General features: G+C 44.1%; 2 protein-coding genes, 1 long non-coding RNA gene and 1 pseudogene across 11 annotated transcripts; 2 read left to right on the forward strand and 2 right to left on the reverse strand.

Moving 5' to 3' along the window:
- The first annotated feature begins 9231 nt into the window (after positions 1–9231).
- Positions 9232–52962, forward strand: STAU1 (staufen double-stranded RNA binding protein 1). 7 transcript variants are annotated; one of them, XM_084777184.1, is made up of 13 exons: positions 9348–9480; positions 21868–21940; positions 36152–36290; positions 37443–37608; positions 40533–40631; positions 45645–45875; positions 47012–47155; positions 47828–47974; positions 49272–49347; positions 49520–49839; positions 50338–50460; positions 50917–51002; positions 51868–52962. In XM_084777184.1, the coding sequence occupies exons 3-13, from the start codon at positions 36211–36213 to the stop codon at positions 51881–51883; spliced, it is 1488 nt and encodes a 495-aa protein (XP_084633310.1). In that variant the 5' UTR covers positions 9348–9480; positions 21868–21940; positions 36152–36210; the 3' UTR covers positions 51884–52962. The 7 variants fall into 7 exon arrangements, with proteins under 7 accessions (XP_084633315.1, XP_084633314.1, XP_084633316.1 ...); XM_084777189.1 differs by lacking the exon at positions 21868–21940 and having other exon boundaries at positions 9232–9480; positions 47018–47155; XM_084777188.1 differs by lacking the exon at positions 21868–21940 and having other exon boundaries at positions 9235–9480.
- Positions 32441–33564, reverse strand: LOC311594951 (large ribosomal subunit protein eL20-like; annotated as a pseudogene). The gene has a single exon. The product of its transcript is annotated as a large ribosomal subunit protein eL20-like (transcript).
- A 5109-nt stretch (positions 52963–58071) lies between the features above and the next one.
- CSE1L (chromosome segregation 1 like) lies at positions 58072–96867 on the reverse strand. 2 transcript variants are annotated; one of them, XM_084777171.1, is made up of 25 exons: positions 96725–96867; positions 87059–87153; positions 82807–82949; positions 80289–80390; positions 80059–80204; positions 79668–79758; positions 77982–78089; positions 76079–76171; positions 75285–75452; positions 75050–75179; positions 73978–74043; positions 72987–73189; positions 72292–72376; positions 70557–70618; positions 68754–68890; positions 67583–67686; positions 66072–66169; positions 64016–64166; positions 63696–63904; positions 62963–63060; positions 62785–62870; positions 62141–62222; positions 61153–61299; positions 59905–60136; positions 58072–58646 (listed from the first exon to the last, which is right to left on the reverse strand). In XM_084777171.1, the coding sequence occupies exons 2-25, from the start codon at positions 87141–87143 to the stop codon at positions 58557–58559; spliced, it is 2916 nt and encodes a 971-aa protein (XP_084633297.1). In that variant the 5' UTR covers positions 87144–87153; positions 96725–96867; the 3' UTR covers positions 58072–58556. The 2 variants fall into 2 exon arrangements, with proteins under 2 accessions (XP_084633297.1, XP_084633298.1); XM_084777172.1 differs by lacking the exon at positions 96725–96867 and adding an exon at positions 96312–96454.
- Positions 96861–103764, forward strand: LOC311594959. The gene is made up of 3 exons (XR_014778258.1): positions 96861–96999; positions 100937–101486; positions 103334–103764. It is a non-coding gene; the product is annotated as an uncharacterized lncRNA (long non-coding RNA).
- The last annotated feature ends 1353 nt before the right edge of the window (positions 103765–105117 follow it).

Raw genomic sequence — 105117 nt, forward strand, 5'->3', positions numbered from 1 at the left:
TGATTGCTCTTCCAGAGGTCCTGAGTTCAATTCCCAGCAACCACATGGTGGCTCACAGCCATCTATGATGTAACCTGATGCCCTCTTCTGTCCTGAGGTGTACATGTAGACCACTGTATAAATAATCAATAAATCTTTAAAAAAAAAAAAAGGACCTCAGACAGACAGGCACACACACACACACACACACACACACACACACACCGATATCTATAAAGCGGGAAAAAGAGCACGGAATCCAGAGTTCTCTGATCTTTGCACACTGTCCAAGTGAACAAGTCTCTCTTTACACCCACAATAATAATTATCAGGAGGCTGGAGGGCTGGATCATTGGTCCATAGCTCACAGCTGCCAGTAACTCAAAATCTGACGCCCTTTTCTGTCCTCTGTGGCCACTGAATGCACTCGGTGCACAGACATATCCAGGCAAATACCCATACACATAAAAAATGGAAATAATAGGTCCGGCATGGTAGCACACGCCTTTAATCCCACCATTCGGGAAGCAGAGGCAGTGGATCTCTGTGAGTTCGAGGCCAACCTGGTCTACAAAGCAAGTCCGGGACAGCCAAGGCTACACAGAGAAACCCTGTCTCAAAAAACCAAAAAAATAAACCGGGCGGTGGTGGCACACGCCTTTAATCCCAGCACTTGGGAAGGCAGAGGCAGGCGGATCGCTGTGAGTTCAAGGCCAGCCTGGTCTACAAAGTTAGTCCAGGACAGGCAAGGCTACACAGAGAAACCTTGTCTTTAAAAACCAAAAATAATAAAAAATAAATAAATAAAAATAAAAATAAATGAAATAAGTCACTCTGGCATTCATACACCTATGAGTGCACACCCACAGATATACACGTAGAAATACATCTCACAACAAAAATAAAAAATATGCCAGGTAGTGGTGCTGGTGCACACTTTTAATCCCAGCACGTGGAAGGCGGAGTTCGAGGCCAGTCTGGTCTATGGAGCTAGTTCCAGGACAGCCAGGACGACACAGAGAAACTCTGTCTGAACAACAAAAGATAGAATAGATAGACAGACAGACAGACAGATAAATAATAAGGGTTGGTGGCATGGTTCAGCAGCTGAGAGCATCATCTGTTCTTTTAAAGGACTGGGTCTGATTCCCAGAACCTATACCTGGGTCCCCATTATCTATAATGCCAGTTTCAGGGGATCCAACAACCTGTTCTGAACTCCAGGGGCACAGGCCATATACTGTAGGCTTTTTTTTTTTTAATGTGTCGGGGGAGGATGTCTATCGGCTCTGAACTTTTTTCTTTTTTAAAAAAAGATTTGGCGGACCTGGGTTCAATTCCCAGCACCCACGTGGCAGCTCACACCTGCCTGTAACTCCAGTTCCAGATTATCTGGCACACTCATTCAGACATACATGCAGGCAGAACACTAATGCACATAAAATAAAAATAAATACATTTTAAAAAAAGATTTAGCTTGGTGTGGTGCTGCACGCCTTTAATCCCAGCACTCGGGAGGCAGAGGCAAGCGGATCACTGTGAGTTCGAGGCCAGCCTGATCTACAAAGTGAGTCCAGGGCAGTCAAGGCTACACAGAGAGACCCTGTCTTGAAAAACCAATGTATACATAATAAATCTTAAAAAAAAAAAAAAAAAAGCCGGGCGTGGTGACGCACGCCTTTAATCCCAGCACTTGGGAGGCAGAGGCAGGCGGATCGCCGTGAGTTCGAGGCCAGCCTGGTCTACAAAGTGAGTCCAGGACAGCCAAGGCTACACAGAGAAGCCCTGTCTCAAAAAAAAAAAAAAAAGGTTGCAAGTAGTGTCTACGGATCTGTATCTTTCATATGTGGTCTAATTCTTTGGTTGACTTATTTTACAACCCAAATAGCTAATTAAATCTCCTCTTTGTATTTTTATCTGTAACCCCCAGCATGGCAGAATTCTCTGTGTTTCCTTAAACATTTTTTCTAAAGTATCTGTGTCAGAGTCAGCCAGCAAGCTATAATCCATGTAATGGTAAATGATAGGTTGAGGAAATTGCCTATGAATTATCCCTAACAGTTGTTGCACAAAATATTGACATAAAGTTGGACTATTTAACATTCCCTGTTCCAATGGTATCTCTTTATCGGACCACTGTTGTTCAGAGTAGGTACTGAGAAAGCAAACCTTTCCCTGTCTAGGAGCATCTCAAAGTTCTCTCTTTCTCCCTCCCTCTCCCTCTCCCTCTCCCTCTCCTTCTCCCTCTCTCTCTCTCTGAATTCTCAGATTCCATACAAGGACGTTTTCTAGCTGGCAAAGAACACGACCCCTGCACGAGTCAGTTCCCAGCTGACAAAGATCATTGACCCTCTCAGCAGGCTGTTAGCAGCTGTGGATAAGCTAAGGGCAGTTTCACATCACCTTTGGATCAAAACAAAAACATGTTCACATAAGATACCCAAAACTTCCACTACAGGGGCTGGAGATATAGCTTAGTGATTAAGAGCGCTGGCCTTGAACTCACAGCGATCCACATGTCTTTGCCTCCCGAGTGCTGGGATTAGGTTACCTGTTTTTAATCTTTTGAGAGAGTTTCTCCATTTCATTCTGGCGTTTTTGTAGTGGAACTAATGACAAACACATTAGGCAACTAAGAAGTGTAGCTAATTTGGTGAACAGATGGGCCATGTGCTGTGGGCGGAAGAGACGTTTAGTTTATTCTTAGATACAAAGGTTATCTTTTGTTCTTGGCAGTTTACTTTGTGTTTGTGAAGACTGTCTTTTCCTGGGCTCTTGAAGGAAGTTGGCAGCACCAGGCTAGGGCATTTTCAGTCACTACCAGGTAATATATCACATTCTCTTCATCAGAGTCGTTTAACAGTTTCTTCTGAGATGCAAGCGTTCCATCCTGCAGGAAAGCTCCTTAAACAGACAGAAGGCAGACAACTCGAGACAGGTTCTGGAAGTCTATGAAACTGAGCAGGTTCACTAGGCCCCGCCCCACCCCAGTAAGCAGGAAAAGCTGCAGAGAAGATTCTCAGACAGTCTGAGCTGCAAAACTGAGATCAAACTTGAAAGAAACAGGAACCAGCCAGGCTTCCTGTAACAGCTTTAGACCGACTGAGGCACCTGGAAAGGACAGTCTCCCTCCTGTTGAGTTTCCTGCAAGCTGGCAGTGAGCTCCAGGTTCCTAGCTTTTGGGAACTGTCTGTCACCCCATGCTGGGGCAGGCTTTGGTGGCACAGCTGTCTTTGAGTCATTTCTGCTCCTGTAAGTCACCTCTCACCCATATTCCTGCAAGTAACTGACTAAAACTCACCAGGTCACCACATTGGACTTTGGTGGTATCTATACTTTGGTCTGTGGTGGATTCTCTATCAGGTGAGTGGACGCGCGTGTTGTGATGCCCCAGGAAAACTTTTGTCACACAGCAGGCCAGTTGCAGTGCCACACACCTTTAATCCCAGCACTTGGGAGGCAGAGGCAGGTGGACTGCTGTGAGTTTGAGGCCAGCCTGGTCTACAAAGCGAGTCCAGGGCAGCCAAAGCTACACAGAGAGACCCTGTCTCAAAAATAAAAACAAAAGATTTATTTATTATGTACACAATGCTCTGCCTGCATGTACACCTGCATGGCAGAAGAGGGCATCAGATCTCATTACAAATGGTTATGAGCCACTATGTGGTTGCTGGGAATTGACCTCAAAAGCTCTGGAAGAGCAGTCAGTGCTCTTAACCTCTGAGCCATCTCTCCAGCCATTTGTTAGTTTTTGGAGACAGAGTTTCTCTATGTAGCCTTGGCTGTCCTGGACTTGCTTTGTAGACTAGGGTGGCCTCTAACTCACTCACAGCCATCCACCTGCCTCTGCCTCCCTGAGTGCTGCAATTAAAGATGTGGGATACAGTCAACTTCATTTGACTGACTGTGGTAAGAGACAAAATGGTAAAGTCTGGGCTGAGGAATGGTGGGTGCTGGTCTAACATGCACAAAGCCCCGGGTTCCATTCACGGCAGTGTGTAAACTGAGCATAGCGAGACACATCTGTAATGCCAACACTCTGTACAAAGACATAAGAGGATCTGATATTCAGGTTTGTCCTCAGCCAATAGCAAGCGAGAGGCTAACTTAGGCTCAGTGAGGCTGTATATATTAATAATAATAATAATAATAATAATAATAATAATAATAATAATAATAATAATAATAAATCTTGGGGTGTGGCAATGGCTCAGTGGATAATGGGCTAGCCCTGCAAGTGTAAGAACATGAATTTGGGTCCAAAGAATCCTAGTAAACTGGTGGGCCAAGTGTCCTGGCATACTCAGTAGGAAACCAACAAAGAGACTCTGTTGGGCAGAGAAGATGTCCTTGTGGGTTCAGCACTGGCTGCCAAATGTGGCAAGAGTTCGATTCCCTAGACCTACATGGTGGCAGGAGAGAATCAATTCAGGAACATGCTCCTTTTCTTTCTTTCATTTTCATTTTTTTGTTTTGTTGTCGTTTTGTTTTTTTCAACACAATGATTCTCGGTGTAGCCCTGGCTATCTTGGAACTCACTCTGTGGATCAGGTTGGCCTTGAACTCACATTGATTCACCTGCCTCTGCCTCCCTAGTGGTGGGATTAAAAGTGCAAAAGTAATTAAAAACAAAAACAAAAAACATGTGGGTTAGAGGATTGGCTCGGTGGCTAACAGGTGTTGCTTTAACAAAGGTTCTGTTCCCAGCTCCCACATGGCAGGCAGTCCACAGCCATCTGTAGCTCTAGTCCCACGGTATCTGATAACCTCTTGTGACATTTCTGGCATTAGGCATACATGCAAAACACTCATACATATAAAGTAAAATACGGTGTTTTATTTCTATTTTTTTTCTCCCGAAGCACGGTTTCTCTGTGTTAGCCTTAGCCGTCCTGGAACTCGATCTGTAGACCAGGCTCACCTCAAATTCGGGGAGATTCGCCTGCCTCTGCCTCCCAAGTGTTGGGATTAAAGGTATGTGCCACCACACCACTGGCTAAAGTAAAAAAAAAAAAAAGTTGTTTTTTAAAACAATTTATTTATTTACTACATATACAAAGTTCTGCCTGCAGGTGTGCCTGCATGCCAAAGGAGGGCGTGAGATCTCATTATGGATGGTTTTTGAGCCACCGTGTGGTTGCTGGGAATTGAACTCAGGACCTCTGGAAGAGCAGCCAGTGCTCTTAACCCCTAAAGCCATCTCTCCAGCCCACTGATACCTACATCTTACCTCACTTCCTCAGAGTCCGTAACAGTTCTATATAAAGCCCTGTCAAACTTTAAAAATATACATATTTATTTCATGCCTTTATTTTATTTTTCTGGGCTTGTTTTCTTGAGACACGGTTTTGGTGCTAGCTAGTCTTATGTCAACTTGACACATGCTAGAGTTATCTGAAAGGAAGGACTCTCCATAAGATTCAGTCGTGAGGCATTTTCTTTCTTAGTGACTGATGAAGGAGCATCCAGCCCATGGAGGGTGGTGCTAGCCCTGGGCAGGTGGTCTTGGGTTCTATAAGAAAGGAGGCTGTGAGCCGGGCGTGGTGGCGCATGCCTTTAATCCCAGCACTCGGGAGGCAGAGGCAGGCAGATCGCTGTGAGTTCGAGGCCAGCCTGGTCTACAAAGCGAGTCCAGGACAGCCAAGGCAACACAGAGAAACCCTGTCTCGAAAAACCAAAAAAAAAAAAAAAAAAAAAAAAAAAAAAAAGAAAGGAGGCTGTTCAAGGCTAGCTTGGTCTACAAAAGAGAGTTCAGGACAGCTAAGGCTACACCAAGAATAACCAAAAAAAGAAAAAAACAACCCCCCCAAAACAACAACAACAAAAAACCAAACAAACAAACAAAAAAGAAAGCAGACTGAGCAAGTAGTAAGTCTGTAAGCAGCACTCCTCCACGGCCTCTGCATCAGCTGCAGTCTCCAGAGCTCTCCAGTCTCTTAGAGTTCCTGTCCAGACTTCTTTCAGTGATGATCAGCGATGTGGAGGTGGGTTGTTTTGTTGTTGTTGTTGTTGTTGTTTTGTTTTCCTGAGACAGGGTTTCTCTGTGTAGCCTTGGTTGTCCTGGACTCGCTTTGTAGATTAGGTTGGCCTTTGAAATCACAGCGATCCCCTGCCTCTGCCTCCCAAATGCCTGGCTTATTTATTTATTTATTTATTTGTTTGTTTTTGTTTTTGTTTTTGGGTTTTTTTTTTTGTTTTTTGTTTTTTTTTGTTTTTTTTTTGGTTTTTTGAGACTAGGTCTCTCTGCGTAGCCTTGGCTGTCCTGGACTCACTCTGTAGACCAGGCTGGCCTCGAACTCACAGCGATCCACCTGCCTCTGCCTCTCAAGTGCTGGGATTAAAGGCGTGCGCCACCACGCCCGGCTCCCTGGCTTATTTATTTGTACTTGGTGTGCATTGGTGTTAGGCCTGCATGTACACCTGTTTACAATGGCCACAGAAGCCAGAAGAGGGCGTTGGATCCCCAGAAATTGGAGTTACAGATGGCTGTGAGTTCACATGTTGATGTTGGTAATCCTGGGATTTCTGCTTAATTTGAAGTAGAAGATCCACTTTTACCTGGATCTTTATTTAAGGTAGGAGGCACCTTTAATCCAGACTTTTTGGGTTGGGAAATGACATGCTTTTAATCTGAGGTAGGAAGACACAGTTTTTGTTTTTGTTTTTGTTTTCCCCCAGGACAGGGTTTCTCTGTTCAGCCTTGAATATCCTGGACTCGCTTTGTAGACCAGGATGGTCTCGAACTCAAAGCAATCCACCTGCCTCTGCCTCCCAAGTGTTGGGATTAAAGGTGTGCACCACTACTGCCTGACTGGAAGACAGTTTTAATTTGGGCAACACTTTCTTCTGAAAGCCTATATGAGGATATGGAAGAAGGAAGCCTTTGCTCTTTGCCCACTTGCCCTGGCCTGGCTAGCACATCCATTCATTATACATACACACACACACACACACACACACACACACACACACACACACATAGAGGGGGAGAGAGAGAGAGAGAGAGAGAGAGAGAGAGAGAGAGAGAGAGAGAGAGAGAGAGAGATTTTCATTCTGTAATGTTACTCTAGAGAATCTTTTTAATTTAATTTAATTTTTTTTCCGAGACAGAGTCTCTCTTGTGTTAGCCTTGCCTGTCCTGGACTTGCTTTGTAGACCAGGCTGACCTTGAACTCACAGGGATCCTCCTGCCTCTGCCTCCTGAGTGCTGGGATTAAAGGAGTGCACCACCACGCCTGGCCCACTCTAGAGAATATTGGCTAATACAGTTATATTTTTTTAATTTTTTTATTTTTTATTCTTGAGATAGGGTCTCTCTGTGAAGCCTTGACTGCCCTGGACTCGCTTTGTAGACCGGGCTGGCCTTGAACTCACACCGATCCGCCTGCCTTTGCCTCCCGAGTGCTGGGATTAAAGGCATGCGCCACCACCGCCTGGCATATTATTTATTTATTTATTATTTTATTTATTTATTTATTTATTTATTTTTTAAACAGAAAACAACCAACCATGTTTTTTTTTAAAAGATTTATTTATTTATTATGTATACAGCATTCTGCCTGCAGGCCAGAAGAGATGGTTGTGAGCCACCATGTGGTTGCTGGGAATTGAACTCATGACCTTTGGAAGAGCAGTCAGTGCTCTTAACCTCTGAGCCATCTCTCCAGCCCCCTATATTTTATTTTAAATGACATCAAATGTTGTAATTTTTTTCTTCAAAGGTCCTAAATTTTGTTTTATACCTTAAAAGGTCTTTTTTACTGAGCATTGTGGCACATTTAAAAAAAAATTATTATTAGGTATACAGTGTTTTGCCTACATGTTCACCTGCAGGCCAGGAGAGGGCACCAGATCTCATTACAGATGGTTGTAAGCTGCCTTGTGGTTTCTGGGAATTGAACTCAGGACCTCCGGAAGAGCAGCCAATGCTCTTAACCTCTGAGCCATCTCTCCAGGCCAGTGGCACATGTTTTTAATCCCAGCCCTCAGAGAGGCAGAGAGAGGGGGATCTCTGTGAGTTTGAGGCCAGCCTGGTCTACAAAGTGAGTCCAGGTCAGCCAAGGCTACACAGAGAACCCCTGTCTTCAAAAACCAAAAAGAAAAAAAAAAAGAAAGAAAGAAAAAGAAAAATGGCTAGAGAGACGACTCAGTGGTTAAGAGCACTGGCTGCTCTTCCAGAGGTCCTGAGTTCAATTCCCAGCAACCACATGGTGGCTCACAACCATCTATAATGAGATCTGGTGCCCTCTTCTGGTGAGTAGGTGTACATGCAGATAGAGCACGGATATACATAAAATAAATAATAAAATAAAGAATAAATTAGAGGCTGGAGCAATGGCATGAGGTTAAACACTGGCAGCTTGCCCTGGGGACTTGGCTTCGATTCCCAGCACCTGCCTGGAAACTATGGGGGGTGGGGGTGGGGTGAGGGAGGATCCAAAACCTTCTGGCCTCTGCTGTTACCAGATAAACACACATGCAGGCAAAACCATGCTCAAACAGGTAATAAACTACTAAAAGACCTGGAGAGATTGCTCAGTGGTTAAGAGCACTCATTGCTTTCCCAAAGGCTCTGAGATTGACTCCCAGTCACCCATGTTGGGGCTCACAACCGTCTATAACTCTAGTCCCAGGGGGCTTGACCCCCTATTCTGACCTCCTGAGGTACTTTACACTCATGGTATACAGATATAATGCAGACAAAACACCCCATGGTTAACACATTAAATAACTAAATAAAAATGTTAAAAATTCTTTGTTTGTTTGGCATGTTTCTTTTTTTTTTTCCTCCCTTGTTTTTTTGAGACAGCGTTTCTTTGTGCAGCCTTGGCTGTCCTGGACTCACTTTGTAGACCAGGCTGGCCTCGAACTCACAGCAATCCACCTGCCTTTGCTTCCCGAGTGCTGGGATCAAAGGCGTGCGGCACCACTGCCCGGCCAGCTTCTGACCTTGTACACAGCAGCACGTTAACAAATGTTGACATAGAGAAGAAGGTGTGACTGCGAAGGAAGGAAACATAAAACCAGGAAGGAAAGGAAGTTAGGCCTAGTTTTCCTGCCTAGATCGAGCTTCTGGGAAACTACAACTCCCAGCATGCCCGGAACCCAACAGCGCCAAGCCCGGCCTCTGTCGCCCTTACGTATATAGAGAGCGCAGGCAGGACGCGGTGCCCGCCGGGACTTGTGGTTCCAGCCAAAGAGGGGGGTGGGGCCGGCATGGAGGCGGGCGGGGGCCGGGGGCGGGCGCGGCCCCTCCCCCGTCACTTCCTGCCGGGCTGCGGGCGCCGAGCGGCTCTTCGGCGTTTTCCCTGGCGGTCGTCGTGTCTCTGTGCGCTCCCCCTTCTTCTGACCCCCGGCCCGGCGGCGCCCGCCTCCTCCGCGGCCACCCCGCCTCTTCCCTTCCCCGGTCCTTTCTTCCTGGCCCTCCTCCTTTTCTCCTTCCCCCTCCTCGTCGCCGCCCAAGACCGCCGGCCGGGGGACGAGCTCTGGGGACGCAGCCAGGTGAGGCGACCCGGCCGGGCCGTCGAAGGGCCCACGCAGGCTCAGCGTCAGCGGGAGGTGGGCGTCGGGTGGGCTAGGCCTCGCGGGCGAGCGAGCTGCGGCCCAGGCCCGTCTCCGCTCGCGGGGCCTTCCCGGAGGAGGCGGGCCCTCCGCGCCGCTTGTGGGCCTGGTGCCGGAGTTGGGGCGCTGGCAGGAGCTGGGGCGGTCGGGAGGCCCCCAGGTCTCCGCGCTGTGCACCGTGCTTCGGCTACTGCCGAGCCGTGGGACGTGGTACCGATTCCCAGCTCGGTTGCCTTCGCAAGTCGCTTCATACTCTTTTGTGTTTCTGTGATGACGGGAAAAAAGGAGGGGGGAGAGTACCAGTCCTGTCCCTATCCCGTCCCTGCCTCTTCAGGCTATGAAGGTGCACTGAAGTGGGGCGAGTAAAGCGCTTATCAGTGCGCCAGACCCACACCGTGTCCCAATAAACCGTTTGCATAATTTATTAGCGTGGTCTGAAGGTATAATTTAGGGTGCAGACTGGACAGAAGTTGACCTACCTTCTTCCCATTTGGGTTTCCTTCGAGGTAGAATCCCGCGTGCCCACTGCCAGCGCCTGGGCATTGTGCTTGCTTGGCACCAGAAAGGGGCGCGCGCTTAATGGGGACACTGTAGCAGGCACGGTATGGCTATAAAGACATAGCCATCACCGCTGCGGGGACTTTACCGGCACCCCTAGGCTCAGCAACCTGTCCCATGTTTTCCTGCCACCTTGCCATTGCTTTTTCTGAGAAAGTTAACGCCCCTTTGGTTCAGCCGACCTTTCTGGGCTCACCTGTGTGTCTGGGTTTGGAGACAGAGTTTGCAAAGATGTGAAAACTATGCTCTCCTGGTCTCCCATCCGCAACTCTTCACTTTCTTTAGTTGAGCTTCGCTTTGAATCCCGGGGTCCCAGTTAGCAGTTTCCCTTAAACCCTTGCCGCACCTCCCTCCCTGTGGCAGTATTACCGGAGTGGACGCTTTATTTTGTTCTGTTTTGCCGGTGGGATTGTGAGGGCCTTTTTAAAGGTCACCGTTTTCAACTGCTTGCGGCTGTAATTCTTTTTGTGTGTGTTTTTTCAAGACTCGGGGGTTTCTCTGTGCAGCCCTGACTGTCCTGGACCCGGCTTTGTAGACCAGGCTGGATAGCTGTAATTCTTGAGGCATTGGAAGAGATTTAAACTAGGGGTTTGGTCTTGCAGGCATCTGTGCTTACCAAATGTGAATTGCATTGCTACTTGTTGAAGTAAAAACTAAAAATACAGCTGGGGAGTGTTGAGGGAGCAGTCTTGGCCATTCTGGTGAACTTTTAGGAGAATATTTTTATTCTGATTCAGCCTTTCTCTTTCTTTAGCAAGATTAGGTATTTTTGTTTTGATTTTTGATCATTATACCAGCAGCGGCTGTTGTGGTAGTCAGAGGGCAACTTTTGGGATTCGTAGGTTGACTCCTTGCTGCTGCAGGCCCTTTGGTGGTTTTGTTGTTGTTGTTTTTTCTTTGAGACAGGGTTTCTCTGTGTAGCCCTGGCTATCCTGGACTTGCTCTGTAGACCAGGCTGCCCTCAAACTCAAAGAGATCTGTTTGCCTCTGCCTCTGCCTCTGGAATGCTGGGACTAAAGGAGTGAGCCACCATGCCTGGCTGGCCCTGTTTTTTTTTTTTTTTTTTTTTTTTTTGGTTTTTCGAGACAGGGTCTCTCTGTGTAGCCTTGGCTGTCCTAGACTCACTTTGTAGACCAGGCTGGCTTCGAACTCACAGCGATCCGCCTGCCTCTGCCTCCCAAGTGCTGGGATTAAAGGCGTGCGCCACCACCACCCGGCCTGTTGTTTTGTTTTTTAATCTGTGCTTAGTGACATAGGCATCCTCTTCCTTAAAGATATGCAGCTCATAGACACTCACCTTACAAGAGAGTGTGTTTGCTGTGTTCAATGACTCTTTTGTGCCTTAAGCTATTATTATTATTATTATTATTATCATCATCATCATCATCATCATCATCATCATAATATTTTACTTTTTTTCAAGACCATTTTTTTCTGTGTAGCCTTAGCTGTTCTGGGCTCTCTTTGTAGACCAGGCTGGCCTTGAACTCAGAGATCCACCTGCTGCTGTGTGCTGGGAATATTTTATTTTGTGTGTGTGGTGTACCTATGTGTTTGTGTGTACTTGTGTGCATGTTCCTGTGTGACTGGAGACTGGAGGCCAGAGGTCAACTTCTGGTGTCTTGCTCTTCTTAGATGACTGTACCTTATTTTCTGAGACAAAATCTCTGAGCATGGCTTCTTTTCCTGAACTACCCATCCCTTCAGCCCCTCTATCCCCACATTGTTTTGGGTAGTGAATTTCCTTAGCAAGTGGAAAATGTTTCTATCACACCCACCTCTATAATGCAAGGCAGCCTCTGTGTTTTTGACATCTTCCTAATATTTTTGTAACAGTCAGGAAGTAGTTTCTACCATAAATTGTTGAGTGTAGTGGCTTTGTTTGTTTGTTTGTTTTTCGAGACAGGGTTTCTCTGTGTATATCCCTGGCTGCCCTGGACTCGCTTTGTAGACCAGGCTGGCATCGAACTCACAGTGATCCACCTGCCTCTGCCTCCCGAGTGCTGGGATTAAATGCGTATGCCCCCACACCTGGCTTCCTGTAATGACTTTTTAACAGCCCCTAAACAAAACAGTTGTGAAGTAGTGCCAAGTGTGTCCTGTAGTTTCAGCGAACGGATGCTTTAAGGCGGTGGCAGAGCACCTGAAGTTATTTTTTAAGCATGGAAGTTGAGTGTGTTTGATCTCTCAGCTTTGACAATTACTAACTCACAGCTAAGGCCTGTATTGTTCCACTTGAATTCCCTCCTTTAAAACTAGCTTGTTTTGAAACAAATTGTAAATCTATCTTAATCTTAGTCATTTTGATTTGAGCCAGATCCCCTCAGGTTGACTGTTAAACTGTTAATAAAAGGAAATTTCTCAGTGTGTTGGAACTGATAGCTCTCCCTTTTTTGGGGGGTGGGGGTGGGGGCTGGCTTCTTTGTTGATACATGATTGGTACACAGCAGGAAAACAGTCAGCTGCAGAGTTAGTGAATTCTCCTCAAGGAGAGCCCAGATTACAGCCTTGCTCCTTGGACTGAATCAACCGTTCCTGCACTATTAATGACTAATTGAAAAGCAGCTCAATGGCACAGCAGTTACCCTGAGTATAATGGCTTTTTAACGGCCCCAAACAAACAACCAAGCAGGGTGTGGTGGAGGGCACGCCTGTGATCCCAGCACTCTAGGGAAGTAGAGTCGGGCATCTCTGAGTTCAAGACCAGCATGGTGGTCTAGAGCAAGTTCCAAGACAGCCAGGGCTACACAGAGAAACCCTGTCTCAAAAACAAACAAAGATAGACTGTCTAAAACAAAACAAAGAAGGAAAATAAACAAAACTTGCCTTCTAAAAAAACCCTGGGCTGCAGACCTAGCTGTACATGAGGCTGAGGCAAGAGGAACGAAGAGTTCAAGGCCTGCCTGGGGCCGTGGAGAGAGGGAGACCCTGTTTCAAAAGTAAGATGAAAAGGGCCATGAGCTGTAGGCCTTGTATGCCTAGCATACACACGGCTCCAAGTTTAATCCCTAGTACTGTCAAGCCCTAAAACATGTTGTGGAATTGGTGCCTGAAGGGAGCCTGCAGTGTTTACAAACAATACTTAGCTCTGTGAACAGTATGCAAATCCAGGTTAGGGATTGGTATTTCCCTTGTATAAAGGAAAGATCTCTTACAGAGATGAGGTTGACTAGGATGTTGTAAATGTTTGCTGCTGTTGCACAACTTTCTCTGTAACGTTGCTGTTTTTCTGCTCAGAGCTTGGTTGGTCAGCACAGTGCCAGTGCTCAGCTGTTCAGTTGTTCAGCCTGGGTGCTGGGGAGGGGGTTGCCTCTTCACATTAATTTAGAAACTTGTCCTTAATCCCAGAATTATATGTCTAAGAATGAATAAAACACTTAAAAACACTTTTGCCCCGTTGAGCTTGAAGTAAACCTTTGGAGTATTTAGAATTTTTACTGTATTTGTAGTCTCTTCAAAATATATATTCTCCCAAGGTACAGCCAGAAAGCTCATTTATATACAGACTATTTTAAGTTTAGACATGAACCTGACTTACGCATCTTCAACTTCCTAGTCTGAAGGCCAAACCAGAGCATTGTTGCTGCTGTGATCATGGCAGGTCAGACTGCAGGAACCCAATGGGGATACCGTTCCTGGAGCTCTTTACCCAGACTCTAGAGAGCAAGGTGTCTTCAGAGTGGACCTGCTCACTTAAACAGTCTGTGCAGTTTTTAAGAATATAGAACGTTTAGTTTTGTCCTTGACAATTTGTGTACAGTAGTACACTCTGAATGCTCTGCTCATGGTCCCTCTCAGCTGGGGGTTATGACCTCCAAGTCATCTTGGAGTGAGATCTTAAGTGAGATGCTTGCTCCCCTCAGATGACAGCTTTTTTGTTTTGTTTTGGTTTTTTTTGAGACAGGGTTTCTCTGTGTAGCCTTGGCTGTGCTGCACTCAGTTTGTAGACCAGGCTGGCCTCAAACTCAGAGAGATCCGTCTGCCTCTGCCTCCTGAGTGCTGGGATTAAAGATGTGCACCACCATGCCTGGTTCTGGCTTGATTTCTTTTTTCTTTCTTTCTTTCTTTCTTTCTTTCTTTCTTTCTTTCTTTCGCCTCTTCTTCTTCTCCTCCTCCTTTTTTGGTTTTTCGAGACAGGGTTTCTCTGTGTGGCCTTGGCTGTCCTGGACTCACTTTGTAGACCAGGCTGGCCTTGAACTCACAGCAATCCGCCTGCCTCTGCCTCCTGAGTGCTGGGATTAAAGGCATGTGCCACCACTGCCTGGCCAGATTACAGCTTTTGAAGTTGCTTGCAAAGCGTTCTCTTAGCCTGGAGTTTTAGAGACTTTGAAACTATTGACAGGATTTTGTGATCTGTTTCACAGCAGACCTGTGGTAGTTGAAGTGTTAGTGGAATTGTGTGCATGCGTGCCTGTGCGTGTTTAAACAAAAGCAGAAACTCCTTTCTAGAGTAGAAGCTGCAGAGTTGATGCTGCTCTAAAATACAGATGTTGCCAGCTAAAGGATTGACCAGGGAAGACCTCTGAGTTGCTATGGTTACTTCCTCCCAACATTTTATTACAAAGTTGTAAATACATGCCAAAGTGTCCAAAATTTTAGGGCTAGCCCCTTAAGTACCACCTACTTTAACATATTGCTGGCCCTACTTGCACTACCATGCTTGTCTATTTCACGCCATTAATCCAGTTTTTGATGAATTTCTCAGTTGTCACAGGACAGTGTTTCACATGATATTCACTAGGGATTGCTACTTACTTGTGCTGAGGGTGGGCCTAGGCCTTGCTAAAAATAGCCAAAAGCTCTACTGCTAAGCTACATCTCCAGTTGTTAAGGTGGATTTTATTTTCTTTATCTTTTAGTTTTTTCTTTTTGAGGTAGAGTCTCAGCAGGTAGCCTTGGCTGTCCTATACTCACTTTATGTAGCAGGCTAACCTCCAACTCACAAGAGATCAACCTGCCCTCTGCCAAGTGCTAGGATTAAAAGTGTGCACCACCATGATCAGCCCCAGATCTTTTTTAAAAGTCAAGAGCTTTGTTGATTTTTACTTCCAGTTATGCTTTGAAAAAAATCTCTGCTTTTAAAGCAAATTGTTTATTGAACTTTTGCACCAGCAAAATGCTGACCAAATCTTTTGTTCTCACCTGCAGAAGAGATAGGATTAGAAATAGCTCCATGGAGGCTTGTCAGAAGGTCCAGATGATGGCTGGATATCTGTTTTGTTACAGCTCAGTGCTCTGAACTAAAAGACACACTGAACTGTTTTCAGGAGAGTAAAAGGAAATTATTGCCAGCAGCCCGAGTTATTTTTTGAATATTTTTATTCTCACACTAGTGACAAGATTGATTTAAAAGTGATACCACCTTGTAAGTTGAGGTTGGAAAACCTTGGCTCCGTGGTATTTCTGGTGTCACATGTGTTCTTTTGTATATGAAGAATATACACTAGGGCTGGAGAGATGGCTCAGAGGTTAAAAGCACTGACTGCTCTTCTAAAGGTCTTGAGTTCAATTTGGTCTTGAGTTCAATTCCTGGCAACTATATGGTGGTTCACAGCCATCTATAATGAGATCTGGTGCCCTCTTCTGGTATGCAAGCACACATATGGGCAGAATACAAATAAATAAATAAATCTTAGTCACAGTCATAGGGGAGGGAGTAGGGGAAAATGGGAGGGAGGGAGGAATGGGGGGATACAAGGGATGGGATAACAATTAAGATGTAATATGAATAAATTGATAAAATATATTAAAAAACAAATCTTTAAAAAGTATACACTGAAAGCAAAGAGAAGTTATTTGATTTGATTTACACTATAAAAATTAGTCTTAAAAAAATAGTCTTCTGTCAGGTGTGATGGTGCATACCTTTTATCCCAGAACTTAGGAGGCAAAGGAAGGCAGGTCTCTCAGATTTCCAGGGCAGTCTAGCCTACAGCAAAGGCTACAGAGACAGATTCTGTCTGGGCCCCTCCTCCACAAAAAATAGTTACGGGGTAAAGTTATTTCATGCAGAAAAGGGATCTAAAAGACGGACTTTATGTAAGAAGCGAAAGCTTCCTGTCATTGAACTCTTCTAGACCAAGGGTGGTGGTGCATGCCTTTAATCACTCAGGACGCAGAAGCAGTCAGATCCCTGAGTTTGAAGACAGCCAGAGCTACATAAAGACACAATGTCTTGAAAAACCACACACACATAACACATACCAAAGAAAAAAGCCACCTTAAAAAGACTTGTGTGCAGCAGGGCGGTGGTGGCACATGCCTTTAGTCCCAGCACTTGGGCGGCAGAGGCAGGCAGATCTCTGTGAGTTCAAGGCCAGCCTGGTCTAGAGAGTGAGTTCCAGGACAGCCAGAGCTGTTAACACAGAGAAACCCTGCCTCAAAAAACCAAAAAAGACTGTGTGCAGGCTGGGTGTGGTGGCACACGCTATTAGTCCCAGCACTCAGGAGGCAGTGGCAGGCCGACCAATGTGAGTTTGAGCCCAGCTTGGTCTACAGGCCTATAAAGCGAGTTCAGGACACCCAAGGCTACACAGGGAAACCCTGTGTGTATGCAGAACCACCTCAGTTCTCAGCAGAAGTGTCCGTAAGCTCAGCACTGCAGACAGTAAAGGTTTGCAGCAAACCAAAGGAGCTTATCTCCTGACTAGCCTGTCGTCCAGGTGAAGGGTCATGGCACGGCCCTGGGTAGAGTTGGTAAATTGGGCAACATAGAACTGCAGTCTCCAGGCTTAATCTGCCTTCACTGGGCATGTTATCCTCTGACAGAAAGGGCTGCCCAGCTTTCTGTACAGTGTAGCATTAGCAAACAGCACCCCATTTCTATCAGGAAATTCTGTAAAAACATAAAACTTATACTTGAGTTAATTTCACCTATGGAAAGCGTGGATTTCAGGCCAAGCATAGTAACCTAAGCCTGTCATCCCAGCTCCTGGAGACAGGAGGACCAGGAGTTCAAGGCTGGCTTTGGCTACATAGCAAGTATAATTCTGTTCCAATTTCCATGAGACTTCTCTTTACCTCACTACCCCCCCAAAATTAGACAAGATCTGAGATCACAAGGACTGTTCCTGAGGGAAGCAATTACTAACCTGAGCAGTATTATACACTCACCTTATCCCAGAACAGACCCCTTTCTAATACCCTTCTGTTGCATGGGATACATTCATTCCATATGATTTCATGGTGGCCTCCAGAATGTCATCCCACCACATGCCACTTCAGTGGCCAAAGGCAGTGGGTGTCACTGATTAACCTCTCAGGACAAATGACTAGAAGGAGAACCAGAGGCTGTCTCAGGCAGTGAGGAGTTCAAAGGAAGTAAGAGAAATTGTTCAGGAAGCAGCTTAACCCTGAACAGAAAACTGCTAACTTAGCTAGGCACTTAGGGACAAGTGGGAAAGAAAGAGTGGTAGGCACCGACCTTAGAAAGTTCACTGGGATTTGGAGAGCTCTCTCCCCCCTAAAGTACAAGTTAATTGGAATTAATTTCTCACTACCATCAAAAAGAGAAGCCTTAAAAAATTAGTTGAAATCTTATTTACTTCTTTTTTTAAATAAAAGCTTTTTTTTTTTTCTTTTTTAAATTTTGAGACAAGGCTTCTCAGTGTAACCTTAGCTGTCCTAAACTCTTGTAGAGTGTGGCCTTGAACTCACAGAGATCCACCTGCCTCTGCTTCTCTGAGTGCTGGGATTACAGGTGTGCGCCACTGTGCCTGCTGAAAGACTTTTTCTTTTTTTCTTTTTTTGAGACAAAGTCTCACTACATGGCTTCAGCTATCCTGGAACTCATTCTGTAAACCAGATTGGCCTTGAATTTACAGAGATCTGCCTGCCTCTGCTTCTCAGGGATTAAAGTTATGTGCTCTCATGCCTACCTGAAAGTAAGTTTTTTTTAGCAACAATTTTATCTATAGTCAATCCGTATTTTTTAAAAAAGATTTATCTATTATGTATACAGTATTTTGCCTGTAGGCCAGAAGAGGGCACCAGATCTCATTATAGATGGTTGTGAGCCACCATGTGGTTGCTGGGAATTGAACTCAGGACCTTGGGAAGAGCAGTCAGTGCTCTTAACCTTTGAGTCATCTCTCCAGCTTCTGCCAATCCGTATTTTTAAGAAACTTCAGTGTGATAGATTGTAATTCAGGAGATAGCTGCTGTTCTTCAAGAAAGGTTTTAACACAGTCCTTTCCCAGTTTAGTTTGTCCCTGTCCTTACAGGCAAGGGAACTCTCTTTTGTTGTTTGATCCTGCAGTAACCAGATGATGTTTATTACAATAGCTTATTTCTAAGTAAATACTGCTGTGGCTGGATGTTGTGGCCTCCAACCTTAGCACTAAGGCAGGAGGATTCATATGAGTTTGGAGCAAGCCTAGGATAGACAGGAAGACCATTCCTCTCCAAAAAGAGGTGGGCGTGGTGGTGCATGCTTTGACTCTCAGTGCTTGGGAAGCAGAGGCAGATGAGCCTCTTGAGGTGGCTAGCCTGGTCTACCTGTGAGACTTTGTCTTCAAAAAGCAGTGACTAAAGAAGCCTATGTTGCACTTGCTGTCAGCTCAGGCTGGTCGTGAATCAGTGATTCTCTCCCTGCACCTCCTGAGCACCGGAGTTACGGGTATCCGTCACCGGCTGAAGATCTGTGTGCACCCACACGGTTGCATGTGGATATCAGAACTCAACCTTTGATAACATTAGGCTCCGTCCATCGCTTTTTTTTTTTTATTTTTTATTGTTTTATTTTTGGTTTCTCGAGACAGGGTTTCTCTGTGTAGCCCTGGCTGTCCTAGACTCACCTTGTAGACCAGGCTGGCCTCGAACTCAGCGATCCGCCTGCCTCTGCCTCCTGAGTGCTGGGATTAAAGGCGTGCACCACTACGCCCGGCTCCTGGCTTGATTTCTTAAAGTTGCAAGAAGTTTATGTGTGTGTGTTTTGCCTGCTTGTATGTTTGTGCACCATGTGCATATGCTGTGCCTGATGAGGGCATCAGATCCCCTGGAACTGGAATTACAGCCAGTTGTGAGCTGCCTCGTGGGTGATTGGAATGGAACCTGGGTCCTCTGGAAGAGCAGCCAGTGCCTTAAGTCATCTCTCCACCCAAGTGTGGTGTTTAATTTTGATTTTGTTTTTTTGGTTTTTGAGGACAGGGTTTCTCTGTGTAGCCTTGGCTGTCCTGGACTCACTTTGTAGACCAGGCTGGCCTGGAACTCAGCTATCCGCCTGCCTCTGCCTCCTGAGTGCTGGGATTAAAGGTGTGCGCCACCACGCCCGGCCTGGTGTTTGGTTCTTTTAAATGATTATTTTTGTTAAACTTCTGTCTCCTGTATTAGTATGGGTACAGCTGAGATGTAAGCCCAGGTCCCACAGCAGTTTGTGGCCATTTAGATAGCTCTGGGAGTATTTAGGATTTCAGGCTGCTCTGCACAGCCCAACAGGGGGCCTTTGAAGTATGCTTGCTAGCAGTTTGCCTGGAGGAGCTGAAAGCATGGCCTGGCCAGAGCTCTGAGTGGAGTGGTTTGTTTGTTTAACTGTCCATTCCAGAGGATTCAACATCTTCTGGGTGCACATAAACCAATATAGATTAAAGATCTCGAAGCTAGACGTGGTGGCTCACACCTTTAATCCCAGCACTGGGGAGGCAGAGGCAGGCGGATCGCTGTGAGTTCGAGGCCAGCCTGGTCTACAGAGTGAATCTAGGACAACCAGGACTACAAGAGAAACCCTGTCTTGAAAAGCCAGAACAAACAAACAAACAAAAAACCAACCAACCAACCAATCAAACCAACCCTCCCTGGGTATATATCTCTGTTCCTAGTACTGAGTGCGTAAGGCTTTTCTTTCTAAAGCATTACACCCAGGGCTCAGGATTCCCTGAATATGTAAACTGTTTACTGCTGAAATCGAGGCGTTAAGTTTCCCGTGATGTGCTTTGGGCAATCTGAGGCACAGAGACATTAGTTCTTCCTAAGAATTGGACACTTGCTTGAGCTGGGAACGGAGTTGAAAGCCCTACTGAGAAACTTGACTGGACATTGCTGGGTGCTACTGAGTGGTGAGGCTGGTTTCTAAGTAACCTGAGCCTGAAAGCTGTTGTGTATAGAGACCACATTCAATGTGGAGTGCTTCTAGTTAGATGGCACCTGATCACATTCTTTTTCTGAAAGAAAAGCAGGTGAACTTGGATGTGGCGCTCAGTTTCTTGGTATTATATTATTGAGCCCAATTATCAGAAATCATTAGCAGATTATGAATAGCTGTATGTTCTGGTGGGTTTAAAAGTTCCTGTATTTTTAATAGTTTAGACTTAAAAACATTTACTATCTGACAAGAAGGCTTATTTGTTAGGGAAGCCTGCTACTAAGTGTGATAACCTGAGTTCTGTCCCCAGAACTGATGGTAGGAGAGAACCTATCCTGTAAGTAGTCCTCTAACCCCATACTCAACCATGGCATGTGGGCTCTTTCAGTCCCTCTGCCTCTCTCTGTGTGTGTTCTCTCTCTCCCCCCCCCTCTTTCTCACACACACACACACACACACACACACACACGTTTTCTCTCATATACACACACAATAAAAGCATACTTATATTTATAAAAATAATAGGGCTGCAGAGGTAGCTAAGTTGAGTAAAGTGCATGGCATGGAAACATGAGGCTTGAGTTTTATCCTCATCAATCTTGGTTTGGTGCTTGGAGCCGGAGGAGACAGGTAGATTCCTGGAGTTCCCTGAGTACCTAACCTTTTTGGCAAGTTTCAGGCCAGTGAGAGACCTGTTCTTCCAAATCAGATAGTTGGCACTTGAAGAGCAACATCTGAGGTTGTCCTTTGTCCTCCCTGTCCACGCTTTTTTTTTTTTTAATGTATACAATGCTTTGCCTGCATGTATACCTGCAGGCCAGAAGAGGGCACCAGATCACATTATAGATGGTTGTGAGCCACCATGTGGTTGCTGGGAATTGAACTCAGGACCTTTGGAAAAGCAGGCAGTGCTCTCAGCCGCTGAGCCATCTCTCCAGCCCCTACTCTCAAATTTATAACCTCCTTATCTTTGTCATTGTTACACACACACACACACACACACACACACACCCTCTCTGCTGAGTCTGTTTAGTATGTCTGTGATTTCAGGGCTGGCCATTTAGTGTTAGGTGACCCTGGGGGAGACTACTTCTGCTCTCACCATTTCTTAGTGGCTTGTGGTTCTTTGTTTATGGTGGCTCCATGAGATTTCTCTCTTCCACATTAACATGTCCATTGGTGGTATTCTTGTTTAAGAAGCCATATTGTTGAGGCATAGTGTATGTAGCTTCCCTGTCATTTCTAGGAAACATACTTTCACAGCAGACTTTCTGGTCCTTTAGTTCTTAAAATCTTAAAACAAAACAAAACCCTCTACTGTGATGTTCCCTGAGTATTAGGTGCAAGAGTTGTGTTGTAGATGCATCAGCTGGGGAGGACACCCCAAGACAGTTGCTTTCTACGTTTTTACCAATTGTGGTGTTCTGTTATGGTCTCTGTTGCAAAGAAACTTGTTATGGTAAGGATTGGGAAAACTTGTTTGTGGATATGAAGGTAAGTATTTGGAATGCAGTTAGGAATTACCCTGGTCTGTAAAGTGGCAGTTGTAGTTTCTCTTCAGAGATCCATGGCATCAATAGCCTTGGGTAGTTAGTTAAGTTTCCAGGGCCAGGTATGATCTCCCTCCTGTTATGCTAGGATTACAGGCATGCACCACTGCACTCAGCTAATTTTTTTTTTTTTTTTTAAAGACAGGGTTTCTCTATGTAGTCCTGGCTATCCTAGAACTAACTCATAGAGAGTCTCCTGAGTTCTGGGATTAAGGTATGTCCCACCATGCGTGGCCTTGGTTGTTGTTGTTTTTTTTTTAAACTTTTGTTTGGTATGATGGCTTTTCTGGGGGGAACAATTAATGGTGGATTCTCATTTAGGAAGTGTATTTTTATTTTGATGCACTTATTCTATATGAGTGCTTTGCAAGCTTACCTGGTGCCTGTGGAGGCCAGAAGAGGGTGTTAGATCTCTTGAAACTGGAGTTATGGATAACCATAAGACACCATGTTGGTGCTAAAAGATCTAACTTGGGTCCTCTGTAAGAGCAACATTTGCTCTAAACTGCTGAGTCATCTCACCAGCCAGCTGTTCTTAACCTGTAGTGTCAAATGACCTGTTCACAGGGTAGCCTAAGATCATCTGAAAACACTGATATTTACGTTATGATTCATTAATAGTAGCAAAATTACAGTTATGAAGTAGCAGTTAAATAATTTTGTCATTGGGGGTCACCACAGCATGAGGAACTGTATTAAAGGGTCCCTGTAGCATTAGGAAGGTTGAGAACCACTGATGTAGCCTCTAAGGTTTTGTTTTTGTTTTGTTTTGTTACTGTTTTTTTGTTTTGTAGCAGGTCACCCAACTGTTACACTTGCAGAATTCTCCCTTACCCCACCCCTACTTGACTCTAGGCAAATGTGATACGGGACCACATTCAAGGCTTGAACTGTGTGCAGAGATTCTGAGCAGATTAGTTGTTTCCAGGCATCATTTTTTAGATACTTTTGTTTCTAGCACGTGAGTGGGAGTGTGATTCCTTAGGCTGATTCTTGCAGTCTGTGTTTCTCTTCAGTACCAAGGACACTGTGGAATGTTTTACAGTTGGTGCATTATATTTTATGTATGTATCCAGAACTGCTATGGAACACTAGCTTGACATTGATTTTTTTTTTCTTTTTTCCCCCAGACAGGGTTTCTCTGTGTAGCCCTGGCTGTCCAGGACTTGCTTTGTACGTAGACCATGCTGGTCTTGAACTCACAAAGAACCTCCTGCCTCTGCCTCCCTAGAGCTGAGGTTGACAATGATCTTAAAGCAATCATTTTGGAAATTGTTGTGTAGGATGCACTGGCACGTATCTGTGCTCATGGCTTTCCTTGCTATAGGGTTTTGGAAGATGTTGAAATCTGTGAATTGTATTTTGAGAGGGAAGGGAAAGCAACAGTGAGAAGTGAGTTTTACTCTCAGAAAACAACTGAACTGCAAATAGAAAAATGCCTCAGAAAAGGGCTTTGGGCTGCAGCTATGGCTTATTGGTTAAGAGCTCTTCGTGTGCTTCAAGAGGACTTGAGTTTAGTTCCCAGCACTGAAGGCTGGTGGCTTACCACCACCTGCAGTCCTAGCTCCAGGGGCTCTGATACCCTCTTTGGCCTTTGTGATCACCTGTACTCAGCCATGTGCAGACACATAGCATACATAATTAAAAAAATAAGCCGGGCAAAAAAAAAAAAAAAAAAACCAAAAAAAAGCCGGGCATGGTGGCACATGCCTGTAATCCCAGCACTCAGGAGGCAGAGGCAGGCGGATCACTGTGAGTTCAAGGCCAGCCTGGTCTACAAAGTGAGTCCAGGACAGCCATGACCACAGAGAGACCCTGTCTTGAAAAAACAAACAAATAATATAAATAAATAATAACTCTTACAAAAATAAATAAAAGGTTTCTTTAGAATTGAGATCACTTTTACAGAGGAGAATGATGTGTTGATTAGGCAAAAGCATAGATACAGGGCTGGAGAGATGGCTCAGCGGTTAAGAGCACTGGCTGCTCTTCCAAGGTTCTGAGTTCAATTCCCAGAAACTACACAGATGCTCACAACCATCTATCATGAGATCTGGTGCCCTCTTCTGGTCTGCAGGCATACAGGCAGGCAGAACTTTGTATATGTAGTAAACAAATAAATTGTTAAAAAAAAAAAAACCAACTTGGGCTGGAGAGATGGCTCAGTGGTTAAGAGTGCCGCCTGCTCTTCCAGGGGTCCTAAATTTAATCCCAGCAACAACATGGTGGCTCACAACCATCTATAATGTGATCTAACACCCTCTTCTGCAGATAAAGCACTCATATGCAATAAATAAAATATATATATATATATATATATATATATATATATATTTTTTTTTTTTTTTGGTTTTTCGAGACAGGGTTTCTCTGTGTAGCCTTGACTGTCCTGGACTCACTTTGTAGACCAGGCTGGCCTCGAACTCACAGAGATCCGCCTGCCTCTGCCTCCCAAGTGCTGGGATTAAAGGTGTGCGCCACCACGCCTGGCAAATATTTTTTAAAAACCCAACTTTTTTTACTTTAGCCAGTGGTGTGGTGGCACACACCTTAATCCCAACACTTGGGAGGCTTTGCAGTTCCTACTAACTTAAAACTATAGAAAAGTCTTGTGAATGTCTTGCTCCAGCTCTCCAGCAGCCTTGCCACTCTAGAGTCTACTGGGCTCCCGTCCTCTCCATGTGTACCTGCAGTGGTCCTGGGGCAGCATGGTCTATTCAAGTCACTCCAGGATTGTATGCCTCAAGGTTTGGGGTGATGGTTTTCTGGCTTAGAGTCTGTGATTAGTGAAACTAATAAACCTTTTACTCAAGCAGATCCAACTTTAATTCTCTTATTATTATTTTTAAAATTTAATTTTTTTATTTTTTGGCTTTTTTGAAACAAAGTTTCTCTGTGTACTTGGCTGTCCTGGGCTTGAATTCACAGAGATCCACCTGCCTCTGCCTCTCTCAGTGCTGGGATTAAGGGCCTGAGCCACCACACCGGAGTGGGGGAGGGGGACGCTCCTTCTTTTATTCTAATTAGAAGAACCAGCAACAGTGGAAAGTCCCTCCTGTCAATCAAATGAACAAAAAGTTTCTGCCCCATCAACCTTCTGTCCTTAACAGTAGCAGTTCTTCGTGACATGCTAATGGTGTCACTACTCAGGTTGCTTTCAGTTTCTCACAGGTTTGAAACCGGAGGCCATTACCACATCCTATAACACTAGGCGTTACACATTGCCACTCTTTGCAGAATGAACACACAGTACTTGGGTACTGTAAATCATCGTAAATCGCTGTAGGAAATGCAGGCCAGGACATGGCATTATGAGAAGGAGCCATAAGGTTCTAACTGAGCAGTATAGCTGTGTGCTGCTCGGGCTATTTTCGTAACTGAGGTAATGCCAGGATTGACTGGATTTCAGCAGTTATTTTCCCCTGTATAATTTAGCTTCTTGTTTCCTTTCCCTTGAAACTTTTAGGTAGAACTTTAGAATTCATAGCACTAACTTGACTGCACTGGAAGCTGTTTATCTGCAGGTTGTTCCGTTTTGTTGAGAGAGGCCAATGTCTCACGTTAAGTTCAGCTTGCAACTGCTGTTGTCTCTGGGAGCCAGATACTAAACGAGGATGAGTCTCTTCTGTCACAGTCGTCCTGCTAGCTGCCTGCTTTCCATACCTGCACTTAGACCTGCTCACAGCCCTGCACCACACCCTCCAGTGCAGCCTGTGCTGATTACCTAGCAGCGCAGGTGAGGGCCCAACGCTAGTGCCTCCTCTCTAGCCTCTTCTCAGCTGCCTTTCCCGTCTAACAGGCAGCCTCCAGAGGTGATGGTGGGACCCTCTGCATTTACTTTTAGGAAGTAGATTGCCATCTACACTTCTGTATCCCAGAGAGGGACCCTGGTTGGCCTCAGTTGCAGACCACTTAGAAATCATGAGAAAGAGCACACTAGCTGCTCCAACCCAAACCTTTTCTGTTTGAGAGTCTCGCCAGCTGACAGAAAGAAATGAACAGGAAATACCATTTGAGATGGTTATTTTATCAAAGTTTTGCCTGTTGCTTCTTGAATGACTTCCCAGAATAATGAACAGTTTTCTGAATCCCTTTTCAGCGCATCAACAAGGTTTTATACCAAGCAAGGGGTGGCCAGATTTACTACAAGACCAGAGTCATTGACATTCAGTAATCTTTTTTTTTTTTCTTTCTTCTTCTTTTTCCTGAGATGGGATTTCCATGTGTAGCCTAGGTTGTCCTGGACTCACTCTGTAGACCAGGCTGGCCTCAAACTCACAGAGATCCACCTGCCTCTGTCTCCTTCAGTGCTGGGATTACAAGCATGCACCACCATGCCTGGCTGACATTAATCTTTATTGAAAGTTTCTTTCTGTCCATCTATCCATCTATCTATCTGTGGTTTTTCAAGACAAGATTTCTCTGTGTAGCTGTGGTTGTCCTAGACTAGCTCTGTAGACCAGGCTAGCCTCGAACTCACAAAAGATCACCTGCTTCTGCCACCCGAGTGTTGGGACTAAAGATGTGTACCACCTTTAGTTAGTTTGTCGTTCAAGACAGGGTTTCTCTGTGTAGCCCTGGCTGTCCTAGAACTTGCTCTGTTGACTAGGCTGGCCTTAAACTCATGGAGATCTGTCTACTTCTTTTTCCCAAGTGGTGGGTTTAAAGGTGTCTGCCTCCTAGTGTAGTGTTTTTGTTTGTTTGTTTGTTTTTTCATTTTTCAAGATAGGGTCTCTTTGTATAACAGCTCTGGCTTTCCTGGACTTGCTTTGTAGACTAGGCTGACCTTGAACTCACAGAGCTCCACCTGCCCTTCCCTCCACTCCTTCCCCGAGTGCTGGAATTACAGGCATGTGCTACCACGCCCAGTCCCGGTGTAAAGTTTTGCATTTTATTTGTGTACATGTGTGTATGTGTGTACATACTGTGGCATGCATTTGGAGGTCAGGAGACAATTTGGTGTCTCAATTTGGGTTATTATTGCTGTGATGAAATACCATGACCAAAGCAATTTGGAAAGGAAAGGGTTTATTTGGCTTTCACTTCCATATTACTGTTCATTATAGAAGGACATCAGGGCAGGAACTGTAAACAGGTCTGCAGAGAAGTTAATGCAGAGGCCATAGAAGGTGCTGCTTACAGGCCTCCTTCCCATGGCTGGCTCAACCTACTTGCTTTTTGTTTTGTTTTTGTTTTTTTCTTTCGAGACAAAGGTTTCTCTGTGTTAGAGACCTGTCTGTCCTGGAACTTGTTTTGTAGACCAGACTGGACTCATGAGATCTGCCTGCCTCTGCCTACTGAGTGCTGGGATTAAAGACATGCACCACCACTGCCTAGCTCAACCTGCTTTTTTAGAGAAGCCAGAACCACCAGGCCAGGGGGTGGCACCATCTACAGTGGGCTAGGCCCTTTCCCATCAGTCACTAGTTAAGAAAATGACACTGAGTCTGCAGAGCTACTTCTAGGACAGCCAAGGCCACACAAAGAAACCCTGTCTCAAAAAACAAAAAAGAAAAAGAAAAAGTCACAGGGCGCTTTTAATCCCAGCACTTTGGAAACAGAGGCAGGTGGATCTCCGAGTTTGAGGCCAGCTTGGACTACAGATGAATTCTAGGACAGCCAGGGCTGCACAGAGAAACCCTGTGTTAAAACTGATCTTTGAGGCATTTTTTTTTTCAGCTGAGGCTCTCAGCTTCCTCTTCTTTCTAATGACTCTAGATTGTGTCACGTTAACATAAAACTAACCAGGGCATTCAGTAAGGATTGATAGATAGGTATTCTCCACTGATGAAATAAGCCAATTCAAGCCAAGTTAATGTATATAAAGGTAAGTTTATTGGGGTCAGCTCTCTGGTGAGTTCACTGATCTCACAGAAGGAAATTAGGGAAGTTGCCAAACAGAGGGAGACAGAAAAGTTTGGGGGGGGGGTGCAGAAAGAGAAAGTGCACAGCAGGGACGGGGGAGAGGAGGGAGAACATGTAAAGAGAAGAGAGGGAGCCAAAATAGCTGTATTATTTTGTTTTGTTTTGGTTTTGGTTTTTTCGAGACAGAGTCTCTCTGTGTACCCTTGGCTGTCCTGGACTTGCTTTGTAGACCAGGCTAGCCTCGAACTCACAGCGATCCGCCTGCCTCTGCCTCCCGAGTGCTGGGATTAAAGGCGTGAGCCACCACGCCCAGCCCAAAATATCTGTATTATACAGGGAAGAGCCTCTAGGGGAGAGGAGGCTCAGCCCTTGGGCTGGAAAGTTAAGGTTAGAGGGCCGGTATGCCATCCATGCCCTGTAACAGGTAGGGACCAGTGGATGCTGGGAGAACCTGGAGGCCAGGTCCAATTTGGTTAAATTTGTACCTCAGCCATTTGTTCTGAGTCTGAAACCCATCAAAGATCAGCTCTCTCTTAACATTTTGGTTCCAAGGATTGAACATGGGAGACAGACATGGTGGCCCATGCCTGTAATCCCAGCACTCAGGAGGCAGAGGCAGGCAGATCTCTGAGTTTAAGGCCAGCCTAGTCTACAAAGCGAGTCCAGGATAGCCAAAGCTACACAGAGAAACCTTGTCTCAAAAAAAAAAAAAAAAACAAAAACAAAAACAAAAAAAACCCAAAAACAACAACAACAAAAAACCCAACAACACCACCAAAAAGAAAGAATTGAACTAGGGTTGTCAGGCTGGTGTCAGGAGCCTTTGTCCACTGAGTCAGTCATCTTGTAGGCTCTTACTTTTTTGTTTTGTTTTTGTTTTTCGAGACAGGGTTTCTCTGTGTAGCCTTGGCTATTCTGGACTCACTTTGTAGACCAGGCTGGCCTCCAACTTACAGATATTCACCTGCCTCTGCTTCCCCAGTACTGGGATTAAAGGCACACACCAGCCCGTAGGCCCTTAATTTTTATTGTGAATTAGAGTGAGTTTAAGTCTGGGAAATTGTAGGGGTAGTTCAGAGACCATAAGGAGGGCTAGTTAGAAACTGAATAAAGAAGCTGAGGTTCTTTTCAAAAGGAATACATTTATCGGTATTCAGATCTAGCAATCAGGAAATGAAGAATGAAAGTGTCATCAGGTAGGAAAGTCTTGGAGGAAGAACCTACAAGGTCTGTTTGCTTTTCTCCTAGTGTGATGAGAGCATGGCAGGTGTGCAGTCTTAGTACTCACACCAGGCACCTGTCATAAACTCTTCACCCTGCCTGTGCAGCAGCCCCCACCGACACCCTTGCTGCTCTTCTTGTTTCTTTAGTTTATAAATCTGTCCTTTCAAAAACAGTGTTTTACATTAATAAATTTTGTGGGCACTTGTGTGTGTGTGTGTAGGTCAGAGGACAACTTGAAGGAATTGGTTCTCTCCTTTCTCTACGTGGGACTTAGGAGCAGAACTCAGGTTGTCAGGCTGTTTGGCAAAGGCCTGTACTTGCTGAGCAATTTTGCTTGCTGTGCAAATCTGTTCTTTTTTATTTTGGTTTTCTGAGACAGGGTTTCTCTGTGTAGCCGTGGCTGTCCTAGACTCGCTTTGTAAACCAGGCTGGCCTCTGCCTCTTGAGTGCTGGGATTAAAGGCATGTGCCACCATGCCCGGCTTCTTCCTTCCTTTTTTGAGACAGAGTCTCTCTATGTAGCTTTGGCTGCTCTGAAACTATGTGGACTAGGTTGTCCTCAAACTCAGAGATTTATCTGCTTCTATCTCTCAAGTGCTGAGGTTAAAGGTGCCTGTCCGATATGCTTTTTCTTTTTAAAGATTCATTTATTATGTATATAGTGCTCTATCTGCACATACACCCGCACGCCAGAAGATCACATTATAGATGGTTGTGAGCCACCATGTGGTTGCTGGAAATTGAATTCAGGACCTCTGAAAAAGCAGAGCCCTCTCCCCAGCCCAACTTTTTCTTTTAATGTGTTCTTTGTGTGCTTGGATATGGGTCTTACTATGCAGCCCATGTTGACTTGAGCTCTCTCTAGGCTGTCAGCAGTTCTCCTGAATGCTGGGATTATGGCTGTGTTTTGCTTCGTTTGTTTTCTTTTTACAAAACAAGGTCTCATTATGTAGTCCTGGCTACCCTGGAACTCACTGTGTAGACCAGGCTGGTCTCAAACTTACAAGGGTATGCGTGCCTTTGCCTCCCAAGTATGGAGATTAAATACATGCACCACCATTCTGGCTACAAGTGTTGTTTTAAAAATCTCTAGTCCTTGTTCTTTGGAAGACATAGTCACTTCCTGGGTTATCTGGCCGGGGGTGGTTCAGAAGGATTCTGGTTGTCTTATCTAGGCATGTACTCCCAGCATGCTTTACAGTTTTCCATCCCTGGGAGACTAGAAGTCATATGCTGCTTGTGATCCCCTTGAATTTGGTTATTTTTTTTTTTTTTAGTACTTCCACCATGGAAAACCCAAGGAGAAAAAAAAAATCCAAATGTACCTTGTGAATGAATCAGCTGTCACATGGGTTTAGCCTGAGTCTGGCTAAACGATTGTCCATCCTTCCCTGGTAGCTTGTACAGGCACAAGATTTTCTCCTTTTTATACTGCGAAAAGTGGAGCTGTGGCTCAGAATGTAACTGATTGTTTTTTTGAGACAGGGTTTCTCTGTGTAGCTGTCCTGGGCTCTCTTTGTAGACCAGGCTGGCTTCAAACTCACAGAAATCCACCTGCCTCTGCCTCCCCAAGTGCTGGGATTACAGGTGTGCGCCACTGCACCTGGCTTCTGATACAAGTCTTTAGTGGAAAATCTGATGAATGAGATATTAACCCATTATGTCTTATCATATTTGTAAATCTCAAGCCTTGAATGAAATCTTTTTTTTTTTAAGATTTATTTATTATTATGTATACAGTGCTCTGCCTCCATGTACACCTATAGGCCAGAAGAGGGCATCATATCACATTACAGATGGTTGTGAGCCATTTTATTTTATTTTTAAATGTATTTTTATTTGTGTATGTGTCTGTGCCTATATCTGTGTACAGGTTTGTGCAAATGAGTGAGTGCCTGAGGAGGCCAGCAGAGGGTGTTGGACCCTGGAGCTGGAGTTACAGGCGTTTGTCAGCTGCCCCACTGGAGGTGCTGAGATCTGCGCTGTGGCCTCCTGCAAGAGATGCAATTTTTTTGAAAGATTTATTATATATACAGTGTTCTGCCTGCATGTACACCCACATGCCAGAAGAGGGCATCAGATCACATTATAGATGGTTAGAAGCCACCATGTGGTTGCTGGGAATTGATGTAAGGATCTTTGTAAGAACAGTGTTCTTAACCTCTGAGCCATCTCTTCAGCCCCAGAGCAGATGGCTTTTTGTTGAACCTGAATACCCTTGTAAGAGGGGATGCAATGTGGGTTTTGGATGATGTGCGCTGTCGTGTCTGGCACTAGTGTGTGCTTGAGACTAGGAAAACATGTACCCATTCACAGGAAGCTAGTTTAAAGGAGTTAGTCTAAGATGGCTGTGATAGCTCATACTTAAAATCCCACCTGAGGCAGGAGGATACAGTGAGTTCCAACAGCCTGACTCAAAAGCCAAAACAGATGATGATGATGATGACGACGACGACAACAACAACAACAAAGCATATCCAGAAGCCTGATTAGGATCTAGAGAGATGACTCAGTGGTTAAGAGCAGTCACTGTTCTTCCAGAGGACCTGGGTGTAGTTCCCAGCACCATATGGCAGCTTTCTCTCTCAAATGTTTGTAACTCCAGGTTAGGGGACCCTGCACATTCTTTGGTCTCCTTGGGCACCTAAGCACACACGTGCTATATAGATGTGCAGGCAAAACACCCATACACATAAAAAAATTAATCATTACAAACTAGCATAGTTTTATTTGAATTCTCTCTTTGTTTTGGTGCCTAGATAACATAAGCTTGTCTTTTTTTAAAAAAGGGGAAAGGTGAAGGAGTAACCCTTTTAATCACGCTCATTAAAAGTGCCCAAGGTCAGCCGGGCGTGATGGCACATGCTTTTTATCCCAGCACTCGGAGGCAGAGGTTGGCAGATCGATGTGAGTTCGAGAGGCCAGCATGGTCTAAAAGTGAATCCAGGACAGCCAAGGCTACACAGAGAAACCCTGTCTCTAGGGGGAAAAAAGAAAAAAAAAGTGTCCAAGGTCCAAGTGCAGTGTCTGACAGCAGCAGGCTACTCACTTGGCACTGGAGGCCTGTTTGTGCTTGTTTGCTGTACAGCTCACATATGGAGCTGAGCTCTGGGAAGCTAGCTGATGGAACAGGTTGATTTTAACTGTAGCACAGAGCTGCTACTACAGCTGGGAGAAGAAAGGAGTTTCCTAAAAGCACCTGAAGGGAGGAATCCTGCATTCTGTCTGGGTCAAGACAGGCTCCTTTCAAAAGTGTGTCGAGTGCCACCTAGAATGGCACGATGGCCTCCTAAGCACAAGTCCTACACTGACTGGCAGATATCTCTCAGCCACCCCAGTCTGCTGCCCCTGACTGGCTGATCTGTAGAGGAGTCATAGGGAAATGCTATCCTTATACAGTTTTTGTTTTGTTTTGTTCTTCAATACAGGGTTTCTCTGTGTGGTCTTGGCTGTCCTGGACTCGATTTGTAGACCAGACTGGCCTCCAATTCACAGCGATCCCCTGCCTCTGCCTTCTTGTGTGCTGAGATTAAAGGCATACACCATCATCCCTGGTTCCCCATACAGTTTTTTAAAAGAGTTGTTTATTTATTGTTATGTATACAGTGTTGTGCCTGTATCAGATCTCATAATAAATGCTTGTGAGCCACGATGTGGTTGCTGGGAATTGAACTCAGGACCACTGGAAGAGCAGCCAGTGCTCTTAACCTCTGAGCCATCTCTCCAGCCCCTCACCCCCATACAGTTTTTAAGGTTGAGAAAAACACAGCAAAAATAAGCTTTTCCCTGAGTAAAGCTCAGTTTTTAGTGGGTTTTTAGTAGAGTCAGTATGGCAATATTGCTTTTTTTTTTTCCTTTGGCGCGCTAGCGTTTTGTTCAATGCGTCTCTGGGTCTAGAAGAAGGTGTTGGGCCTCTTGGTGGTGAAGCGCGCGGTGGGCAGCGGGAACTTGATCTTGGAGTCATGGAACTGCTCGATGGCGGGGTGGTGGCACTTGCCAGCTGCAATCTCTTCCACCTTCATGATCTGGATGGAGTGCGCACGGCACGGTGCCGGACACCCATGTCGCGGAAGCACTGGGTGACGGTGCCAGTGGTGGTCAGGTCCCGGTCCTCTCGGTACTGTTGTGCGTGCCACTGCGGGAGTCGTAGCGCAGTCAGATGCTGAAGTTCTTTACACCAAGCGGGGACTTCTCAAACACCTGCCCGCAGTACACTATCTCCCTGGACGACTTCTTCATCTTCTTCAGCTGCGACAGGAAGTCCCAGAAGCGAGACTTGGCCACCACATGGTTGGGCGCAAAGATGCATGTTCGGTACAGAGGTGGCAGATGGCACTGCGGGGTGGCGTCCCACCACCTTGTACTCCGGAAGCGTGCCCGCCGCCTTCATGCGGTCCCCCCTGCTTCGCCGCCACTCACCGGCAATATTGCTTTTTTTTTTTTTAACTATTTATTATGTATACAGTGTTTTGCCCGCATATACAACTGCACTCCAGAAGAGGGCACCAGATCTTATTGTAGATGGTCGTGAGCCAACATGTGGTTGCTGGGAATTGAACTCAGGACCTTTGGAAGAATAGTCGGTGCTCTTAACCTCCGAGCCATCTCTCCAGCCCGGCAGTATTGCTTTTAATCTGTCAGTCAGCAATGTTGTTTCTGTCTCCTGATGACTAGAAAGGGTGAAAAAAAAAATACTGCCTGCATTCAACCTAGTAGTTACAGCGCTGCAGACAAGGTCCTAAAGCACATTAGGGGCTGGAGGTCATTGCCTGGGTGGGCGATAAAGTCCCCAGATACGCATGAAGCCATCCCTTGGTAATTTGGAGTGAATCTTGGCCATCTCAAGCCAACCTTTTTTATTTTCCCCTTGATTCTCCAAGGTGGTCTTTCTTTTGATTTGCTCTGTGCTCTAGATATATTCTCTGAGTTACAGCTGGTCAAAGTGATTGAGGTTGTTCTTTTTTGTTCGTTTGTTTATGTTTTGTTTTTTATATTTTTGAGACAGGGTTTCTTGTTCTGTACACTGGGCTGGCCTCTGTCTCTGCCTCTTGAGTGCTGGGATAAAAGATGTTAGCCACCACTGCCTGGAGGTTAAGATTGTTTTAAAAATGCAATTCATATGCTCTCTTTCTTTCTTTTTTTCTCTTTTTTTCTTTTTTCTTTTGGTGTTTTGAGACAGGGTTTCTCTGTGTATCCTTGGCTGTCCTGGACTCACTTTGTAGACCATGCTGGTCTCGAACTCACAGTGCCTGCCTCTGCCTCTGCCTCTGCCTCCCGAGTGCTGGGATTAAAGGTGTGTACCACCACCCACCCAACCTCTTTTCTTTTTCTTACACACACACACACACACACACACACACACACACACACACACACACACACTTCTGTTATGAGGAAGAACAATAACGCATCTGGCCTTCTGATAGGACAAGCCCATTGATATTCTTACGAATTTGATTAATGATCTAAATTTCGTTCAATTATAATAGAAACTCAAAATCATTTTTATTTTTCTCTGTGTGAAATCCTAGAGGCATTTAAAAGTTTAAAGGTAGATTTTTTTTTTAAGATTACTGTTTTTATGTACATGGTGGTTTTGCCTGAATGTATATCTGTGCACCACTTTTGAATGTCTGTCTGTGCACCAGGTGCTCTTGGAGGCCAGAAGAAGGTGTCAGATGCCCCTGGTACTGGAGTTGCAGGCAGCTGTGAGTCACCATGTGGCTGCTGGGATCAAATCTGGGTCCTCTGGGAGAGCAGTCAGTGCTCCTAACCATTGAGCCAGCTCTCCAGCATCTAATGTGGGTTTTCTTTTTTCTTTTTTCTTTTTCTTTTTCCTTTTTCATTTTTTGAGACAGGGTTTCTCTGTGTAATAGCCCTGGCTGTCCTGGAATTTGACTTATAGACCAGGCTGGCCTTGCAACTCTTAGAGATCTGTCTGCCTCTGTCTCTCACATATTGGGATTAAAGGCGTGCCGCTCCTTGCCTAGCTTGAAAGTATTTGTTTTAAAGATTTGTGTATTTATTTTGTATATGTGTTATGTGGAGGTATAGGACAACTTGTAGGCATTGCTTTTCACCTACCATGTGAGTCTCTGGGATTGAATTTAGGTCTTCAGGCTTGACAGTAGGTACCTTAACCTACTGTGACATCTTGAAGGCTTTAAAGGGATGTGTTTTCTTTTCCTTTTTTCTTTTTATTTCTCTTTCTTTTCTTTTTTATTTCTTTTTTTGGGGGGGGGATATTAGATGAGTTTATTAAGTGAGCATGGGGAGAGAAGGAAAGGGTCAGGGATACCCGAGAGAGAGAGAGACAGAAACAGAGGAAGAGAGAGGAAGGTGGGGTAAGAGAGAGGGTAAAAGTAAGAGAACAGAATGTGTTTTCTTATTCAGTTAATTAATTCGTGTGTATGGGTGTTTTACCTGCTTATCACTGTTGCCTCCAGATGCCATAAGAGGGTGTTGGATCCTTTGGATCTGGAGTTACAGAGAGTTGTGAGTGTCCTTGGAGGTGCTAAGAGTTAAACCTGGGTCTTCTGGAAGGGCACCCAGTGCTTATAATTGGCTGAGCCATCTCTCTAGCTCACCTCTACTCCAAAGATTTGTTTTAAAATGTGGATTGTGCAATGACAATAATCTTTTCAGGCTTTTTAAATCATTTGTGAAGGTTTATAAGTTGGATGACCTAAGAGCAAATTAGAAGATGAGTAGTATGTGTGTCTTTATTTCTGTGGGAGTCTATATGCACATGTATGCAGACATGTGTGCCAGCATCAGGTCATTTCTCATGTTACTTTCTGCCTATTCCTTAGAGGTGGGACCCATCCCTAAAACTTGGGCTCATGTTTTCTTTAGCTAGGTTAGAAGACAATGGTCCTCCTGTCAGCTGGGGTTGCAGGCATGTGTGGGATGCTAGGCTTGTTATGTTGGTGTAGGGATCGCAACTCAAGTCTTTATGATTGGACAGTAAGTGCTCTTAACTGCTGAACCCTGTCTCTAGCCGTAGTCTATATTTTTTCAAGTCGGTAATTCTGAGGTAAAAGTTCCCTTGATGTATATGAAAATGAAACTGGGTTTCCAGACATCTGGAAATTGTAATGTCAGGTTGGAGATATCTGAATGCTTTCTGGTCCTTATTGCCTTCTCCAGACTATCCATTCGCCTCAATAGTCTCAGGTTTTTCCTGCGCCTCTATACACTGTGTGGATTCTTGGGTTTCTGGATGAACATCCAGGCGTAGAATGCTCGACTCTTTGCAGTGCATTATGAGTTGACTTACAGCCATGCCTAATTAGGGTCCAGCCTGAAGCTATCCTTTGTATGATTCTGTGTTGCAGAAAATATAGCTACTACCATTGAGCTCAATGCACTGTGCCTGAAGCAGGAAAGAAAACCAATGTATAAGCCTGTGGATCCCCACTCTCGGATGCAGTCCACCTACAGCTATGGCATGCGCGGAGGTGCCTATCCACCCAGGTATGTGCTTGGTTGGAAAATAGCTGGGCTTTTACCTACAGTGATGTCTATGAACTGTGATGTAATAGTTTGGGTGACTTAGGCCCATCCCTGGAGTTCAGGTGTGCCTTTGGTACTGTCTAGGAACTATTTAAGCTACTACCTTTGCAGAGGGCCCAAGCAGCTGCCCACCATTTGGCTACATTGCTTCCTTTGCTTCTTGGGACCCTGCAGCACAAGCTTCTGAGCATGTGAGGCTTTCTGCTCAGTTTTCTGACTTTTGTACTTTGTAAAATACTAAGTAATACTCGGAAGTGTCAAAACCTAATGTGGTTGCAGAATGCCCATAATCCCCAGTGCTCAGGAGGTATAGCAGAAAGATCGTCTGCTCCATAGAGCATAGCAGCCAGGCCCGCGTGGGTTACATGAAATCCTATCGTGTGTTCAAATCTTTGCTGTCAGGAGTGAGACATTAGTAAATAGATCAGTGATGAAAGTAGATGCTTTATTTTCATCTCTCTGATGAGATGTGGAAGGGCAAAGCCTCAAAAATACAGGTTTTGAAGTAGAAGGAATCAGACTCTTTTGGACTTGGTGCTGCTGAGATTTCAGAAATGAGGTTTTTCCTGTGACTCTGTACACTATGTGGGTTCTTGGGTTTCTGGATGGACAGCCAATGGTAGAGGGCTTGGCTCTTTGCCATACAACTTAGAACCATGCTTAGTCAGGGTCCAGCCTGAAGCTATCCTGTGTATGATTTTTCCAAAAGACTTCACCCTTAAAATTCTCAGGCTCTTTGGGAGATATGCAAGTGCAAATTGAAGGCTTGAGAAAGTAAAGTGAGCTGTTTGTTTCAGTCAGCACCTAGTCTGACCACCTACAGTCAGACAGTACCATTTTGGGTACTGTCAGTATCGCCTAGCATGGAGAGTCACATACATACCATTTGTCAGCTACGAACTTTGATGCATGACTCATAAACTGCTTGTTCCTACTGTGCAGCAGCTATAGGTCAGTGTAAGCTTTGAGGCAGCCTCTATAGGGCTGACCAGGGGTCACGTTTCTAGCTGTGAACACAGTGACAAGGCCACAGTATAAGACACATGGGATCTGCTGAAGAAAGTATGGGTGACTTACCAAATGGAGACTGAAATGCCACCCTTGTATTTGTAGGTACTTTTACCCATTTCCAGTTCCACCGTTACTCTACCAAGTTGAGCTTTCTGTGGGAGGACAGCAGTTTAATGGGAAAGGAAAGACGAGACAAGCTGTGAAACATGATGCCTCTGTCAGAGCACTGAGGACTCTTCAGAATGAGCCACCACCAGAGAGGCTGGAGGTAGGTGGATGAGGCCTGGGACACACCCCACTCACTCACTTCCAGGCTGTTGCTGTTGCTGTCTTTAGTTACTGGGTGATAGCCATCAAGATTCTGTGGCCTGGAGAATGTCGCCCCTCAGTGTCTTTGCAGGAAAGCTGAGTGGCCTCTCTTTTCACTCTGGCACGAGAGTGACATATACATGTGTATTGGGAAGGCTGGGACTCATTTGAGTTGTGAGCGGCAGATCCTCAGTGCTGACACCCATGTTGTTGGAGCTGTTGATTGGTGTTTGGGTTTTTGTTTGTTTTGTTTTCCTGTGTAGCTCTGGCTGGTCTGGAACTCGAAATGTAGACCAAACTGGCCTTGAACTCACAGAGCTCTGCCTGCTTCTGCCTCCTGAGTGCTAAAATCAAAGCTGTGGACTACCACACTCAGCTAGAACGCACAGATTTGTGGTGCTAAGTTAGAGAATGTCTGACCTTTGGCCCACCATCATTTTCTGTAGAAATGCTTTCTGTCTTTTGCTAGGACATTATCTCAGAACATGGTACATGTATTTTGCTCAGAGATCTGCAGCTTGAGCAGGGCTACGTGTGAGAATTCAACTGTTCTACATAGTTTTGACAGAGGAAGCTTATCAGGGAGCTTGGGAGGGCTCCTTCTGGCAGGGCACCTTGGTTTCTGTCTAATTTCCTCAAGGACTGTTGGCACTTCCTCAAAGTTTGGTAACTGCGGCTCATGAGTGAGCCTCCTTGATAGGAACTGGAAGCTAGTTCTTAAAGCTGAATCCCAGAAATCACAGCTGGCATCTGTCATGTTTTATAGGTTAGGCAGGCTCAGGGCCAAAGGAGATAAGGAGGCTCACCTTTTATGTTGTTTTTATTAAAGATAAACTAACCGTCTTAGCTTTCATACACGTATAATCCAGTGAACTCTAGGACAGTTGCAATGTGGCCCACTGCTAGAACAGAAGAGTGTCAAAGTGTTGGGACCTTTTGTTTTTCTTGTTGCTGAAGATGAATGAAATCAAACATTGACCTATACTGTTGGCCCTGGGCTGTGGTTTGAAACTACTATGGTAGGGAAGGCATCTTAATTTTTTTTTGTTTTTTTTTGTGACTGAAGAGTAAGTCTTAAGCTGTCTGTCAGTAGCTGTTTGACCAGCTCCATGCCAGTAAGAGACTGTCTCAAGGATAGATGGCATCTGAGGATGACACAGGTGCTCTGGCTCCCTCAAACAGTCAAATTTCAAACCAAACTTTTAGATCTTCAGCTTTCTAAAGCACTTTGTAGGAAGACAGCTTTAAAAACTAGCTTATGCTGGGCATGGTGGCACATGCCTTTAATCCCAGCACTTGGGAGGCAGAGGCAGGTGGATCTCTATGAGTTCAAGTCCACACTGGTCTACAAAGAGAGTCCAGGACAGTCAGAGCTACACAGAGAAACCCAGTCTCAAAAACAAAACAAAACAACAAAACAAAACAAAGACCATAAAAACTAGTTTATAAGCTGGGCATGGTGGTGCACGCCTTTAATCCCAGCATTCGGGAGGCAGAGGCAGGCAGATCACTATGAGTTCAAGGCCAGCCTAGTCTCCAAAGTGAGTCCAAGACAGCCACATCTACACAGAGAAACCCTGTCTCGAAACCCAAAAAGAACTATTCTATAAAAAGTAGGCATAAGAACCAGGAGATGTTGTGCCCTCTACTCCTGATGCTTAAGGAGGCCGAGGCCAAAGTATCCCCTTGAGTCCCAGAGTCTGAGTCCAGCTTGAACAGTGTGGCAAGCCCATGTGGGGAAGGTCAGGGCTCTTCCTGTTGAGGAGTAAGAAGCATCAGAGCACTGGGCACATGATGTGGGTGAAGGAAGCACACTGTTACTGAGGAGGGGAAGAAAGAATTGCATGTGGATCTGGAGTAGACAGATTTTTTTATTTGCGAGTTGGCCTGGATTTGTGTCCATGGATTTGTACCCAGGAGCTTTGTTTCTGGTGTCTTATTTGACTTTTATGGCTCACTTGCTTACTGCCCTGTGGGTGGGTCCACTTGATGAGTGACCCACATGGCAAAGCCTGGCTAGTCCTGCTATGGCCAATTAGCAAGTTCAGCCAGGGTTCCTGTTAGGGCTAATCCTGGAAACAGAAATTGACAAATTTGGCAAAAGAAGTGGTATGAAGCCAAAAGTTCTGTCGAGGCCTGAACTGCTGATGCTGCTGGCCTAACCTCTCCTGAGTCTGCCGAACTCTGTAGAGTCCATGTTACAAGTGCAGAGAGCTCCCCTGGGCTCCTCTGGATCCCTCCTGGCAGGAGGACTGATGAACCTTGGTACCAAGGTGGACTCTGCCCTGGTTGAGGAGACTTTATTGGTTTGTGCCTTGGCTGTTTGCCTGTGTGAGGCAGGGCTGTTGGACATTGTGTTCCCCTGCATTCTTTACACACATGGTTTCCAGGGCCACTGTAGTATGCCTGTGTACCAGTTGCAGAGCGACTTGGCTCCAACTGCCTGGCTGACAGACTTAGCTGTGCTTGCTCTCCTTTCACACTGGTGCCTTCCGCAGCACAGCCAGGCTCACTGCACCTGAAGGTGTGCCGCCATGGCTTGTTACAGTGGCTTTACTAGCTGCAGGCTGATAGTGTTGGACATGAGGCTTAAGATTTGGTACTATATGGGACAAGGTGACACACGCCTTTAATCCCAGCACTCGGGAGGCAGAGGCAGGCGGATCACTGTGAGTTCTATGCCAGCCTGGTCTACAAAGCAAGTCCAGGACAGCCAAGGCTACACAGAAAAACTCTGTCTTGAAACCTCACCGCCCCAAAAAGATTCAATATTCTGTGGCCTTGGTCTCTCTTCGTTGTTAAATCTGTGGAGTCAAGGTTCAGTGCCTTCCAACTGTTGCTGATTTGACTGAAAGTTGACTCTTAACAATTACTCTTCTGTAGATGAATGGAAGAGAATCAGAGGAAGAAAACCTCAATAAATCAGAAATAAGCCAAGTGTTCGAGATCGCGCTGAAGCGGAATTTGCCTGTGAATTTCGAGGTAAGCCTATTTCACATGCACAACGTTGCCTTACCAAATCTTGTTAGGATTCATTATGGGATCAACTTCCCCCTAAAATACTGGAGCAGTATTCATAAGATGACCTTCTGCTCAGGAGAGCAGTAGTTAGTGTTTCCTCCTGAAGGTCCTCACCCTGTAGATCCTAGGGAAGTGAACTGTACCATGCTTGCCTTGACACCTGCACCACAGCACACAGGTCCTGACCCTACCACCACTGCTTTGGAAAACAGCTTCACCTCCCAGATATGTCTCTCTTTAGGTGTGGGGTCTGTCAGACTTGCTATGTGACAAATACCCAATAGGAGTCAGGCACAGTGGTGCATGGCTATAATTCCAGCACTCAGGGAGGCAGAGGCAGGTGGATCTCTGTGAGTTAAAGGCCAGACTGGCCTATAAAGCGAGTCCAGGACAGCCAAGGCTACACAGAGAAACCCTGTCTCAAACCAAACAATCAAAAAACCCTAACAACTACCCAATAGGAACAGACTGGAGATGGGGAGGTTATCACTCAGAGTTTCAGAGGTCTCTGTGAGAGGGGTGGCTTTGCCAGAGCAGGAAGTTGCAGAGGAAACCACTTATGGTATAACTTGGGAAGCAGAGGGGATTAACAGGAAAGGGCCGGGGCCAAGATGTACCCCTTAAAGGACTATCCTTTTCCTCCAAGTCAGCCGTACCTTCTACTGTCCACCAGTTCCCAGGCTGGTCTTGAACTCACAGATGTGCCTGCCTCTGCCTCCAGAGTGCTGGTGGTGTTTGTCACCACCATCTGGCTTAGATTTTTCTTTTCTTTTCTTTTTTCTTTTTCTTTTTCTTTTTTTTTTTTTTGTGTGTGTGTTTTTTTTCTTTTTTTCTTTTTTTTTCGAGACAGGGTTTCTCTGTGTAGCCTTGGCCATCCTGATCTCACTTTGTAGACCAGGCTGGCCTCGAACTCATAGCGATCCGCCTGCCTCTGCCTCCCGAGTGCTGGGATTAAAGGCGTGTGACTTTTCTTTTCAATTTCATGCCTGGTGACTGATTTTTGTGGTAGTGTTTTTTTTGTTTGTAGGTTTTTGTTTTGTTTTGTTTTTGTTTGGAACACAGGGTCTCTAGTCTAGGCCTCAGATTTCCTACGTAGCCAAGCATAGTCTTGAACTCCTTTTTCTCCTGCTTCTACTCTTAACCCTGGGATCACAGAGTGCTCTATGTAGTACTAAGGATGGAACACAGGGTCTTATGCTTACAAGCATTCTACCAACTGAGCTTATCACCCAGCTCTGAAACGTTATTTGTATTTTTCTGAAAATTTTTTTGTTTGTGTGTATGTACAGGGGGTGTGTGCATATTTGTGTGTGTATAAGTATTCATGTGTATGTTTGCATATGTATTGTTTTCAACCACAGGAGCAGTCCATTTTGTTGTTCTTTTTTATGTGTTTATGTATGCATGTGTTCATGCCTGTGGATATCATGACTACTTGTAGAAATTGGTTCTTACTTACCACATAGATCCTAGGACTTGAACTTGGTAGTGTGTAAACTGACAACATAACCGCTCCAAGGTATGGTTAAAAGGAAGGTTTTTTGTTGTTGGTTGGTTTTGATTTTTTATGACAGTTTCTCAGTGTAGCCCTAGCTGTCCTGGAACTTGCTTTGTAGCTCTGGTGGGCCTTGAACCCTGCCTCTGCCTCACTAGTCCTGGGGCTAAAGGCGTGCACCACTGATGCCTGGTAGAAGGGTTCTATTGTAGATAAGAGAACCACCAGAGGCATCAGAGCAGAGAGAATAGTAAAGTGAACATGGCTAGCAGACTAGACCTGCCTTGGAAAGGAGAGAGAAGATAGAGGGAGGACAAAGAGAGTAAGGCCTAAGAGAGGGCTTAGCTGAAATAGGAGGGTTATACAGCCAAAGGCAAGGAGGGAAGCCCATTAGCTGGAGAAGCTTAGGGTGGGGTGAGAAGATCTGACAAGAGCCATGGACTTTGAGATGTGTAACAGGTACCTGAGCTACTGAGGGCGCCTGGAGGCTAGCGAGTGCTTTGGAATGCTAATAGTCAACACTGATAGCCATTTGTTTCTTCTGTCATTGATGAGGCTGCTTTTAGTAGAGGGAACTGGCTTCACAAGATTCTGAGGAATGTTAGCTTTTGACTAACAACAGATTTTGGGACCTGACAGGTAGCAAGAGCCTTTGACCACTGAGATGTTTTGCCAGCCCCCTAAAACTCAAACTTTGTTGTTGTTGTTGTTGTTTTTTTTTTTAAAGGTGGTTTTTTGTTTGTTTTGAGACAAGGTTTCTCTGTGTCTTGGCTTGCAGTTGACTCACACTTTGTAGACCAGGCTGGCCTTGAACTCACAGCGATTTGCCTGCCTCTGCCTCCTGAGTGCTGGGATTAAAGGCGTGCGCCACCACGCCCGGCCGCATCTTATTTTTTAATCACTAAAACTATTAGCTAGGATGATGGCTGGTGAGCCCCAGTGATCCTGCCTTTACCTCCCAATTACTGAGACTACAAGCATGACACCACACCACGCTTTTCTCCATGGATCCTGGTCAGACTCAGGGTACCAGGCCCTTTACCCACTGAGCCATCTCTTCAGGCTCTGGCTTTGTTTTTGTTGCTGTTATCTTGTAGAATATTTTACTTCTGCATTTATAGTGATTCCTCTCATTTTACTTCAGAAAATGCATACTTTTTCTTGCCAGAGTCACCCATTTACCCTTCACCCACAGCCTGGTCGGGGGTGACTCTGGCCAAGGTGGGGTAGAGAACTGTGCGCTTGCCTCCCAGACTAGTTTTGTCCTTGTTTCTTGCTTTAGGAATCAGAGTCTCCTGGTCGTGTAGCTGGTCTTCTCTTGCGGGGAGGCACCATATAGCTGACTGGGATGGAAAGGGGACATTACATAGATGACAGGGCTAGCTGGTGGGTGAAGCTAGGTGAGAGCTGCATCCCAGTCTTGCGTCTCTTAGAGGAGGAAGAAAGCATCCTTTCTGAAGGGTAGTACGGCGTGAGGAGACAGCTCTAGAGACCGAGGGAGCGTGACCTAGATTAAGAGGGAATGTCTGGCTCCCCAAATCCCTGCTCAGGACCAGTCCTCCAATCCTATTAAGTTTGTCAGCTGCCCTGCCTGAGTGTCAGAGCTTTTTAGAGGCTTGTGGTTGTGGCTTCTGGGGACTAGATTGGCTCCCTCTATCTTCCACTTCCACACCTACGTTTAGGAATAGGTAGCGCTCCTGAGACTTCTCAAGCAGCCATCTGAGGAATCGTCAGTGTGCCCCCCATCCTCACTGCCCCCCCCCCCATGATACATTTCTTTTGCTGCAGTAAAACACTGCCTAAGGCAACTGAAGAGATGGGAGAGTGACTTTGTGCTTATGCTTCCAGAGCAGTAAGAGTCCACATGGCTGAAAGGCAGCATGCTGCGAGTTCAGATCTTCAACAGTGTGAACTGCAATAGGATGAGGCTCTACATCCTCAGTGCTGTCCACAGTAATCTATCTACCTTGACCTCCCCAGAGTGCGCCACCAACTGGGGACTGCGGGGACATTTGCATTCAAAAGAGCTCGGAGAGTAGTGATGGAACTATTGTGGTTCATCCGTAGATGGTATCGATTTGAGTATTCCTGCTGAGTAACAGTCAAGTCAGAAGGGTTGATGGCCACATCTGTTGTTAGATTGAGCAGGTCCTGCCTTTTCTCTTGCATGTGGCCGTTAATCTGGCACATTAAACAGTATTCCAGCCAGGTTTTGTTTTTGTTTTTGAAGACAGGGTTTCTCTGTGTAGCCTTGGCTGTCCTAGACTTGCTTTGTAGACCAGGCTGGCCTCAAACTCACAGTGATCCACCTGCCTCTGCCCTGAGAGTGTTGGGATTAAAGGTGTGCGTCACTACGCCTGGCCCAGTTTTATGTGTGGTCTGTCACTTAGGAATCTGAGTTAGGTGTTTAACAGGAGGGCAGTGCTTGCTGGTGCCAACATGTTTACACCAAGAAAGCCTAAGTCATACCCAAGATTTAGTTTGGTGGAGCCTGGGTGTAAGTAGGTGGTAGCATTATTGCTGAGAGGCCAGGTGGGCTGTGAGGTCATAGTGAGCCAACTGCATTTTTATTTGATCTGTGGACCATACTGTCCTAGGAAGGATGCCTGCACGGCTAAATGTGAGCACTTCTGGGCTCCTTTCACCTCAATAGCTGTTTCTTTGACACACTTTGTTTTCTGAACATTTTTTTCAACTTGTTAAAAAACGTCAAATTTGATATAACAGCTTAAAGCAGGATAGTAAGTGTCCTTTGTCCACTGGTGCCGATATCTGATTTTTTTCTCTCTGGGAGAGCACAGGACATCTCAGTGTTAGCCTCCACTGTGACCACTTGACCATGTGGTAGATGTGATGTCCAGATTCCTGTCTTTAGAGCTAATGTCCGATTGCAAAGACTTTTAGCCATGTTGATATAGGAAGCTGAACACTGCTGTAATGTGCTCTCTTAGGTATCTTCTGCCTGCATTCTCTCCACTATCCTTGTGGACTTTTCGCAGCCTTTGTTTTTATGAGCTTGGTGTGTTTGCAAGTTTGTCTTGTGGCTCTTGTTCTAAGGGAGTAGATTCAGGATGTGTATCTTCTGATAGGGTCCTTCTCAGAGCATTGTGCAACACCCCTGTCTGTCATGGGGGTTGTGCATTGGTTTAGGGCTCTATAATTGATATGTTCTTTGCAGGGAGCCTTTCTCCTCTTGGGATGTAGGACCTTTGGGGAAGAATCCCAAGGTGTATCCTTGTTCCCAGGGTCTGGCAGTCGATGAGGATGACCAGTGTCATCTGTGGGGGTAAAAGTCACAGTGACAGTTGTCTCATTTTCCAAGCCGCTGCTCTACCTGTCCTTTCCTCTCTCCTTTGATATCTGCACCTGTGTTCACATGAGGTCCTTAAAGGCCCTCTCCACTTGCACTTCTTTGAAGCTAGTGTGCCAAGCAGTGTTCCCTACCACTTTTAACAAGTGTCTGTCACACTTTCACTCAGTCTTTCCCTCTGACACAGGTGGCCAGGGAGAGTGGCCCACCCCACATGAAGAACTTTGTGACCAGGGTTTCAGTCGGGGAGTTTATAGGGGAAGGAGAAGGGAAAAGCAAAAAGATCTCCAAGAAGAATGCAGCAAGGGCTGTGCTGGAACAGCTGAGGAGGCTGCCACCTCTGCCTGCTGTGGAACGAGTAAAGCCCAGAATCAAGAAGAAAAGTCAACCCACATGCAAGGTGAGAGGACCTTCCCCTGAGTATCCACAGGCAATGTAAGAGCTGTGTGACAGGGACTGCCTGTTGCAGTGGTAGGGGTACTGACCTGGTTGCTGCCCAGTATCACACATGGATACAGTGGATGCTTTACAGATACCACACGAGCCACAGGTTGTGTAAAGATGAGGACACTGAGTGGGTTGAGGAACACATCTAGGTGTCAGATTCCTCTAGGGGTGGACATCACAGCCTGTTGGTCTCTGTGTGGAATGGGTGGGGCTATCTTGAGCTACCTGTAGTTCAGGGTTCAAGGTGGAAGTGGCACCACAGGGCTGAAGGTCTCAGGGTCCACAGAGACTGTTTCAAAAGCCTTTTGGATGGTGAAAACACTGACCCATGAGGGCTAGAGAGATGGGGTAGCATTAGAAGTCGGGGGTGCTGTAGCAGAGGATGTAGGTTCAATGCTGGGCACCACATGGGGCTTACAACTATCTGTAACTGCAGTTCTGGGGGATCTGACCCTTTCTTCTTACGTCCACGAGGACCAGGCACACATGTGGTAATACATGCAGACAAAACACTCATATACATAAGATAAAATAAATCTTTATTCAAAACAAATTGGCCCTTTTTCAGCATCAGGAAGGCCATCCACTCTTTTGTTGTCCTGAAAAATCATTTCCATTAATGTTTGACAAGTGCTATGAGGGAAGAACCCTAGTGTGCCCAGAGACTTGTGAGCCTCCTTTCCAGGGCCTCAGTGGGAGACTTTATAATTTGTAATATTGTTTTGGTTTTGCAATGTTGAGGATTGACTGAGGGCCTCAGGTGTGCTGGCCAAGCCCTCTACCAGTGAGGTGCGTCTTCAGATTGAGGGCTTTACAAAAGCTGCAAGTAGTTCCTGGGTTTTAGCAATTGAGAAAGCTGGGCCATGGATCCCTTTGTGGATTCAGCTAACTGCAGGTGATGGCCCTGATTCCATCCACCCTGTCATTCTTGCCTAGTGTGGTCCCACAGCTTGTTATATGGCATTCCCAGTATGTTAGTGTCCCCAGCCATGTGGATCAGCTTCCGTGATTCCTGTCATCTGCTGACTTTGGATTGGCTGGTTCCTGCCTGAGTAACAGCACACTGCCTCTGCATTGTTTGCTTTTCAGTTACAGGCAGCACCAGATTATGGCCAGGGGATGAATCCTATTAGCAGACTGGCACAGATCCAACAGGCAAAAAAGGAGAAGGAACCGGAGTACATGCTCCTTACAGAACGAGGCCTTCCACGTCGCAGGGAGTTTGTGATGCAGGTGAGTTGGTTGTGGCTGTAGGGAGCCCTTCCCTGACCACAACAGTCCCCGATGGATCAGCTTGGTGGTATGTGCATTTAATTTCAGCACTCTGGAGACAGAGGCAAAAGGCAGGTAGATCTCTTGAGTTCAAGGCCAGCTTGCTCTACATAGTGAGATTCTGTCTCAAAAACCAAACACAGAAACAAAGACAAGAAAATGAGGATCCATTTTGTAGAAGGAAGTTGGACCAAAAGCAGTTTGCCTGAAGTGGCTGATCTAGGCCAGTCTGCACAGGCCAAGGAAGGTTTCCTGTTACTCATTCAGTGTTTTGGCACAGAGATTTTGGTTTTAGCATCCAGATACTTGTGGTCAGGAACAGCTTTAACAAAGTGTGCTGTAACTTGTGCAACAGCCAGATCTAAACAAATACCTGGCCCACACTTTTTTTTTCTTTTTTCTTTTTTTTTTTTAGATAGGATTTCTCTCTGTAGCCTTGGCTGTCCTGGACTCACTTTGTAGACCAGACTGGCCTCAAACTGACAGCCTGCTTCTGTACACCACCACATCTGGCCAGACTATACAAAAACTTACTACAATCCAGCTTAACAAAGTCATCCCATTTAACAGCTTAACAAAGACAGCACATTAGTTCCTGTCGAGTTTTAGGTCTTTTCTTGGTGTTTTATGCAGGTAAAGGTTGGTAATCACACTGCAGAAGGAGCGGGTACCAATAAGAAGGTGGCCAAGCGCAATGCTGCTGAGAACATGTTGGAGATCCTGGGGTTCAAAGTCCCCCAGGCACAGCCTGCCAAGCCAGCACTCAAGTCAGAAGAGAAGGTGACTGCTGGGACTCTCACTGCCAGGTGGCCTAGCTCCCTGCATGGGCAAGCCTGGGGCAAGGCTTCATCTTCCCTGCAGTAAGCAGCCTGCCCCTGGGGTCCGTCCAATTGAGATTAGTGTTTGCAGGAGAGAGTTTCCTGTCCAGTTCACCGTGTCCCAGGAGTGGTTCGGTTAAGTCTCCTTTTCAGTGTTACCTGTGGGCTGGATATGCATTTCTGGAGGAGGTTCTATTGTCTCCTTCTGATGAATAGTTGGGAGGGGAATGAACAAATATGACTGTCATCTGTGCTAAAAGCAGGTCTTGTAGAACCTAGTATTTTTTTTTGCTCCTATGGATCTGGCTTTGGTTTTTCTGGGACAAGATAGCATGGTTAAATAGGCCAAATCTATAGTTCAGATTGGGAATTCTCATATGAATATTATTCCATATTGTCAACTACCTCTGCTAGCAGGACTTCAGGAGAACATCAGCCACCATTGCTGGCTCCAGCCATTGTCCTGTTGGGGTAGACTAAAGTAGGATTGAGTACCTCTTGAGCTCTGGCAGCTTGCTTTATGACTAAGCTTCCTGCTGGGTGTGATGACCCACACCTCTAATCCCAACACTCGGGAGGCAGAGGCAGGTGGATCTCTGAGTTCGAGGCCAACCTGGTCTACAAAGCAAGTCCAGAACAGCCTTTTGTTTGTTTGTTTTATGTGTACAATGGTCTGCCTGCACATACACCCACCAGCTAGAAGAGGGCACCAGATCTCATGATAGATGGTTATGAGCTACCATGTGGTTGTTGGGAATTGAACTCAGGACCTTTGTAACAGCAATCAGTGCTCTTAACCTCTGAGTCATCTCTCTAGAGAGAGAGAGAGAGAGAGAAGGGGGGGGGGAGGGAGGGAGAGAATGAAAGAAAAAGAAGAAACAAACAGCTCCCACTACCTGGGTAGTTAGACACAGACATTTGCCTGTGGAATTTGTATATACATGGATTTGGCTTTCAGATTTCCCATTCCAGAACCATGTAGAGTACTCATCAGATGTCTCCGTGTCCTTTTTGGAAATTCTGTGTCTGGATGGTAATATGTATATCTGCTAAGCACCAGCTGTGACTCTTCCTGGGCCGACCACTTTCAAGTCAGCATCTTCTCCTGGCAGAGTGTTTCTGGTCCTCCACACAGAGCCTGCTCTGCATTCATGATCTGTGTAAATGATGTCATGGCCAGGCATAAGAGCTTGTGTAGTGGGGGTTAATGACAGATCTCAGTGCTTGTCCATGCTCACTGCCATTTTTCTTTCTTTAAGACCCCAGTAAAGAAACCAGGAGACGGAAGGAAAGTAACGTTTTTTGAACCTAGCCCTGGGGATGAAAATGGAACTAGTAAGTGTGGCCCTCTTGTCAATTGATTCAATGTGGTCTGGGTTTGCATGGTTCTTGTGTGATAGTTCAAAGCATTGGTAGCCGCTGCCTTCCTAGAGCTTGGTAGGAAGAGAGGCATTGTAGCTTCTTGGGTGGTGAGGGTGGCTACAGTGACCTATGTGTTCCTCCTCAGGTAATAAGGAGGACGAGTTCAGGATGCCTTATCTTAGCCATCAGCAGCTGCCAGCTGGAATCCTCCCCATGGTGCCAGAGGTTGCCCAGGCTGTCGGGGTTAGTCAAGGACACCACACCAAAGATTTCAACAGGGCAGCTCCAAATCCTGCCAAGGCCACGGTAACTGCCATGATAGCCCGCGAGTTGTTGTACGGGGGCACCTCGCCCACAGCCGAGACCATTTTAAAGAGTAACATCTCTTCAGGCCACGTACCCCATGGACCTCGCACAAGACCCTCTGAGCAACTCTACTACCTTTCCAGAGCCCAGGGATTCCAGGTAACTGCTTTTGTGTGCTCATCTCTGGTCCTCAGGATGACCTTCATAGTTTCTAAGTCAGGTTCTTCCTGCACAGAGTTGCTTGTATAGTACGTGCAAGACCCTGAGTTCTGTCCCCAGTATTACAGAAACAAGAAAGGGTGTGATTTGTCTAAGAGTTTGGATGTATAGTGTGGTTCTGTGCAGGAGAAAGAGTTAGAGGGACAGCTCTAGTGCAACAAACTGGCCTATCACATAAAACTCAACAACCTTGAGTTTTGTATTGTTGGGGAAAGAACCAACTCCAGCAAGTTGTTCTTGGATGTCCACATACATCTACCATGTTCCTAGCCCCTTGCTCTAGAAGGTGAGTGTGGCAGAGTGAGAAATAGGACACGCCTATAGGGAGAGGAGACACTACTTGCCTTAGAAAGCAGCACTTAAAACCTAAGCCACTAGATTAGGAGAGAGCAGGCTTCTGGGCTGGGGAAACAGCAGAGATGTGTTGTTTTCCTGTAGGTTGAATACAAAGACTTCCCGAAGAACAACAAGAACGAGTGTGTTTCTCTTATCAACTGTTCCTCGCACCCGCCTCTTGTCAGCCATGGCATAGGCAAGGATGTAGAGTCCTGTCATGATATGGTATGTGGCCCCAAGGGTGCAGGGAGGAGCTGGCGCATTCTGCTGACCGGTTTATTAGTGGCCCCAGGAAGAGAGACATGGTTCTGCTGTAACCTTGTGACATTCTGGCAGTGTTCAAAGGAGTCGGCACACACGAACTTTGGTGGTCACTTAATGAACATAATGGCACTCGTCCAATTTAGAGAGATTTTGTTGAGCAGGATTCAAACATTTTTTTTTTTCAAACATCTTATTGGGAAGAACCAAAATTTTACATAGTTGTGCTGGGTGGTGGTGATACACACCTTTTAATCGCAGCACCGAGGAGGCAGAGGCAGGTGGACCTCTGAGGCCTACAGAGTTCCAGGAGAGCCAGGGCTACACAGAAAAGCCTGGTCTCACCACCCATTTGTGGTGTCCCTTTCACATTACTGTAGTCTGTTCCCTGTAGTTTGACTATTCCTTCCACCCTTCTAGGCTGCACTCAACATTTTAAAGCTGCTGTCTGAGTTGGACCAACAGAGTACAGAGATGCCAAGAACAGGAAATGGACCAGTGTCAGCGTGAGTGTTTGTGTGGTGAGTGGGTATCCAAAGAAGGCAGTGTTAGTGAGTGAGTGTGTGCACAAGGTGCCACCTCTTCATCCACTTTTGGCTGACTCTGGGGAAGCATTCACCCTAGCAACAGTTTGGCCTTTTCCTTTAAAGGGCCACATGTTCTCAAGGAAGAGTCCTACTTGAACAATTTACTTAATGCTCATAAATTGGTGTTGTGCCTGCAAGTATGTCAGTGTGAAGAGCGTCAGATCATGGAGTTACAGTTATGAACTGCCATGTGGGTGTTGGGAATTGAGTTGCAGGCCCCCTGGAAGTCTTTTCAGCCCTCAGTTATTACATGATTATAATGGGACATGGTGGCACAAGTAACTCAGTACCCATTCTGCCTGCTCTCTTCTGTTCCTTCTCCTAGGGTCACATCTTACTTATATGCCTTAATACTCATTTTTGTATGCCTATGTACCATGTGTGTGCAGTGCTTGTAGAACCAGAAAAGAGTGTTCTGGTGCTAGGAAATAAACCCAAGTTCTCTGGAAGAACCATTTTTGGTACTGCTAGGCCCTTGGGCATGTCTCCCAGCAGGCTGTCATTTTCTTCCTCAGACACAGAATACATGCACACTTCCCTCCCTTATTTCTCTAGTTACTAATATTTTCTTTCTTGTACATATATGTAAAATGTGCTGTCTTTATGAATACAGTAAGATCCCATTACAGATAATTGTGAGACATTGAACTCAGGACCTCTTTCCAGCTTCTGCCAGTATTTCCTAGGATGACTATTATCATAAATGGGAGCCCTTCATTTGTAAGTTGCATTTTGGATGTTCGCTTTTCAGTATTCCTGCCATTGTCATTTCTTCTTCTTAAAGGTGTGGGAGGTGCTGAACCTTTCTGGCCACAAACCATTATAAAACTCAACATATATACTGAAAATACTGAGAACTGCTTTAAAAACTCGGAATTTCTGATAACTCCAGTGGGCCAAGACATGATGGATAAAAACGTGGCAGCGGTAGCAAAGAAGATGAAACCTTGGTTTTGCTGGGCTGCTAGCGACAATGCTGTGCTCTGCCATTCATCACGAGACCAGCACCTCCAGTTCCTGATTTTGCATTGTGACAGTTCAGATACTTTGGGAAATCCTGGGCAGCCACACCAGAGGGGCCTTAGAGCGGCCACGGAGCTAAAAGCACCAGAGAAAAGCCAGTGCTTCCTACCATGCGTAACTGACTTGGCGAGCTCAGCCCTGCCACATGTAGCACCCACAGTAACCACTGCTTACTCTTCAACAGTGATGCCTGTTAGTTTCATTATTTCCTTTGGTTCATATGACACTATATAATTTTCATTTCAGTTTCTCAGTTGCATCTACTTACTAGCACAGTTTAGAAACTAGTCCCAGACCGATGCTATCAGTCGTGTAACTGGCAAAGATCACAATCCTGTTTGGTGATGCATTGTGTGCCTCTGGCTTGACCAGTTCTGGACAGTTCTTGACTCCCTTACCCCCTTGTATAAATTGGTCGGCTTAGGAGTTTTAAACTTTAGGTGATCAAAGATGATCAAAGATTTGGTCCTTTTTAACAAATGAGCCCTGACCTTTATCAATTATTACAGAAATTGTCAATAGGTATTACTCTTGAGGAGGTAGTTTGGTTTTTTTTTTTTTTTTTTTTTTTTTTTTTTACCCCCCCTTAAAACCACACTACAGGACACAGAAGACTACAGGCTGGTGTCCCTGGTGTGTCCAATGCAGTCAAAGTCCAACCTCCATGTAGGGGAAAGGTACCAGGCTTCCTGGTGCTGTGCTGCAGTGCACAGATGCAGGAAAGTCAAGTTGGCCCTAGTGGAAAGCTTTGAGCTCAGCCCTGCTTCCACTCTTGGCTTAGCTGGAACCTTTTCACCCATGGAATGTAAGTAAACTTAGTTTGTGTCACCAATAAATGGTAATACTAAAAAGTTTTTTTGTTAATTTATTCCCCCCCTCCCATTTTTTTTTTTAAAGAAGAGAATATTTGTAATGCTTGTGATTCTGTCTAGGTAAAAATTTGAAGATCTAAAATTTCTTTATATTAAACTATTGACCAATAAACAGCTACTAAGAAAGTCTTTTTCCAGTGGTAACTGAAGAAAGTGGTGATGTGAAGGATTGGATATGGCAAAACTAGAGAAGCCAGGCTTACTGGTTTAAGATTAAAAATAGGGATCCATCTTTAAGTAAGTTTGTTTGACTGTGCAATGTATGTATTCATCTACAAAATGAAAAACTGCCACGAGCAGGTAGTAACCTGAAGCCCCAAAGTGCATGCGGGCCTCTTATATTTCCTTGAGCATGTGAAGGCCATTCTGATTCAACCTAACAGGGCTTATAGGAAGACAGGTATCTTGCCAGATGCTACACCACTGAACATACCCATAACAACTATTAGCTGCCTATAGACTTGGGGGTGGGGTGTAGAGGCCCTTACTCCTCAGTGACAGGGGACAAGGGACAAGCAGATGCTTTGAACAGTGATATCATTGTGCAGAATGGTATGCTAGTCTTGCTATTTTCTAGCCATAGTCCCCAAGTTACTTGCCATATTGGTCTCAACCTGGGCTGCTTCTGTTACATGGGCTCCCCACGGCCGTTCCCTTTCTCTCTCTCTCTCCTCCTCCAAGTGGTCTCTGAGCTTGAAAGGTCTCATAACTCAGGATAGAACAACTGTTAAAATAGTTTTCATTAAAATAGTTTTCATTCGTGCCTGATTATCCTGACTACGCTTTCAGAAGTATTTTAATGTATACAAAATGAAACATACACTTTTACCCACAAAGCTAGAGAACACTGCAGATTTTAATTTTCAAGACACTAAACATTACTTCCAAGTCTAGGCATGCTGGCCACATGGAATGCTTTGATAGTCCTTTTTTTCTCCGCTTTGGTTTTTTAAGACAGGGTCCTGGACTCACTTTGTAGATCACAAAGATCCGCTGCCTCTGCACCCTGAGTGCAGTAGTCTTATTCTTACAACAATAAAATCAATAAAAAGGGAGAGAGTTTCCTTCTTTGCTTGAGACAGGCTTTCTCTGTGTAACCCTGGCTGTCCCAGAAGTCAGGGATCCACTTGCCTCAGGCGTGAGTGCTGAGATTAAAGGTGTGGGCCAGGCCAGGCATGGTAGTCGGGAGGCAGAGGCAGATCTCAGAGTTAGAAGACAGCCAGGACCAAAAGAGAAAGGGGGTTTGGGGGGGGGGGGGAACAGGGCGGGGAAAACAACTACATCAGGCCCAACCAAACCAAACTAAATGAAGTCCAAAATACATGATTTCATATGCTAAATTCTCACAGCAGGAGAAGCCAGTTATCAATTCACCACATAATTTTTAGCTAGCTCTAGTAACACCCACCCCTCAAGCAACAGACAGGTGTTACCATAAAAGGACGAAAATGAGAGTTTCTCTATGTATCTGCAGTTGTCCTGGAACTGCTCTGTATATCAGGCTGGCCTCCACAGCCCAGGCCATGGTCAGTTTCTTAAAGACAATCAAGGCTAAGAGACAAAAGAGGCATTAGTGCATTGCTGGTTTTGGTCTAAGCATGCCCTTACCAGGGACACAAAGGGAGACTACCAGCAAAACATGCCCCAAGCAGGGAAATGGATAGGCAGCCCAGGACACTGGAAGGAGAAGAGACTCAAGTGGGAACTACAGCAATTGACATAAAAGACCTTTCAGAGGATGCAGAAGTGAAAAGAACTAAGCCAAGTGTAAGTCGAGCAGATCATATCATACCTTTGAACACTGAATGAGTGTGCGCACAGGCTGGAGATAATGGAGGGAACATCTAGTGGCTCTCAATTGTCCGTAACTCTTCAGGTTTCTGAGGGCATGGTGCATTCCCCACACAAATGCATGCACTAAAACTAAACTACCTGTCTTAACTGGGTGGTTGTGATGTACACCTTTAAGCCCAGCACTTGGGAGGCAGAGAGAGGCAGCCACATCTTTCTGAGTTTGAGGCCAGCCTGGTCTGCAAAGCAAGTCTCGAAACCCTGTCTCGAAAAACTAAAACTTACCTATTTCAAGCTGGCCTTGGTGATCCTCCTCCTCTAGTGTCTGGCAATGATAGGTGTAAATGCCATGCCTGGTCTTAGAGTCCTGGATTGATGATGTACAGTGCCATGCCTGGCATGTAAAGATCAAACAGGGAGCAGGTGCACTCGTGTGGCCAAACCTTATTTCATATCAGGAATTATCAGACCACCCACAAGATGGCACAGAGCATATAAGGTTGGTACCAAGTCAGAGATGGCTTGAGGCTCATACGATAGGAGAGAACAGACTCCCACCAAACTGAACTGTCCTCTGAAGCCCACAGACAGTACTGCACCCCTACCACCACCCTAACCCACTGCCATGTAAAAAGGAAAGAATGAGACAGTAAGGGAGATGCAGGGACAGGATAGGTAGAAATATCTGCACTACGTGAAGAGATAGGGGGAAAGGTGCTGATAAAACTTACGGCACACACAGAATGATTAGAATAGATGCCATGTTGATTATAGTAAAATGAAACAAAAGGGCCGAGAGAGTTAGCCTGGTGGGAGTTTCTAGGTCTGATTCTTAGCATTAGAGGAAAACAACAAAAAACAAGAGCAGACCAACCAAATGAAGCCAACAAAAGAACGTCCCAGGGCTGGAGAGATGGCTCAGCAGTTAAGCAGTTGCTCTTGCAGAGGTCTCAAGTTCAATTCTCAGCAATCACATGGTAGCTCATAACCATAGGAGTTAATGCTCTCTTCTGGCATGTAGGTGTACATGCAGAGGGAGCACTTGTACACATAATGTCATGAGAATGCAGGGTTAGGGTAAGGAAACTGGATTAACTGTACCTTCTGGAAATAAACAGTTCCCAGTGTGAGGATGCTTATGAAATAAGCCCCATGATGCCCCAGGGTGGCGCTCATGGGCTTTAGAGGTAGGAGCACAGCTGGCTGCTGCTATGTGCATTGCCCTACCATACGGATGGCATCATTGCCTTGACACCCTCACAAGCAAGCATTAAATGCTTAATGGTAAAAAGTAGGAAAAGTATAAAGACTGGGGGGAAACACTGTACAGTTTGAAACTATCAGGGCCAAGGAGATGTCTGAGTTCTTATCTCTAGGACTGCGGGTGGAGTCAGATCATGGGGTCAAGCAAGTCTAAATAAATACATTTGAAATTTTTATATTAAAAAAATGAAATTTTTATATTTTAAATAGTCTATTTGCTAAAAAGATGGAGACAGTATCAGAAGGAGAATGGACACAGAGGGATACTCTGAGGGATACTGTGACATTTCTCTGTATTTTTCTGTCACAGTGATAATGAGACTCTGCTGACAGCCTGGTCACCACTACACACACCAAGTGCAGCTCTCAGTGCTGGGTCCCACAGGTGCTCTGCTTGCAGCTCTGTGTATTAGTTCATTTTTTGCTTGCAGCCATGCTGACAATGAGTAACAGCCATACAGACAATAAGAAGACAAGGTCACCTGCTATAGCTGACAGCCACTGCACACTCAACCACCTCTATTTGTCAGTGTGCCCCATCCTCTTCCAAGCTAGGAATGGAAGTCAGGGGCCTTGCGCAGACGAGGTAAATGGTCTACCACTGAGCTACACCCCTAAGCCCTGCCTACCGTTTCTTCACAGTATCTTTAAAATCCAGACTTCAAAACTTCATTGGAGACAGGTATGACAACAAGATACATTTAAACAGGGGGCAACTAAATCACCTAATGCAGTTGTTCTCAACCTTCCTAATGCTGCCACCCTTTAACACAGTTCAAGCTGTGGTGACCACCAACCCCAAATTTTGTTGCTACTTCATAAATGTAGTCTTGCTGTTATGAATCATAAATATCTGAAATGTAACCTCCAAAGGGGTCGTGACCCATAGATTGAGAAATCCTGTGAATAAAGCCTGACAACATGAGTTGATGCTGAAGACTTGAATGGTAGGATAGAACTACACACACTTTTGTTATAAAATGCAATAAAATATACCAAATAGATAGTGTGCATAAAGACAGTCCTTTTAAGCTGTCTTCTGAGCTCTACAGGAGCTCCATGCAGAGCCCACACACCCATAAAACAAAAACCACTAGTTAGAAGGATGAACTGAGTCAGTCTGAGTGGAACCTGTCCCTGTAACTACTGCACCTGTGGGATATGTTCTCCAGAAGATCCTGCAAGAGCCAAGCTCAACATTAAAGGGACTCAGTGAGCTCCACCCATATACTGTCATCTTCCCACCTTCCTGTCTTTTGAAAGTTTATGCATAAAATGGGGCAGAGGCAGGTGGATCACTGAGTTTTAGGACAGCCAGGGCTACAATAGAGACCACATCTCAAAAGCAAACAAACAAAATTTTAATGCCAAAATAACTAAAATTTAATGTTTCCATTGCTGTTTAAAGAGCAACATAAGCAGCAATGGACTCTAAAACACAAGATGCATGCTGGAGAGAAAGCTCAATGGTAAAGACCACATGCTACCCTTTCAGAGGACCTGGATTTGGTTCCCAGCACCCAAGCCACAACACTCCCAGAGATCTGACGGCCCCAGCAGACACCTACACACATGTGGTATGTGCACATGTGCACATTTACAAAGGGGTCACAAAAGACAAAATGGTAGAAAAAACAAAAGAAATGAGTTCCAAACTAAATTATTTTCTAAGCTTTCCATGATTTCCATGAACAACAACAACAACAAAAATTGCCTAGCCCATGACCATAGAAATTCCAGGTTAAGTACAATGAATGGACAATCCCCTTTAGCAGAAACTGTAATGTGGATACTGCTCCACAGGCCTTGTCCAGAGAGAAGACACACTCAAACTCTGTATGGCAACTTTTCTCTCATAGTGAGAATCACTAACCACCTCCTGTAGACAAGCCCCAAAATTTGTACAGATGACTGCTTTGCCTACACCTTTAAAAAATTTTTTTAAAGAGCCTATATTGGGCAAGTGGAGAGATTTTAAGAAAATTCTTCATTTTTATCAAAGTTTCAGAAAGCATCAAAATCCTGTTGTGAAGACGCTCTTAGATACACATTTTGGGTTTTTATTGCTGATTACAGACTTCAACTACGAAATATGCATTGCTTGGCAAGTCAACAAGTGATTCTTTACTTTTTCACATATCCAATAAAAGCTTAAACAGACAAAAAATACCAAGGATGAGAAATACGCGCTTCAAAACAAAGGGCTTAGAAACAGAATCAAGTCTCCACAGTCAAGGTCGGCCAAAAACTTGAAATAATCCAAACCGTGCAAATGCTCAACAGAGACCATGACCCACACGGCACTGTAAATACTTGTTCCACGAAGGACAAACCAGGTAAGTGACCAGTTGTGTTGATCATCAACACAAACCACCTCATTGGCTTACAGCAGTATTTACTATCCTCTGTAGAGTTTGTGAAATTCAAGAGGTTGGAAACCTGTGATGTTTCAGTAGAGCTGTCCTCAGGAGTCTGCATGGTTCCTAAGGAACCATCCTGGGCCCATGGGTCAGGAAGAAGCAGTTCACAAGAGGGTCACACTGGCCGCCTGCAGGTAGCCTTGGAGGTATTGCAAGGCTTCTGGGTTGAGGCTGGTGCTCACCATGGAGGGAACCTACCAGAGAAAGAAACCACATGGAGTGGGAGGCTCTTGTGTGCACATACAAATTGGGGTCAGTGTGGGGAAGTGCAGCCAATCAATGGTCACTGCCCACGAGGAATCCAAATAATTCAACTGACTCCAGGGCAGGTGAGCAAAGGTGCTGTGGTGTGGGGAGAGCACTTGTCACCAAGCCTTACCCCCTAAGTTTGATTCCCCAGGACGAACTTAGTGGCATTTCTGTGACCTCTACATGAATGTCTCAAAAAAAAAAAAAAAAAAAAAAAAAAAGTTAGATGGCCCTGAAAGACCAAAGTTTTCCCTCTGACCTATACCCGTAACTGTACCTACACATATAAACATAGGAGATCCATAACAAACTGTTAGGGGTGCTGTGGATTTTATGTTTTTTAGTTTATGGATAGACTCTTGTTATACACTGCAGGTTAGTCTTAAACTCACAGCTACCTAACCCATCTCAGCTGGGATTTTAAGCATATTCCCATGACCCATGTTTGGCAAAAGAAACATTTTTATTGTTCATCATAGCCTAATTAAGTACTTATACCCTACTTATTCTAAGAAAATTCTCTAGAGTGAAAAAAAATTTGATAAAATGCTGGTAATTATCTTACCTGGGTACACCAGGGTTTGTCATACTGCTTCTATATATGGAAATTAAAAACAGTACAGAAACTCTGAGAGCCTAGCTAACTTCAATTAAAAGGCCAGTGTTGGTTTCTCTGTGTAGCCTTACCTGTCCTGGAACTCACTCTGTAGACATGTGCTAGGATTAAAGCCTAGTTCATATTACAGTTTTTTAAAAGTGTGTCTTCTCCCACTCCTCCCATACAGAGTTTCTCTGTATAACATCCCTGGTTGTCCTACACTTGAACTCAGAGACCCACCAGCCTCCGCCTCCCAAGTGCTGGGACTAAAGGCCTGTGCCACCACTGAGCCAAAAGCTAATTCTTTTTTTTTTTTTTTTTTTTTTCGAGACAGGGTTTCTCTGTGTAACCTTGGCTGTCCTGGACTCTCTTTGTAGACCAGGCTGGCCTCGAACTCACAGTGATCCGCCTGCCTCTGCCTCCCGAGTGCTGGGATTAAAGGCCTGCGCCACCACCGCCCGGCTAAAAGCTAATTCTTTAAACAAACATAAAACTCAATTGGACAGTGTGATTATGCTGACCAATGAAAGGAGGAGTAACAGCTGATTTCCTGAGTCCCCAGTCACACCCAAAGAGTCAAGAGTCCCATGACAGCAGACACTTACCCTTCCCGGACAGGCAGTAGACAGTTTGTGAAGTGACTGTGCCAGATGGATTTTGGGGTTGTTCACCATCTGACCTACAGGGTCATGTTCCTTTTTACCAGCGAATGCCAGCTGTGAGAAGGCAGTCTGGTATCCTGGGGTATCTTCTATGTCAATAAAATGTTCTTCATCAGGAATGGTGTCATCTTCAGGTAACTCAAAAAGGCCAATCAGAGACTGTAACAAAGGAGTCCTGGATTGGAAAAAGGAGACAAAAGGTGGCTTATGCCTGAAATGTCAGAACTTACTAGTTGGGGCAGGAAGACTGCTGTGGGTTCCAGACTACCTATGAGACATAGTGACACTTTATCTCAAAATAGGGTTCTGCATTACTGAATAAAGGGCTTGCCATGCAAGGAGAAGAACCGGAGTGAGTTTCCTAGAATCCGTAAAAAGGCAGACTGGCAGCCTTGGTGTAATCAGTGAAAGACCAAACCTCAATAAAGTTAAGTGTGACTGAGGAAGACAATTTGAGAGGTCAGCCCTCAACAATTAACACATGTGCGTATGCACAAATGAATATGCACACATAAAAAAGAAAACCAAACATAGCCCCAGGAGACATAAACTACAGAAAGTGGGGCACATTTGTAGTCACTTCTCCCTTTAAATTAAGAATCAAGGAGGGTGGTGGTGGCACATGCCTTTAATCCTAGCATGTGGGAGGTAGAGGCAAATAGAGCGCTATGAATTTGAGTCCAGCCTGGTCTACATAGGAAGTAGAGGACAGCCAGAGCTACACAAAGAAGCACTGCCTTGAAAATAAAACAAGAATCTAAACCAGAGCTGGGCGTGGTGGCACATGCCTTTAATCCCAGCACTCAGGAGACAGATGTAGGTGAATCACTGAGTTCGAGGCCAGCCTGGTCTACAAAGCAAGTCCAGGACAGTCAAGGCTACACAGAGAAGCCCCATCTCGAAAAACAAACCGGGGGTGGGGGGATAGGGAGAATCAAACCAGATCTACTACCCGCAGTCTGGAAGCTGAGGCAGGAGGGCTGCTTTGAGTTGAGGCCAGCTTGGGTAACAGTGTGAGACCGAGATGGAAACCTACCAGAAAGTGCCTACAAGTGGCTGGAATCCATCAGTGGCTGGTGGAGAAGCCAAGATCAGAACACTGCCTTCCCACCCCACCCTCCAAGGGGAATCACTCAGCTCTGCAATGACAGGGAAGGACACCCTTTCCCCACACTCAGGGGGAGTACTTACCACAGCTTAGTGTACTCAGTGTCCATCATTGGTGGACACTCTGTGAGTAATTTGGTTATGCCAACTGCACAGATTTTTTTCTCCACATTTCCAGATACTTTTTGAATCTCTGGAATAATGATTTTTTCCAAAACCATTCCAAACATTCTATTAAGAAAAAAAATGTGTTCAATATTAGAGAAGCATTATATTTAGACAGTAAAAAAAGATGTTATTTATATTCAGTGATTTTGTATGAATGGAATAAAGTACTAAATAGCAAGAGCTCCCCATGAAATGTCTGTCTTAGACTGACGTCCATGATCTTCTGACTAAATACTGCTGTGTTATTAGAAGCCTTCTCTTAAGTATTAAGTCTTTGTAGCTTTTGAGGCAAGGAAAATTATTTGCTTAAAATGTTACCCAAAAATTGTCAAAAAAAATTTTTTGGAAGAAGCTGCTCAAGAAACTTTTGAAAAATTAATATGAAATGCAGCAAGTAGATCAAAGGTGGGTCTTTACTGCCATGCATCAAGAGAGCACTTTGCCTACTGTGAAGAGGGCTCCAAGTTTGGCAGTACATAAGCTTCAGGTAATTCCCTAATACTAAAAAGTGCATATTTTGTACTGCTTTCTAAGATAACTCATTTTGAAAGTCAATCTGTAATGTCGTGAGATACATTTCCCACAAAACTTTCCCCACAACAGCTTCCTCTACATCTTCTTTCACTGCCCCAAGGGTCACACTGCTATATACATTCTTTGCACAAATTCCCCATCAGAACCAAGTTTCATCAACTGCAAGGCTCTATCATTATTGCCAGGCTGCTGGCATCTGCCCAGGGCACTCCTTCTGAAAGCATGGACATCAGTTTTCCTATGTCCCAGAACACCTCCAAGGCCACCAAAAACAATCCCCAAACCAGAACAACAAAGCTACCACCAACACACATACTGATTTATATCGAAGAGGTCAAATAATTTTCTTATAAATAAAGCTACAACTTACTTTGGTTGTATGCCATCAAATATCTCTTGTAGTGCTAGTGCCCCATACTTAATGCAATATAAATTAATAAACACTAAGAAACCTGTGAAAGGAAGACAGAGTATTAATAGACTTCACTGAGATGGCAATTCTCTTAAAGTCTGCCAGGAAATCTAGGTATCAGCAGGAAAAGCAGAAGACACGGATTTAGTTCATCACCTACCTCCCAAAACACCCCACAGAAAGCGGCCTCCGTGTTTGTATCACAAAATTTTACATGAAATTCCTGACTTATTTATACATCTCCACATTACTGTTTCTATTGAAAAGTGTTTCTCTCTAAATCTAAGACAAACCAATCTTTGGAATATAATACATTTCAAACTAAGTTAGTGTTTGGGGTACACATTTTTTTTTCTAGGTATTTAATGTGTAACATTTATGACTGATGAACGTTTTCCCCTCCAGCCTGAGTCCTAAGCATCTCCAAATGATGCACTTATTCTTTTTGGCTTTTGAGACAGAGTTTCTCTGTGTAGCCGTGGCTGTCCTGGACTCGCTCTGTAGACCAGGCTGGCCTCAAACTCAGAGTGATCTACCTGCCTCTGCCTCCCGAGTGCTGGGATTAAAGGCGTGTGCTACCATACCCGGCTCAATGTACTTACTCTTAATAAACTTTGTGGTCTTGGAATTTTGCAGTCTCTGGAATAGAAGAATGAAGATCTGCTTTCTGTACTGGTCAACTGACTCACTAGAGAATAGAAGAGAAGCATAAATATCAACTCAGTCCTTTTATGAGCATGGAACATAATCTACAGTGTACAGAGGGTTAATGTGACTCACGGAGGCATGTGCTCTATTATACTGTTGAGAAGGTAGAAACCTTGGTGATCATTTGCCTTGGATGCAATCAGCTTCTGGAAGACACCCAGTAACCCAGGCTGCAACAAACCAGATCAAATAATGAGTACTCAGAGAGGAGGCAGGAGCTGAGCATCACAGAAGTGCCTCAGGCTGCTCTCTGGGAAAGAGGCCACTATTGGAACAATGTAACCAGCTAAGGCAGTGAGCTGAGAATCATGTAGCATCAGCAACATAGAGCCAAGTATGCCTGAACTTTTTATTTTCCCTGCTTCTATCCCTCAAAGCTGGGATTACATTTGTATGCAATCATGCCCAGCCTTTTCTAGTTATACAAGGGGAGTTAAATCTCTGATATTAACCCATTGGTCCACGTAGCTATAATAACCAAATAATAGCCAGTATCATCAATAAAGCACACATTACCATTTTTATTAACTGTATCTGATTTTACAGAATTAAATTATTTTAAGGAAAAACATTTAAAACTTGCTACCCTTTGTTTTTACAAAAATCATAGAAAAATGATGTGTTTTTCCCCCCTCTTTTGTGTTTTTTTGTTTGGTTTGAGACAAGGCTTTCTCTGTAGCCCTGGCTTCCCTTTGTAGATCTCAAACTCAGAAATCACCCTGCCTCTTCCTCCCAGTGCTGGGATTAAAGGCGTGCACCACCACGCCCGGGTGAAGAGTAAGTTATTTAAAGATAACCGACTCACAATTTTGTCAGCTGCAGCACTTGCTATGGTACTTGAGCCTCGTTCTAAGAATGCCTGGAGCAGCCTCACTAGTGCAGGGATGTTGCCTGTTCTTTCCCAGAGCACTGGCTGAAGGAGGTGGGGAAACAAGGACATATAAGAAGACGGGATATCATTTTTATGTGTTTCCAGAAGCAAAGACATCACCTGGAAGACGTATGGGATAAATTCTGTTGATGAAATTAAAAGAGAGCTGTTAGTGCTGGCTCTGTTATCAAGGCAGCATTTTATAACCACCCCAACAGTATCACTACGTAAGAAAGAAAAGACTTGTAGTTTACCTTGCACATCATTTTGTAAGATTTCAGTGAACACTAGGAATAGAGCCTCCTCAAAATTCACAACAGCAGCAGGGTTAGCTTTGCAGGTTATTCTTATAGACAAGCATATTGCTTCAAACATGTAGTGATTGAAATGAGGTTTGCTCGGATTCTGAGTAAAAACAAGAAAACACCACCTCCATTATTCAAGTGACTACATTTATGTATCAACTATAGCATGACACACCTGAACCTCCTAAATTGGGTAAAAGTGGTATCAGCATCTTTTGAACTGTCAGCACAAAAGCTGGGCGTGGTAGAACACACCTTTAATCCTAATGCTAGGGAGTATAGTCTTATAGGCGGATCTCTCTCATGTCCAGGCCAACCAGGACTACATAGTGAGACTGTCTTTTTCTTTTTTCTCTTTGGTGAAGGGTATAAGACAGTCTCTGTGTAGCCTCGGCTGTCTTGGAACTACATCTGTGGAGCAGGCTGTCCTCCAACTCAGAGATCTGCCTGCCTCTGCCTCCCAAGTGCTGAGATTAAAAGTACACAACATTACACCCTGCTGTGAGACCCTGTCTTAGCAAAATTAAATTAAAAGGTGGGAGGGCTGGAGTTATGGCTCAGTGGTTAAAACATGGCTGCCCTTGTAGAGGACCTGGTTTGGTTCCCAGCACTCATGTGAAGGCTCACAAGGCATCTGATACACTTTTATGACCTTGATGGGCATCAAGTATGCCCATGGTACACAAACACACATACAGGCAAACACTCATTAAAAAAAACCAAAAAAACCTAATTAAGAACACAAAAAGCAGGCTGGGTGTGGTGGCGCACGCCTTTAATCCCAGCACTCGGGAGGCAGAGGCAGGCGGATCTCTGTGAGTTCAAGGCCAGCCTGGTCTACAAAGTGAGTCCAGGATGGCCAAGGCTACACAGAGAAACCCTGTCTCGAAAAATGAAAACAAAACAAAACAAGAACACAAAAAGCAGAACTAAACCAGTGCTGGTGTTTTCATTTATTCATCTGGAAGTAGTAATGCCAGCCAGGGCTTCACACATTCTAGGGAAATTCTCTATAATCACGTAGCTACATTCTCTACAGTTCCATCTGGATTACACAAGCCTCAGCCTCAGATCTCTGACAGTAGTCTTAAAACCATGTGTCCTAGGAGAGCCACATGGGAAAAATTAAAAACAGTGGAAAAACCACGTTCTGGCTCTGCCCAGCTCTAACACCTATGTGCACAGGCTGCTGACCCTCCTGTGCAAGGATGACATGCAAAACTATGAAGCATTTCATATTAAAACAAAACAAAAAAAAACCTATATTTTTTAAAAATTTAGTATCCAGGGTTGGAGAGATAGCTCAGAGGTTAACAGCAGTGACTGCTCTTCGGGAGGTCCTGAGTTCAATTCCCAGCAACCACATGTTGGCTCACACCCATCTATAATGTGATCTGATGCCCTCTTTTGACCTGCAGGTGTAATAATAAATAAATCCTTTAAAAAATTAAGTATCCAAGTTTGTGTATGAATAAGCAAAAATTTCAGTCAAAAAACTCTGTTTAATTGGAATAAGGATAACACAGAAGTATCTGTCAGTCATTAGTACAAAGCTTATCTTACTCCACTAAAAATAAATGTCGGCTCATGCACTTTCTTAACTTCACAATGAATACGTCCATTTTGTTATGAGAACAAAACCTGCGTATTGGCTTCTGAACCTGCACTTAAGGTGACAGGTGTTCATCTCCAACCTATTTTTACATCCCCATGAGATCAGAAGAATGTACAGACCTCCTACAATACCTGGCTGGTGTCAAAGGGCTCTGGGCACAAACAGTTTGCAGGAGCTTAAAAAGCAATCTCATGGGCAGATAAAGTACTTGCTGACAAGCCTGACAATCTGAGTTCAATCCCCGGAATCAGCATGACGTAAGGAGAAAATTCTTGCCGGTTGTCCTGTCACCTCCACACATGTCATGCGTGGCATGAGTGTGCCCACATATACATACAAAGTACATAAATGTTCTTTAAAAGCAACCTAATTCTCTTAACTGGCTGTTACCTTACTAACAGCTAACAGCTTCTGTGTGAGCTGAGTGATGAGAGTAGGGATATAGGGGATTATGGCTTCTTGCAGGAGGGAGAAACTTCTCATGATAGCTGTAAAATATAAACACAGCACAAACAATTTAGTTAACCATTAAAATAAAAGTCAGTGGAGGGAAAGGCCACTAATTTATCAAGTAAAAATCTAAGATGCTTAAATATTACCTATCCTACATTTAAAATTGTCTCTCTTCCTTTTATATCAGGCTTAAAGTTGGTAATACTTAGGTGGAGAATACTAAAGCATTTCTACAAGACCCAAGGCTTAAAGAATTCAAAAAGGGACAATAAAAATATTACTACATAAGTAAGGGAGCCAACAAAGAGGAAAAAGGAGCAGTGGGGTGGAAAGGACAGAGAACCAGAATACTCAAGGGAATGAATCTTGTGTTTTTCAATTAGGAAACATGGTCTCACAGGAAACTAAAAGAAAATATCAACTACTGATCTTGTAAAGACATTAAAAAGTTAAAAATAAAAAGCCAGAGTCCACAATATAAAAACTTTGCACACCAATAGGTAACAAAAACCATGTAGCACAGGAAAGGCATATACTGGTGAGCTAAAGTATGATTATTACTACTCCGTAAGTTCATTTCCAGAGTTAGTGTCTACCAAATGCCCCATTACCACATGCCACGCCCAAGCAAGAGAATTTCTCCAAGATGTGCACGAGGTATTTCCTCTACCTTAATAAAGATTCACAGCTACATAGCCTGAGCTAAGGCAAGCAGAAGATGTGTCAGTATTTAATGAGAAGGTAATAATACCATGCACACCAGGAACACAGCAACAAAGACCCTGATCACTTTGCTGCCCTCACGGTGTCGAAACCCGTAATTCACCAAATGTAAAGACAGACGCGCGCGCGCGCGCACGCACACGCACACACACACACACAGAGTCCTGACGGGAGCCGGAAGATCAGGGAGCTCCTTTGGAAAGTACATGCCATGATTTTGAAAGCAATAAAGACCTCTGAAATGTCACAGCAAGAAAAACATTGTTCCCAAAAGTTAAAGCTGGCACCAGGGCAACCCTCCTAAGAAAGTACATGGCAGATCCTCACTGAGTCAGCATCTCTAGGAAAGGGTGTGCAGCAGGCCCATGTGCAGTTGGCCCCATGCTTTATCATACTCAGCAGCGCACAGTCAACAGAGGATATTGAATGGACTGATCTGAAATGACTCTGCAAATAACTCTACAAAAACAAATAAAATTTTCTATACTTCTTATGACAAATACATGAATCTTAAAGCAAAACATTTTCGAAAAAAATCAATTAGTTAACAAAGTAAAAATTACATTACTTAAACAACAAGAAAAAAACCACAAAAACTTTTTTTTTGGATAGACAGTACCTGGTTCTTTAAGAATGAAAACTGAGGTATAGCTACAGTGTTTACCTTGTAATCTGAGGTTAGATATTTAGTTATTATGGTCTGCGCACCGGGGAAAACGGCCTACCTTTCATAATATATTCATTTTCTGAAGAGCCAGGAAGTGTGAGAGCTTTGAAAAGGTTTGTTAGCAGAATCTCAACAAACGGTGCGATTTCTGCAGCTGTAAAACTATAGATGAAAAAACAGCTTTCAGTCACTACCAACTCTTGAGCTTTTCACTGTGGAGTACCCTGGGCAAATAGTACATCACACTTCTTGGCATAAAATGAGCCATCTCTCACCACTGACAACTGATGGGCAACTCTGGGAATAAATGCTTATATGTGCTTGTGCTAAGTTCCTAAATCGACACAACAGGGCCAAGAGTAACTGAACAAATAAAACACACCAAGTGAACTCAGGAGCCTCCTGTTTACCATCACAGAGAACAGCACCCACCATCAGGAGGGTTTCAGCCGCCTTTTCTTCTTGGAGGTGCTGCAGATAATCTCTGCATTCACATCAGCGACAAAGATACCACACAGGATGCCCTTTCATCCTGAGTGACCACTGAGAGCATCTGTGCTCAAGGCTGGGTAAAAAACAGAGCCTAAGAATGTTTCATGTCTCACCTAGTGCTTGGTTTCAGGAAATAACACTGAAAAATTAGCCTGAAAGTCATGCAGACCCCTCCTCTGCATTTCATCCTGCACCAGGCCACAAGAGCTACTTTCTTGGCTCCCATAGAATGACTCACTCAAGTGAACCATATATCTAGCTCAGAGCTAAGAACAAAAAACCATGTTCAGCAGCAGCCAGAAGACACTGTAGAGACAGGCTGCCACGCATTGTCTAATGAAGCTCACTTGAGGTGCCCTTTGCTTTCTTCTCTATCTCATGGACACTGAACATTCAGTCCCCATGTTTCCCTTTCTCCTTTGGCTGCTAGAAGACTCAAAAAAAAAAAAAAAAAAGCTAGCAGCCTCATGACACAAGGCCCTCTGACCTGTGACTGTTTTCATTAGCTTTATTGCTGTTTTCCTTTGCTCTAATTCATCATCAGCATGAGACTATTTTGTAAGCTGCCTTACATCCTTTTGGAATGAGAGAAGTTAAATGAATAAAAATTACACATACAAGTTTTTCTAAATACTAATGGTGTTATGAAAACACCTAAAGACAATCTCAGGCCAGTAAGGTGTACCCTTGGCCCTAAGCTAAAAAGTATAGGAATGACTCAGAAATCAAATACTTACAGAGTGGCGTTGTTTGGCCCTCTCATGGTAAACAGCCTTTCGAGAGCATGTGCCGCATACGTATGAACAACAATGCTTTCAGCCTGCAGATGACTAATCAAGAGAGGGATAGAGACTAAAAGGTGCTCTTTTGGTACCTGAAAAAGATTGATACATCTTTTAAATCTATTGTTACTTTTTAGCAAAAGAGAATAGAAAAACAGTATTATTACCTATCCTGCTCTGATGTCTGCAAAAACAAAAACAAAACAAAACAAAACAAAAGTGTGTTTTCTGCCGAGACTGACTGTTGGGGAATGGTCTTGTGCACTGTGTATTCAGATGCTGATTTCTGTGAGCCCAGAACTGGCTGCAGTCAGGAAGTGGGCACTGTCATTTCTACGAACCATGTTTCAATGTTGTGTAAAAAATGCTCCCCATTATCTCTGGCTGGTTAATAAAAAGCTCAAGATCCCACAGCTGAGTGAGAGAGGACTGGGGTTCTCAGGTCGACAGGTGAAGAGGAGAAGGAAGTGACCACAGGGAGGGTGAGGAGTGAGAGATACAGGAGAAAGCCAAGATAAGACTGAGATGGCAGACCAACAGTGGTGGCAGCCGCCTTTAATCCCAGCACTCGGGAGGCAGAGGCAGAGGCAGGCGGATCTCTGTGAGTTTGAGGCCAGCCTGATCTACAAAGTGAGTCCAGGACAGTCAAGGTTACAGAGACTGAGATGGCAAGTAAAAGGGCAAATGACCAGACTAGCATAGTTGGGTTAGAATTGATGACCAGCTGCCCAGTAATAGTTGGGCTTAAAGCTTATAGCTTATTGAATAAACCTAATAGGTCAGTGTTAATTATTTGGGAGCTAGCATAGGTACTAGAGTAGTGAAGGTCCCTACTAATATCATATTTCAACATCTGATAATTATACCATCTACTGATGAGATAGTGGTAATATTAAAATACAGTAAAAATCACAAGGTATGATTGAAAAAAATCTCAGAACATGCAAAACATCTCAAAAAGATGCTTTAAAAAATGACTAATGGTATTAATTTTTTTGCCCCTCAATCAACTGATAACATGCTATTTTTAAAAGGGGACAGTTATCTTTGTATCTGTTCTAATAACAACACAAAATGAAATATAAATAAATAAAAAGCATATCTATGATATATAAATAAATAAGCATATCTATGATGTATTTCTCATCTCTTATGAGGCTACATTTAACTAAGGAACCAGCTCCAATGATACTGAACTACAGATGGCCTTTGAGGTAAAGGCGCTTGCATGCCAAGCCTTATGTCCCATACATGTGGCAGGAGAGGACTAGTGACTTCTGTATTTATGCTGTAGCAGACTACCTACCCAAAATAAATGTACCAATTTAAAATATAAATACAGAGACTAGAGGAACAAGATACTACCATGTACCATGTGACATTGTGATGTAAGGGTCTGAGAATTAAGGCAAATAGAGGGTGCTGTGTTACCAAGTAGGACACAGCAGACTAGCCAACTAGAACAACCTGCAGACTGAGTTTGAACCAGACTTTAATAAAACCACTATAAGAACACAAGAGACTGAGGTGGGCGATATAGATCAGCACATGTAAATGCTTGCTTAACATGTGTGAGCCCATAGGTTCTCAGGACAAGAAGGGGGAAAAGACAGGATACTTAAGGGAAATTAAGCTCGACCTAGAATCATAGGTTATTTAAAAAAAATTTTTTTGGTTAGATGCAGATGTCAAATATTGATTACACAGTGTTTTATATCGCATAAAACAAATGCCAGGTTGGGGGAAAGCACTACTTACTTGATTCCTAAAAATCATAATATACTTGATACCATCAGCTTTCAGCACAGGAAACTCATTCACTGTTAAAAAAGAAAGAAAGAAGACAATTACTTAAGATTATTTGCAAATAGCTGGGTATAGTGTCTCATGTTTATAATCCCAGCATTTAGGGAGGCAGAGGAAGGCAGATTGCTGTGAGTTCCAGGATAGCCTGGTCTACAAAGCTAGTATAGGACAATCAAAGCTACAATGAGAAGCCCTGTCTCGAAAAACAAACAAACAAACAAATAAAAAAGACTATTCACAAATAAGTGACAACAGAGCTTAAACAATGGAGACTCATGGTCAGGTCAATGGTTTGGCTGATGTCCAAGGTATGTCAGGGTCCAAACAGTTAAGGAGGTATGAACTTATATCATTCAGTTGGGATTTGCTTTCAACTCTTCTAGGGAAAGGAAAAAAATTAATAACTAGAAAATACTGGACAGCTGTATACTAAAGCCAGCTCAAAAGTGGCCACAGAGAAGATTATTAGAATATGTTTGACACTTGTGTGTGTACACACTTTCATTGTGTAGCACTGCACAGCCTGGGACCATAGAAATCTGCCTGCCTCTGCCTCTAGAATTAAAGGCATGCTCTTCCATGCCTGGCCATACCTGCTTTTTTTTTTTCCAAGACAGGGCTTCTCTGTGTAGCCTTGGCTGTCCTGGACTCACTTTGTAGACCAGGCTGGCCTCGAGCTCACAGCGATCCACCTGCTGCCTCCTGAGTGCTGGGATTAACTAAAGGTGTGCCCCACCACGCCTGTCTTACAAAAAAATTTTTTAAGGAATTATCACAATTTATATCAGCACACTTATAAACACAGAACACACTCCTTATCAATTTCACAAACTTTGAAACTAAATTTGATTTTTTCCTTGATTGGAAATAGAATCTAATCTATCCCCATTCAGCCTTGAACGTATCCTGTTGTTTTAGAAGTCTTAGAAGTCCTTCCTGCTTCAGCTTTGAAAATGTAGAGATTATAGACAAATTCCACCAAATCTGAATGAGGATTTTTATTTTCAATTAATGAATTACTTGTTTTTGAGACAGGGTCTCACTATGTAGCTGTGGCTGTCCTAAATCACACTGAACTCATAGAGATCTGTCTGCATCTGCCTTGTGAATGTTAGTGTGTGCTAAAAATGAGTGTTTTCCCTGCATTTAAATGTGTGCTAGGATTAAGGGTGTTCACCACCACACCCAGTCTGGAAGATCTTTTTTGTTTTTTATTTTTTTAATGTTTTACATATAGGGAGGCCTAACCATATACTAGGATAACAAAGCAGAGTTACAGTTCTGTCTCCTTGCATCTGGTTTCTTCTAGTAAAACTATTTTTTTGTCTAGTTAATTTTACCTGGGCAGGAGCTGAGGGGACCATGTCATTGCTACCAATACCATAAACAATTCTCTGAAAATTATGCTGATACAGATATCTTGACAGCTGCCATATTACTGCTTCAATAATTGATGATATAACATTGTAAGTTACAAAAAAGAAAGCCTGGTGGTGATAGCGCACACCTTTAATCTCAGCACTCAGGAGGCAGAGCCAGGCAGTTCTCTGTGAGTTCAAAGCCAGCCTGATCTACAAAGAGTCCAGGACAGTCAAGGCTATATAGAGAAAACCTGTCTCAAAAAAACAAAAACAAAACAAAAACCAAAAAGCCAGAAACAAAAAAGGAACAATTTCACAAAACTCACCATTACTTGATTTCAAATCAGGAAGTATGTGATTCATAAAAAATTCAGTTAGGTTTACTAGTTCATTGGCTTGTGTGATTCCATGCTGAAAGAAAATAATATAATGGTGAAACACAATTAACAGAAAATTAAGCAATTTTAGAAAATCATATCAAAAGTGTAGATGAGCCTGTGACTAAAAGAATCCTATTTTTGACTTATGAGTATGATAGTTTGCCTTCATGTATGTCAGATGCTCAGGAAGCCATGCAACTGCAGTTACGAATGGGTGAGAACCAGTATGTAATTGCTGGGAATTGAACCCAGTATCCTCTGGAAGAGAAGCCAGTCTCTCCATCCTGCTTTTCCTCTTTTTTTTTTTCAGTCAGAGTTTCACTATGTAGCACGGAAGGTCTTTAGTTAACAATCCACCCTCAGCCTCCTAAGTGCTCTCCAGCCCAGAGATAGCACAAGCTCTTATGTATTAAACAGAACTGTCTTAAGACAGTACATGTTCCTAAACCAAATCAACGTTTTATACAAAATCTCTGACGAGGTAATGCAAAGGCATGAATCAAGAAGGAAGCACTCAGGACATCTACAACAAGCTGTGTGGAAGAGTATATTAAGAGCAACAGGCTGCATTAGCAGACATTTCTTTTTGAGTCCTGTGTTTGCCAATGTGTTTCAGACCCAATCACCAAGAAAAGACTTACCTTCTGTGTTTGTGCTTTTGATGCCAAAGATGTGACTAGGTAAATGGCTGCATCTTTGTGTTTCCAGTTGACAGATGGATTTTTTGCATATTCCTGGAGCATAGAATTAACATAACCAGAGAAGATTCCTGTCACAGGACCTTCAAAAAATTTGCATAATCCTCGTACAAGATCACAAGCAGCCCTGCGTCTAGTATCAATATCTATAAAGTCAAAAGAAAATGTATCTTGGAAAAAAGTAGCAACCAGTCCAGTTTCTAAGAAACTTTCAGCAACACAACAGAAAGAACTCATTTTTTTCATCTAAGAAACACAAAATGATAATGAAACTAAGGTGGATATAAGATCATAAATCCTACAAAGAATATTTTGAAAAGAAAAAGGTATAAGACTTCATTATTTTTATTTTTTTTTGATAGGGACTGAACCTAAGTAATCAATGTACCAATATAATCAATATAAGGGCTTTCTTTACATACGATCTATATCCCCAGTTTATAAGCACTATGGGCTATTTTGTTTTTTTGAGACGATACCAAATAGCATAAAAAGGGCCTTAAACTTGCTATGTAGCTAAGGATGACTTTGAATTTTTTTGTGTGTGGTGTGTATACACATATATATGTTATCTACATGCACACACATATACACTTGCACGCCCAGGTATTTGGAATATATAAAGGGTCAGAGGACAATGATGAGCATCTTTCCTTGATCCTTTTATAATTTTTGAAAATTACTTGTGTGGCTATAAGAGCGTGAGTGAGGAAGAGTGAGTTTGACAGACAGGGTTAGGAAAACATTCCTAATAAAAGCTAAAACTACACAATTAGCCACTGCTTACATTTATTAGAAAGAAAAAAGCCTAAAAATTGACTTGCTTGGCTCTCTTGCCCTCTTATCCCTGCCTCTCTTGCTGTCCCTATCTATCTCTCTCAGAAGCGCCCCTTTCCCTATAATAAACTTCTCCATCATAAAAAAGAATACATACCAGAGCCTTCCAAATCCCTTCTTATGTATTCCTCAGAATTATCTTCAAATGCTTCCTCATCAGCAGCTACAGAGAAAATTGGCAAGTTATCAAGGCCTCCAGAGAACCCACGTCAACATATTCTATACCTAAGCAATCAGAACTGCTTTGTTTTACAAGCAAAGTGTTCTTTCACTATGACTACTTCAGCATCTTTCACTATGACTACTTCAGCAGCAAACACACCAAAAAGGTTCCTAAGCTGGGCATGGTGGAGCACACCTTTAATCCCAACACTCTGGAGGCAAAGGCAGGCAGATCACTGTGAGTTCGAGGTCAGCCTGGTCCAGGTCTGTCAAGGCCACACAGAGAAGCCCTGTCTGGGGGGTGGGGGAGGAGGTTAGGGGAGTAGGGGGAGTGGGGGGAGGGTAAGTGTAGGGACCATTCATTCTAGGAATGATAAAAAGGGCAGACATTATCAGAATAAAGAGATGTCCTTCAAATGTGGCTTGAAAACTCAAATACCAAAGTGCCTACATTTTATTGTCCTGAGCTCTCTGCTCCGTTTCAGCTGCTACCTGAGGAGTCCTGGGTGGGTGACAGACAACACAAGCCTCCACTTTCCTAACTATGAGACAGGCTCTCTACTTTAAATAGATAAGGTAGGTATTGACCTTTAAGCCAAAAGTTTTACAACACACTTACCTTACTGAAATATTAAAAATTACAATACTACAATTAAACAATTTCAAACTTGAGACTCTCTCAATATTTTTGTAAAAGAAACCCCATTACAGACAGACAGACAGACAGACAGACAGACACACACACACACACACACACACACAGAGCAACAATCATTTCGCCGATGTTACATTTTTTGCCTTGGCTTAGAAACCAGGCAATAATGAGAGGCCACAAGTTTTATGTGGTAGTTTAAGACAATTAAATTTCATAATCAAAAGAAGTCACCTTATTAAACTGATGTTAACCATCTTTAAAACAGGAGAAGTAGAGAGCTTATGACCATCTTGCACACTTTAAAGAAGAGCTTTTACTTCCCTGAAAACTGTTTCTACTTTGCCATAATTACCTCTAAATTCCATGTTAGGCACAATAACTTTCTCACAGATACTTGTCAGCGTGTTCTGGTCTTCAAATAGATTCTTGTAATGTGGTCTTTCGCAAACTGAAGCCAGAAATTGAATTGCATTACTTACCAACTGAAATAAAACACAGAAATAAGAATGTAATTAAAAGCTAAACTAAATTATTCTTGTAGAAAATAAACAGGGAAAGAATATATTTTGTTTCTACAATCATCTTACCAAATCATATTTAACCTCTTGACCAGTTGTAACTAACAAATTCCAAATGGCTGTGACGAAACGAGGCAGGTACCGCTGAAATTCTTCATCATATTTTTGTGCATAGAGAGCAGCATTATCACAAATCTGAGATTTTAAAAGCTCCAATAAGCCTGCTTCTTCTTCATCCTCACATGAGAGAAAAGACAAACTCAAACATACAATATGAAGCCTCAACATTCCAAATACTCCAATTATAGGCAAGCATCACAACACCCAGATTATCACAAATTATCACAAAGACTTTTCTCCTCGTTGCTGACAATTAAATATTTCACATACAAGACTGAAAGCATCTGAAGCTAGATACACATCTCAGTGGTTAAGAACACTTTGCGTTCCTGCAGAGGACCCAGGTCAACTCCTGGTAATTGTGTAGTGTGTGGTTCAAATACGTCGATAACCTCAGTACCAGGATGTACATGATTATGTATTTATATGTGTGAGCAAAACACTCATATATATAAATTAACTTAAAAATCTAAGACAGATAGGAGTTTGAGCAGTAACAATCATGTTATAGTTTCTATAACATGGGTTTCTAAAAATTGTATTTTTTGTTGGGGGTGGGCTCTGAAACAGGTTTCCTGCCCTGGTTGTCCTGGAACTCACTTTGTAGACATAGCTGGCTTTGAACTCACAAAGCTCCTCCTGTCTCTGCCTCCAGGTGCTCTTAATCTCTGAGCCATCTCTCCAGCCTCCAAAATAATTCTTAATAAAGAAAAAGAAAGATTAACAATATTTTATATACTTACATCAGTTTGTAGGAGCTTATTATCCAATGTCAAAAGGGTATGAAAATTGTTCATCCAAGTTTCCATATTATCTTCAAAGAATTCGGGGAGATCCTGAAAAATAACCACGGACTTGAGATTTTTTATTAAAATGAATTGATTAATTTAACCAATTTCCCAACTATGACAAACATTTACCCATGCCTGTAGGCTCAAGTTCAGGCTTTAGTCTGTGAAAATTCTATTTTACCTACAACTGTGGCAGCTGAATAATCTGATAAGCCTGATGTCTGTCCTACATTCGTATGCCTTCAAAAATCACCACTGTACCTTCTACCTCCATCTACATCTATTCCTTGAGGGTTCAATGAGGACAGCATGAAGCTCATGTTTACAAAATCAGATTCCCTCCCTTCCAAATATTGTGCTTACTGTAAGATGGCTGCCAACCTAGACTCAAACTCCGTGCACTTCGTGCCCTGCTGATTTCTACAGCACATACAGCACTGTGACGACTTGAGCTTATTTCTCTTGATTTTTCAAATCAAGAAACAAAACAAAACAACAACAAAGACCCAACAGTATTCATTTAAGTAATGAATCTGCTATCCAGTTCAACACATGTATGGAGTCTATGGTTTGGGGACATTTGTCTCCTTTACCTAATAAAAACGCAATTCCCTTTGTGGGATTTTCACCCCACCACTGAATATACTATCATGTTCTGAGTATACGGTTGACTATGCAAAGTGCAAAGGCCAAATACCTTTTCTTTTCTCTTGGTATATGAGTGTATTAACTAATACTAATTTTCTTTGTCCAGAAATTCTGATTCAAGAATCTTTGAATCAAGAACAGGACAAATTATATGTGTGTGCACATACAGAGGGAAAAAACTTAAATGAAAAAAGCTGAAAGATTTTCAAAGGTTAAGAGCATACATTGCTCTTAAGACACTCAGAGTTTGGTTCCTAGCACCCATATGGCGACTCTCAAATACTTACAACCCCAGTTCTAGGGGATCCAAAGCCCTTTCTAACCCCTGTGTGCATACTCACAGAGCGCACACCCAGGCAGACATACAATAAGGAAAAAAGTTTATATATTTACACACACATACATATATGTTTTCAAAGCAGCACCTTTATATGCTGAGCTAGCTCAGAAATCTAATTCTATAATGCTTTTTATAAAATTAGGCAGAGGGAAAAGAGGTGCTACAGAAATGGCCGAGTGGTTTTTGGTTCCAGTACCCACAAAGCAGCTCACAACTGTTTATGATTCCGACTCTGCTGTCAAGACACCTCTTCAACCCCAAACTTTAACATGTTAAATTCTTGAGGTCTTCTTTTTGTTCACTTACATAAGTACGTAGTTTCAGGATTATCTGGATAGCTTACTCAAAGTAGGTTTCACTGTAGACCCATGAGAGAAAAGGCTCTAACCGCAGTAGAAACCAGCAGCTTTATTGGATGCAAAAGAATGTAGCCTTAGTCGGGCGTGGTGGTGCACGCCTTTAATCCCGGCACTCGGGAGGCAGAGGCAGGTGGATTGCTGTGAGTTCGAGGCCAGCCTGGTCTACAAAGTGAGTCCAGGACAGCCAAGGCTACACAGAGAAACCCTGTCTCGAAAAAACCAAAAAGAATGTAGCCTTTCCCTATCTCCACCATCTCCAGGAATTATTAAATACAACTCTGTGGGTGTGAAAAAAATAGAGAGAGGGGGAAAATCCCTACAAAGCAAAAGGCTTTGTTTCCTTTAAGAGCCAATGTTGAGGAAAGCAGTCTTGTCAGGTGGACTATATATTTAAAAGTGTGTGTATGAGAGAGAGAACACACAAGAGAGAGCCAGAACACCAAAAGCAAAAAAAAAAAAAAAAAAAAAAAAAAAAAAAAGAAAGAAAGAAAGAAAGAAAGAAACTTACCTGAAAGTTTAAACTATAAAACAATTTTGAGATCAAGATCAAGGAAGAAAAAAGAATCCTCAGGGCAGAAGCATCGTTTGCATGGGTACTGCACAGTTCAATGGTAGCCTTGAAAAGGAATTTAGAATATGGTTTTAGTGTATCATAAAGCCAGCATGCTGAGCTTAGTGAAATAACCTTGTACTATGCTGAGACTACTCATATTTCTTCTCCAAATGAGGCCTTTAAGTAGTAGCATATATTCACTTAAAAATTCTGAACAATAAGAGTATGTCTTTTAATCTGACTAGAATAGCCAGTAAGGAACCCAATGTTAATAGTCTGAATATCTTTCCTATGCCCATACATATAAATAACAAAACAGCTTCCGCAGGTTCTTTGTTTATTTGTTTTTTGTTTTTTTGAGACAGGGTTTCTCTGTGTATCTTGGCTGTCCTGGACTCCCTTTGTAGACCAGGCTGGCTTCGAACTCACAGCGATCCGCCTGCCTCTGCTCCAGAGTGCTGGGATTAAAGGCGTGCACCACCACACCCAGCTCATTCCGCAGGTTCTCAAAACAAATTCTGCAGGGCGGTAGTGGTGCACCTTACAACCCAGCACTTAGAGAGGCAGGCGGAGATCTGTGAGTTCAAGGCCAGCCTGGTCTACAAAGCAAGTTCCAGGACAGCCAGGACTACACAAAGAAATCATGTTTCAAAAAAACAAAAAACAAAAAGAAGAGTAGTAACATATCCAATTCTATCAGAATACACAGAACAGCATGTTCACCTGGTTCACTGCACTCTAGATATAGCCTTCTGTTCTCCACAGTCTCATCATAGAGACGACACTGGCTGGGACCTGCTCAGGCTGTCCAGCTGTGGCCTTAAAGTTCCAGTCCTCATGCGTCTCCTTCCCATGTGCTGGGATTACCGACATATGAACTATGCCCAGCCCCAAAAACTTTTCATTAAGAGCCGGGCGTGGTGGCGCACGCCTTTAATCCCAGTGCTCAGGAGGCAGAGGCAGGCGGATCGCTGTGAGTTCGAGGCCAGCTTGGTCTACAAAGTGAGTCCAGGACAGCCAAGGCTACACAGAGAAACTCTGTCTCAAAAAAAAAAAAAAGACAGACAGACAGAAAAAAAAACCTTTTCATTAAGTAAAAATCTGTCCCAATCAAAGCCTGAAAAATTGATTGCATTTTGTCTTAATATTTGAAAACTATATCTGAATATTGACTATTATACAACCATCCTTTTTTAAAGTAAGAAATGAAAAGAATTCTGTCATCGAAGGAAATGAGACTTAAGCTCTACTCTCATTTTACTAACTAATTGTATTCGTGTGATTTTTGTCTGGGGGGAAAAGGTTGCATTTTCCCCAATCTTATAGTACTCTTATAAATACTAAGAACAACCTAAAGAACATAGCCTGTAAAGTATGTAATGTAGCTGGGCGCAGTGGTATACACCTATAATCCCAGCACTTGGGGAAGTAGAGGTGGATCTGAGAGTTCACAGACAGCCTGGTCTACAAATCAAGTTCAGGACAGCCAGGGGCTAGACAGAGAAACCCTGTCTGCAGGGAAGGTGGGTATGTGCATATGTAATGTAGTTCATTAAATTCTGCACATGCCCAGGAAATCTCTTAAAATTTAGACATATATTTAAGCAACTTAAAATGGGTAATTTTCAAGACATATCATACCTTAAATAGATTAGTCAAAGGCAAAGCAAAGGCATCCAAAACAAGTTTAATTTCAGTCCACAGTTCATTTGACTTAAACTCATGACGGTATCTAGAAAATGAAGAAGTACAGTCAACCTTCTGTTTACTCCATTTAGACGGTCAAGGCTAGAGGACTAGACAACAACCAGAGAGCCTTCTGAATTCAAAATACAAAGAACAATCTAATTACTTCACAGAAATTGAGGCAGTGTGAGATGAATGCTCTTGCTTAAGAAGCAAACACAATGAGCTGAGTGGCTTCCCACGTCACTCAAGGATGCTCATACTCACCAGAGTAAGAAGTTATGCAGCAGAAAATCACACTAACAGAAAAAGAAAGTACTAGAAGAATGAACTTGCATATTAATACCTTTTAAACAGTGAATGTGCTGTACGAAGGACTCCATTAATAACATGGAAATCTCCACTCTGAAAGCGATTCACCATTTCTGTCAGCAAGTCAGGCCATTTCTGAGGAAAATCTTCTCTGCCAATGATGCTAATAGCATCACTCAACTAAGGAAGGAGAGCGTTAATTAGCAGAGAGCCTTACAAAGCAGCACCCAACTCCCTGAGCCTACTGCAGATGTGTGACATCACCTGCTTCTGAATCTGTTCTGGGCTACTTAGCATCAGGTGCACGATGTTGGCTTTAATAGCTACTCGATCAGCTTCACAAATCTTGTTTGGTTCATCTTCAACCTAAAAGAAAATATCAACAAGCAAGTGACAAAGGATCCACTTTATTTGGCTTTACAAATAAAATACAACTAATTTCATTATCTCAAGTTGCCAATTAAATTGGAGGAATGTAGGTATTCCTTAGTCTCTCCTATGGGAATAACAACTGTTTCTTTCTTTTTTTGGTTTTAAGACAGGGTTTCTTTATGTAGTCCTGGTGTCCTTGAACTCAGAGATTTCCCTGCCTCTCCTCCCCAAGTGCTGGGATTATAGGAATGCACCACCACTTCGCGGCAATAATAATAGATTTTAATAATCTGGCCAAGGCATAACCCTTTCCTTTATAACTTTATAAGTTCCTCCCTTTCTCTTAAGCATCATGCTTAAATTCTACATTAAACTATCTTAATGTATATTCCTTTCTAAATGTAACATTTCACAAAATAAATAAATAACTGGGGCTCTCTGACTCCCTGATGCCAATTAAGAATTTTGGTTCTAGCCGGGCGTGGTGGTGCACGCCTTTAATCCCAGCACTTGGGAGGCAGAGGCAGGCAGATCTATGTGAGTTTGAGGCCAGTCTGGTCTACAAAGTGAGTCCAGGACTGCCAAGGCTACACAGAGAAACAAAGAGAGAAAGAGAGAGAGAGAAAGAGAGAAGAGAGAGAGAGAGAGAGAGAGAGAGAGAGAGAAAAGAAAAAAGAAAAGAAAAGGAAAAAAAAGAAAGAAAGGAAAGGAAAGAAACAAACAAACAAGCAAACTTTAAAAAAAAATTTTTTTTTTTTGGTTCTAACCAAAAGGACCATGGAAAGGACCTAGATCCCCTGCACAGATGTAGCTAATAGGCAGCTCAGTCTCCATGTGGGTTACCTAGTAAGGGGAGCCAGAGCTGTCTCTGACATGGACTCTTGATGCTCACTCTTTGATCACTTCCTCCCTGGTAGGGCGGCCTTGCCAGGCGAGGATGCAGGCACTCCTTATGAGACTTGATAAGCTGGGATCAGATGGGAGGGGAGGAGGGCTCTCCCTTTCTGAGGACTAGGGGAGGGGGATAGAGGAAAGAGGGAAGGAGGGTGAGAACGGGAGGAGACTAGGGAGGGGATTACAATCAGGATGTAAAGTGAATAAATTATAAAAAAATAAATTTAAATATAAAAAAAGAAAAAAAATTTTTTTGGTTCTCCAGAAGGTAGAACACTTGCTCTCATCAACATTAAGGCCCTGGGTTCAATTCCCAGTACTTCTACAAATAAATGCTGAAAAACTGGGCAGTGGTAGTGCACGCCTATAATCCCAGCACTTGGAAAGCAGAAGCAGGCGGATCACTGTGAGCTTGTGGCCAGCCTGGTCTACAAAGCGAGTCCAGGGTAGCCAGGGCTACACAGAGAAGCTGTGTCTCAAAAAACAAAACAAACAAGCAAACAACAACCTAAAACCTAACCTAACTGAAACAAAACCTAAAAAGGAAAAAACCAGAACAGGGTGTTGATATTCTGGAAAGCACTTGTCTGTGATGCATAAAACCCTAGATTTGATCCTTACTACCACCAAAAAGGAGAAAGGCGGAGGGGGAGGGAGACAGGATAGACTTGCTTCAATTTTCTATGTAAACCATCAGCATGTAGTTAAAATCTTTATACATTTATAGATGTATGTTATTTAATCAGCCATCATGTGTGTCTGTGTGTTGCTTTTTTGAGACAGGTTTTCTCTATGCAACACTGGCTGACTCTGTCCCCCAAGGCTAAAATAAAAGCATGTAACCATCATGTGTGGCCCTAATTGAAAGCACACCCTGGGTACACCTCTTAGAGACATTGTAGACTCCCTGGTTTTACATATCATAAAGATAAACACTCAGGATGCTGAGGCAGGAGACCTGTTCATGAGTTTGAGGGCCTAAGCTACGGAAACAGACTGTCTCTAATAGCTCTCCCATCCCTCCTACCACACAGAAACAAGAGCAGCTAACATGCCTGCAAACAAGATGGACTTTCTATGCTTTAGTTATTTCTTTACCACATAGAACAGTATCTAATGAATAATACAAGCTTTAAAAGAATACTTATGGTTTTATAAACTTTTTCTGAAAGTTTTATTTCATGTATTTGCCTATATGCGTTTATGTGCACCATGTGTATGCAGGAGCTCCCTGAGGCCAGAAGAGCGAGCATCAGCTCTCCTGAAACTGGAATTTCAGGTAGTTATGAGCCAGGCTTGTGTGACAACCAAACCAAGGTCTTCAAATCCTAGATCTTCTAACAGAGTTACAAAGTCCAAGGATGTCATGTGGAATTTAAATTAAATAAATTGAAATGAAATAGTTGTTTTGGAGAAAGAATTTGTTTATCAAAAATCCACTTCTGAATATTTTAAGGGGGTATATATAAACCATAAAAACATAGAGTATTTAATTATATATTCCCAAAATACTTACAATTCTCCAGTTCCTTTTAATATAGTTCTTGAAGGTTACTGAAGCACATACTTTAATGACATTATCCTGTGACTTTTCCAGTAATGTTAAAAGCAACAGTGGGTAATTCTGATTTCCTTCTACAGATTCAAGAAATTTTTCAGCTGTGAAAGAATTTTCATGTTAGACTTCTTACAATAAAAAAACATTTTCACTCTATACATATAATGAACTATCCATATTTAAAGTATAAAAAAAAAAAAAGAAAAGATTAGATGACAAATAATGGTTTGAGACTTAAGCTGAACATTTGGGAGGGTCTAGGCCAACCCAGATACATATTGAACATTAGGCGAACTGGAGTTTACACATTGACATTCTGTCTTACAAACACCCCAGATACATAAATAGAACCTACCAACCAACAATGCAAAAGTTAGAACATTTTTTCCTACAGGGCAACATTCATTTTATCCATTAAATGGTTACATATATTAGTTGAAATGTATACAATGCTTCCGTTTTCAGATGACTTCTCTTAATACTCCCACATCTGCAAATAGTCTACTCAGATGATTACCCAGCCAAAGCTGTGGCTTCCCAGGAAATTACTAGGCATTACTGTAAGTTACACATCCTGCCTTCTTCCACAAAGGAAGTACTAAAGGAAGTATTCAGTAGTAGTACTAATGACCTCATTTATGTGAACATGCTATTACCCATGAGCTAAACTCTCACTAAAGGCTGCCACTATTAGCTCATCTAAGACCACAAAACCAAGACAAAAGGTTTTTATTCTAGTCCTTTAGAGAAAATTTATTTATGCTCCAGGATTGATGGTGCACAACTTTAATCTCAGGACATGGGAGGCAGAGGTAGGTGGATCTCTCCCCCTCGTTTCTCTATACAATAAGTTCAGGGCCAGCCTGGTCTACATACTGAGAAAAAAAAAAAAAGAGAGGGTGATTTATTTTTATTTAACGAGTATGAATATTTTTCCTGCACGTATGTGCATGTGAATGCAGTAACCACACACTAGCTTCCTCCTCCCAAAAGCTTGGATTATAGTAATGGATGACCATACCCAAACTATGCAGTGATAGGGATCAAATCTCCAGTTCAGGAGCTCAACAGATGGCTCAGTGGTTAAGAGCACTGGCTGCTCTTTGAGAGGTCCTGAGTTCAATTCCCAGCAACCACATGGTGGCTCACAGTAATCTGTAATGGGGTCTGATGCCCTCTAATCACTTTCATGTGTACATAAAAATAAAGCATTCATATAAATAAATTAAAAAAAAAAAAAAACCTTCTAGGTCCAAGCATGCTAGAAAACACTCTACCTATACCCCTAGCCCTAAAGTTTCTTCTCAAAAGTTTAAGTCAATTTTTGTGTTCATATTTTTACCTGTATAATATTCCTACTGATGGTGAAACAGAGCAGCATATAAAGGCACTTACCACACATCTATACAAGCCTAGACCCAAGCTCTATGCTGCCTGGAAACCAGTTACCACCAGAGAGAACCAACTCTACAATGTTGTCCTCTGCCACATAAACACTATGACACATCCCCTGATCTGTCTTGTCTGTCTCTCTTCCTCCCTCCCACCTCCCTGCCACTCACACAAACTCTAATTTAAATCTTTTCCATGTTTACATGTTTCTGTATAGGCAAGGAGCCTCAAAAAACCTTCCAGGTGGAGAGATGGTTCAGTCAGTACAGCAGCAAGCATGGTGATGAGCACGGTTCCTCCTGTAATCCTAGTGTTTGACTGACAGAGACATGAGGGTCTGTGGGGGCTCACTGAGAAGCAAGTCTAGCCACTGGATGAGCTAAGTCCATTAAGAGATCCTATCCCAGTCAGGCATGGTGGCGCATGTCTTTAATCCCAGCACTCAGGAGGCAGAGGCAGGTGAACTACTAAGAGTTCGAGGCCAGCTGGTCTACAAAGGGAGTCTAGGACAGGCAAAGCTAACATGGAGAAGAGAGATCCTGTCCCCCAAAATAGGTGGAGTTACAGAGGTAGAAACATGATGCTAACTTCTGGCCTCTACGTACATACCCACACACAGTTTCAGTTATCTATACAGTTGTTCCATCCAAGCTGGGATCCAGTACACAATTTGTCTCATTCTTGTCATAAAGATGTAGACAGACTATTAAGTGTAGGGTCCTTGGTTCCAGAGTCAGATACACAAAGACTGACTCTGCAAGTCTCACGTCACTCTTTGAGAAATTTCCTCCCAGAAACAGCAGTTTATTTCTACACTTTCTCCTGGGGTCATAAGGCTTTTTAGCACCCTCAAGTTTTAAGAACATATTAAAAAATTGGTGTTAGCACAGGCTTTCTGGGAAATTCTAAGAAGATTAGAGCAATTAATTTTCCTTATCCAGGGACATTAGTGTGACTTCTCAGCCATACAGACTGGGCGAGAGGGGTGGCTCAGTTGGGTAAGTGGCTACTACCCAAGCAAGTGAACCTGAGTTCCATCCCTAGTACCCACATAAAAACCCGAGCACAAGAAAGCATCTCTGTAATTCCAGGGCTACTCAAGTAAGGACAGGTGGATCCCTGGGGCTTGCTGACTAATCAGCCTAACCAAATAGGTGCTTCAAAAACCCTGTCTCAAAAAACATCACCAAGAGGGATCAGAGAGCTGGCTGAGCAGTTAAGAGGAGCCCTTGCTGCTCTTCCAGGTGACGCAAATTAAGTTCCTAGTACCCGTGCAGCAGCTTACAACCATTTGTAACCACATCACCAAGGGATAAAGTTCCCTCTTCCAGCCTCCTTGGATACCAGGTACACATGTAGTGTATATACACACACTTGGCATATATATATATGCACACATAGTAAAACACTTATACATATTAAAAAAAAAACAAAAAACCTTTCTCTGTGTAGCGTTGGCTGTCCTAGACTCTCTTTTTAGACCAGGCTGGTCTGGAACTCAGAGATCTGCCTGCCTCTGCTGGGATTAAAGGCAGGTGGCACTGCTGCCCGGCTAGAAAATAAATTTTAAAAAAAGAGGAAGAAACCCAACACTGACCTCTGGTTTCTTCATGTGCGTACTTGTATATACAAGCAAGCAAGTGCATGCTTGGATGTGCGCACAAACATGATAGGGGTAATAAAGGGGAAGGTAGTCAGATATGGGGGTGCTTTCTGCTCAAAATACATATTGGCACAAAATAGCTTTAAATAACCATGTATAATTAGAAGAAAAAAATCAGACTTTTCTAAAATAGGATGAGGCTTGTAGTAGTTCTTGGCAATGGTTTCTTTTCTTTTTTTTTTTTTTTTAGATTTATTTATTTATTAAGTATACAGTGCTCTGCCCCCATATGTACCTGCACATCACAAAAGGGTACCAGATCTCATATAGATGGTTGTAAACCACCATGCGGTTGCTGTGGAACTGACCTCAGGACCTTTGGAAGAGTAGCCAGTGCTCTTAATTGCTGGGCCATTTCTCCAGCCTGGACTGGATTTCTTAACCAGTGAACAAAGGGACAATGGGCATGACATACATTTCACATTTCTATTTATTTTATACAGTATTTCCCTCCACTCATGACTCAGCTCCCTTAGAGATAAATCCTATCCATAAACATGACACTATTATGTTCTGAAGGTTAGGAACATTTCTGGTTCACATGGATTATGGTATCAAGGATCACCAACCGACTGCGACTGCTCATAAGACCTTTCTGGCCCTCACAGCTTCTTAGTTGTTGCTGTTGTTGTTTTTTGGTTTTTCCACAGGGTCTTCCCTTGCCTGTCCTGGACTTGCTTTGTAGACCAGGCTGGCCTTGAACTCACAGCGATCCGCCTGCCTCTGCCTCCTGAGTGCTGGGATTAAAGGCACACACCACCATGCCAGACTAGGATAGGATCCTGGGCGGGATATCCTTATTTTTCAAGCAAAGTTGCAAATTAACCATACAAAACTGGCTTGCGCAGGAATGGTGTGCACGCCTTTAATGCCAGCATCATGCTTAGAGTTAACACATTCCATACGATTTTCAGAGTTCATGAGACCAGACTTTCTAAGGTGCTTTTTAACACTAGAAGATCTCAAATAAAAACTATTTTACTCAACAAAAATACTTTTATGTGTTATACCTATTGTAAGCAGTCAACCATGTCACATAAACCAGGCCTGAAAAAATTAGCACATTTTTTTTCTTTTGAATATACAACCAGGCAGACTGCATAAAAGGTTTCCACTATGTGTCTCAGGAATGAATCAAGCAAAGGCATCTTTTACCTGGACGTCTAATGGCAGGATCAGGATCCAGAGTTTTCTTCAAATACTCTGTTAGTGTCTGCAAATTTGCATCACTGAGCTCCATGGCTCTTAATCTAAAATTAAAAGGCAGAGTCTGAATAAATTATCACTTGAGGAGAAAGTGAGTAACATAAATGAATCTTTTTGTTACTGTTGTTTCCTACTTTGCTCTAGAAATAGGGTCTCACTGTGTTAGTCCTGGCTAGCCCAAAACTCATTCTATAGGCAGAATTGCCTTGAATTTATGTCATAGTACTGCTTCTGTTATCTCTAAAGCACTGAGATCACAAGCACTCATCAGTGCACCCAGGTAGGAAGACTATAGTTTTTGTTTTGTTTTGTTTCCTTTGAGGTGGTGGTGGAGGCAAGGATCTTTTTCAGACAAGGTTGCATATAGCTCAGTCTAACTCTGAACTATGTATATAGCTGACGGTGACCCCAAACCTTTTTTGGAGACAGGGTTTCTCTGTATAGCCTTGGCTGACCTGGACTCCCTTTGTAGACCAGGCTGGCCTTGAACTCACATCGATCCTCCTGCCTCTGTCTCCTGAGTGCTGGGATTAAAGGCATATGCCACCACGCTGGACAACTTCAAATCTTTTTAAAAGTTGTATTTTTTTTTTGTATATTTGTGTCTTGCCTGTATGTATGTGTGTGCAGGATATAACATGATGTATGGAGAGGACTCTTCAAGTTTTCTTCTGACCTCCACATGACATGGCACACATGCTTCCTACCTGTACCACTGTGTACACACCAAAGTAAAATGTAGAAACAAAAGCATAAGACTATTGAGATAGCTCAGCAAATAAAGGTACTTGTTGCACAAACCTGGTGATTTGAAAGTTCAATTCCCAGAACCAACACATATAAAGGTGTAGGACTGAGTCCTCTTGTCTCCATATCCATAGCACACACACAGCCCCCACCATACATGTACAATGCAATTTTTAAAATAATTAAATGGGTTTTGTTGTTGTTTTTCGAGACAGGGTCTCCCTGTGTGGCCTTGGCTATCTTGGACTGGCTTTGTAGACCAGGCTGGCCTCAAACTCACAAAGATCCACCTGCTTATATTAGGCTTTTTTTGCAGGGATGGGGTGGGGGTGGGGTGGAGGGCTTGGTTTTTTGAGACAGGGTTTCTCTGTGTAGCCATGGATCTCCTGGACTCTCTTTGTAGACCAGGCTGGCCTCGAACTCACAGTGATCCACCCTACTCTGCCTCCGATGTGCTGGGATTAAAGGCATGTGCTACCACACCCAGCCCTATTAGGCTTAAAAAAGAAAAGAAAAAAAAAAAAAAGAAAAGAAAAGAAAAAAAAAAAACATTTAAGCCAGGCATGGTGGCACATGCCTTTAATCCCAGCACTGGGAGGCAGAGGCAGGAGGATCTCTGTTAATACGAGGCCAGCCTAGTCTATAAAGAGATTCCAGGACAGCCAAGGCTATACAGAGAAACCCTGTCTGGAAAAACCAAATGAAGAGGGGAAAAAAAAAAGCCTAATACAAGCAAAGCTCTGAGTTCAAGGCCAACCTGATCTACAGGGTTCCAAGACATCGAGAACTACACAAAAATCCCTGTCTAGAAAAAAAAAATATCCACTAGAAATATTTTTTGTTTTGTTCTATTTAGAAGAGGTCTAGCTCTGTTGTTCAGGTTGGTCAACTACTAAGCTCAAGGGATTTTACAGCCTCAATTCCAAGTAGAAGAGACTATAAAATGTACCACCACACTTAGCAGCATAAAATCCCATTGAAGTTCTGATATTAAAAACTGTCGGAGGCTGGGCAGTGGTAGTGCATGCCTTTAATCCCAGCACTTGGGAGGCAGAAGCAGACTGATCACTGTGCATTCAAGGCCAGTCCGGTCTACAAAATCGAGTCTAGGAGAACCAAGGCTACACAGAGAAACCATGCCTCAAAAAACAAAACAAAACAAAAAAATGAAGAGGGGCTGGAGAGCTGGCTCAACGATTAAGAGCACAGAGCCCTGGCTGGAGAGCTGGCCCAACGGTTAAGAGCACTGCCTGCTCTTCCAAAGGATCTGAATTCAATTCCCAGCACCCACAAGGCAGCTCACAACAGTCTGTAACTCCAAGATCTGACACCCTCAAACCAATGCACATGAGTTAAAATTAAATAAAACTTAAAAAAAGAATTATTTAAAAAAAGAGCACAGAACCTATATGGTGGCAATATGCTATAAAAATTAAAAACAGGGTCTGGACAGATGCCTCAGCAGTTAAGAGTGCACACACAGGACTCCTGTTTCTGGAAGATCTAAGTTCAGTTTCTAGCACCTCGCAACAACCTGTAATTCCAGCTCCCAGGGATCTGATACCTTTTCTTGGCATACACAATCATATAAGCATACACATAACTATTTTATTAATTATAACATAAAACGAATGACAAAAAACCAAATATATAAGCCAGCAAGAAGGTTCAGGGGATCTGGGTAAAAGAAAAAAAAAATTCCACAAAATTATCCTGATATCCACATATGCCACAGCATGCGATTCGTGCAGGAGAGATGGCTCCATGAGATTAGTTAAGGCACTTCCCACAAATACTGATAACCTGGGGTATTTTTGTTTTCCAAGACAGAATTTCTCTGTGTGTGTCTGGCTGTCCTGGACTGGAGATCATTTTTGAGTTGTAATGACCAGTACAAAGAGAGCCACCTCTCCCAACTTGTCCTGATTTCCACACATATGCATGCCATGGCATGTGTACACATATAGAAAAAGAAGTTAATTCACCTAATTTTACTGTGCTAGAAATGAACAAATGCTAAATACACACATACATCCTACTGGACTACAATCCTAGCCCTTACATTACAAAGCTAAATAAATAGCTGACATAGATGTGACCAATTAAAAAAAGCACAGTTCAGGAAACGAACTGTACAGCATGTGATTATGGTCAGTAACAGTGACTTTAATTAGGCAGTATGAACAGGTTTTAAGGGTTCTGACACAAACATGAGACAAGCTAGGAGGAGCGATCACTCTGAGACCGTTGGTTCAGTCACACCACTTAGGGTGCAAAGAGCTGTTAAAACTGCTGGTGGTTTCTAAAACTCGACTAGTATGGATGCAATTCCTAACTCATCAAATAGTACACTTAAAATCAATGAATCCTAAAAGCCGGGCGTGGTGGCGCACGCCTGTAATCCCAGCACTCGGGAGGCAGAGGCAGGCGGATCGCTGTGAGTTCGAGGCCAGCCTGGTCTACAAAGCGAGTCCAGGACAGCCAAGGATACACAGAGAAACCCTGTCTCAAAACAAAACAAAACAACAAACAGAAAAGTATCCACCCCGCCACCAAACCTATAAATAATAAAAATGATTTTCAAAAATCTTGGCCTAGGCAACCTGAGCTTACAAATGTAATTTTTAAAAATCTAGTTTAGTATGCTAAGCATGGTAGCTCAAGCCTTTAATCCTAGCACTTGGGAGGCAGACGCCAGTGTGCTCTACAAAGTGAGTCCAGGACAGCCAAGGCTAAAACAGAGAAACCCTGTCTTGAAAAATAAATAAATAGATATACAGATTTTTTAAAAAGCTAGTTTACTGAGCCAATTTGTTTTATTAAAGAAATAATGTGTCTGGGGCTGGTGAGATAGTGAGCAGGTAAAATGCTGGGCACATAGTGGAAGGTGAGAACAGACTCCACTTGACAATTTATGTGCATTGTGACCGTACTCCCCAGTAAATAAATAAGGGAAAAAACCTGTGCCTGCTACCATAGACCCTACTAGGAATGTGGTATAAAGTACGTTCACACATACCCAAATGCATTTGTCTTCTGGAGTAAAAATGCCAAAGTAATCTACAGACAGCACCAAACAGGTAGAAGGGTAAGATGAAGATTACTGAAATATGAAGTCACCTAAGATTTCTTAGGACTGAGTCCTGGGTAAAGTCGAAGAATTAGGACTCATCTCCCAGTGGTAAACATTGTGAGCAAAATACTAGAGAAAGGAAGAGATGCACACAAGTTAGACTGACTATATCTACTGGTTCCTTCAGAATCCAGCTGTTTCAAGTTTTTATTTATTTATTCATTCATTCATTTATTGGTTTTGTGAGATAGGGCTTCTCTGTGTAGCCTTGGCTGTCCTAGACTCCTTTTGTAGATCAGGCTGTCCTTGACCTCAGTGATCTGCCTACCTCTGCCTCCCAAATCCTGGGATTACAAGTGTGAGCCCCCACACCCAGCTTGTTTCAGATCTTAAATGTATAAATAGGGAACCACTGAAGATTTTTTGAGTGTTATGTAAGATAGGGACTCAGTGTAGGGCTGGATGTCCTGGAACTTACTATGTAGACCAGGCTGGCCTCCAACTCATAGAGATACACCTGCCTCTGTCACCCCAAGTACTGGGAATAAAGATGTGTGTCACTACACCAGTGTCACTGGAAAATTTATTTTATTTTTTTTCCGAGACAGGGTTTCTCTGTGTAACTTTGGCTGTACTGGACTCACTTTGTAGACCAGGCTGGCCTCGAACTCACCATACTAGGTGATTTATGTGTTTCCATTTATTTCAAACAACAATAAGGAAAGGAACTCAGAGTGGCTAACTTAAATGCCCAAGTTAATAAAGACAGGTCTGAGCCAGGCAGTGGTGGCGCAACTTTAATCCCAGCACTCGGGAGGCAGAGGCAGGTGGATTCCTGTGAGTTCGAGGCCAGCCTGGTCTACAATGCGAGTCCAGGACAGCCAAGGCTACACAGAGAAACCCTGTCTCGAAAAACAAAAAATAGAGGCTGGAGAGATGGCTCAGAGGTTAAGAGCACCAGCTACTCTTGCAGAGGTCCTGAGTTCAATTCCCAGCAACCACGTGGTGGTTCACAACCATCTATGAGATCTTGTGGTGCCCTCTTCTGGCCTGCAGGTGTACATGCAGGCAGAACACTGTAAACATAATAAATTAAAAAAAAAAAAAGAAAGAAAAACAAAAAATAAAATAAAATAAAGACAGGTCTGTTTCAAATCTGCCTGATTCATAAAGCCTTTTCTGCTCCCCAGGGCAGCCTCTACATGGAAATGACAAGGCTGAACTAAGAACACAAAGGAAGCACAGTGTTAAAAGAGGGCAGCTTGGAAGCCAGGGAAAAGGAGCGACAGTCAAAGAGGATAAAAAATGGACAGCACTCTCCTAAAGAATGAAAAAGACCTTTTCACCAGTGCTTTGTTTTGTTGAGACAAGGTTTCACAAGCAGGCTTTAACTAGGAAAGCTGTCCAAATGCTGGGATCACAAGCATAAACTAACTACCATACCCTGCTAAGCTTTCATCTTGATACACATTCATAAAAAGTGAAAAAGATTAGGCCTCCTCTCTAATGCTGGCAAGGGCACTTCCCAACAGCCAGAAACCATGACCTTCAAAAAAACCTGTGTTATCTGCATGAGGGCTTATCATAAGGGAAGTCGACATTGGGCTTGAAGATGCATAGCCAAACCTCACTTGGGACACAGGTTGTGACCCACCTACAAGTTTGATAACACAGCCTTGGGATTGCTTGTTTCCTACTCACAATGCTGGGCTTATATGCACTCAAGGTCCTACTTTTTACTTGAGTGGTGGAGATTTAAACTCAAGTGATGTTTGCAAAGCAAACACTCTTAGCTACTGAACCATTCACCAGCCCCTCAAAAGCTCATCTTAGGGGTGAGGAGATGGCTCAGCAGTTAAGAGTACTTGCTGCTTGTTCTAGTATGCTTTCTACTGCTGTGATAAATACCATGCTCAAAAAAGCAACTTGAGGAGAAAAAAAAAAGTTTATTTCATCCCCACTGTAGTCATCAGGAAGGGGAGTCAGGGAAGGAAGGTGCAGGCAGGCAGAGGCCAGGGAGGAGTGCCGATCACAGGCTTGCTCAGCTTGGCTTTTTTTTCCCCTTCGTTTTTCAAGACAGGGTTTCTCTGTGTACCCTTGGCTGTCCTCGACTGGCTTTGTAGACCAGGCTTGGCCCTAACTCACATTGATCTACCTGCCTCTGCCTCCCGAGTGCTGGGATTAAAGGCGTGTGCCACCACACCTGGCCTTTTTTTTTTTTTTTTTTTTTTTAAGATTTTATGTATATGAGTGGTCTATCTGCATGAACACCTGCATGCCAGATGAGGGCATCAGATCACGTTATAGATGGCTGTGAACTACCATGTGATTGCTGGGAATTGAACTCAGGAGCTCTGGAAGAACAGCCAGTGCTCTTAACCACTGAGCCATGTGTCTAGCCCCTCAGCTTGGCTTTCCTATACCAACCATTCAGGATCACCTGGACAGGAGTGGAACCAACAGCGGGGTAGGCCCTTTCATATTAATCATTCATCAAAAATAATAATAATCCCAAAGCCAGGCGTATTGGTGCGCGACTTTAATCCCAGCACTCAGGAGGAAGAGGCAGGCAGATCGCTGTGAGTTTGAGGCCAGCATGGTCTACAAAGGGAGTCTAGGTCAGAGAAACCCAGTCTCGAAAAAAAAAAAAACAACAAATAAACAAAATCATCATCATCATCACAGAGGCTTTCCTATAGGCAGTCTGATGGAAACAATCCTTCAATTAAGGTTCTCAAATCCCAGATGACTCCTGCTTAGTTAGGCAAAGAATAAAGAACTGCTGTACGAGGACAACCTTAGCTCAGTTCTCAGTGCCCACACTGCAACTAACCATCTGCAACTCCAGTTCCTAGGAATTTGATGCCCTCTTCTGCTTTCCTCAGGCATCAAGGCACACACTGGGCACATATAAAACTGCATATAGAGCCGGGCATGGTGGTGCACGCCTTTAATCCCAGCACTCGGAAGGCAGAGGCAGGCAGATCTCTGTGAGTTCGAGGCCAGCCTAGTCTACAAAGTGAGTCCAGGACAGCCAAGGCTACACAGAGAAACCCTGTCTCAAAAAACCAAAAGAGTATAACGTAACACCTATCTTCACCTTAGATTTTTTTTCTTTACAAATTTATGTGCGTTTGTACATCTCTCTGTATGTTTCTGCCTGTATATATGTACACATGGGTGCAGCTGCCCAAGGAAGCCAGAGGCCATCAGATCCCCTGGAGCTAGAGGTATATAGGCAATTCTGGGTAACCTGTAGGTATTGGAAACCTACCTCAGGTTCTCTGCAAGAGCAATATATGCTCTTTGACTGCTGAGCCATCTGTCCTGTCACCTCAAATTTTACTATGTGCATTACTGTGCATGCACACCACTGCATATATGTGGAAGTTGGAAGAAATTTGCAGCAGTCAGTTCTCTCCTTACACCATGTGGATGTCAGGGTTTTAACCCAGGTTGTCAGGGTACATAAGGCTCACCTAGCATCAACCCATCTTACCTATCCTATCCTTGGCTTTTCAAAAAGAATAGTTATTAAGAACACTTCAGGCTGGGCATGGTGGTGCACGCCTTTAATCCCAGCACTCCGGAGACAGAGGTAGGCGGATCGCTGTGAGTTTGAGGCCAGCCAGCCTGGTCTACAAAGCTAGTGTAGGACAGCCAAGGCTAACACAGAGAGACCCTGTCTCAAAAAACAAAAGATAACAACAACAAAAACAAAAACACTTCAAAGGCAGGGATGCACCTGTAATCCCAGCACTTGGGAGGCAGAGGGACCTCTGTTGAGTTTGAGACAAGCCTAGTCTACAAAGAGAAAACCTGTCTTGAAAAACAAAAACAAAACCCACAAGACCACTTCAAGAGTACAGTAGGCTGGGCAGTAACTTGAGTACCCACTGCCCTTCTCTGCTTCCTAATCACAGTAATCTATCCCTTGGTATCAAATCCAAACTCCTTACACTACCCACAAAGCCCTGTACCATTTCTCTTCTCCATATAGCTTAACGGGATTTTCCTAAAACATGCCAACATTTCAAGTTAGTTTCTGCCCTTGAAATTTTGCATTCTATTTCCTCTGCGTGGAATACTGCTCCCTCACTTTTCCCTGGTTATTATCTGCTCAAATGCCACCTCTTTAAAGAAACCATCTTCATCTGTCACTTGCCATTACCTGAAATAATCCAATTCATTTGTGCTCCCCCCCATCTAGAATATAAGCTCCCCAAAGAGACCTTGTCCATTTTTGTTTCTTCACTATATTCTTAGGGATTAAGTAGATTGAAGTCATTAAGCAAATAAAGCAACAAATCACTTCCGCAATTAAGAGTACTGCCCTCTCACTCACCCAATCCTGTATAGTGTGGCTTCCCAAATCCCAACTAAAAATCAAAGCAGCTAGAGGGAAGAAAGTTCCTTTGTACAGATGGAAAGGTTAAGAGTTGAGTGTGTTAGCCTTCACTTATAGAAAGACAAATCTGAGGCCAGCCTGGACCATGAAAGACCCTTTACCAAAACATAAATAAAGAGCTGGGCTTGGTGGCACAGGCCTTTAATCCTAGCTCTTGGGAGGCAGAGGCACTCGGATAGCTGTGAGTCTACAAAACTGAGTCCAGGATAGCCAGAACTGTTACACAGAGAAATGTCGTCTGGAAAAACCATAAAAACAAACAAAACACACACGCATAAATAAAGAAATAAGGCCTTCCATGGCTTCACGACAGGTGGCACGCACACCTGGAACACAGCAGTAAGAGGTTACCCTCTGATTGCACACCAGAACAGATAAGAAACAAGCTCTAAGAACTACATTTAAGGTCAATGCTACAGGGCAAATAAACTGAGTGACGTGAACGGAGAAGTGAGAACTGATCCCTAAGAGGGGAACTAGAAGGCAGGTTGGCAGGCTCGCCAAGGGTGGACTCCATGCAGGATGAGACTGAAAACACTTAAGAGCAGATCTGCAAGGCTACGGTGCCTATGGAGAGAGGGGCGGATGACGGATGGGCAACAGCTCGGGCCAGACCCCTAGGAAGCACAGGCAACCATCAGCGGAACCTTAGAGCCACTTAACCAAGTAGGCACGTAAAGAATCTTAAGTGTAAGAAGGTAAAAAAAAAAAAAAAAAGGCCATTTCAGTGGAAGAGATTGCTCAACGTGTGCGAGAACACGGGTTTCCCCCCCCCCCACACACACCCCGGTATCATATTAAGAAATTAGAAATTCCATAGGGAGGCAACTGCTGGCTCTGAATTACACTCTTAGGGAGGGACTAAGTGTGCAAAGAGCCAGACACTCGAAAGCCCTTGCGCCCAAAAAGGGAACCTCATTTGACTGTATGTTCGTTAGGTCCTAGGACCACGAACGACCCCCTAGGCCCCAGACCTGTGGTGGAGGCCGAAGCCCCGCGAAGCCAGAGTGTGCGAGCTCCGGCCTCTTTCAGAATCAGGGACCAGACCGGCAGGGACCAGACAGGTCAGGCCTCGGCACCGAACACCGCTCACGCTGCGGGCCCCGGCGCGCCCAGAACGGACGCGCAGGAGTGACCAATCGACAGATGCGTACGGAGCGAAGGGCGGCGGCGCGGCCAATCAGCGCGGCGCTGGAGGGGAAGGGGCGGGAGCTCAGGAAGCTCGCGTGAGGCCGAGCCCAAGCTGCCCTCGCTTCCCGGAGCGGTCAGGCCCGGCCCCAGAGGCGGCGTGGGGGGAAGCCCGGGCGCTCGGTCTCAAGCGGAGGCCGGAAGCCGCTTCCCAGCGATCGTGTCCTCCCTCAGCCACCTCGCTCGCTCCATGCCTTACCTCGTCGGGACACCGAGTCCGAGGAGGGAATCCCAAGCGAGGGCTGCAGCCGACACTACCCACTCCGGCCGCTGCTCCGCCTCACATTCAAACCCCGGCAAAATGGCGCGGCGGCCAAGTGGCGGTCACGGCGCATGTGCGAGTGAGGCCGAGGCGCGGGGAGGGGCCAGGAGTGCTTCTGGCTCCACCCCGGATGGGAGGGCCAATCGGAACACTCCCACTTCTGTTCTACGGTGACGTCACAAGAGACCGTGCTTTTGGACGCAGGCGCCGTGGTAGGGTTTCTTTCCTCAGACCCTGGCAGGTTTTGCTTGTAGCGTTTAGTGACTCTTTAACTGTTGTGTGGGCTGTGTTCATTCATGTCAGAGGGAAGGGAGAACGCGACTATTCTAGGACAAGCAGAATAAACGAATGAGTAAAGATTTCAAGCCGAGGGTTAATTCGCTTCGTTAAGGAATAATAACCACTCTTTTTTTTTTTTTTTTTAATAATAACCACTCTTAATCCCAGCACTCGTGAGGCAGAGGCAGGAGGATCGCTGTGAGTTCGAGGCCAACCTGGTCTATAAAGTGAATCCAGGACAGCTTAGGCTACACAGAGAAACCCTGTCTCAAAAAATTAAAAAAAATATATAAAAAGCGCTGAAGCACAAAGATGTGAGTTCGAATCCCCAGCACCCCTATAAAAGCCATCCGGGCTTGGGGTGGGGAAAGCATGGCAGTGCCTGATTGGGTTTTTGTTTACCCAACAGCACACCATGTAACCAGCACTTTACAGGCTGCCCAACTTGACAGGAATTCCAGGGAACAAACACTTGTTTTTTTATAACATATTTCATGGGAATACTTATCCTAAAAAACATGCATTATTTATGTCAGGTTCCCATTAAACTGGGCATTCTGTATCTTATATAGGCAGCTTGGTATTGTATCATTCTGAGTTAAGATGCTTTTAAACATTTACTTGTTTATGTAATGGCACATGGGTGCCACAGTGCTTGTGTGAGGTCAGAGTACAATTTTGATTTTGGGTTTTTGTTTTTGTTTATTTTTTGGTTTTTTGTTTGTTTTGTTTTGTTTTTTCGAGACAGGATCTCTTTGTATTAGCTTTGGCTGTCCTGGACTCGCTTTGTAGACTGGGCTGGCCTCGAACTCACAGCGATCCACCTGCTTCTGCCTCCCCAGTGCTGGGATTAAAGGCGTACGCCACCATGCCCAACTTTGGTTTTTGGCTTTTCAAGACAGAGTTTCTCTGTGTAGTTATGACTGTCCTGGACTCGCTTTGTAGACCAGGCTGGCCTCAAACTCACAACGATCCGCCTGTCTCCTGAGTGCTGGGATTAAAGGCGTGTACCACATGCCTGGCCCAGAGTACCACTTGTGATAGTTCCCTTCAGCATGAGGGTTCCAGGGATTGAACTTGGGTCCTCAGTCTTAGCCGCAAGTGCTGCTACCCTCAGGGCCAGCCCTCGTTATGCTTTCTGTGTGACAATTATAAGTCTCTGGAATTAATTTTTCCCCACCAGGAGCCTTAGGACTCTTATGAAAGAGCTTAGGGCTTACTGCTCTGTTTATAGCTGTGCCCCCAGTACTTAGCACACTCTAGATGCCCAAAACATGTCCTGGGTATTGTGTTTGAAGGTTTATTTATTTATTTTTATTTTCTGTATGCCATGTGCATGCAGTGCCCAAGGAGGGCATTGGTTCCCTGGAACTGGAGGTCACAGAGGCTTTGGGGCTACTATGTGGGAGCTGGGATCTGAACCTGAGTCCTTTGGAAGAGCAGCCAGTGCATTTAACCACAGAGCACCCCTCCCGCCCTGTGTGTTAGGTTTTCACAGAGGAAAAAGTGAAATGCCACGTATCAATACATTGCATTTACAGCAGCAGTAGCAATCATCTTAACATTTTCTTTTTCTCGTTAGTGCTGGAGACTGAAGTCAGCCTCATTTGTGCTAGGGAGGCACTCCAGCCCTGGGCTGCACCATCAGCCCACACGCAATTATCTTACTCAGATCAATCTACTTGCCCGAGGCAAACATCTTCTAGCCTTGGGAAGTGTAAAGCAAATGACTCAGTAACAGAGCATGGCCTGGCCAAGTGAGGCTCTGGATTTTGTTATAAGCTCAAGGTTCTAAAGAAAGAGACCACCATTCCAGTTGAAATGTCTCAACAAGGCCAGACTTTATTTTGATCTAGACGCTATACTCTAGACCAGTGGTTCACATCCTTTCTAATGCTTAGACCTTTTAATACAGCTCCTCATGTTGTGCTAACCCCACACATAAAATTATTTTTGTTGCTACTTCATAACTGTAATTTTGCTATGTTAACAATAATTAAGTATCTGTTTTGAGATGATCTTAGGTGAGCCCTGTGAAAGGGTCCTTTGGGGCCCCCAGGTTGAAAACCACTGTCCTGGACTAGATTCTAGAGTGTGTTGCTAGCAAAAATGGAAGAGCATTATTCTAATGCAGGTGGTGATTGTGTCTTTTCTCGTCGGCTAGTGTTTGGCCTAACACTTTCTTGGTTGGCTAGTTTCAAGAGGAAATGAAAGTGGTATATGCCTTTAGTCCTTGTCAAGGCCAGCCTAGTCTACATAATGAGGTTCAGGACAGCCAGAGCTACACAGAGAGCGCCTGTCTCAAACAAAAAGCAAAAAACAAAAACAAAAACAAAAAGGGAAGAAGGAGAGAGAAAGGGGATAGGTGCTTAATTCATTCAAGTTTCAAGAAAGCAGCAGGGTCTTTGCATAAACAAAGGTTTAACAGGGTAGGGGGATTAAGCCACTTGTATAAACTCTTACAAAGTTGGGGGAGTAAAAAGATTTACATTTCTTGCCATGAAGACAAGTTTTGGTGCGTGATAAAAAGACTCTTAATGTTCCTTACATTTGGATGCCCAGTCCCAATATCACATACACCACACATACCATATACACACTACATATATATACACACACACATATACACACTACATACACACACACACACACACACACACACACACACACACATACCACATACCCTACATACAGGCTGGTACCCTGCATCTGTCTAACATTAATCTCTCTGCGGTTTTGGTAGAAAGCCCAGAAGCTGAGCCAAGACACCCGGGCTTACTTAAGGATGATCACCCCACACACACCACGCCTTTGTATAGCAACAGAACCATGGATGTGGGTACCTTGGACAGAAAGGCTGATGTCCATGGTGCCTGGAGAAGCCAAATGAGTACCAAGATCTATGCTTAGTATTGGCCACAGCTGCTAAGGACTGTGTTGGAGAAACAGACACTAACAGCAGAATTCCAAACATTCATTCATAATGTTTTCTTTGTTTCCTGCTGTTCAGGCTCTGTTTCTTTTACCTTTAAGGGGCTATCAGCCCAATACCTCAACTGGTAGATCCTGAGGTGGGAAGCAAGGTTGGGAACAGCCAAGGGTGAAAGAGACCTCAGGTGGCTGTGAGCACAACCAGAAACAGACTTCTCAGGAGACAGATTCAGTGAGACAGCTTGTTTAATTGGGGAACAAATGCTTAAAACTTTGAGGGGTGGGTGGAGGTTCCCGGGTGAGTGTACATCATTGGCCAGGGCCAGGGTGGGGGGGTAGGGCTGCCTCATTTGTGTGAGGAGGAATTCTAGGTGCTACTGGACATGACCTTATCAGGGGAGAGGAAGTTTAACCTGGCTTCTAGGCTATGTGACCTCCTCTGGGGAGCAAGTGTGGGAGCACAGGTTATGTGCACTGCACTGGAGACATGCAGGCCTGGGGTAGAGGGGAGCCGTCCTACTCCTGTTAATCTTAGGATAAGATTTCTGGGGTTTGGACACATCTTGACTCCTCTCTTACTCTGGACCAACTTCCCCAGTCCCATGGCTTCCTGTCACCACAGCTTCCAATTACTAAGAAAGCAATCACATCACTCTACAGTATGGAAAACCATTCTGAAAAGATGCATTTCCCAGCATGTGCTCCACAGGAAGGTCATTTTTTATTTTATTTGGATTAGAAGAGTTCTTTTCCCCCCCACCCATTATGCCCCCCCCCCCCCCGTTTCACCCTATATCACGAGAGAGAGAGAGAGAAAGAGAGAGAGAGAGAGAGAGAGAGAGGGAGAGAGAGAGAGGGGGAGAGGAGAGAGAGAGAGAGAGAGAGAGAGAGAGAGAGAGAGAGAGAGAGAGACCTTTGAATGTAATTTCTTTCTTTAAGCACGACTACTAACAAACTGCAGCCAACCCACCTGAACGACCAACCAACTCCCACCAACCCTACCCATGGGGCTCTAGCATCTATATACTGAAGTGGAAATTTCTGGTTTCTTTGAAGACTCAGTTGTGTCACATGATGCTCTTCTGGAAGATGTCTTGTGAGAGGGCGTGTGATGTTTTGCTGGACGCATCATGTTTGGAAGGTGTAAATAGACCCCCACAGACAGTGGGACCGTGCTTTTTGTATTGTTACACAGCTACACTGTGCAAATCTTCGCTGGCCTTCACTTCGCAGAGAGAAACATTCCGGAGAACTTCTGGTGCTACTCTGGCTGATTCTGGCCCCTTTCGCTCACTCAGGCCAGTTTGGTAGACTTGCTATTTCTGCTGGATCATGCCACAGCTACTAATTCTTGGTGCTGATGGTGCTGGCTATTGGACTGGACTGCTGGTATCCTGACAAGCAGAGTGGAACTGGCCTGAGGAACTGCATCTAAACAGGTCCACAACTCCTTTTCCTGTTACCATTCTTTCCACCCTTCCTCTGGTCGGTGAGTTAGAAGTGAGTTAGAAGTGTTTAAGAACTCTAAATAAGGGCGTGGTGGCGCACGTCTTTAATCCCAGCACTTGGGAGGCAGAGGCAGGCGGATCAGAATTCGTTCTGTACACCAGGCTGACCTCGAACTCACAGTGATCCACCTGCCTCTGCCTCCCAAGTGCTGGGATTAAAGGCGTGTGCCTTCACTGCGCACCACTATTTCTGGGTTGGTTTTTGTTTTTTTTTTTAAAGAAACCAAAATTCTAAAATTGTCACTACATGTAGGTGAATCTGCTTGTGCTTGTAGAGAACAAGCCTTCTTCTGGCCCAACTAAGATGAGAAGAGTGATCATAACTAAAATCAAGAAGAGTCCCGTTGAGTTGTTGTTATATGTTTCGTTTTGTTTTGTATTTTAAATGGAAGCGGTGGGCTAGAGAGCTCAGCAGTTAAGATCTGTTGCTGCTTTTGGAGAACACCAGGTTCAGATCCCCTTTTCTGGCCTCTACAGGCACTGCAGTCATGTGATACACATAAATACATTCAGACAAAACACACATTCACATCAAGTAAGAATAAATCTTTTCAAAAACAAAGAGGCAGCTTTAGTTCTTTTTTTTTTTTTTTTTTTTGAGACAGGGGCTCTCTGTGTAACTGCCCAGGCTGGCCTTGAACTCACAGCGATCCGCCTGCCTCTGCCTCCCTAGTGCTGGGATTAAAGGCGTGCACCACCAAGCCTAGCTGCAGCTTTAGTTCTTACTGAGTACAACTCAGGTAGTAGAAAGCCCCCACAGTTCAGCGCCAGATGTGAGCTGGACAGGAAACAAGATAAAAAAAAAAAGATATCTATTTATTGTTTGTACAGTATTCTGCCTGAATGTGTTCCTGCATGTCAGAAGAAGGCACCAGATCTCATTATAGATGGTTGTGAGCCACCATGTGGTTGCTGGGAATTGAACTCAGAACCTTTGAAAGAACAGACAGTGCTCTTAACCTCTGAGCCATCTCTCCAGCCCAACAAGATGTTTTTAATCCTCTGCCGCCTCTTAGTTTGTTTTTGTTTTTGTTTTGAGACAGTGTCTCACTCTATAGTGGAGGCTGACGCCAGAACTCACAATATAGCCCAGGCTGGCCTTAAACTTGCAGTGATTCTGTCTCAGGTTTCTAAGTGCTGGGATCCCTGGCCTATCGTACATGCCTGGCTTGTTTTGCATTCTTGAGGCTGGTTGTCATGATTGGCCTGGACCTTGCTATGTAGACAGTCTGGCCTTAATTTCCTGCTCCATCTACCGAATGCTGGGGCTACAGGCCTGAGCGGGACTTTTCTTTTCCCTTATTGAGATGATAATGAGAACTTGGGGCTGGTTAAATGGCTCAGTAGCTAATGGCACTTGCCACCAAGCCTGACAGCTGGAGTCTGATGACCAGGATCCACATGGTTGAAGAAGAAAACTGATTTCTGTAAGCTGTCCTGTCGTCTCCACATATGGGCCATAGCATGCTTACTTGTGTGTACAAATAAATAAAAAGTGTAATTCTAAGATTTTTTTTTGAAGCTGGTGTGGTGGTGGCGCACGCCTTTAGTCCCAACACTCAGGACACAGAGGCAGGTGGATCACTGTGACTTTGAGGCGAGCCTGGTCTACAAAAGCGAGTCCAGGACAGCCAAGGCTACACAGAGGAACCCTGCCTCAAAAAAACAAAATAAATCCCCATGGGGACCTGGTGTGCAATGGTTGCAAGCAGCAGCCTCTATGGTAGTGTATGCAGCCTGTTGCCTGTATGGGTTGTCCCAAGGGATCTTGGAGACAATGTTCTGGCAGTTACTCAAGTCTCTTATCTCAATGCTGTACTCTCTCTAGGCTCCAGACAGGTATGCGTGGTGCCTTTGGGAAACCCCAGGGCACAGAGGTCAGGGTTCACGTTGGCCAGGTCATCATGTCCATCCGCACTAAGCTGCAGAATAAGGAGCATGTGATTGAGGCTCTGCGTAGAGCCAAGTTCAAGTTCCCTGGCCGCCAGAAGAGCCACATCTCAAAGAAGTGGGGCTTCACCAAGTTTAATGCAGATGAGTTTGAAGACATGGTTGCTGAGAAGCAGCTCATCCCTGATGGCTGTGGGTCAAATATATTCCCAGTCGTGGTCCCCTGGACAAGTGGAGAGCCCTGCATTCCTAAGGAGGGCTTCCATTGTGATGCTCTTCTGTACCCTACCAAATCCTGTTCAGTAATAAATCTCACAGCCAGTTTTAAAAAAACCAAAATAAATAAATAAAATGAATGAACGAATAAATAAATAAATACTTTTAGGCCCAGGCATGGTGGCACATTCCTTAAATCCCAGCACTTAGGAGGCAGAGCCAGGCAGATTGCTTGAGTTCAAGGCCAAGCTGGTCTACAGAGCTACTTTTAGGACAGCCAGGGCTACACAGAGAAACTCCATCTCAAAAGACAAACTAAACAAAAGAGGTTATTTTGAAATCAGTTTTTAGTGGCTGCAGATGTAGTTCAGTTGGTAGAATGTCTATCTAGCCTACACTAACCCTTGGGTTTCATTCCCAACACCCCATAAAACCAGGTCTGCTGGTGTGCTCCTATATTCCTCACATGAATGGTAGAGGTTCAAGGCCAGCCTGGGCTACCGAAAGGCTTTCTCTGTGCAGCCTTGGTTGTCCTGGACTCACTTTGTAGAGCAGGCTGGCCTCGAACTCACAGTGATCCGCCTGCCTCTGCTTCCCCAGTGCTGGGACTAAAGGCGTGCGCCACCACCCTTGGCGGCTTAGTTCATTTTGTCAGGGTCTCAATGCATGCTGGGCACGTGCTCTGCTGTTGAGCTACATATTCCCCTCAGGCCCATCATTCTTCTCATGACGCCTTTCCCAACCATCATTCCCACATGTGGTGCTTCATTCCAGGCCTTTCCGGCTTCTCCCTCCCCACAGGCAAGCTTTCCACACACCACGTAGGTGAGCTCATCCAGAGTGTAGTCCCTTTGAGGCCTCCCTGAAGTCACATGCACTTGTGGAGACCTTTTGCTCAGCCGCTTCCAGAGAGTATGGGCTGGAAGGAAGAAGAGGCAGTTTGCAATAGATGTGAAAAGACACACACACACACACACACACACACACACACACACACACACACACACACAGCTTTGCAGTACAGATTGAAGCTTGAGGTGGAAATGATGCAGGTCACGGGCCAGTCTTCCCATGCTGCCATGCGCTGGCGTGCAGTTTGGTGGAGCCTGAGAATCCCTTAGATGCTGTTGCTATTACAGCTCATTGGTAGAGATTTTTGGCTAGCATGCATAAACTCTTGGATTCAGTCCCCAAAACTGCATAAAAACCAGTGCAGTCCACCCCTCATAATGCCACTACTGGGCATATGGGGGGAAGAAAATTAGTTCAAAGCCATCCTCTGCTACAAAGCAAGTTCAAGGCCTACCTGGGATATATGAAACATCTCAAAACCGTCATAGAGTCCAAAGGGTCACCAGTATTGTCACCTCCCTCCAGCACTCAGGGACCATCACGGAAGAGAGGGCAGAAAGGATAGAGAGGGGGAGTATTGAATAATGCTGTCTCCTGGGCGCAGCATGGCAGCTGTGCAATATCATATTACCCAAACAATGGGCCCCCCAAAAT

The sequence above is a fragment of the Acomys minous genome (genome assembly GCF_964271855.1).
Source record: "Acomys minous genome assembly, chromosome: 3".
In the NCBI taxonomy this organism is placed as follows: Eukaryota; Metazoa; Chordata; class Mammalia; order Rodentia; family Muridae; genus Acomys; species Acomys minous.

Coding starts and splice junctions, on each gene's coding strand:
- STAU1 (XM_084777188.1), top strand. CDS start 36,211: ATGTATAAGCCTGTGGATCCCCACTCTCGGATGCAGTCCACCTACAGC. Junction 36,291..37,442: donor GGAGGTGCCTATCCACCCAG/GTATGTGCTTGG, acceptor TTGTATTTGTAG/GTACTTTTACCCATTTCCAG. Junction 49,840..50,337: donor CCAGAGCCCAGGGATTCCAG/GTAACTGCTTTT, acceptor GTTTTCCTGTAG/GTTGAATACAAAGACTTCCC.
- CSE1L (XM_084777171.1), bottom strand. CDS start 87,143: ATGGAGCTCAGTGATGCAAATTTGCAGACACTAACAGAGTATTTGAAG. Junction 80,205..80,288: donor CAGAACAGATTCAGAAGCAG/GTGATGTCACAC, acceptor CTCCTTCCTTAG/TTGAGTGATGCTATTAGCAT. Junction 62,223..62,784: donor GACCACAAAGTTTATTAAGA/GTAAGTACATTG, acceptor TTCCTTTCACAG/GTTTCTTAGTGTTTATTAAT.